Source organism: Colletotrichum aenigma, assembly GCF_013390185.1.
Source record: "Colletotrichum aenigma strain Cg56 chromosome Unknown KSG_Cg56_contig01, whole genome shotgun sequence".
Taxonomy (NCBI): Eukaryota; Fungi; Ascomycota; class Sordariomycetes; order Glomerellales; family Glomerellaceae; genus Colletotrichum; species Colletotrichum aenigma.
Window position 1 is genome coordinate 1776851 of NW_023500907.1, and position 129733 is coordinate 1906583.

The 129733-nt window shown below is 54.6% G+C and overlaps 35 protein-coding genes across 35 annotated transcripts; 17 read left to right on the top strand and 18 right to left on the bottom strand.

Moving 5' to 3' along the window:
• Positions 1–1618: 1618 nt before the first annotated feature.
• On the bottom strand, positions 1619–5307 carry rax2 (Polarized growth protein rax2; the record flags this gene model as incomplete). Its single annotated transcript, XM_037315726.1, has 2 exons — positions 1619–1851; positions 1905–5307. The coding sequence occupies 2 exons, from the start codon at positions 5305–5307 to the stop codon at positions 1619–1621; spliced, it is 3636 nt and encodes a 1211-aa protein (XP_037185352.1).
• A 4472-nt stretch (positions 5308–9779) lies between these two features.
• arc2 (Actin-related protein 2/3 complex subunit 2) lies at positions 9780–10943 on the bottom strand (the record flags this gene model as incomplete). The annotated part of the gene is made up of 5 exons (XM_037315727.1): positions 9780–9862; positions 9915–10064; positions 10111–10533; positions 10584–10825; positions 10882–10943. The coding sequence occupies 5 exons, from the start codon at positions 10941–10943 to the stop codon at positions 9780–9782; spliced, it is 960 nt and encodes a 319-aa protein (XP_037185355.1).
• A 3551-nt stretch (positions 10944–14494) lies between these two features.
• Positions 14495–16353, bottom strand: alg6 (putative dolichyl pyrophosphate Man9GlcNAc2 alpha-1,3-glucosyltransferase; the record flags this gene model as incomplete). The annotated part of the gene is made up of 2 exons (XM_037315728.1): positions 14495–16032; positions 16098–16353. The coding sequence occupies 2 exons, from the start codon at positions 16351–16353 to the stop codon at positions 14495–14497; spliced, it is 1794 nt and encodes a 597-aa protein (XP_037185354.1).
• An 854-nt stretch (positions 16354–17207) lies between these two features.
• Positions 17208–21350, top strand: palc-1 (pH-response regulator protein palC; the record flags this gene model as incomplete). Its single annotated transcript, XM_037315729.1, has 4 exons — positions 17208–18380; positions 18437–18623; positions 19464–21151; positions 21210–21350. The coding sequence occupies 4 exons, from the start codon at positions 17208–17210 to the stop codon at positions 21348–21350; spliced, it is 3189 nt and encodes a 1062-aa protein (XP_037185361.1).
• Positions 21351–21536: 186 nt separating this feature from the next.
• rbrA (putative E3 ubiquitin-protein ligase rbrA) lies at positions 21537–23858 on the bottom strand (the record flags this gene model as incomplete). Its single annotated transcript, XM_037315730.1, has 2 exons — positions 21537–23049; positions 23104–23858. 2 exons carry the CDS (start codon positions 23856–23858, stop codon positions 21537–21539), a joined length of 2268 nt encoding a protein of 755 aa, XP_037185360.1.
• Positions 23859–25434: 1576 nt separating this feature from the next.
• CGCA056_v000470 (Fumarylacetoacetate hydrolase domain-containing protein 2-like protein) lies at positions 25435–26570 on the bottom strand (the record flags this gene model as incomplete). The annotated part of the gene is made up of 6 exons (XM_037315731.1): positions 25435–25567; positions 25622–25722; positions 25772–26116; positions 26168–26203; positions 26263–26502; positions 26556–26570. 6 exons carry the CDS (start codon positions 26568–26570, stop codon positions 25435–25437), a joined length of 870 nt encoding a protein of 289 aa, XP_037184411.1.
• Positions 26571–27271: 701 nt separating this feature from the next.
• On the top strand, positions 27272–27637 carry CGCA056_v000471 (Succinate dehydrogenase assembly factor 1; the record flags this gene model as incomplete). The annotated part of the gene is made up of 2 exons (XM_037315732.1): positions 27272–27364; positions 27422–27637. 2 exons carry the CDS (start codon positions 27272–27274, stop codon positions 27635–27637), a joined length of 309 nt encoding a protein of 102 aa, XP_037184412.1.
• A 724-nt stretch (positions 27638–28361) lies between these two features.
• Positions 28362–30631, top strand: CGCA056_v000472 (uncharacterized protein; the record flags this gene model as incomplete). Its single annotated transcript, XM_037315733.1, has 4 exons — positions 28362–28383; positions 28602–28722; positions 28781–29346; positions 29397–30631. 4 exons carry the CDS (start codon positions 28362–28364, stop codon positions 30629–30631), a joined length of 1944 nt encoding a protein of 647 aa, XP_037184409.1.
• Positions 30632–31337: 706 nt separating this feature from the next.
• Positions 31338–33276, bottom strand: CGCA056_v000473 (Lactose permease; the record flags this gene model as incomplete). The annotated part of the gene is made up of 7 exons (XM_037315734.1): positions 31338–31526; positions 31595–32053; positions 32125–32402; positions 32455–32712; positions 32763–32866; positions 32917–33042; positions 33101–33276. 7 exons carry the CDS (start codon positions 33274–33276, stop codon positions 31338–31340), a joined length of 1590 nt encoding a protein of 529 aa, XP_037184410.1.
• Positions 33277–35094: 1818 nt separating this feature from the next.
• CGCA056_v000474 (uncharacterized protein) lies at positions 35095–35366 on the bottom strand (the record flags this gene model as incomplete). The annotated part of the gene is made up of 2 exons (XM_037315735.1): positions 35095–35253; positions 35307–35366. The coding sequence occupies 2 exons, from the start codon at positions 35364–35366 to the stop codon at positions 35095–35097; spliced, it is 219 nt and encodes a 72-aa protein (XP_037184415.1).
• Positions 35367–36910: 1544 nt separating this feature from the next.
• Positions 36911–37504, top strand: CGCA056_v000475 (uncharacterized protein; the record flags this gene model as incomplete). The annotated part of the gene is made up of 2 exons (XM_037315736.1): positions 36911–37078; positions 37142–37504. 2 exons carry the CDS (start codon positions 36911–36913, stop codon positions 37502–37504), a joined length of 531 nt encoding a protein of 176 aa, XP_037184416.1.
• A 129-nt stretch (positions 37505–37633) lies between these two features.
• Positions 37634–38344, bottom strand: cnxG (Molybdopterin synthase sulfur carrier subunit; the record flags this gene model as incomplete). The annotated part of the gene is made up of 2 exons (XM_037315737.1): positions 37634–37948; positions 38261–38344. The coding sequence occupies 2 exons, from the start codon at positions 38342–38344 to the stop codon at positions 37634–37636; spliced, it is 399 nt and encodes a 132-aa protein (XP_037184413.1).
• Positions 38345–39708: 1364 nt separating this feature from the next.
• Positions 39709–41108, bottom strand: dctn2 (Dynactin subunit 2; the record flags this gene model as incomplete). The annotated part of the gene is made up of 3 exons (XM_037315738.1): positions 39709–40899; positions 40949–41008; positions 41070–41108. The coding sequence occupies 3 exons, from the start codon at positions 41106–41108 to the stop codon at positions 39709–39711; spliced, it is 1290 nt and encodes a 429-aa protein (XP_037184414.1).
• A 799-nt stretch (positions 41109–41907) lies between these two features.
• Positions 41908–43551, top strand: CGCA056_v000478 (uncharacterized protein; the record flags this gene model as incomplete). The annotated part of the gene is made up of 2 exons (XM_037315739.1): positions 41908–42478; positions 42530–43551. The coding sequence occupies 2 exons, from the start codon at positions 41908–41910 to the stop codon at positions 43549–43551; spliced, it is 1593 nt and encodes a 530-aa protein (XP_037184417.1).
• A 605-nt stretch (positions 43552–44156) lies between these two features.
• CGCA056_v000479 (putative sucrose utilization protein SUC1) lies at positions 44157–46388 on the bottom strand (the record flags this gene model as incomplete). Its single annotated transcript, XM_037315740.1, has 3 exons — positions 44157–44867; positions 44929–45430; positions 45493–46388. The coding sequence occupies 3 exons, from the start codon at positions 46386–46388 to the stop codon at positions 44157–44159; spliced, it is 2109 nt and encodes a 702-aa protein (XP_037184418.1).
• Positions 46389–47447: 1059 nt separating this feature from the next.
• CGCA056_v000480 (putative transporter) lies at positions 47448–49243 on the bottom strand (the record flags this gene model as incomplete). The annotated part of the gene is made up of 4 exons (XM_037315741.1): positions 47448–48308; positions 48370–48602; positions 48665–48842; positions 48902–49243. The coding sequence occupies 4 exons, from the start codon at positions 49241–49243 to the stop codon at positions 47448–47450; spliced, it is 1614 nt and encodes a 537-aa protein (XP_037184846.1).
• A 1218-nt stretch (positions 49244–50461) lies between these two features.
• On the top strand, positions 50462–51817 carry CGCA056_v000481 (putative alpha-ketoglutarate-dependent sulfonate dioxygenase; the record flags this gene model as incomplete). Its single annotated transcript, XM_037315742.1, has 5 exons — positions 50462–50678; positions 50756–50850; positions 50901–51137; positions 51248–51452; positions 51513–51817. 5 exons carry the CDS (start codon positions 50462–50464, stop codon positions 51815–51817), a joined length of 1059 nt encoding a protein of 352 aa, XP_037184845.1.
• Positions 51818–52282: 465 nt separating this feature from the next.
• Positions 52283–54272, bottom strand: mal1 (Alpha-glucosidase; the record flags this gene model as incomplete). Its single annotated transcript, XM_037315743.1, has 4 exons — positions 52283–52793; positions 52855–53193; positions 53248–53918; positions 54036–54272. 4 exons carry the CDS (start codon positions 54270–54272, stop codon positions 52283–52285), a joined length of 1758 nt encoding a protein of 585 aa, XP_037184844.1.
• A 2371-nt stretch (positions 54273–56643) lies between these two features.
• On the top strand, positions 56644–58003 carry KAB1 (putative voltage-gated potassium channel subunit beta; the record flags this gene model as incomplete). The annotated part of the gene is made up of 6 exons (XM_037315744.1): positions 56644–56741; positions 56812–56834; positions 56891–56957; positions 57013–57100; positions 57162–57710; positions 57782–58003. The coding sequence occupies 6 exons, from the start codon at positions 56644–56646 to the stop codon at positions 58001–58003; spliced, it is 1047 nt and encodes a 348-aa protein (XP_037184843.1).
• A 5267-nt stretch (positions 58004–63270) lies between these two features.
• On the top strand, positions 63271–71254 carry CYAA (Adenylate cyclase; the record flags this gene model as incomplete). The annotated part of the gene is made up of 4 exons (XM_037315745.1): positions 63271–63452; positions 64544–65303; positions 65611–71004; positions 71060–71254. The coding sequence occupies 4 exons, from the start codon at positions 63271–63273 to the stop codon at positions 71252–71254; spliced, it is 6531 nt and encodes a 2176-aa protein (XP_037184842.1).
• A 792-nt stretch (positions 71255–72046) lies between these two features.
• Alg12 (Dol-P-Man:Man(7)GlcNAc(2)-PP-Dol alpha-1,6-mannosyltransferase) lies at positions 72047–73914 on the bottom strand (the record flags this gene model as incomplete). Its single annotated transcript, XM_037315746.1, has 3 exons — positions 72047–73323; positions 73379–73828; positions 73902–73914. 3 exons carry the CDS (start codon positions 73912–73914, stop codon positions 72047–72049), a joined length of 1740 nt encoding a protein of 579 aa, XP_037184841.1.
• A 683-nt stretch (positions 73915–74597) lies between these two features.
• On the top strand, positions 74598–75078 carry YOS1-1 (Protein transport protein YOS1; the record flags this gene model as incomplete). Its single annotated transcript, XM_037315747.1, has 4 exons — positions 74598–74625; positions 74688–74747; positions 74843–74950; positions 75023–75078. 4 exons carry the CDS (start codon positions 74598–74600, stop codon positions 75076–75078), a joined length of 252 nt encoding a protein of 83 aa, XP_037184840.1.
• Positions 75079–75676: 598 nt separating this feature from the next.
• creB (putative ubiquitin carboxyl-terminal hydrolase creB) lies at positions 75677–78163 on the bottom strand (the record flags this gene model as incomplete). The annotated part of the gene is made up of 4 exons (XM_037315748.1): positions 75677–77726; positions 77776–77789; positions 77861–78010; positions 78125–78163. 4 exons carry the CDS (start codon positions 78161–78163, stop codon positions 75677–75679), a joined length of 2253 nt encoding a protein of 750 aa, XP_037184839.1.
• A 7367-nt stretch (positions 78164–85530) lies between these two features.
• Positions 85531–87227, bottom strand: ANK1-3 (Ankyrin-1; the record flags this gene model as incomplete). Its single annotated transcript, XM_037315749.1, has 2 exons — positions 85531–86740; positions 86803–87227. 2 exons carry the CDS (start codon positions 87225–87227, stop codon positions 85531–85533), a joined length of 1635 nt encoding a protein of 544 aa, XP_037184838.1.
• Positions 87228–88641: 1414 nt separating this feature from the next.
• CGCA056_v000489 (uncharacterized protein) lies at positions 88642–89198 on the top strand (the record flags this gene model as incomplete). The annotated part of the gene is made up of 2 exons (XM_037315750.1): positions 88642–88780; positions 88945–89198. 2 exons carry the CDS (start codon positions 88642–88644, stop codon positions 89196–89198), a joined length of 393 nt encoding a protein of 130 aa, XP_037184837.1.
• Positions 89199–93448: 4250 nt separating this feature from the next.
• Positions 93449–95708, top strand: ATG22 (Autophagy-related protein 22; the record flags this gene model as incomplete). The annotated part of the gene is made up of 4 exons (XM_037315751.1): positions 93449–93740; positions 93803–93808; positions 93937–94714; positions 94808–95708. 4 exons carry the CDS (start codon positions 93449–93451, stop codon positions 95706–95708), a joined length of 1977 nt encoding a protein of 658 aa, XP_037185922.1.
• Positions 95709–96484: 776 nt separating this feature from the next.
• Positions 96485–98028, top strand: SHL (Chromatin remodeling protein SHL; the record flags this gene model as incomplete). The annotated part of the gene is made up of 4 exons (XM_037315752.1): positions 96485–96776; positions 96834–97145; positions 97199–97329; positions 97384–98028. 4 exons carry the CDS (start codon positions 96485–96487, stop codon positions 98026–98028), a joined length of 1380 nt encoding a protein of 459 aa, XP_037185923.1.
• Positions 98029–98952: 924 nt separating this feature from the next.
• CAP2 (F-actin-capping protein subunit beta) lies at positions 98953–99929 on the top strand (the record flags this gene model as incomplete). The annotated part of the gene is made up of 3 exons (XM_037315753.1): positions 98953–98984; positions 99043–99470; positions 99538–99929. The coding sequence occupies 3 exons, from the start codon at positions 98953–98955 to the stop codon at positions 99927–99929; spliced, it is 852 nt and encodes a 283-aa protein (XP_037185924.1).
• Positions 99930–105264: 5335 nt separating this feature from the next.
• CGCA056_v000493 (uncharacterized protein) lies at positions 105265–106680 on the top strand (the record flags this gene model as incomplete). Its single annotated transcript, XM_037315754.1, has 3 exons — positions 105265–105466; positions 105652–105952; positions 106056–106680. 3 exons carry the CDS (start codon positions 105265–105267, stop codon positions 106678–106680), a joined length of 1128 nt encoding a protein of 375 aa, XP_037185925.1.
• A 2653-nt stretch (positions 106681–109333) lies between these two features.
• On the top strand, positions 109334–109990 carry CGCA056_v000494 (uncharacterized protein; the record flags this gene model as incomplete). Its single annotated transcript, XM_037315755.1, has 2 exons — positions 109334–109387; positions 109457–109990. The coding sequence occupies 2 exons, from the start codon at positions 109334–109336 to the stop codon at positions 109988–109990; spliced, it is 588 nt and encodes a 195-aa protein (XP_037185918.1).
• Positions 109991–110466: 476 nt separating this feature from the next.
• Positions 110467–111065, bottom strand: cysB (Cystathionine beta-synthase; the record flags this gene model as incomplete). The annotated part of the gene is made up of 2 exons (XM_037315756.1): positions 110467–110886; positions 110970–111065. 2 exons carry the CDS (start codon positions 111063–111065, stop codon positions 110467–110469), a joined length of 516 nt encoding a protein of 171 aa, XP_037185919.1.
• Positions 111066–112586: 1521 nt separating this feature from the next.
• CGCA056_v000496 (Mitochondrial phosphate carrier protein 3) lies at positions 112587–113917 on the top strand (the record flags this gene model as incomplete). The annotated part of the gene is made up of 4 exons (XM_037315757.1): positions 112587–112871; positions 112928–113358; positions 113434–113791; positions 113846–113917. The coding sequence occupies 4 exons, from the start codon at positions 112587–112589 to the stop codon at positions 113915–113917; spliced, it is 1146 nt and encodes a 381-aa protein (XP_037185920.1).
• A 932-nt stretch (positions 113918–114849) lies between these two features.
• On the bottom strand, positions 114850–117924 carry fft2 (ATP-dependent helicase fft2; the record flags this gene model as incomplete). The annotated part of the gene is made up of 1 exon (XM_037315758.1): positions 114850–117924. One exon carries the CDS (start codon positions 117922–117924, stop codon positions 114850–114852), a length of 3075 nt encoding a protein of 1024 aa, XP_037185921.1.
• Positions 117925–118629: 705 nt separating this feature from the next.
• VMA21 (Vacuolar ATPase assembly integral membrane protein VMA21) lies at positions 118630–119028 on the top strand (the record flags this gene model as incomplete). The annotated part of the gene is made up of 2 exons (XM_037315759.1): positions 118630–118834; positions 118895–119028. The coding sequence occupies 2 exons, from the start codon at positions 118630–118632 to the stop codon at positions 119026–119028; spliced, it is 339 nt and encodes a 112-aa protein (XP_037185916.1).
• Positions 119029–119655: 627 nt separating this feature from the next.
• CGCA056_v000499 (Uncharacterized protein) lies at positions 119656–121212 on the bottom strand (the record flags this gene model as incomplete). The annotated part of the gene is made up of 5 exons (XM_037315760.1): positions 119656–120347; positions 120401–120448; positions 120524–120631; positions 120693–120773; positions 120837–121212. 5 exons carry the CDS (start codon positions 121210–121212, stop codon positions 119656–119658), a joined length of 1305 nt encoding a protein of 434 aa, XP_037185917.1.
• Positions 121213–129733: the final 8521 nt, after the last annotated feature.

Here is a 129733-nt window from a genome sequence, read left to right on the forward strand (position 1 = left end):
AAACCCTAAAGTGACATTCGGCCTTCCCTTCAGTGGGCTTGTCACCACCACTACCATCGCCTGTCAAGGTCCAGCCCAGTGACATGCCTGTCTCGCAATGCCATCCCACACGACGATTTCAAATCGTGGGTGAATTGAGGCTTGCCTCGAAGACGATCCGAAGCGAGATCCGAAGTCTCGAGAACCACAACAGCCGTTCTCGGTGTTAAACATGGCGTGAGAGAGAAAGCAAACGTCTTTTTTTTTTTTTTTTTTTTTTTTTTTTTTTTTTTTGGTCCAGTCGCCGGTTCAGTGCAAGCGTACTCGCTGCCATTGCTAGCCGCGATCTCGAGGTCGGGAGATCGGAGTGCCCACGCGAGATAGATCTCGGCCCGTCTCCGTGTGTGTCGGTCTCGGCTCTCGAAGCCTTGCGCTGTCCTGCTTCCGGTCGAATGCCACCATCACACACTCGGGGCCACGCGGTACCATGAGCCCCGACTCTCTGTCGACCGCCGCCTTGTTTGCGGTCGAGAAAGAGCCAGAGACAGAGATAGGCAGGAGGGGGGGCGTTGAAACGGGAACACCAGGAGGAGTGAGTTGTGAGACGGGAAAAACAAGAGACGGGTGATGATGATCATCATCGAGGATCGCGCCAGCCCACTCATGCGACAAGAACCCACGCAAGCAGCCACCACGATGATGGTGCATGACGACAAAACCTCAACGTCGCACAAGGCGCCGCGCGCAAGGCGAGACATGAGGCGAGCCTGGACGGGGTCTAAGACATTTGTCAGGGGCAGGGAAGGAAACGGCTACTCGATCGTGTTGCACAGACACGGAGCGAGAACGGGATAGTGGTGGTGGTGGTGTGGACGAGAATGAGACACAGCCATCATGTTTGGATAACTTTTTCTTTTGGATTCAGGATATTAAGCTACGTGGACGATCGTGTCGTCGAAAAGCTGATGCTACCTATCGCGAGCCTCTTCCGAGCCGAGTCGAATGCAGCTCAGGTCGGGAGACTTCGAAAACAAGACTTCCAATCCCCCATTCCTTTCTAATCCCAAAGGCAGCCCTCTAGCTGAAGAATCCCATTCCCTCTTCCGTCCTCGGGAACTCCGTTTTTTCCCCATGCCTCGATATCCGAGACCATAAGTACCAAAAGAAAATAGAAGACGGTTGTCGCGTCCAAGTGATTGTTTTTGTATAGTACGCATGCCGGCCTTGATATCAAAGCTGCATCGACTGCATTGTACATGTTCCGCGAAGAACATTATTCGAGTGTGTCCGAGAAAAGAAAGCGACTTGGCGCGCATAGTGGTATAATAAACATGTAGACATTAAACAAAGGTCGTCAGGTCGTGAAGAATCGAATGCAACGAGAAAACGAGGCGTTCCACAAGGCTCACTCACAGATCGTGCACGGGACGGGCCCAGCCGATCGGTTGAGGCTGCTCGAGATAGCAGTCACTGAAGTGTTGTTGTGTTTCGTCGGGTGAGGGTGTGAAGCCGAAGCCGTCTTCATCCCTCGATGAAAGATGTCGAATCGCGATGATATCCTTTTCCCACGCCATGCCAGTCCAAACGCCGGAAAGCAAACCCTGGTGAAACCCCGAAACCGTAACGCTTCTCACACATGCTATACGTGCGGTGCGCCTGGACGGCCTTTGCCAAGCGACTCGAGAAGCTCGTGGGGTGGGATCTTGCGCATGCCGCCGCCCCGATCGTACATCGACGTAGGTGCAGGCGTGTAACCCTCCCGCTTCTTACGCAGACGATCGAGCGCCATTCCAGCAATGACCATGAGGAAGATGAGAGCAAGGGAGATACCGAGTCCGATGAGGACGACGAAGCCTAGAGCCAGGTGGCCAGCTACGACAGAGTCAGCATTGTTTCAGAGTCAGTGTCATAGAGAATTAGCTTACCTTTGTCGGTGAAGAAGTCCTCGTTCTCGGTGAAGATCCTTGCAATCGATCCAGCAGTGTTTCCGTTGTGGATGGTGAGGGCGAATGGCTTGAACGCTGTACCGTTGAAAGTCACCGCCGACGCCGTACCATATCCAGGAACGCCAATGGATCCCGTGATCATCAGCACTTGGTTTGAGTCCAGAATGCTGGTGCTGTCGTGGTTCTCGGTCAGGGAGAAGACCTGGAGGCTGTTGACGACGGTACCGGGGTCGAGGGTTACTCCGGCGGCGTGCCAGGTAGAGCCGTCGTACTTCATCAGGTAGATGGAACCGTTCGACGCGGTTCCAGATACCCAAAGCTGGCTGCGGTCGCTGGATCCAGCAGTCAAAGCCTCGACGGGACCAGGGAGTTGGTCTTCTCCGGGGTAACCAGACCATGCTTGACGGTCGGGGCTGTACATGGCGAGCATCGTGGAAGACGTGTCGTTGAGGGTGAAGTTACCACCAGCGACGAGCTGAGACTTGCTTGTCCAGATGAGGGCGTGACCGGTGCCCTGAAGGTTAACTCCGGGGCGGTTCCATCCCGCAAGGGAGGTGTCGTAGTAGCAAACACCCGGGCAGCCAAGAGCTCCGGCCGACTCGAAGGAGCCAGCGACGTAGACGTCGCCAGAATCAGGGCGGACCTTGATATCAGTCACCGTACCGTTTCCTCCACTGATGCCAGGGGGCTGCGTGCTGTTGAAGGAAGCCGTTTGGAGGTTGACGGAGATGATGCCGCGGACGGCAGCATTGTTGACGGTGCCATGGACGTCTCCGCCAGCAAAAAGCATGTCACCAGTGACGGCCAGGGCAATGAAGGTCGAGTTATCCTGGATCTGAGAGCCGAGGCCACTGATGGTATTAGAGTTGGAACCATCGATGAGAACGAGGTTGTTGACAGTGGAGCCGTTGGCGCCTTCGGCAGTGAAATGTCCTCCAAGAATGGTAATGTTACGACCATTGTCGGTGTAGAAGGCACCAGTGACCACGCCAGTAATGTTGCCACTGGAAACCGAGTCGCGCTTGCTCACAGAGCTGGTGCTCGTGGCAGAAGACTGGATCTTGATGGGGAACTGACCAAACTTCTCGGACAGAGAAACAGCTCCGTTGGCAGCGATGGTAGCAGAGGTCATTGATCCCGCGTAGATAGATCCTCCACCAGGAAGATCGAGGATACCCGTGGTCAAGATACCGCTGAAGGCCGGGACGGGGCCACTGAGGTTCTGCAGCCAGTTCTTTTGAGAAGGAACCCAGACGGCGAAGCCAGAGACTGTGATGGCCTTGTCATCTCCGAATGCGTTGATCTCAGTGAAATCGCCAGTGAACGTGACGACCGACTCAGGCTGGTCCTCACTCGTAATGTTGACAAGCATCGGGACGACATGGTAGACCTTGCCATTGACGCCAGCACCGAGGGCAGTCCAGGTGTTGGCTGAGGTGTCATAGACGCCGACGTTGTTGAGGCCGGTGACCGCATTGTCTTGGGTGTTGGAGAACTGTCCACCGACGTAGAGCTGAGTGCCGTTCAACTTCATGGACATGACCTCTCCGTTGAGGCCACCGTCAAGCGCCATGGTCACCTCGCTGGCAGTGTTGATACCAATGACATTGCGCGCACCCTTGGACGTGAAGTTGCCGCCAACAATAACCAAGTCACCGGAGGTTGCCAGGCTGGTAACCGCAGATCCTGCAGCAAATGAGGAACCAAGCTGGTTGATCTTGGAGCTCTTAAAGTCGGTGTTGACGGTGGCCGACTTGGGGTCAAAGTCAAACAAGCCATTGAGGCCTCCAGTGGAGTTGATCAAAGTGAAGCCAACCCTCTGAGCAACAATGGTCATCTCTTCGAGCGACTGGCCAGCCAAGGGGGTTAAGGTGATGCTGGGCCTGAACCCATCCGCAGTGCTTGCGTCAATGGGTCCGAAGTAGATTTGGTCGTACTTGTCAAAGTTGTTGGTTTGGTAGAGGGAAGTCGTGAACTTGTTTGAGCCGGTAGACGACATGATGCCAGTGATGTTGACTTGGCCTCGGGTCTGGCAAGTTCCATCCTGGATGCAGCCCGGGGTGTACAAGTTGACCGAGTAGTTGCCTGACTCCTTCAGGTCCGGGAGGAAAGTGACTGAGGCAGAACTGGCTGAAATTGTGCCAGAAAGCTTAGCGGTCAGGTACTGAGAGCTGCTCTGCTGCGACGGCGAGATCGACCACGGTCCGGAAGTGGTGGCCGTAGACTTAGTGTCGCTGTCAGAGCAGGACGGGGCGTTGAAGTCGTTGATGGCATACGAGTTGATGTCATCCTCGAAGAGCTGGATGCCGTTCAAGCCACCGCCAGCGCCGTAGAAGGCAGAGATGTCGATCCTGAATTGGTTCATGCCAACCACGTTGACGAAGTGGAAGTCGGTGTAGGTGACATTCTTGTCGTCGGTGAGAGGGCACTCACTCGTGCAAGAGACGTTCTTGCCACTAGCAGGATCAAGGTAGGTCATGTTAAGAATGCCTCCGAGGGGGAAGGCAGTGAAGCGGAAAGTCTTGGTACCGCGACCGTCCTGATGGGTATTCCAGAGTCTGAGCTTGGTGGGCTGGAAACCAAAGCCAAAGGTGGCCTGCCAGAAACCCTGCGCGCCATCTTTGAGAAGCCAAGTGTTGCCAGAGCCGTCGGCACCACTCGTCTTGCAGATGATGTTGCGAGGATCGCTGAATCCGGTGGTGGTGGAGCTCTCAGCTGTGGTGATGTTGGCAGTGGAGATATTGATGATTTGGCCATCGGGAGTGCTGGGAGTGCTGGTGTTTCCCAAGCCAGTGAAGCTGCCTCCAAAGACAACGTGACCATTGGATGCCTTGGTAATAGAGGTGACGGGACCGTTGAAGCCTGCAAAGGGCAGGTTTGTCCATCCATCGGTGCCGACCCATGCGATAGCGTTTGTTGAGTTAGCAGCGCGGAAGTTACCTCCAACATAGACTGTGTTGGTGGCCTGGTCGCAGAGAAGGGCGTTAACCTGGCCTGAAAGACCAGCCAAAGGTGTGATCTCAGTCGTGTTGGGGTTGAACATGGCGACACCCTGCGACTGTGTACCATTCAGGCTCGTGAAATTACCGCCAATTACCACTCCTTGCATCTCTCCGTTTTCGAGCGTGAATGTGCACATGTCGTGAATCGAAGCATCCGAGGAAACAATCGAAGCAAAAGCGCCATTGGGCAGCTGTGCAAGCAGCGACTCGCTGCCGTTAGTGTTGTAAGGCTTCTCATTTTGCTCCTCAAACTGATAGAGGGAGATGCCACTAAAGTCGCCAGCCACACCTATTCTGCCGAGTTGCGAAAGGTCCAGGTTGGCTTCGGGGACTGATGTGAATTGAATCGCAGTTGCCAAAGATGGGGCAAAAGCAGCCATTGCCAGAAGATGCGGGCTATGGCGACGGCGGCGCGCCGAAGGACGCCTGTCAAGAGGTAAACGCATCGTGGCTGCTGCTCTGTTGTGGTGTTTGGATTTTGCGAATATTCGATATTGAAAGTTTCGGGTCGGGGATTTTTGATGCCGTCGAATTGAATCGTCTTTCGCGTCGCATTTGCAGATGAAGTCTACTTTTTAGGCGCTGGCCATCGCATGAATGAATCTCTTCGATTTTTCGGTCGGTCGGGTCGATTCCCTGAGGCGCGTGAAAAAATCGGGGAGCGAAATTAAACGGAAAGTCGTCGAGTCGGAAGGTGAGGATTTGACGAATAATGGAGATAAAAACGAGCGTGAGGTGTCGGGTTCGAAGAGCGGGAAAAAAAAAAAAAAAAAAGAAGATACTCTGTCACCTGGTTCTGTCGTACAAAAAAATACTGTTAGAACTTGTTTGCTGCCATTTGAGGGCAACGACAAGGTGGTGACGAGCGCTCCTCTTCCCCTTTGCCCTTTGTCTGCGAAATGTTTGTTGTTTGTTGGCAGTGGTGGAGAGAGGAGAGAGGCTGAGCGCCAGGCAAGATGGAGTTGGAATGGAAGGCGTGGGCCCACCTGCACCTGCGCTAGGGAAATTGGTGGTCAAGCTGGGTTGCACCTACCTCCTATCAAAGCACTGACAGTTTTTTGGGGCGGAGGTGCTCGGATGCAGATGCTGCAGCTGCTGGCAGTCGCTTAAGCTGGGTTGGGATAAGCTGGTGACAGCAGAACTTCAGACGTGAAATGAGCCTGAATTTGATGAGAGACAGTATGAACCGTTTTCTCTCTCGAATTTTGGGTTTGGGGTTGAGAGGAAAAAGAAACTGTAGCGAATAGGGAACGAGGGAAAAAAAAAGGAGTGACTGGTAGTAGCAACGAGTGTGAGTGAGGGTCTGAGTCCGTTGTCTCCGTGTGGATCCCGGAAGGTGCAAAGGGCGTAAAGTTCGCGCGTGGTAAAGTATTGGCAACGGTGATGTGAGGCGAAGTAGTGGAGAGCTTGTCCTGGGCTTCAAAATGAGTGTACGACCCCGTGGGCCTGGATGGCTGCAGTCGCAACTGTCTTGTGCCGTCGCGTTGTCTCGCTGCCGTGCTGCCGTCTGGAGTGACACGACGTGTCTGTGCAAGTTTGGTAAGGAATCAGGAGGGAAAAAGGCGGCGATCTCTAGAAGCCAGTGACACCACAGGAGCCAAGGTAAGGGCTTCCCCGAAAGTGATACCTCTGGCCAATTGTCGACCAATGACTGCTGCTGAGAAGGACGACCAGCGCTGTCCACAATCTCAGATTTTGGAATCGCAAGTGCCGGATGTTCCCTGATACAGAGCACTAATCGTCGTTTGATCTTTCTGGATGATTTTGACCACTTCCTTCGTTTCCCTTCTCCAGACTAAAATTGCGGGTTCCGGTTGGTTTATTGCTTTTTCGTGGATTCGGGAGGTACTGGGGCCGAATGTTGAAGATCGACGGATTGACGAAGCGGTTGAATAAGGCGTCTACTAGAATTGAAGTAAAGGGAAAGAGCGAGCCACGATAGCCGTGTGTACGTATGGGCGACTGTGATTGAACGACAATGTCAGACAACGTCCTGATCGCCGATGGTTCGCGGCCCGGTCAGGGGTCAGTCAGCCAAGCCAAGCGAAAATTCGACCTACCCGTGGTATTAACGATTGGAATGAGCGACAGAGACGTTCCGCGGCGGGAAGCTCGGGGAATGGGGTCGAGATGTGCGTCGCAGCCGTCGTCTTCGTCGTAGGAAAAGAAAGATGAGCAGACACGGAAGAGAAAGTCCCTCAGTCACGGTCTATTCTCTGCTCTGCTGGGCTGGCTGGCTGGCTCTGGACCCCCGTCTCCCGTCTGATTCTAGGCGAGGCACTGGAACCACTTTCACCTTCCACCTCGAGCGCTGCAGTCGGCAGGGGTGACTATTTCGATGTGCCGGGGGGCTGGCGTCGTGTATCCCAGGTGCCGTAGGTAGGTAGTATCGGGCAGTGAAAAGAGTGACGAGAAGCTGGAATGAATAAAAATTGAAGCGTTTACTGAATAGGTTCACTGTTTCCTCATCCCGTGTAAATCGGGTATTACGACACGCAGATCACCTCGTGGAACAGGGAAACAGAGGCAGGAACAGAATGCCAATGTTGGAAGCATAAGAATACTTTGGACTGGGGAGACGTTTGGCCGTTAGCTGGCGTTCTCTCCTTCCAGCCTCCCTATTCTGAATCTGGGGCTGATTGACGGCGGCGTGGTCCAGGCCAGACCCGTCGTATCTTAGTGCACGTTCGTCCTGCAGCAAGCTCGCTGCTAATGCAGAGCGGGCAGAGCAGATGACGGGCGAATGGTGGAGATCTTGACGGATAGCCGTTCATAAATCCAGGAGATAGGGCGCTGTGACTGGCTGGTGGCAGACTGTCAGGTCCCACAGCCAGTGTTCGACGAGGGAATGGCTCGCGCTGAGTCCTGACTGGCTCATCTCATCCAGATTCGCCGTAGCGTCAGGTCCCAAATCACTCCTGTACGAGCTTTCCTCGCCCAATCATTCCAGTGCAACCGTCCCAAAATCTGCCCACCGCCCGCCGTCCCTTGCATTAACTGCACATGGTATCCGGACGATGTGCGATGCCTGTGACTGTCACTGTGCAGACACGACCTGCTAGCGTCTCTCCCATTCGGTTCACTTTTGTCCAAGTCCACGTCGCATGGGACACCCTGTGAAGGTTTAAGGGGCCGCCCTTATTTGGAGCGACGACACTTCCGTCAGTGTGATGATCCGGACCCTCGGGCAAAGCGCTGGTGCTCGTCACTCGTCAGTTTTTTACAAGAGGCTATTTGATTGCTTGGCGGCCACCGTGAATGCCGCGCTTTAATCGCCATGAGAACCGGGCAAGGGTGTTGGAGGTCTCCGGCATGGATCAAGCCTCCTGCCTGCTCCAGTTCCCTCTGTCGTCCGAGGTGAAGAGGGGCTGACGGCGCCCCGTCTTCAAACCCATTTGGTCTCACAGCCAATTTTGGTGGGGGTATCCCAGCTACTGCCGTCTATCGCCGTGCATAGTGAGTTATTCACGATGCATTGCTTGGTTCAGATTCAGTGTCTTTTGCAAAGTTGAGGCATCGTGGACTTCACCGTAAATGCGAACGACCCTGTTCACTTGTAGCCAGTCTTTCGCTGGGCCAACTTCTCATGACCACGATATGCCTCGAGAGGTTGATACGGATACAGGAGCATGATGCGACGCGAGCCAGGCAACGCGGTTTGCCTGTCCACCTCGCAAAGAATGGGATCGTGGAGAAACTCACATCACGGCAACGGTGGCCCTGCGGATCCGGGTTCGCCGCGTCTCTACGAGCCTGTCGATTGCCAGATTGGTTTTCTTCAAACGCATGCTTGTCAATGCGCTTCAATTTTCTAAGAAGCCCAAGGTGACAAAGGTGCACAGCAAACATATCAAGTTTGGATAGATACCGACGGTTAGGAGACAACTTGCCGACCCATTCTCATTGCAAGTTACTATTCAGATCAGCGCCATCACTCCGCGTATCCCTCCACTTAATGGACCCTCTTCGCTCAGAATTACGACCTACCTTGCGTTTCCAGGCGGCGCCATGGCTTCTGCACAGCAAGTAACATTGGGTGAGAGCACGCTGCTGGACGCATAAACGAAACAACCCAAATTTGTCCCTGGGACCTGGGTTGTTCGATTGAGAAGACTCGGGACGAGCGATGAACATTCATGCATTGTTCAGGCGGGTTAACCGCCAATTCTTTTTCATCCAAATGTCGTGCATAGTTTTCCCACCTGCGATGGCATGCGGTACTTCAGACGAGAACGGCTCGCACTCGGTCGGCTCGTCTTTTTGACTCAAACCGACTCACATGGCCACCGGTGTTTCGGCCGCACACAATGCACAGCAATTGTGTGTCTACTGCGTAGGCCGCCGCCGCGCGGGAGCTCCCCATCGGTAGGTATCAGCGCCTAGTGCCTGAGTGGGAACGTCGATCCGGCATCTACGAGAGCCGCCCCCTTAGACTGCCATTGTTCCCAGCCGTTCGGCTCCGTTCTGCATCATCGACGAAAGCTTTCTCCATATCCCGTCTCATAACCATACCTTGGTCCAAATCGGTGATGATTTTCCACCAATCTGATTGGTCACCCTATCAGAGCTGTATGAGAACCCTACCGCCAAGGCAGAACTCGTCTATTCACGTATTACTCTTCGCGAACTCATGGTCATGAATCTTTATATCTTTGCTCGCACTGCATATCCACTGGCTGCTTCCCTTCACTCGACGCAGTATTTTTTTAATTTTTTTTTTGAATAATTCCATCTTGCATCGCTTGCATTGAGTCTGCGCCTCTACAAATCTGACGCGTCTTCGCAGGTAGGCTCAGAAACGAGTCTTCAGCTGAAATTATGGCACGGGTGTTGCAGTAAATTTCCCAAGTTTTTACGCTCCCTGCACCTTGAAAGTACGGCCGCTCGCCGTCTTCCGCTCCTTCTCTTCGCTGTCTGGGCGTGCACGGCGCAGAACTGTACAGAATTAGCTTCAGGATTGATTGAGGATCTTTTGGTAACGACTCACCTTGGAGGAAGTCTGCTGTCCTCTTGCGCATACGCGAGTGGATGTAGGCCTTCGACGCCTTGATGTGGTAGTGGAAGTAGTCGCGGAAAGTCTGGATGTGAGAAATGACGTCGGGCATTCTCTGAGGAGTGAGGTGACGAGGGAAAAGAACTAAATCTGTTAGCATGAGAGGCTCCTCCCTACCGCTGCCACTCACCAAAGGTAACATATCCAATCTCGCCGGTGCCGGTATCCCTGACGCCAGGAACTCCCTGCAGCTCCAGGGGAGGATCGTTCCTGAAGAGTACTTGAGGAGCGTTCTGGATGGCTCTCCGTCTGGCGTCGACGAACTCCTGGATGAAGATCTTGCCAAAGACGCGATCGGTCTCCTCACGGAATATCGTGCTGAAGATAACGGTAACACGGTCGTGGCTGGCCTTGACGTAAATGGCCTCCTCCTCGCGGTAGTGGATAGCCATAACTTCACCGCCCTCCCGAACGCCTTGGGGAGCCTCCTCAGATGTGTACTTGGATGCCTCCTCCTTCAACTTGTAGTGCTCTTCGTAGGCGGCCTCGAACGGCGCGGCCATAGCGTTGCGCTTGAGCAAGGCCATCTTCATGATCAACGCATCTCGCTCCTCTACACTTTCAATCAGCCAACTAAACGTCTTCCACATCGGTTTTACTGACCCTTCTCTTCCGGCAGACTCTCGAGATCAATCAAGACCGAGAAATCGTAGCCGGGCTCGGGCGGAACGACGTATTGGCCATATTCCCTCTGCAGCACCTGCTCGGCGCCGTACTTCACCAGGTCCTTGTAGCATCTTATTTGGATAGAAAGCTGAATCTTTGTCTTCGTCTCGGGAGTGGAAATGTGGTAGATGACGCCGTCGAAGTCGGAGACAGTCTGGTCGATGTGAGCGGGAGGGGCACTGCCTTGGAGGTTAGCAGCTATTGCGGTGAAGCTCGTGAAGCCATGCTCTCGTACCCAGAGAACCTCTCGGTCAACACCGACTGGATGAGAACGTTTTGGTAGTCAAGGAGAAGCATCTTGTCGACGGCCAATTGCCAGCTTGTCTCCCAAGTTGTCGTTGTGTCGTTGGGAAGCTGATGATACCTCAAGTGGGGTGTGACGTTCGAGCACAGTCGGAGCTAAGATGGCTGTGATGCTCCAGGAGAAGGTCCGTACGTAATGCCCGTTATGCAGGCAGCATATCGTTATATCAGGTATTGTTTCGCAAAAGAGTCGGTTGCCCCACATCCTTATCGCATCGCGATAACACTTGAAGACTCCAAATTTTAAGAATTTCGATGTTCGAGGGACGTGCCTCTATCGCAAAAGCCTTTGAAGAGCCTAGTGGCGCCAAAAATCCGCAAAAATGGTGAAGTCATACCTGTAGGTCAATCGCAAACTTCTTCGGTGGAATATTGACTGACAGGTCTATCATCACAGAAAGTATGAGCACAGCAAGTCTTTCGGCATTGTCGCATCCAACACCTCGAACCTCGTCTGGAACGCCCAAGGTCGAGCTGGCGCCGGCCAGGCAGTTGTAGCTGCGAATGAGGAGGTTCTGTGCTGGGACATCAAGAAGGGAGAGCTCGTAAGCCGATGGAGGGACGATAGGAACACCGTACCGGTCACTGCGATCGCCCAAAGCAAAGTCGACAAGGACGTTTTCGCCGTCGGATACGAAGATGGCAGCATTCGGCTGTGGGATAGCAAAATCGCGACAGTGATTGTCAACTTCAATGGTCACAAGTCTGCGATCACGACGCTGGCATTCGACAAGTCGGGTGTGCGACTAGCCTCCGGTTCCAAGGATACCGACGTGATCATATGGGATCTCGTGGCTGAGGTTGGCCAGTTCAAGCTCAGGGGACACAAGGACCAGATTACAGGGCTGCAGTTTGTCGAGCCGGAAGCGCAGGTCGAAGATGAGGACAACACCCAGGCTATGGTGCTAGACAGCGACCCGTCAGCCGAGGGCTACCTCCTCACGACCGGCAAGGACTCGCTGATCAAGCTTTGGGACCTGTCTTCGCGACACTGCATCGAAACCCATATTGCGCAAACGAATGGGGAGTGCTGGGCTCTGGGCCTTTCCCCCGACTACAGCGGATGCATCACGGCTGGAAACGACGGAGAGCTGAAGGTGTGGTTCTTGGACACAGCAGGCCTTGCTTCTCTAAAGGGGCAGGTCGACGCGCCGCAATCTGCGAAATTCTTGCACGAAAGGGGAACGCTGTTCCGTCAACACAAGGACAAGGCCATCGAAATCGTCTTCCACCCGCGTCGGGATTACTTTGCCGTTCATGGCACAGAAAAGGCTGTTGAAGTTTGGCGCATAAGGTCGGAGGCAGAGGTCAAGAAGTCGTTGGCGAGAAAGAAGAAGAGGAGACGTGAGAAGGCTGCGAAGGAGGGAAAGACCGAGGAAGATGCCGAGAACGATGACCAGGCGGACGACCTGTCGAGCGCCGAAGCCAGCGACTTCTTCGTCCAGTATGTAATAGTCCGGACGGGCGGCAAGGTGCGGTCGGTGGACTGGGCCGTCACCAGCGGCAGCAAGGAGATCAACCTGCTGGCTGGTACTACCAACAACCAGCTCGAGTACTACAGCATACCAACAAAAGACGCCTCCAAATCGAAGAAGGACGAGCTGCCTGACTACACGAGATCTCTGGCGGTCGATCTCCCGGGACATAGGACAGATATCCGCGCGGTATCGCTGAGTTCCGACGACAAAATGCTGGCGACGGCTGCCAACGGTGGTCTGAAAATCTGGAACATCAAGACTCAGACTTGTATTCGAACATTTGAGTGCGGCTATGCTTTGTGCTGCGCATTCTTGCCCGGTGACAAGGTCGTGGTTGTTGGCACCAAGACTGGAGAACTTGAGCTCTTTGACGTCGCTTCCGCAAGCCTGTTGGACAGCGTCACCGCACACGAGGGAGCTATCTGGTCATTACAAGTGCATCCGGATGGTAAATCTGTAGTGTCTGGTAGCGCCGACAAGTCTGCCAAGTTCTGGGACTTCCGAATCATTCAAGAAGAAGTCCTGGGCACCACACGCACCGTACCGAAACTGAAGCTCGTACAATCGCGGACACTTAAAGTTGCGGACGACATCCTCTGCGTGCGCTACTCCCCCGACGGAAAGTACATTGCCGTCTCCCTTCTCGACAACACTGTAAAGGTGTTCTTCACCGATAGCCTGAAGCTCTACCTCAACCTTTATGGCCACAAGCTCCCGGTCCTCAGCATGGATATCTCCTACGACAGCAAGCTCATTGTCACCAGCTCCGCCGACAAGAACATCAGGATATGGGGTCTTGACTTTGGTGACTGTCACAAGGCCCTCTTCGGTCACCAAGACAGTATCCTGCAGGTTGCCTTTGTGCCGCACAACTCGGACGGCAATGGCCACCACTTCTTCAGCAGCAGCAAGGACCGCTGCATCAAGTACTGGGACGGCGACAAGTTCGAGCAGATCCAGCGCCTGGACGGCCATCACGGCGAGGTCTGGGCCATGGCCGTAGGCCACAGTGGCCAGTTCCTCGTCACCGCCGGTCACGACAAGTCCATCCGCGTCTGGGACGAGACGGACGAGCAAATTTTCCTTGAGGAAGAGCGCGAGAAGGAGATTGAAGAGCTCTACGAAAAGACGCTCACCACCTCCCTCGAGCGCGACCCAGACGCCGAGGACCAAGACGGCGAAGTCGGTGCCGCCACCAAGCAGACCGTCGAGACCCTCATGGCCGGTGAGCGCATCGCCGAGGCCCTCGAGATCGGTATCGCGGACTTGAACCTGCTCAAGGAGTACGAGGACGCCAAGAAGACGAACCCGCACGCCCCTCCCCCGCAGCGCAACCCCATCTTCATCGCCCTCGGCAACATCACCGCCGAGGCATACGTCATGAGCGTGCTGAACCGCATCAAGGCATCTGCCCTCCATGATGCGCTGCTCGTCCTCCCCTTCTCGACCGTGCCGATGCTCTTCACCTTCCTCAACATTTTTGCCCAGCGCTCCATGAACATCCCCCTGACGTGCCGCATCCTCTTCTTCATGCTCAAGACGCACCACCGCCAGATCGTGGCCAGCCGCACCATGCGCACGATGCTCGACGGCATCCGCGCCAACCTGCGCGCCGCGCTGAAGCGCCAAAAGGATGAGATGGGTTTCAACATTGCCGCACTGAAGGTTGTCGGCATGCAGATCCAGGAGAAGAGCGTCAAGGACTACGTCGACGAGAACTGGGACGATGGCGACGAAAGCCGGTCCATGAAGAAAAGGGCGTTTGTGCAGGTTTCGTAATCAGTAGCAAAGGGTATAAACTGGAGCTCAAAACAAAAAGCGGCGAGAGGTTGGATGGTGTTGATATAATCATGAGATTCCCTGTTTTCTATCGGCTCCCCTTAGATATTTGCATCGCCAGGTGGTGGGCAGCATTGTACCGGTCTTGTTAAAAAAGTGTCTTCATATGTTATTCGCTAAACCTTCTTTTGATGCTTGCGGCTTTGTAACCTTCGCCCGTATCGATACACAGACTCTTGACGTAGAATCTCCAATATGTACACAGCCATTGCTAGCTAACCGCCCCATCTACTGGCTCTTCGCCTTGGTTTTTGTGTTACCCCTTGTCAAAATGTCGCTCTGCGCTACCAACTGACCCAAACACCAAAGATAGCAGATGCCGAAGCCCACCGCACCCAAGCCGACATTTGCAATAACCCAAAGGTCGGGCTTGTCGATAGGCGGCGGGACTGTGGCTTCCACCACATGCCAAGCAGCCATGGCAATATAGAAACCACCGTGCAGAAGGAAAGTGGCCCATTTTCGCAAGGCGGAGTGGTCCTCCTGGAAGTAGGCGCTCAACGATGTTGGAGGCAGTCCGAGGAGGAAGGCCCAAAGCAAAGTAAGGACTGCATAAGGGACGCTGAGGTCCACCCGCTTAAGGAGGGGGTACATTGTCCAAACGCCCAGTATGTTGGCGAATCCAACCCACGCCCTCACATCGCGCGAGAGTCCCTGCTTGCCGGCCAAGAGGAGGGTCATGGGCATCAGGGGAAGCAGAACGCTCTTCTCGTGAACCTGGAAGCTGAAGAGGAAGAAGCCCCACGCCGTTGTCGCAAAAGCAAGAGGCAAAAGCGACTTGCGCGGGCGAAAGAAGAGGACCAGGTTCGGCGGGATGATGGATGCGGTGGTCACCAGAAGAGCACCGCGCTGAAGAAGCTCGGAGGGGTACTTTCGGAGCTTGACGACAACGTTGAGAGCGCACCAGAAGTTGGCGACCTTGTCTTCAAAGAGGCCGCGCGCAAAAGGGAAAATGCGGTGGACCATCTGCACAAGCTGCTCGACAACCGGGTAGTAGACGGCGTTCGTGTCCAGAATGTCAGTCAGCCAGGGGAACAAAGGAAGGGTAGGAGGCGGTCCGTCGCAGTCGGGTCGCGCATCAATACCTCGGCGCGCATCGTAGAGTGTGCCCAGGACTAGAGGCGCAATCAGAATGGCAAAGGCCGCAACAGTCACCAGCGCAATGCCGATGAAGCGACCCGGCTTCAGAGGGAAGACACAGCTTCCCAGGAGGAAAGAGAAGACGGAGAAAGCATAGTAGAGAGCCATCTGCTTGAAGCCGAGCGCCGCGACAAAGAAGACTGCTGACCAGAGATAGCGGCCAGCCAGCATACTCGACATGCTTGCAAGGACGAAGCCGAGCATGACGGTGTTGTATTGAAAGTGAACATGGTCAATGAGTATGGTGCCTGGCTGCAACAAGATTGCAACTAGGGCCATCCATGCAGTCCACGTAGGCACGCCACTGTGTCTGGAGAAGCGACGGACGAAGATGACAGCGGCGGGGATGTAGATGAGATATTCGGAGACGATGACGGTGGCGCGCATGAAGATCTTGAGCGTCGGGTCTTCCGATCCACGCGAGTTGTACAGCTCGAACCAGGAGGGATCGATGAGGGAGCCAACTTTGCCGCAGAGCCAGCTGTGGTATGCCGTCAGGGGCGGGTAGTCGAGACCCCACCATTGGAGGTCATGGAAGTACCACTGCGAAACGGGAATTTGCGTCGTGATCTCCATCCAGTGTCTTTGCGCTTCGTAGTCTCCGAACATGGGCGGCTTCTGGAAGCCTGCGAGAAGCAGAGTTATCAGCAGTTGCCGCGAAAGTCGAGGGGACCGATCAAGGCGCACTTACCAGAGTATCCCCAGAGGCCAGCGGCCCATCTGAAAAGGCCAACGACCATGAGAATCAAGGGCAGGACCTCCCATTGTGACACGGAGCCTCGAGCAGGCCACAGGAATGAGGCCAATGGGAAGATGGGGACCTTGACCAGAGCTTCCTTCTTAGAGAGCTGGTTGTCGACCGCAGGACTCAAGCTGCTTCCTCCGCTGATTCCGTTACCCTTCTTTCCCGCCCTGCGCCGAGGCTTATGGGGCGATGGACTGCTCATGATTGCAGCTCAGTCTGAAATGTCTAGTGGATTCGTGTGGTGCGGCATCAGCTGCCGTGGGTGGTGGTAGAGTTCGCTGGGAGCTGTTGACTTGGCTGTTGAACTCCAGGTGATAGTCCCGAGTTGAAATTCAAGGGTCCACGTCGCGTTAACGACAGCTCACTGCAGTGTCAAGCTGAAAGGTCCCCACATCCCGGGCGCTAAGGAAAGTACAGAGCCAGGTACCTACCCAGCACCTTTATCATCTGCCACCTGCCGCGTTCTTAGACCCAAAAGAAGCCTCTTGTTTAGAATCTAACTCAGTTGCTGGGGCTCTCATTCGTCTGGTTCCTAGGATGTAGACCCCACAACTAGCTGATGCTTTTCAAGGCGGAATTATCTTTTTTCCCCATTTTCGGTGGAAGGTCCAGACACCTGAATTCTTCGAAGCTTTCTTCCTTGGGCAGCTGAGGCAACACCGCCATGGCGCAAGTCCTTAAAGTTTCAGTCTTGTTCATCCCACCGGTATTCGTAGTCGAAGACAGCCTCGAAGGTTCAATCAATTGTTATCGGATTAGCTGTCGGTGGTACAGTTTGCTTCATCAGGGGCGAGCGAGGAACCTAAAGTTGATGGCTGCTTTCCCTGATGGCTGTCGGCCACGTGACTTTGTCCGGGGTTGACAGGACTAGCCCCAATTGGCAGATCCGGGACGGCCAACGTCACAGGCGGGTGCAATCAGGTCTCAGACACTGACTGGCAACTTCAATGCTTGTAACTTCAGGTAGCTCAATGATCAACGGCGAATCGTGCCCCTCTCATCGAATCTGACCTCCTTCTCTCTACCTCTTGCCGAATCAACGCCGACTCTTCAGTTATGCCTTTTCCTTTTGTTCTCCCTACCACGTCGGCTTTCTCATTCTCCTCGAGCTTCACCAGCGATACCCATCCCTCATTGCCCCTCAGCGCTAGTACGTATCGCGGGGTCGTGAGAGATGCTCTGAAGAAACACAAGCGCCTCTCACCTCCTTCGCAGTCATCCCACATATCCACTGTTATCGGGGCCCTCAATGGCTACGTTCCGTACATTTTAGCCGTCGATGCCGGCCTCAACCCGAACGCTCAGTTTGGAGAAAGCATCAGCCTCAGGGCTACCTCACCACCGACGATCGAATGGCGTTCGACACTCTCGGACAATGCAGTCCCCGGGAGAGAACGCTCCAGGGTAAAGGTTCAGTCTGTGGACTATGAGATTGCTTTCACCTTGTCAAGCTTGGCCAACGCATACACCTTGGTTGCTCGGGCTGCCCTTCACCCGCTATTTGTGACGACACAGGCCACCTTGGATGCCCAGCAGCGAACAGCTGCAATCCAAACGGCAACTAAGTATCTCCTGGATGCCGCATCGATATACGACTGGCTGGTCATCAGGGCAGAGAGAGTGCAAACGGCACCACCTTGCAGCGATGTTTCGCCGTCAACCCTCCGCGCAATGTCCTCGCTCGCGCTCGCCGAAGCAACACTCCTCGCAGTCTTGAAAGACGACCCTTACCCAGCCATTGTTTCTCAGGACCGCAACAAGAATGACCGCGAGTGGATGTACAAAGCTCCCGATATTCCCAGAGTCCGCGCCCACCTCTTCGCCCGCCTGTGCCTTGCCGCCGCAGAGCACGCTGCCCAGGCGTCCTCACTTTGCCAAGCCGCAGGCCGAGGATCCAGCAAGATCAACGAGGGTCTCCTGCGATATCTCGAAGATCTTCGGCGGACTTGCCGTGCTAAAGCATGTCGGTTCTTTGGTATTGATGCTGAGATCGGCGGCGAGGTTGGGAAGGCCATCGCTTGGCTACAGGCCGGCCTGCAGGAGCTCGGTATCGAGTCCAAGTACTCAGCTAAAGGATCCGGCTTCAGTCGCTTCAAGAAGGAGTGGACCGAGAAGCGCGAGGAGCGGAAAGTGGAGAAGGAAACAGCCTGGGGGGCGGACGGCGGTAAGGTCGAGGAAACGAGAGTGGTTGAGTTCCTTGAGGTCAAGTGGCAGAAGCTTAACGATACGGTCAGTTGTCCTCATTTGCGTCGCTTGTTCAAGATGTTCTAATATGCTGTTTTTAGATGAACGTCCAGATCATTCCGCCGGTCGGGCCCTTGCTGGCTCAGATGCCGTCTGGCCGAGAGATTCATGCCCTCAAGCCATATCAGCCTCCAACGCTGGACCCAAGTATCCTGGACGCCATGCGCGCACCGCCAGAGAGGAAAGACGACTATGGAGATGCTTTGAGCTCGGACGATGAGGCAAAAGGTCAAGCAGGTCCCCCAGGGGCTTTTCCTGAGTCAAGACCAGATTACAGAAGTGCGAGCACGTCGTCCTACTACTAAATGCACTAGGTGCGTGTGTTCGGTTGTTTTAGGATTGTTAGAGAAGATCACGGCGATGGCACATATCTGGAAGGTTTTAATGAAAATACAACCTTGCTTTACGGTTTCGTTCACCTACTTCTAAGAATCCAAACGTTCTAGCCATGGCTGCCAACATCTTCTCTTCGGACGGGGATGTCCCGGGGCACCTCCGTCATCCGATTCAACCTGTACACACGAACGGTTTCCTTTCTGAGCATTGAACGTGCAGAACTTTGGCAGCCTCTAGTTCGCCGTGCTCGGATGAAACCCGGCGTTCTCCGCACCGGCCGCCCGGATGATCAACATCCTGAACAAGTCTGTACCTGTCACGGAGACCAGTGCCTTGGACTGCAAAGACCGGGGCGGCCCGTTACGGTGTCGGAAGGCGGATGAAGACGTAAAGAAGAGAGGGGAAGAAGGACGATCTGGGAGCTTGGGCCTACATGTCAGGGGCAATGCCAAAGTGACTTTTTGCACCACCAACACATCAAGCTTCAGATGACGCCCTAGGGGCTGAGCTTAAAACATGTGAGCTCTCAGCTCCTTGTTCTCATTCGACCTCGGATTTTCTCCCCGAAGGTTCCCGCATAGTAATCGGGTATCGATGGAACGGGGTGAGGAGAGGGGAGGTTTTCTCCTCCACGTACTACGCGGCCTTCATCAGGTCGCCATACTGCTGCCGCCCTTCCTCGTGGTGTTGCAATTTCCAATTCCTCCGCCTCTTTTGCTCACCATAGCACAGGTTTCCCCGCCTTCCCTGTCGAGCAAAAGGGTACCGGTCCGATGCGGAGGCTATCAATTATCCAGCCCGGTCGGGAGGACTACGTTCACCGACGCAAGGTTTCCTTCTCGCCGACCATGCTTAGCGCGGTAACATCCCCCGTCACCAGCACCATCACGACATCCAGCAGCACATCCTCCGCCTCGACCACGAAAAGCAACAACCCAAACGATATAAGACACAGTGTCCTTGTCAATGGCCTCCCTCCGCCGTCTCCGTCGCTTCCCCTCCCGTTCAATCTCACCGATAGGGGTCTTCTCAATCGTGACTGCCATGTTCACAACGAGTGGATCGAGTCCCGGAGCAAGAAGCGCTTCGCGATTATAGACCCGGGGACAGGTCGCGTATGGGCTACATGTCCCGACTGCACCAAGGACGATGTCGGCCCAACCGTCAGATCCGCCTTCTCCGGGTTCCAAGGGTTCTCAGCCGATACTTCGAACCACGAACGAGCTCGTCTTCTGACGGCTTGGCATCATCTCATCATCGCCGCCCGCCTCGACCTCGCCACGATTCTCGTCCACGAAACAGGGAAGCCGCTGGCGGAGGCATTGGCCGAAGTTGACTACGGCGCAGGCTTGGTCAGGTGGTTTGCCGGTGAGGCCGACCGCTTTCCGCAAGCTGTTCTTCCAACCTTTCCGACTTCGCCTATATCCCCTCGAACCCCTTGCACCCCTTCTACGCCGGCTACAATTGGCGGTACCCCGACATCAAGCGGTTTCAGAATGAGACGGCCTGCGGTTCTTAAGCAACCTGTTGGTGTCGTTCTCGCACTCGTGCCTTGGAGCTTCCCGCTTGCGCTTGCCCTCCGCAAGTCCGCAGCCGCGCTCGCGGCGGGATGTACTGTCATTATCAAGCCTTCATCTGAAACGCCTCTCACCGCGCTCGCGATAGCATGTCTAGCAAACCGAGCGGGATTTCCTGCCGGCGCTCTCAACGTGATAACAACCAGCTTGGGAAACACACCAGATGTCGCCGAAGCGCTATGTATGCACCCTCTGGTCAAAGCAGTTAGTTTCACAGGCAGCGCGCGCGTCGGTAAGCGAGTTGCCACGACATGCACTCGAAATTTGAAGCGTCTGTCGCTCGATCTGGGTGGAAACTGTCCCTTTATCGTTTTCGATGACGCAGACTTGGAGAATACCGCCAAGGAACTGGTGGCACTGAAGTGGCGGCATGCAGGACAGGCATGCATTGCGCCGAACCGATGTTATGTCCAGAGGCGCGTCTATGATTCCTTTTCGGAACTGGTGGTTCAAGAGGCGGAGAAGTTGAAAATAGGTCATGGGATGGAGCGGGAGACGACCTTGGGACCACTGACGACGATCCGTGGTCTGTACAAGGCAGAAGCGTTGTGCAAGGACGCTGAGGAAAAGGGGGCTTCCGTGCTTCTGGGCACTGGAAGGAGAGAGCCCGGGGATGGATACTTCATGTCACCGACCGTTTTGGGAAACATGACGGATTCGATGCTCATGTGTCGTGAGGAGATTTTCGCACCGATCCTCGGGCTTTACATATTCGACACTGAGGACGAGGTTGTGAAGAAGGCAAATGACACGCCTGTCGGGCTTGCTGGTTATGTCTTTACGAAGAGCTCTGACCGGCTGACTAGCATGTTTGAACGACTGGACGCGGGGGTTCTCGGAATGGTGAGTTTGTTGCATGTTTGGCTCGAGTCAGCAGCGAACAACTGACTGACATGATCAGAACACTGTCTCTCTCGTGGCGGATTGCCCCGCGCCTGCGGGCAACAACGGGAACGGATACGGATCTGGCTCCAGTTCGGCTACGACGTTGGAAGAGTTTCTTATTACCAAATCAGGCGCAATGATGATACGCCAGGATTGACACGACTACTATACAAGTACTTGGGTATTTTACTGAGAAGAGGAGAAACGGAGCAAGAGCGTCAAGGAGGCGATGATACTTCCTATGTGCTGATTATGGCAGCTATACAGCTGGAGATTTTGGTAGATCAAAGATGAAGACAAGCATGACGACCAACACCGCCAAGGCGGGGCCGTCTTGCAAGAGTCAACTAGAAATACCGACTGGGTTCTCCTCCAAAGCCTCTTCCTCCTCGGTGTACCAGCTTTCAGCTCCATCCCTCAACTCCCCGGCCTCCAACTCCTCAACCCAGCGCGACCCGGCCTCCAACTCCGCAGCCTCCATGTCGCCCAGCACCCGCGTCCTCTCTGCGAACACGAGCGTCACCCAGCGCGACTCGGCAGCCTGCCTCCTGACGTTCTGCTTCTTGCTCTCCGCCAGACTTTCCTCATGCCTCTGCTTGATACTATACATGACCTCCTCACGCATGGTCCGCTCCTCTTCGACCTTGAGTTGATATCGATCGAATTCGTCGTTGCGCCACTTGGTCCAAGCCCGCCATCCTTTATCCATCTTCTTGCGCAAGTCATGCATCAGTTCCTTGATGCGCTCTTCGCTCGACGGCTGACCTGCGTAGAAGTTCTCCAAGTCCCGCAGGTAGATCTCCTCCGTCGTCTTCTCCTCTAGCACGCGGCAGTTGTACTCGCTGGCGAGAGCCTGTTCTTTAACAGCAAGCTTTTGCGTGGCAACTTCAGCGAGAGTGGCGAGTTCCGCTCGCTGCTTCTCCACGAGCTCATCCGTAGCTGTAGACGCCTCGTGGGCAGATATCTGCAGCTCCTTGTCATGCTGGTACCTCACCATCACCTCCTGAACATCGTGCAGCCCGTCGAGCATCTCTCGCAGCTCCTGATACTTGGTCTCGATTTCATGTCTGCGCAGGCTCTCCAAACGCACCCTCTCCTCGAGCTCACGCTGCCTGCGTTCCTCCTCGCGTCTTTCCATCTCCTGCCTTAGCAGTTCCGCCTTCAATGCCTCCTCCCGCTCAAACTCCTCAATTTGTCGCAGAGCATCGCGAAGCTCGGCGTCGGCCTCGGCCTCGCGTTCTATCCTCCGCGCCCTCCTCGTCGCCGCGCCAGCCTTGACCTCGTTCAACTGGTCCATGGTGCATGCGCAGCCCCTCCACTTGACGCCGCAAACATAGCAAAACTGATGTCCACAGCGGCAGGTCATGTGCTGGCACGCCTCACGATGCTCGACAAGGGCCTGGCACTTGGCGCAGTGCTGCCAACCCTCCTCCTCGGCCAATGCGTTGGTCAACGCCATGTCGCGGTCCTGTGGGCAGTCCGAGTTCTCGTGCTGCGGACCGCGGCAGATGGTGCAGGTCCAGTGGCCGTTGGAGCACCTAGCGATACGAAGGCCGTTGTTGACGTGGTCCGGCTTGATCCAGAGGCTGCACTCGGGCTGGTTGCAGTATATGCGGTCGCTGACGGGTATCTTCCACTCGGCAGAGCGGTCCTTGTATGTCTTTCCCAGGTCTTTGGAGACGTAGCGGTGGACCGTCCGGAAGGGGATCTCGTTGAGGCAGCATTTGGGAGGCCACTGTTGCTCGTTCTGTACAGCGGCTGCGATAAGGCGCTCGAAACAGTCACGGCAGTAGCTGTGGCAGGTAACCTTTATTACATCTTTGGGGTCGAAGTCATCTAGACATGAAACGCACTCGCTGGTGGCTATTATTAGTCCCAGGGCTGATAGGGGAGCTATAGACTTGACTTACACGACGGGGCTTTTTTTAGTCTTGTTCTCGTCAGAAGACCCGAGGCTATTGCTGCTCAAGTTTCCTGCAAACTTGAATGGGTTCCTTGTCGAAAGCGGTGCCTCCTTTTCAGTAATCTTTTGTAGCATCCTTGTGAGGGTGAACCGGCTCCTCTTCTTGGGCTTGATTGGGAAGACAATCAACCCGCCACCTGAGCTGCCCTCGCCATTCCCAGGGAGATCGGGGAGCAGCTTGAGTTGTCTGTCACTTTCGTCGACCTCTTTCTTTGGAGGCTCGGGTTCGTCTGGTATCACAATGATGGGAAGGTATGGCTCTTTTCTCTTATCTTCCTTAGCCGCCTCTTCCTCTTCGAGCCTGCTTGTCTCTTCTAGCTGTCGCCTCCGGTTATTTTCGACAATTCTGGCTTCGACATTTTCTATGGAGGTCTGTAAGACTTCAAGCAGGATTCCGTCGGTGATATTTGGGGCTGTTTTGAGGGCTGTTTTGAGGGCGGCTGGGGGTTTGTACTTTTCCAACTCGGCGTCATCCACTTCATCGTATGAATCGATGATTGCCAGTTCGGATTCAGAGTTCGTAGCAGGAACAGGAGGCAGTGCCTTTTCTTTCCCTTTCGCTGCATTGACAGGCTTTCTCTTGACCTCGTAGTCTTGAAGAGTTAGAAACGGGTCGCCGTAAAACCCGGCGTACCTCTCGAGCCGGGCAGGCATAGACGTAGCCGCATCCATCTCGACAACGGTTTCTGTGGCGGTCGACATGGGAATGTTTCGAGACAGAATGCAAATCCTATATTTTTAAATATGGCGATCAAATTCAAAATGAGCAAAAGTCAGTCCACGACGGTGTCCATAGACGGCCACCCGCGTGGGCACAATCAGGCATCGCCATATATAAAGCAAGCCACAAAGTGAGTAAACGCAGAACTCTCTGCTCGGCACCAGCGAATGGGCAATCACGAGACCCGTCCACCAGGCAAGCCGACAGCGGCTCTCCCGAAGGAGCCTCATGACAATGACAAGGCAGTCTACATCTTGTCCAGGGCGGAATCAGCCCCGGCTGGTAGCGGGCGATAGGAATTCGGTCCATAGAACATGGCTCGGCCCAAAAACAGCATTAGTGTTGGTGTGTAACGAGGGGTAAACTACTGATATGCTCGCACCAATGGCCGAGGCAGACTGCATCACGATGGGCGCGAGCTGAGCATGTTGGTGGTGGGGGGAAGGATGAGAACAGCAGCCCGCTTGTGGAACGCTGTTGGAGGTCGGGCAATGGGCAATGTTTGGGGGCGGTGTTCGGGCGTTAGCGCCGGCTGTGCCTCGCTTGTTGCTGGCTTGGTCACCGAATGGAGCGCTCTCGGCAGATGTCAGAGTCCTAGGCTAAAACAGCGTCTCACAGATCTTCTATTTGACAATGAAAGGAAGGCTTTGGATTATACAGATACAGTCCATGTGGATGTTTACGGCGCATATGTAAGTTCAAATACTGATGCTGTTTGGGCCTCAGGGTTGTGCCAACCGTGAGCTGACGGAGTGAAGCTGCAGCGCCACTTTGCACGCTCATTCACCAAGGCCACTTCAACTAACAACGCACCCAAAACACCATCGAAACTAATCGGAAAAAGAATTATAAGATCCAAAGAGTCAGGAAATACTCCAAAAAGGCAAAAACGAATGCATCCTCGGGGAGTCGAACCCCGGTCCCCAGCTGACATGATTCCTCGAATGGAAGGCTGGGATGATAACCGCTACACTAAGAATGCCGGTTGATGTGAGGGACAATATTAAGACAAACCATGACCCTTGGCCGTAGAGTGGACCCCATCACTACTAGTCCATCTCGTCCACCCACGCAGGTCACTTACACGTTTGCTGATATACGTCGTTGTTTTTACTGTTGTTATCTTGACTATTGCCGTCGTCTTCCTTCCTTCTCCTTCTGCCGTCGCCTTCCTTCCTCCTCTGGTTATAAGCAACTTACCGAGAAGGCTGTGTGGCCGTTTGAAATCAATCTTGGAAATATGCAGCTACCGTTTAAAGACCTTGAATTATGGGCATGTAGATGAGTGCCTTTCCCGACTGTCTGGTACTGGATGGGCCGCATTTTCGGCCAACGTGACTTTGACGCCGGGCTGTTGGAAAAAATGGGTCGATCTTCAGCACATAATGGCCCGAATTCGGGCTTGCCGACAGTTGGGTCGCAGGCTACGGCCTCACTTCAACTCATTCCAACCAGAGTGGACGATAAGCGCGACCGCGTCCAACACGACCAACCAAACCCGGTTCAATATTACTTTGTCTCCATACACTGCTCATGAGCCCATTTATACATTGTAATCTAGATCTTAGACTTCACCTTGCTAAACTCGATCTTGTTGACGCAGGAGCCCACGTTTTCAAGGCCAACCTCGACAACGTCTCCGTCCTTGAGCCACAATTGAGGCTTGCGTCCCATTCCAACACCCTCAGGCCTTGGTTTTCGTCAGTACCAACAACGCGACAGAGTCATAGGTTCTTCCACTTACGTTCCGGTGAAAATGAGATCACCCGGCAGCAGGGTAGTGCCCTGGCTCAGGAAAGAGATTGTCTTCTTGATACCAAAGATCATATCCTTGGTGTTGTTGTTCTGCCTACTCGTCAGCCTGAGCCATTTACCTGGTGACTGCGCCGCTTACCTGCACGGTCTCGCCGTTGACCTTGGTGAAGATCTTAAGGTTCTGGGGGTCTCCAGCGATCTTGTTGGTGACGATACCAGGACCGAAGGGCGCCCAGCCATCAAAGCCCTTACCCAGAGACCACTGGCCACCGCCACGCTGAATCTGCCAGTCACGATGCGACACATCGTTACCGACGGAGTAGCCCAGTACGTAGTTGAGCGCCTCATCCTCTGATACGTCAGAGGCAGTCTTGCCAATAACGATGACCAGCTCACACTCATAGTCAAGAGTGCTGCCAGTCTGGGCAATAGGATGCACGGGGATGGGGTCGGTCGGACCGGCCAACGAAGTCACGGGTTTGTACTGGCCAAATCAGCATGTCGTTCTAGCATACTTGAATAAGTAACAACTTACAAAGAGAACAGGAAATTTAGGAATCGCCATGTTTGACTGTGAGATATTAGTTGATGCTGAAAATGGTTCCATACAAGTGAAGGACGCGGGCTCACCTCTTTGGCGTGGTTAGCATAGTTGAGACCGAGACACCGCACCGTCTTGACGTGCTCAGGGGCCAAAGGAGACAGCAACAGGCGAATGTCGGCGACGTTATCCGTCACATCGTGTCTTCCAAAGATGTCGCCAGTGATGATGCGAGCTTGTCTAGCCTTTGCGATGTCCGAAACGCCTCTGGGCAAGATCGCATCGCCGTAGTAAGTCTTGCCATCGCGGGCCAGGAAGCGAACGAGCCTCTGGGCGTGTGTCAGTGGATACACATTGTTGAGTTGTGATAGAGTGTACTCACAGAAAATGAAGCCATTGTCGATATTAAGGTAAAATAGCTGGTCGCAATTGATGGGTAGACTAGATGAGATTGCAATATTCTACGATTTACGAGCAGCAATTGATGTAGGTGTAGGAATGAAGATGTCTCTTTCACGAAGACGCCGTAGCAACACCGGGAAGTCTCCGATTCCCAGCCGCTGACCCCACACTTCAACCCCCAGCGGGCACGGTCGAACCGCTAAAGACCGGTGCCGCTCGTGCGACAGAGCTCCCCCATCACCACCTCAGCTTCTGCATCAGCTTTTGCGAATTGTTTCTTGGGATTCTTTTCATCTGCTATATTATTTCCTATGTTTTCATTTTGTCAATCAAGTATTGTAGGAGATTATCACGGGGGAATGCATTCTTTCGACTAGTACTTCCAGAGTCGGCATTCGGGTCGTTGCATTCCCCACGAAGGGGACTGAGCTCTCTCGGCTGTTGTTTCGGCATCGCGCGATGACGCCCCAGGACCTGGGCACCTCTTTGGGATAGGTCCCCACAAGTTCGGGGGAGCTCGAGATCGCTGAGTCATCAGAAACCCTCCAATTGTGCACCATGTTATTGGCCCAAGCTAAGCAACGGGTCCATTCCTTTAACTGACATCAACGATTTGATTCGAGCTTTCTTTCCGGGTGCCGTTGATGAAGTAGAAGCAGCGCAACTTCCGTTGTTTCGGTGCAGAGCTAGATCGCCATGGCAGCTGCGAAAAGGGGCCTTTCCGGTCTCCAAAGGGAGGTTCTGGCCCTCTATAGACAGTGTCTTCGAGAGGTCCGCAAGAAGCCCGAGGTGAGACTTCTATTTCTCTGGCAAGTTAGCATGTGAGAGCTAAAACATTACTCATAGATTTCGCAACCTCACTTTAGATCTTTTGCCAGGCAAGCCCCGCGACTCTTGCTTTTGAACTCAGAGAATCCTTCTAACCCAATCGCCAGGAACGAATTTGACAAGTTCCTCACGGTAGACAAGCGCGACTTCTCTGTCGTTGAACATTTGCTGAGGAAGGGTCGGCGCCAACTCGAAACTTACTCATCACCGAGCATTAAAGATGTCATGAGGTGAGGAAGCTGCTCAGTCGGCATGCATCCTTCTGGCAAAAAAGCGCTGCCCTCCCGCGCGATAAGAGGAAGGCCTCACTCAGTCCCAAGGCCCAAGGCTGGGCGCAAGAGACGTCGTCTTCTCCACACTGTTGTACCACTACATGTCTCTCCTACGACTCGTTTTGTTACCTAGAACGCATGATACCATCAACAATTCTTCTTGAAAAACAATTCTGATATCCCAAGTCCGTCAAGCATGGACAATGCTTAAGTGCGAAAGAGTCCTTCGAGACTGCAATTGCCTCTCATCCTGCTCCCCGCCCTTTCCGGAACCTGATCCAAGTCTTGCCCATCGAGCAGCAGAAGACGTCTTTCGCAAGCCCATAAGCCCGTCTGTCGAGAGCCTTCGCCGCCAACAACGCATGCTTCTGCACTCCAAAAGGACAAGTAGAGTTCGACTGCCATCTGGACGCATTTCTGGCCGTCGCACAACCACCATAGTGCCTGTCAGAAGACCCGATCGCTCCCCAAGAGGTTCCGTTGCAGCTGCGGAAAGGGAAGTCGCAAGAATCCGAAGAAGCATTGTGTCTGACGCTCTCCGGCCGTTGGCCCCCAGTCCCCGGCGACACAACAGAGAATCTATACAACAAACGCCCCCTCTGTACTACATCGAGATGGAAAGGCCTATCCACGCAGTTCCAAGTCCCCCCAAGCGTGAGAGCAGTATGGCTCGCCGCCCAGTCAACATGGCCGAGACTTACCGGCCACGTAAACCACGCATTTCTCACACACGACCAATTGCAGGTCCTTCAGGGTCACCTAGCCGGCACAGGCCCTCTCGAACCCGAGCTGGGCGTCCCGTTCCGGTTGGTAGCTCACTGAAACAGCGAGAAATAACCTTGTCGGCAGTCCAGGAGACTACAAGCGAGAGTCATCGCCAACCGGCCGCCTCGAATGCGAAGCGTTTGGGAGTCGCTGACCCACAGCTTCGGAACGCTATCCGCAGAAGCCTTTCGCAGCAGAGTCAAGTTTCACTCCTCGCATCTCCATCCAGGAGATCCTCTATCCAGTCATCGGGCCCTCGTCAACCACCTTCGCGGACTTCAAGTAACCGTCGAGCCGTGGACCGATTCACTAAGCAATTGGAGATCTACGCCCAGCGCAGAGAGGCTGCTGGGAATCTTCCAGTTAACACGCCGACACCAGAGTCTGTTGTGTCATTACATACCGTCAACGCGCTGTTGCCGTATCAAGACCAGTTTCTGGCTGCCGGTCTAGCCGTGACGTCCGATCAGCAACGACCGAAGCGAGAGCCATCTGCGAGTCCGGCAAAGGACAAAGGCATTGAAACCGTACCGGGTGAACAGGCAAAACGCCCTGCAGAAACTCGGTCCAAGGAGTTGCAGTCTCGGGATAATCCAAGCCATCTTCAGTTTAATGGCCAGAGAAGTCCATCTTGGGACTCTTCGTATGACAGCAGCTTGGGAACGCAGGTTGCTTTCACGCAACCAGAAGCATGGGAACTTGCCTACATTGATGAGGTACCAGAGAAAAAGCCTGGGTGCTGCAATTTGACGTGCTTCACGGGGCGAGAAGAATCAACCGAGATCCCGGCTAACAGAGCGCCGCCTGCTCAAACTCCGACGACCATCGATACCCCGAACAAAATCTTAGACAAATGGCACCCAGTATACCCGCAAAAGGATGAAGTCATCTGGATCAAGTCTCCAAGTGAGTAAACACGTCTTACAGAATACCGCACACTGGCTAAAAATGCACAGAAGGAACAGATTTCCGAGACCCTCGTGTCAAGACATGGCATGGAGACACCGCGCAACGTCCTTCCACTTATCGACCAGCGCGCAAACCTCAACCCGAAGATGAGTTGGAAGCCACGAGCCCAACGACCAAGCGTCCTGAAAACCAAGCCTCTGAGCAGGAAAATGTGCCGCCAATTCCTCCTAGAGCTCCGGGTCGCATCAAACCTTCAGTCAGGCATCAAGGATCAATGGCCGACTCGGCAACTACCAAGGGTTTTCGCAAACCAGGACAGCGGGATGTGTTTCTCGATACCACAGATGCAATACTTGTCAAAACAAAATCACCCACGCAAGAGCCGTCAAGTACTAGAAGACCAATGAAACCAATTGTTGAGTCTTTGTCAGATGAGAACACACACTTGACAGAGGAGGTTTCAATTAAGACGCCGAAAGAGACAATAAAAGCTCAGATGTCGACTCAGGAGCCGACGAGGATCTCTGTCAACCAGCCAGAGAGAAAGGCCAAAGAAAAGGCAGCCCGACAGAAACAGCAGGTCGAAGTCGAGCACCCGGGGATTTTTCATTCTGGGAGAATGTTCAAGAGTTTGCAAGAATCGCCAAAACTCACAGAGCAGCAGCCCCAAGAGAGATCCGCAGCCACCAGCCTGGGGACCTTATCGCCAAAGCTTGACCTTCCTTCAACGTGGAAGCTGACCCTAAGTAATCCCTCATCCCTTGAAGAGGCGATAGAACAAGCATCTCGAGAAATGGAGGAAAGGAACACCGAAGACACCCAGACTGCAGGGAACAACCAACCTGTATCAACGGAGAAAAAGCAGCCTGAAGCTGTCGACCTGACAAAGACAGTAAAAGAACTTTTCTCCCACCCCGTCGATAAGGAAAACGCCCATACAGCCAAGAAACTGCCCAAAAAGAATACAGAAAGCTCCATAAGCACTTACTCCTCACTCTCCACGGAGCGTGATGACCGAGATATCGATGACCGAGATGTCTTGCGAGGCCTCAACATTGCGATATCCGCGGCTTGCGACGAGGAGGTGGACGCGTGGATCAGACAGAAGACAGGCGTCCGCATCCGACGGTTCTTGGCTGACCTGAGAGCATTCGAGACACTTGCCGAGGAAGACGAGGCAGACCCCAAACACGAGCGTTCGCGAATCAGGAGGACGGAATCGAGGAAGCTCCAGGCACAAATTCGGCAGTCGAAAGCTGCGAGGGAGGCAAGAGCTCAGTGAGCTGAAGTCAAGAAAGTATTGATAGCGCCAAGTGCTAAGCCAGGGGAAGCCTTACTTGGACTGATTAAGAGACATAATACCTGTAGTTTCTGAGCTTGTCAGTCCTAAAATCCAGCTGTCGTCTCACATGGAGTCTTTTGTGTTTCGCGAGTGATGTTGTGTGTATCCCATAGCAGCATTGATAAAGAAAGGGGGATTTTCTGCAGGTTTACTCATAGCACAGAACACAGTGCACTAGGGTGCAAAATATCGTCAGTGACTTCGGTTGGAACGACGTTCAGTTTTGACTTCATCGCTACAACAGTAGCATCGACTTGGAGCATCATGACCAATTGAAGAGTATACGAAAGCCCAAACGCAGGATTGGCGCCTAGGAATGAGGCTGAGATGACCTGCGTTTTCAGCGCCTTGGCGACGCGGCATAAATACGCCCAGAGGTGCTTGTTTTGACTTTTTGTTCCGTGTTGGCTGCGTAATGAGCTGATTCTCTAAGCAAAGATAGATACCAGAAGAAACAGTGTCCGCATAAGTATCTTTAGACGAGATTTCTTTCTCTGTACTTATTATATCGTAATTATATGTGTGTATCGCATGACTCTGAACATTTATCGTAGGGGGGGTATCTGCATGCTCATATATGCTCTTCCATCTAAACATGATGCTTCGAAATGGTGGGTCTGGGCCCAAACAAGACTTCGCACATCTTCTAACCGCGCTTATGCTCAAACTCCTCGGCCTCGTGGCCAATCTTGACCTCCTGCTCGACCTGGGCAAGGTCGAGGTCTGCAACCTCGGCGTCGGGGCCGTCGATGACCTTGACGAGTTCCTCGAGGGTAGGGCCCTTAGTCTCGACGTAGAAGAGGTAGACGAAGGTAAGCTCGAGGAAAATCCAGCACTGTGGGGAACGGTGTTAGTCCAGTTTCTTCTCTTCGGGAGATTGCACGTTGCAGGGCGGCGACTCACAGTGTATATGAGGTACAACTTCCAGGTGTGGCCCTCAAAGTGGTCAAAAGCAACAGGGTTAGCGTAGTTGTTGAGGGTGAGGGCAGCCTGGACGACGAGGTTGACGAGCATGAGACCCTTGGCACGCAGCTTGTAGGGCAGGATCTCGATGGAGTAGCCGATGAGGAGACCGGACCAGGCGAAGGCGTAGAAGAAGCCGAAGAGCCAGATGAAGAAGATCATGGCGTAGTTGGAGCCTGGGGAGCCGTGCTCCTCGTACAGACCGGAGCAGAGAGTCCAGAAGACGAAGGTCATGAACATGCCGCCGGTCGAGGCGAGGAAGATGGGACGGCGACCGAACTTGTCGACCTGCAGGGCCAAGGTGATGGAGACAATCAGGGAGAGACCGGTCTGGCCAGCGGAGAGACCGAGCTTAGCCGTGGCGCTCTCGATACCAGCGTTACCGTAGAGGATAGAGGTCTGGGAGATAGGAGTTAGTCGCAAAGGTCCGACAACGAGAAATCAGGACTTGTGTCATCATGGAAACTTACGTAGTTGGAAATAATGGCATTGCCAGACCATTGCGAGAACAGACCGAGAGAGATCAAGACCATGAGACGGTACTTGTTGCCGGCGGTGCGCAGGAAGTCGAGGTAGCTGCTGCTCTCCTTGGCGGCCATTTCGCGCTTGATGGTGTCGCGAATCTCGCGGAACTCGAACTGGACCGTGGGGTGTTCGGTGTTACCGTTGGCGTGGTACTTGCCGAGGATCTGCAGGGCCTCGTCGTGGCGGTCCCTGGAAATGAGGAATCTGGGAGACTCGGGTACCCCTTTATTCTCGTTAGCTACGGATGAGACTATCGGTCACTTGGCTCGACGTACAGAGAATGAAGATGAGCTGGACGACGGAGGGAACAGCCTGGCCAAGAGCAGGAATGCGCCACGACCATTCATTGCCGAGGAACTCGGTACCGAAGGACAGCCAAGCGACGATCAGAGCTCCGACGTTCCAGAGACAGTTGTAGACAGTCGTGAGTCTGGCGCGATGTTGGGGATGGCAAAGTTCGGCGAGCAACATGGGCGACGCGATCTGGGCGAACGAGTTACCGAAACCAAGAAGGGCACGACCACCCATGAACACTTGGAAAGGTCAGCTATTGTGTCGTGGCGCGGCTGTCGTGGATACTCACTGCCCATGTTCTGGCAAGCGCCCTGGAGAGCAGCTCCAGCAACCATGATGATGCATCCAATCACAATGGGAATCTTGCGGCCGAATCTGTCTGCGATAATGGGACTTTTGTCTCGATCAGTATGTAAATCGAAACGGTGCGCCGAAGAGCTTACACTGCGGGCATGGAGGCCAAACTGCCGATTTGGTAAAGAGCAGCAAGAAGACCAAGCTCGCCACCCTTGGGGTGGCTAAAGAACTCCTGCCATGAGTCGAAGTTCTGGACAGAGTTGAAGAACATTCTGCATTGAAAAGGCGTTAGCAAGTCGCTTTGAGGACGTGGGTGTCGACGAGACGTACCCATCGTAACCGGTGGTGGCTGAGGCAACGCAGAGCACGAAGGCGTAGAAGTACAGCTTGCGCAGACCAGGGTCTTTCATCCAGTTGACCTTCTCAAAGTCGGGTGCCTCTTCCTGGGCCTGAACGACGGCCTCGCTCTTGGGCTTTTTTTGCGTGAGACCCTTGAAGAACCCCATTGTGACAATGGCTCAAAGGCGTCGAGTTGAAGGTGTGTGGTGTTTGTGTGTTTGTTGCGCGTTTCTGCCGGCGCGGAGAACAAGAGCCAGAGCAGTCTCACTTGTATTGGGCCTGGGGATGACTGGAGAGGGACAGCGAACGGAGGTGAGACGATCTACGACGCGGGGTCTCCAGGTCTAATATATGGATCCGGGGATCATAAGACGAACATAGGGAGGTGAAGAAAGCCTGGCTGCTACAGTGCGAGTTCTTCTTACGGAGTGTCGGTCCGCAACAGGGTCCCAGGTCTCTCTAGATGGCCTTCATTGGGGCGTCAGGCGGGAACCACTTGGTCGGGATCCTTTGCTCGAAGGCCTAGTCGGACCTCGACCGACCCCAATCAGCTGTCATGATCAAGCTACTCGAGAATCTCCTCGAGCACGAGCAGCCTGCAGCCAAGGTACTAACCCATGTTAACCGGGGGTGAGAGAACGATGTGAGCAGCGGCAGGGGATTGCCACTTTCATCCGGCAAAAGTCGATGAGAGGACGTTTCAAGGCAAAGCTTCCTTGCCAAGTGAGACCCTCCGCATTGCGCAAAATGCTAGTCAAGATATTGTTCCCGTGCTGGAGGAACACCTTCTCCAAAAACTTGGGGCCGTCCGAACGGGTGAATGCGAATCGGACACCACTGCCCCCAAAGTTTTGCAATTGTATTTTGCCGGGCGTGTTGGAGTGGACACTGGCGTCCACTAGACAAGGACAAGACTAGATGGAAAAAAGGTGTGCGCGTTCCACTTGCTGAACGTTCCCCCTGGGGTCCCGTGGAGAAGACCATTCGAAGTGGAGGCGGCAGGGAAGTGTCGTCCCGGTGGAGGTTGCGACAGTCTCGCCCGTTGGCCTCTTCGTTGTTCCCGAGAGCAGACGGTTTGCTCTTAGGCTGGACGGTCATTGGATTTGTAGCCGTCCAAAAATATGCCGCTTCATTCGGTAGTCTTGTACCATTGACATTAACGGGTGAATATCCGGACGAAAGACTTCGAAGACTGTGTCGCCGGCTCCGTGCTTCAGAGATACCCCGGTAAGCGCCTTGTAAAGCGGGAGGTAAAAAACGGGAAGGATAGGAATCGCAAAATTAGGCGAGTTTGGGGTTGACTAGCAACTGGTTGACCGCTGCGGGGAACATAACGCCGAAGGACGGTAGGCCACTAGACCGTTTGTGCATCGACCGACAATGGCGACTCGAGAAGAAACCTGGCATCGCTCCCCGTGACTCATGTTGGATGTGTTTTCCCATTCCGTCTTTTCACCCTTGCTGCTGCCTTCTCTGGGAGATGTGATAAAAAAACACATTCGACAGAGTCCAGGTCCTCGCTCCTTTGCGTCTTCCCTGACAGCTTGCTCCGAAGACGTTCTTTTCGCCCGTGTGAGTAGAGGTGTGATATCCAGGTGAGCGAGTGCATAATCATTGGCAATTCTACAGCAGTTTAGTGCTCATCTCGTGTACCATACTTTAGCGGCGTGCTGAACGTTGGTAGGCCGAAAGTGAAAACATGTCCGTACCGCTGATGCTACTTTGTGTCGAGGAGACCCCTGCTCAAGGAAAGTTCCCTCGGTAAAGTATTCCCCCGTACTAACAGCCTGATGCCTTTTGGAACGCGTACACAGGAATAATGTCTGCAGAGTGCCGGGCAACGATTTCGTGCCGAAGGCTTGAAGACGGCACGCGATCAAGTTCGCATCGTATAAAGGCCCAGTACTCCGTCCGTGGCACATCGCAGAGTATGCTGTGGTAAGCACCAGAGAGTGAGCTGAGCAACCGTGGCGACAAAGACTCGATTACCAGGCCTCGTAACTCCCTCGGCCGACCCTCGCCGGCCTTTTGCAGGGCTTACTGAGGTTGACCCGCATTCCCCAAATCCCCATGGTCAAAAATGGGTGGATTAGGCGTGTGGATGCGTGGATGTGTGGAGTGGTGGCCACAGCACGCTCGTCACCACTGAGATTGTCAGTCGATCCATGAAGTCGCGGACCAGCCCGACTCTGCATACCATCCCGTGCTGTGACTTGCGCAAAGTTGTAGCAAAGCCTGATACGAAGGCCCTCAACATACTCTCCACTGGGTTCAATGTGCGTCAATAGGTATCGTGTTTCGAAGAAAGCGTTCGCGTGGTCGTTAGTCGGCGCGTGGGTACACCGTTGGTGGAGACTTCCAGTGCCAGACTGGCCAGTGCCGTCGACAACCGTACGACACTCGTCCAGCAGCTCGCCTGCCCACCGGCTCGAATCTGCTGTTCGAATGGTATCGAATCCACAATAACAGACGTGGGGATTGCATTTCGTGGAGCTCCGTGAAGACGGTGGTTATTGTGCCGGGTTGAGGTTAGGTTGGAGGCGTGCGTGAAGTTGGAGAAAACCATGCGCCGCCGCCGCACATGGGTGTTTACATCCAGGGTACCACGACTCTCACCTGCGCCACCCATTACATTTGGCGTATTTTGCCATTTAGCCTGATTTAGGCTAAATTGACAACCCGGTAGTGGATTTCCCTGTATCGGAGATCGCGCAGTGTCAAAATATCGAATTGCAGGGCCGTCTTGGGAGTGTGAACCAACACAGCTGACTACCAGATTCTGGCCATGGTTAGATGTCGAGTTCATGCTCCGTGTGACAAACACTGGCTTCCATAAGGTCCGATTATTGCGGCCCAGGGTTCCTCTGGTCCGCCGACACGGGGTTGGCCCGAGAATGATGCCCCAGACGGACGGATCCGGGGCCGTCTTCGACATCTCGGGTAGCGGCACTCTTCGTCTTGGGTCAACCAGCTTCCATTGCTGACAGGATGTCAGAACATCAGACCCAAATAGCAATCAGCAACGAACGACGGCTCCCAGGCCCGTCCGGCCTCTCAGAGACCAGCGGAAGGACCGATCTGCTGCGCGCATTGCATGTGCCATTTCTGTGAAACGCGCAAATCTCGAGACGTCGTTGAGTTGCGGCTGCTTCCTCCGACCAGGGGTAATTTATCCATATATTGCCGGCATGTCGCCGCTTCAGAGGATTCCGCGAAGGGCCGAGAGTGTGCTGGCAGATCGCCGAATCCGTGATCTTGGGACCAATTACTTATATTGCCTCCCGCACACGGCGTTTCTTGGTGGGCAACAGTTCCAGGAATGGAACGACTTCTGGAACGCGAGCCAATGGCCGTACCTGCATGTCTTGGGATGCGCCGCTGCCGTGCCGGTGCGACTTTGACTGGGCGTGGTGATGGCTGATAATTGTGACGATCATCGGAATGTGTCTGGCCGCCTTGCTGCCGTTGTAGCATCATGCAAAAGACGTTCCTGGCGCCTTCTGCATCTGTGAATGATTCGGCTGTTCCGGATTCCGAAGTATGTCACTTGACTTCCCATCAAAGTTGATGGGCCACTGCAAACAGAGGTTTGTCTGAAGGCAGACTGACAAGAGTTTGGTGGTTTGGAGTTCGGTTGGTCGACGCACGGACTCTAATTCACCAGTTGTTTCCCCGCACGAACCCCAGCTCATCCGACACAGCACTCGTGGTCGCATGTTCACCAAACTCACTTCCCCAGCTGTATCCCGGGGCCTCAGTTTATTGCTGCATTATTCGTGATATTTTGGTACGACAGCAGACATGAGCGACCGCAGGCTTAGTGCTCGTAGGCCCACTGACTTGGAGATCATGCTGGCCAGGCAGAACTTCACGGCCAAAGAAACCACAGATGAGCATTTCTTCCGGTGTTGGCAACGCCAGGACTGCAAGGGCTGCCTTGCGGAGGACCGCTGCAGTTGGTGCCCAATGGTTGGTTTCCTCCGTCTTATTACAGCTCTCCAAGGACGATCGCTTATCATGAACACCGGCTAGACATCTGCATGTGTCCCGAATCCTTATGCAATTCCATTGCTTGCGCCCGCATGGAATGAGGACGTTTGCCCACATTGGGCGGAGCGATGGGAGCTTCGGACAAGACCACTTGGTTGCCAGGTCTCGACCATCACCAGCCTAACGTCCATCATCTCGATAGTGTCCACGCTGGTCGTGGTATTGTTGGTAACACTCCTGTTCGTCACGATTCGCTGGGCGAGGCGTCGGAGCGTAAAGGAACCCGGATGGTGGAGGGTTTGGCAGTACGACTGGAGGCATATCGTAACGCGGCGAGACAACATCGGAGAGCAGGACCCTTTACTTGGGCAAGATCACAGTACGAGGTCAAATCCAGGCCCTTGAGGGTGAGCACCACCATATGTGGTGCTGTCTGTACCCGTAGCAACTTGGGAGAATTGAACCATGGATGAACTGGATTCAAATCGTCGCCGAGCGCCATTCTACAGTTCATTCAACCACCGCGCATATTTTTCAGCCGGAACTGACGGGTGGGATAATGGCTACTTCATCTCCAGCCTGGATGTCTGGCCCATCCCCATCTTCTGGTCCAGGGATGTCGACGTACTCCAGGTTCACTGTGACCAAGCACGACTCCAAAACCTTCTCCTTAATCCCACTGTATCTCTCTTCGAGAATGTCAAAAAGCTTCTTCAGCAGCAGCGGAGCGGGGAATGCCTCAGACTGTTTGGACGTGAAGGAGCCGGCGCTGGCGAAGAACAACACATTGAAGTGATCCTTGGGTGGCTTTGTCGCCGCGCTCATGGTGTCGCTTATGTCTGGGGATATCTAGAGTCTTTTTTCAGGTTAGCCTTGGCCCATTTCCTTGAGGGAGAACAAAAAGGTTGTGGTAATGATTGGTATCAGAGATCTTGGTGATAATGGTAGAACATCAATGGAGTTCAGGTAATACATGCTAATTTTGTTGCATCATTCCAATGTGACGACAGTTGCAAGAAAAAGTCGACTTACCGATCAGCGATGAACCCGTGTCGCGGGCTGAGGAAAGAAGAGAAGATATTGAGATTGGAGGGAGAATGGGAAGAAGAAATAGGTAGCTGAGAGGAAGCTGAAGTGGGGCACCTGCAGAAAAAATCGTACCCCGTCCCACGTGACCGGAGCCGCACTGCGGTCGGCGACAGATCCCGTTTGGCGGGGCAGACCGTCGAAGATGACAGCAGGCATAATTGCACGTATTGAGAAGTGCTTCGGGATTTTTGCGGTACGCGGCTGTTGCGCTGTTAGTGTCATTATCAGTGTACTCATAAATCTGCTAGAATGCCATGTCGGCACAGGAGGCGACCCTTGTCCCCAGGTATCCCAAGCAGTGACTCAAGCTTCACCGACCCCTCGCGCGTTTGCATTGCGCCGCATCATAGGTAGGCACACACGGTCGACCGAGCAGAGCGCCTCGCGGCTGGTGGGAGAACCTTGCTGTATTCGTAATGCAGAATCCGTTTTTGACTCCTCTAAACACGAAAGCCGTGAGCCCGAGCTCGGGTGACGAAGCCCTTGCAATGTTCCTGTCCCATCCTCAGAACCAAGATCCGTTCCTCGTAATGTCCATTCACGCGCCGCCGCCGATCGTCGCCGCCTTTTTATCTCAGTCTGCGAGCCTCACGCTCAGACTCGAGCAAGCAGAGAATGTCGTCCTCGCGGACTAGACGCCCAATCGTTAGCAACAGGTTCCTCTCTCCTTTCTCGCACGCTGTTCGCTTCTTGGCGGTCGATGCGGGGGCAGTTTCCTCTTACCGGGTCCCTTGACGTTACGGATGATGGAACGGGTCTGGTCGTCCATGAACTCGACGCGGACCTGGGTGACACCACCACGGGAACCTGCTATCTGTCAGAAAAAAAACTGCCATAATTTGTCTCTTCATCGGCGCATCGCGAAGTTCGAATTCAGACGGGGGAGCGCATCGACTCGGGAGCTGGGCGTACCGGTGCGGCCAAGGACACGGGTGACCTTGACGAGCTTGACGGGCTGCTTGGTAGAATCCATTTTGACTGCAAGAAAATTATTACGTCAGTCGCGATATTCGAGAGCGTTTCGGCGGTGTCGTTGGCGTTGGCGGACGTACTTGGTGTGGTTGCGCAGGTTCGGTGGTGACTGGGCGGATCGCGGGTGCTGAATGGATTGAGCGTGTACTGAAGATGGCTGCGAACTTTTTTCGTGGTCTGGAGGGTTTTCCAGCCCTTTCGCTTGTGGACAGTGCCAGAGCGTTGGCCGATGCTGATTGGTTGGCGGGGAACGGTCTGGAGTCACACCGCCTTCCGCTTCGGTCGATTCTGCAGGGGTTGCTACATTGGGAACATGGAGATTAGCATATCCCCAAGTGACATACATGCAGTAGGAGCTTCGTCTTCTATCAGAGCCTTGTTAGTACACGAGAAACACAAAAGAAATTCACGATGAGGCTTATCGAATGCAGTTTCATCATATCATCCCCGATTCATCTCTTCATTGCTTCTCCAAGATGGCTTTCTTACATGCACAGCTCGACTAAATATGTATTAAGCAGGGGTATCTTCTGACGGCGCTGGGCCTGTCATTGCAACTTCGCAACGCGCCCCTCCAAGTCCTTGACCCAGGCCTCCATAACCTTCATGTTGCCCGCCATGGAAGTGCTGCCTTCCATCATAGCCTCCTCGACCTTTTCCAATCCTTCCTTCCACTGCTTGAGATCGGTAGCCATATCGGTCTGCTGTCTCTCAATTCGTTCAAGCATCTCGCTTGCCGTCGCAGCGTCGGAGTGAATAGCCCGGAGGGATCTAAGACGATCCAATAGCGGCGGCAGCAGAGGAGCCAGGCTCTCAATCGTTGGCAGGGTCCCATAAAGCGCGTTGATCTTGGCCAACTGCTCCGGTGCCTGCGCCTCTTCACTAGGCGTGCCACCATTACCCAGCGTCTCTTGTGCAGACTTAGCCCCTTGACGGGCTTTCTCTAGTTCCTGTGCCTCCTGAATGAGAGTACGCACGCGACGGCTGATTGTGTCCAGATTGGACGTTGACGCTTGTGACAAAGTAGTAATCTGCTTCTGCAGGCCATCAAGAGTTGGCAGAATTGCCCTGGGCAAGCCGTTGATGTCGACCTCTGGCAGGGCCGAAGAACCAACTCCAATAGCCTTCTCCAACAGGACAAGACGGCGATCAAAGTCCGCGGCTTTGGCGAGAGCGTGACTCTGTTCGTATGTGGGAGCATAGGTGACGGTGTAGGTTGCTGCACTTCCCGCTACCAATGCATCCTGCGATCCCGCTTGCAATTCCTTGGGCTCTTGCGGCGTAGGTTGCGCAACACCTGTGCTCTTGGTGTGAGGCTCAATGGTCTTGGAAATCTCGTCGAGAACCTTGCTGAGAGAGCCAAGCTTCTCCTCCTGGTCAGCCCCGCCGGCTTGGGCAGCGGCCTCCTTTCGTTTGCCATACTCCTCCCTAGCCTCTTCAACCTCGCGTTGCAGGCGCGCAATCTTTCTCTCTAGGTTATCCTCGTCATCTTCGTCGCTGAGATCGCCAATTTCCTCGGTCCCGTCTTGCAGAAAGCGCTGGCGCCTGGTCGAGGCCTTGTAGGACTTGCGCTTGCCATCGACTCGGTCTGAGAAGTCAACACCGGTTGCGTCGACGCCGGCAGGCAGGAAACGAGACCTCGCTTGGTCTATGCGGAGTCGCGACCGGGAAATGCCGTTTATATCGTCGTCAAGGTCGTCGTCGAATTCGTTGTCGGAATGCGATTGCACCGTTGTTGTCTACCACCATATCAGTCACACGTCATCTTGGGAGAACAGCCGGACGCACAGGAACCGTGGAAGTGTCGTCTGTCAATTCTGGGGTCTCGTAAACATCTGGTGCCGAGTCCTGGGTGGTGTTAGTATAGACCGCCTTTCGTCCTGCCGTTTATGTCTTCAGGTGCTCTGACCAGATCTGGCAACGCTGCGTACTTGCGGTTCAGCGCCATGTCGAAAATCGGACTTTGGGCTTTAGTGAGGGTTGACAGGCAAGATCGCGATCGCAGGTTGGGGCGCGTCGGCCAAGTCTGGTCGAAGAGTCGATCAGGCAGCTCTGGCGTTTGTTGACAGCTATGATGCACGACGCAGGTGAAGTCGTTGAAAGCAACAGAGCACCCCTGCATGAGAAGGGGAAGCTGCACCGCTGAGCCGCAGGGAATTCCACTAAAACTCCCCGTAATGCACGGAGGCGTAAGGTGAAAGTGGCAGGTGGGGTACATCGGCGCCCCGGCAGGCACGCGTCAGGGACGCGACTTCAGCTTTTTCATGAGGGAGCAACACTTGACCCCAAAAGGCAACCCTCTTTTTTGGGTCCTCGGCCGTCATTCAACGTCTCTTTGAACTTCACAACGCTGGACTCAGATCACACCCCGGTCAGGCGTTCAATTGATGTGCCAACTGACTCTCATCACATATTCCGGCCCTAGGCGTCTGGGACGTTTGCCTCCCCGATTTTCCTGGCCAGCAACCGCCCGAATCCGACGGTCAATTTCGGACGGGAAGGAGCCGCCATCTTGCCGTTCTTACCCGTCTTAGCTTCCGAAGAGCTCGCCCTGGGGCTGACCACGAGCTATCATTTTTGGACTCCCTCCTATGCCATCTTGAGTCCTGGGGCGCTCTTTACTGGAAATGTCACATTTACCGCCGCCTAGAAGGCGGAGCGGCCTCCCCAGAGACCCTCGAACTCCCGGTTTGCTGAAGACTGTCAACAAAAAAAGTCGCGAAAATGTGAAACCTGCCAAAGCCGTCATGCCGGCTGCCGAAATGACGGAAGCCCAAGTCTGCGAACTGCCGCAAGATGACTCAGATGAGGTCAGTGAGCCGGATATGCCATCAAAAAGCCAGGACGAGGCCCCGGGGGACACTCAGGAAGAGAGATCAAGTTCACAGGGGAAATCTCCCAAGGTTGTCCCGAAGCCCACGGACGATCCTGATTCAGACGCAGACTACGCTGCTCGTAAAGAGAAAACCGATGTAAGACAGACATACTTCGGGTCTTCAAAATCTGGGCGAGAGCAAGAAAGAAACTTCCGCGCCTCTCAAGAGGCCGGCTCAGGGCCGAAGTTCTTTGGTGGCTCTCAAGGCTCCAATTCTCAACCGCGAGGCAGCAAGAGAAGTTCTCCAGATACCGCCTCTCCAGGTCCGGAGTCTAAGAGAGGCCGGACTGGGAGACTTGACGACGGTAAAGATACTGCTAAGCTTCTTAAGCTCAGTCAAACTTCAAGCCAACGCAAGGGATACGGAAAGAAAGACAAGGAGAAGGCGAGAATTGAAGAGAAGAGGAAAGAGAGGAAGAGGGAGAAGGAGGAGGCCAAGAAAGGTTCGTCCATGCGCCCCCATGACCCTTTCTTACTGCTGACCCTCGTCCTAGCTCGCCAACCAGCGCCGGAGGTAAAGATGCCCTCATTCAAGTCATACGACGATGATCCGTTTGAGAAGTTCGACGTCAAGAAATCACCGAAAAGCCTCGTTAATCCCGGGGTATCGTTTCTTTCGTCGCCGCCTGGCAGTCCTCGGAAAAAGTTCGTGGCGCATTCGTCCCTCAGCCCCATCAGCTCGCCTCAGCGTAAGATCAAGGCCGAGTTCAAGGATCCTCCTGCTTCATTGCCTGAGCCGCTGCCGAGTTCTGGCACAGCACCGGCACGCCTGCGTGACTTGGTACCAAGTCTCGAGACTGCTCCGAAGATGCTCAAAGATCCGTTCGCAGAACTGCCAGACTCTGATCTTGATGACGATGAGGATGAGAGCCCATCTTATTCACAGCCTTTAGAGACAGTGACACGCTGCCCCATGTGCGGTGATCCTGTCGACAAGGACTTTCTGGATGCCTTCTCAAACGGCACCCGTCTGCGTATCCACAGGCAGCTTCAGTTCTGCCGGCAACACAAAAAGAAGTCGGCCGAAGATGCATGGAAAACACGCGGCTACCCGGATATTGATTGGGTGGAGCTCGGCTGCCGCCTCTCAGACCACTACGACTTCCTGGAGGAAATCATTAAGGGGGGGCGGTCTCACTATGGGGACCGTTTGATTGACACGGTCAAAGAAGGCAAGAACCGCACGCTGTTGAAAGCCGAAGGCAGCTTGACACCCGGATACTACGGCCCACGCGGCCTTCGAGCGTTGTCGGAAGACATCATTGCACGTTTCTCATCCATTCTCAGAGAGCGGGCCATCGATGACCGGCTTATATCTTCACGCGGATATTCTAGTTATGTGGAAGCAGTCTTGGTCCCTGAATTGGCCGTCAAATTAATATGTGAGGATATGAATGTGGAGCCCACGGAAGCAAGAAAAATACTCGAGGACAGCAAGGAGATTGGCGACATGATAAATGAGGATATCGGGGACACGGTCGACCAAGTTAGCGACGATGAAAGGGATACGTATTAAGAATTAGCATGGGTTAAAAGGTTGCATAGGTACGATTTTACGCTTCAGAGACAGACAGACTTGTCCTGCGAATGGCATTTTCACAGCGAGGGACTCGCGGATAGCACAGCACGTATAAGTACAAATATCATGGAAATTGAAAGCAGCTTCATGAGACTCCCAGTCGCATTTGACATGGGAAATAGTCTTCAATTCTTCGTTGGGTACATAGTGGGTATATGGAATAATATTGGTCTTGAAATACTCGTCTCAGCGACGTCTGTCATGACCCCTTTCGCTGGCAGGTGTTCATGGCATGGGTACTGAGGAAAGAGTCAACAAAGAAAGCAAGAGACAGTGACTGGCGCCGTGAATGATACTTACTGGTGTATGTCATGTGAGAGCTGATGGAACTTGTTTCTTCGGAAGCATCTCCTGGGCTCTTGGCGTGACGCTGCAGATTCAAATCTGGCCCGACCCCGGAGGCATGCTCGCTTCTAGTAAAGTAGCACTAATAGTAGTGTGTCCTGACTTTTCCCGCCCTACCACTGTGCATCGCGTATAGCGTAAAAGCACATGAGCGGCTAGGTAAGGCTCATCATGTAGCTATCGACACCGCGAATACACTACTCGTATGGCCTCTTGAAATTTGTCGAGGCTTGCGTTGGACTGGCGAACACGCCAGTGTTATTCTGCACCGACGTCATCCAGTCATCACTCGCAACGTTGTCCCATAACGCTCCATTCGCAAAGAGCATGTCTAGGGTGCCGTTCGACTCGACCGTGTTGAAAGAGCCGTCAAAGTTCTGCAACTGGCCGATGAGATCGTGCGCCCCGGGGCCCAGCTGGGCAGACTGATCCCATATGTTGGCCCGGTCGATGTTCTGCCGCTGGGGCGACATTGGGTCGGGTGCCGTGCCGTTGCCCAGCCCCTGGATCGTGTTGTCTTTGTCGAGCATGGCCATGAAGCTTGCTTGCGCCTGGGCTTGGGCGTAGGCTGAAGCGGCGGCGGCGTCTGAGACGCCGTCGATGGGGGTGAACATGGACGGCGAACCGTTGGATCCTGCGCTGCGCTCCTCTCGCCATTGATCGTCATCTACTTCCTGGACTCTGGGCGACGGGTTCCTGTTCATGATCATCAGGGGGCCGTCTTGGACCTCGGCGATGCGGGCGCAGAGCATCTCCAGCAGGGCCTTATTGCCTCCTCGGCAGGAGGCCAGCACCCTTTGCAGTTGTAAAAGAATGTCTCTTGGGCCGTCGGTCGAAGCCCGCGGAAGCCGAAAGTTGTTTGCGACGGCATCGGTTACTGCGCTGGCGATCTCATAAATCTTGAACTCCTATTCCAAAAAGTCAGCAAAGACACTGAGGCGGGCCAGCAGCCGCGTGTTATGATCCTACGATTCCAGGGCCATGGGCCTCGATGGCCGTGCTTGGCAGCTGTGATATGAGTTGAAGAAACTCCTTTGCGATCTGAATGGGGTGCGAGAGGGAGGTCACGTTCTGGTTCGAAGAGGACGACCAAGCTCGACCATGGTTCATGGTAACCTTCCACAACACTGCTTGCATCCACTGGCGCGTGACGACGATATCGGCGCGCTGAACATCGCTGCTAGCGTCGGCATCCAAGGGTATTTCTTGGAGCTTCCTTTGGACAACATCCAAGCAGGCTCTGCTGGCCGTCTGCAAGCCATCCGCCATGGACCAGATGGCATCTTCCTCGTCCGAGTTTTGAAGAATGTCAAAGGCGCCGCTCTGGTCAAATATCCAGAACAGGTTGGCGAGCTTCTTGAAAGCCGGCAGGATGTGTCCCTCGTCCTCTCCCACGCCAGACCCATCCAGGGAGGGGAAGCGTATGTTGGACTTGAGCACGACCGGCAGCTTATGAAGCATTGCTACGCCCCTGAAAAGTGTGTTAGACGCACCAAGCTCACGTTATTTCAACCACTCAGGGAACGGCGATACCTTTCCGTGACGAACAGCAACCACAATATCCTCCGCCTCATCTGCTGCTCTGAGAGGGGCAGACTCATGTACGACGACTCCTTGTGCAGCCCCATGATCTGGGCTAGAGTGATGGCCTCCCGCAGGTAAAGGAGGGACTTGGCCCCACCCGGCTGCTGGTTTTCGTGATATACATGAAGAAAGAAGGACGTCCTCAACCAATTGAGGTTCATGGGTGGGCCGCCCTCCCGTTCCTGCAGCGCCATCCGCGAGCGCTGGCATTCCGCCTCCATGGACCCCGCCGTCGCGGGATCGTTGCTGTCTGTCGTGGACAGCTTGAGCTGTGATATCGTTGCAGCCCCAACGGCGTTGGCCAAGACGTATGACTCCAAATCATCGGCATCACGGTGGAGCGAGGCCATTATCTCCTCGACGGCGATGATGGGCCATACTGGGAAAAGTCGCAGGCGGTAAACACATAATCTCAGTACCAGTGACGGGATCGGGGTCCTCGGGGTTTGGACAGCAGCAGCAACAGCATCCTCTTGCCGGACAACTCTTTGGCTTCCAGTGGAGCCTCCTCCGTCAGACGAGTCCTCGGACGAAGACGGGGACCGTGACGGCGAGGTGCCTGTCGGCGGCGCGCCGGAAGGCGAGGTGCTGCCAGTCCCATCACCGGCGGAGGCCGGGGCAGGACCGGGACCGGGACCGGAACTCTCTTGTTGTTGGGCCTGAGCAATCTGCCGGATTGTCTTCGCTCTCAGGTTCCGGGGCCCCCGGGTTGCAGGGACCTTGTTGAAGGTGCAGGCAGTTCCGATGGCGACGCAGCCGTGGCAGGGCGGGACCTCGGTGCACTTGATCTTGCGGATCTTGCACGCGTCACAAGCTCTCTTGCCAATCTTGCGCCCAGTAGACATGTCGCGAAGACGGAAGAGAAGCGTAAAAGGCTACTCGTGCCGTGGCATGGCAAAACTGCCAGCCAACCCAGACTTTGGTGTTTCCGGCGCCTCCCCACAACGCGTGTGATTGTGTGTCACCCGTTGTATGTTGTTTGTTTCCTCTCTTGGTCTTAGTGATGTAAGAGGTGGAGGATGGTATTACAAAGCAGGCAGGTGTTGATAATAGAAATATTCAAAAAAGAAAGATAAGAGAAAACTTCGGCTATGCTCCGGTCTGCCCAAGTCTGTCTCTGCGCCAGTCGACTTTTGTGGGATGAACTCGAGCAGAATGGCACGGAAACCCTTGTTGTCAAGCAGCGAGTTTGGCAGCAAGAGAAGGGCAGGTGGGCTCTGGATTCGGAGGAGGGAAAGGAAAATTGGGGACTCTGAGCAGACAGAGGTGCTGTAGTGTTTGGAGCTGTTTGAGATGCCGCCTGCGGGGCCTCGGCGATGGTGTGCTCGATGTACTAAGCCCGGCGTGGTAATGGTGGGGAAGGCACCCTGCAGCTGGGACCAGAGGGGATTCGTTAGGGATCCTTAGCGCTCTTGGCTTTGTACTTCCCCGCAAATCGCGGCCTGTTGACCGCCGACCGAACGGCCCTTTTCTCCAGCGGTTTGGTCTGGACACTGCGGGAACCGCACCGCACCTGCCCTGGACTGATTCAATCAATCAGCGTCTCTGCATTTCGATTTGTAGACCCTCACTTTAGGAACACACTCCGCAGGACCTTACAACGCTGCAGAGTCTTGGCTAATTGCCTTACATACGAAATCACCATGATAAAACACACAATCGTTGACATGTGATCCAACTCAGCCAATTGGTGTTGTCTCTTTAACATGCGTATGCCGCGTTGGTTCATTTAAAGGGGAATTTTACTGACGAGGGTAGTTGTCAATGCAAATCGCCAAGCTCTAAGCCCCTGTCATCTTCAATTATTGCTTGATTATCCACCTCCTAATTATTCAACTTGGGTATCCGTATTACACCGAAAAACACCTTCACGCTCATTTGCAGGGGTAGTAGTCGCACAGATCTTAATAGACAAATCTGAAATCCAACCGCTTGTTTCCGTCCTTCTCGCGCGCCTCTGCGTCGTTTTGGTACGCCAGCCGCTCCTCGTTCGACATGGTGCTCCACACCCGCTCCTTGCGCTTGTTCAAGGTGATCAGAACCTGCCTGTGTACCAGGAACACCACAAGACTCAGAGCGCAAATGGACACGCAGACGGTGTTGCCGCGCTTGTAGTAGGGGGCGTCGTACGCGCGGTAGATTTGCGAGCCAATGAGCGAGCCGATCTGGACAATAACGTTGTAAGTTGCGGCTGAGATGGCGCGCTTCTTCACGTCAAACGTGTTCTCGGAGATCCAGGACGACACGATCGGGTGGAAGTAGGGGTAGCCAGAGATGAGCGTGACCATCGAGAAACGCTCCCAGTCACGGCCACCATCGGGCAAGGTGAGCAGGCCAATGAGGAGAGGCATGATCCACGCCTCGCCAAAAATGCAGTGGAATGCCCGCTCCTTGAAGTAGTCGCTGCTGAATGCAAGGCCGAGCATGGTGAAGATCTGCAGGACAGCCGACGGGACCGTGAGCATATTCGCGTTGAAGGTCGTGAAGCCGATGCGGCGGAGCGTAAGCGTGAGATACGCCTGCACTGGGGTGGCTGGGATGTAGGCGACGAGACCGATGAAGTAGAGACCCCACATGGAAGGATCCAGCCAGGCGTTCTTGATGTCCTTGAAAGTCGCCGGCTCCTTGAGGGCAGTGAGGCCCTTTGCGGGGTCGTCGCGGAGGATGCGGTTGGTCATGATGACCTCCTCTCTCTCAGTGTACCAGGGTTTTCTCCACATGACCGTTGTCGTGTTTGTGGGGGACTGGGGGAGCCAGAGGAAAGACTGAGCAAACCCCGGTTAGTCGTCGGTTCATCGCCAATAAAAAGAGGGGTGTTCAACTTACGACAGTCGCCAGCACGCAAGTCAGGAGACCTTCCAACATGAACAACCAGAACCAGCCCGGGTGGCCTCCAATACCGCGCATCTTGAGAATGCCAGCCGCGAGGAGAGCCGAGATGACTCGCGCAACGTTGAGAGTGGACCAAAATACGGCCAGGCGCACCGAGAGCTCCTTGGAGGTGTAGAAGTAGGTCGCAAAGAGTATAGTTCCGGGAATAAAACCTCCTTCGCAGGCACCTTGGACTTGTGTTAGTTGAAAAAGACGAGAAAAAGGGGGTTTGCAACATATTCGAGCATACCAATGAGGGCTCTCGTAACGTAGAAGCCAGCGCGGTTCGTCATCCAGGCCTGGGCCCATGAGACGGTTCCCCACATCATCATCATGGTCGGCAACACATACTTGAAGCCGTAACGCTTGGTGAGGAATTGAACGGGAAACTCGGCGCACAGGAATGCGAGGAGCTGAATCGTGGTTCCCTGAAGGTTGGCGAATTAGCAGGTTGTACAGCCACGCAAAGCATCACGTCGAGTCTCACGTTGTTGTAGTCGTCACTGCTGAGCTTCATGTCCTTGAGGAAATCATCGGCCAGCGCGTTGGACAGGTTTCCACGGTCCAGCTGGAGGCCGAAAAACATGACGCAGAGCCAGGTCAAGAGCTTCAAGTCCGTCTTGCGAACAACAGCCCTCTCCTCGGCTGCCGTCCAAGTCGCTGTCGGGTCCCATCGGTGGCGTCCCTCGTAGGACTCGTGAGGCGGGACGAGATCAGAAAGGTTCTCGCGGCCGACCGCGGGCACGTCAGAGTCCTGGTAGACCGAGACGGCGTCCTTGCCGCTGTCGCTGCCCGTCTTGTTGGCGTGAGTGGCCTCGACGTCGGCCATGTTGACCGACGGGTCTTGGCTGGGTGGGTGTAGTGAGGTCCGGGTCAGGTTCGCTCGCAGGGAGGGAACCGGTTCAGAAAAGACGCGGGCGGACCGTTCAGCTTCCCAGGAGTTCGGGCTGCTTTGTGGGATGAGAGCAAGCGACGACGATGGAGAAAGAGGGTCCCGGGAAGGGCAAATGGCATGTTCTGATGCTTCAACTTAATAGTCGTTCTGGAGGCTCTGTTTGGGGCTAGCAGATCACGGCTCACGACATCGAAGCTCGGTCTTGCGTCTTCGATGATATCCACAAACTAGTGGAGGTGAACCATGTGGCCGGACCGGGGGCAGGAGAAGATGGTGTTGACAACTTTTTCTAGTGTTTTTTTCTGGATCTCGGAGTGCCTTTTTGACAGGACCCGGCTCCGTTCCGGATGGCTTAGCCGTGTCTCCAACTTTCCCCAGATTCTCCAGGTTTTTTCCCGCGCGCTAGGGGACCCCTCATTGTCTTGGCCCGTCAACAGCATCATGTAATTCAGCTTCGTTCGAAACTGCAGCGTTTTGATCGCAGGTCAGCTGGACAATCGACCGACAAAAACCTGGGACTTGGGGCTGCTGAACGGGCTGGGGGGAAATCATTCATCAAGGAGGGGGGAGGCAATGCAGCAAGCTTGTGATGGAATGGGCAAGGAGCCCCGGCAGAGAGTACGAAGACAACTCCATTGCTTTCTCCGAGAGATTCTCCAGGACGGAAAACTGGGGCGTTTGGCTCCGAACAAGAACCCCGCTCCCGTGATTGGCTGCACCAGACAGCCTTCGCCAAATTAGGAAGCTTTGCGATTGCGCCATCGCCCACCCAGCCGGGAGCCGCCGTGCAACGAGAGGCCATCCTGTTGGAGAAAACGTCTGACGATCGATCCTCTCTCTCTCCCTCTCCTCATCGATGACTGACCTGACTGCCAACTGCTGCAGTGGCCCCCCCGGTTTCGCTCTGAGACATTATACATCCTCACTGTGATACTAGAAGAAAATCTCACGGCTGCTTCGGCCCTACACTTTGTCAAATACATATATATCTGGCAATCCTCGGCTCTTTGCTTATCAGATCTCGCTTGGATAGATCCACGACTCATCAACATCTGCCTTACCTACACTCATCATCTGCCGACTCTAAGTGGAGGTAGCGTCGTATACTGCTACTTCAGAGTTGTTCGAGTCTCATCCTGTACCACCAACAACATGCCTTCTGCCATCTCCAACGACACCGAGGCCAACATTGTTGGCGGCAACGCTCAGGCCCGCCCTCGCTTGAGCAAGCCTCTGGTCTACTCCGGGACCCTTGATAACTACAAAAATGCCGACATCACCCCTGTCATTGGCCGGGAGTACGAGGGCCTCCAGGTGGTTGATCTCCTCAAGGCCGATGACCAGGTCATCAAGGACCTGGCCGTGACGAGTAAGAAAGAATCTTGCAGTCCAGCTGTGTGTCTTCCGTCCACGTAAATTGTCTAACAAGTGTGCATCATTTCCCAGTCTCCCAACGCGGCGTCGTCTTCCTCAGAGACCAGGATGTGACCCCAACTCAGATGAAGGAGTTTTGCCTCCGCCTGACAGAGCTTGCTGGATGTGTAAGTCGCCATCTCATGTCGAATGGGGCAAGACTAACTCGGCAGAACAGCCCGAATCATCAGGTCTTCACATCCACCCCCTGACGGAGGAGGGTAGCGAGCTCGGTGACCAGATTAGCGTCATCAGCAGCGAGAAGCAGAAGAAGGGCGGCGGTCTCACTCACCAATTGAGCGATGTCAGCCGATTCGCCAGCGCCGGCTGGCACACCGACATCTCTTTCGAGCAAGTCCCCTCAGACTACGCCATGCTCAAGATCCACACCCTGCCCACGACGGGCGGTGACACTGTAAGTTGGGAAAACACCTACATCCTTCCCTACCCCCTGTCCCCGCTGGACCCCTTGCATGCAAAAGAGAGAGAGAGAGAGATACCTTGTAGCTGACAAACCGTCTGAAGCTGTGGGCTTCTGGATATGAGATCTACGACAGACTCTCCCCTGCCATGCAGAAGTTCCTGGAAGGGCTGACTGCCACTCACGACGCCACCTTCTTCCACGACGAGGCCAGAAGGCTCGGCAACCCACTCCGTGAGGGCATCCGAGGCTCGCCACTGAACAAGGGCGGCGACCTCAAGTCCATCCACCCCGTCATCCGGACCAACCGTAAGTCGTAACCATCTTCCGTCGACTATAGTCTAGACTTTGCTGACAAAACGCGGGCAGCCGTCACCGGATGGAAGTCCGTCTACGTGAACAAGGGCTTCACCAAGCGCATCAACGGCGTCACAAAGGACGAGTCCGACGTCCTCCTCAACTACCTCTTCAACCTCGTCACCCAGAACCACGACGCCCAGGTCCGCTTCAAGTGGCGCAAGAACGACCTCGCCATCTGGGACAACAGGAGCATGTGGCACTGCGCCACGTACGACTACGTTGAGGCCAGGGCGGGCGACCGTGTGGCGTCGCTGGGAGAGGCTCCCTATCTTGACCTGAACAGCACCGGAAGAAGGGAGGCTTTGGGATTGTAGAAAAATGATGAATATGATAGGGAAACATGACTGGCGTTAGCGTTTTATGTATGGGCCAATAGGTCCTAAGATGAATTGATACTACTTCCTATGATCATTGCTCGTTTCAGACTCGTGATATTGCTTGGAATGCCCTTCGGTGGCTTGTGGATTTGATCATGTTGCCGTTCATGGAGATTTACCTAAGCCCATTGTTGGTGGAGGTTTAAGCAAGGTTATGCTACTGGCCTTTTGCAAGAATTCTGGCTATTTAATTTCACTTTATATCAGTTTCCTGTCCTGCTTGCTCCTTCCAGTTTACCCCGTCGCAAGTGTGCTCTGTTTCGCGATTGCCGGTTGTTTAAAATACGTCAAACAATAAGTCATCATACCCAAACAATGGAGACAAAATTCGATTCTTACGATGGTTTAGATGGCTGATGATATTTCTATACTACTATATCTTCTTTCAGGCATGCATCATGCTCAAGCCAGCAGCACAGCTACTCCCTCGTAAGGGCCAAGCGTGACCTTTCCGTTGCCAAAATCGTCCTTGGTCTTGCCCTTATATGTGACCAAGACTTCCTTAACATCTCTCGGGAGACCAGTCCACTCGACAGACTTTGGCGAAAAGTTGCAGGCCACCAGGGCGGTTGACCCGTCGTCGGCCTTGCGAGCGTACGCAAAGACCTGCTCGTGGGCCTCGTCGACAAGGTTGAAGTCGCCGTAGACAAAGATGTCCTTGAACTTTTTGCGAGTCTCCAGCACATGACGCCACGTGTGGTAGACAGAGTCGGGGTTCGACGTTTGCGAGGCGGCGTTGATTTCCTTGTGGTTGGGGTGGACGGCCATCCACGGCGTGGCGTCCGCGGTCGTGAAGCCGGCGTTGGCGCTCGTGTCCCACTGCATTGGTGTTCTCGCGTTGTCGCGAGACTTCTTCTGGTACTCGACCTTGTAGGCCTCGAGAGTCTTCTCGTCGTCAACGTCCTTGTGCAAGCTGTGGTCTGTTAGCCTTGCCGTGGGATAATCAGACGAATAAGGGGCATCGCAACACTCACTTCCAGTGATTCAGGCAGTCAATATCCTTGGACTCCTTCATGAAGAAGTTCTGGGGTACATTGACCATGCCGATCTCCTGTCCCTGGTAAACGAACGGCGTTCCGGCTTGGAGGCCTTGAAGCAGGGAGATCATCTTGGCGCTGTTCTCGCGATGCTCGGGCGCGTCGCTCGCGAAACGACTGACGGATCGAGGCTGGTCGTGGTTCTCGAGGTAAAGGGCGTTCCAGCCATTGTTGTTGTACATGAACCGCTGCCACTTGTCGACCAGGGTCTTGAACTCCGCGAGCTTCCACTCCTTGGGAGAGAACTTGCCCTGCGGACCATGGTCGATGTCCATACTGCCACACATTAACACCAGCTCCATAGAGGAAGGGGACCACAGCGCTACTCACAACTCAAAGTGGAAAATCATGCTCAGCTCCTCCCGGTCCGCGTTGACGCTCTTGATGACCTCCTTCAGATCCCTGACGCAAGGCATCTCACCAACGCTGAATGCATCGTATTCCTTCAGAATGGCACCCAGCTCCTTCAGATACTCGTGCAACCTGGGCCCGGCAGAGTACAGCTCCGATCCGGGGAGCACCTCCTGGTCAGAGTCCGGGAAGTCCTGCGGCTTGCTGACGAAGTTGATGACATCCAAGCGGAACCCGTCGGCGCCCTTGTCCAGCCAGAAGCGCATGATGGCGTGCACCGCATCGCGGACCTTGGGGTTCTCCCAGTTGAGATCGGGCTGCTCCCGCGCGAAAAGGCGCAGGTAGTACTCTCCCGTGGTCTCGTCCCACTCCCACGCACTGCCTTGGAAGTGCGACTTCCAGTTGTTGGGCGGCTGGCGGTTGCCGTTGGCGTCGTACTTTGCCGGGCGCCAGATGTACCAGTCGCGGTAAGGGTTCGTCTTGGAGGAGCGGGACTGCTTGAACCATTCGTGCTGGTCACTGGTGTGGTTGACGACGAGGTCGAGGACAAGCTTCATGCCGCGGGCATGCAAGGCATCCTTGAGCTCGTCGACGTCGGCAACGGTGCCGTAGGGGGCGTGGATTTCGCGATAGTTGCTAATGTCATAGCCCTGCCCGTTGTTAGTCTGGACGCCGCTCGCAAGCACCCGTTGAATTCAAACAGCCACTCGAGGATGCATTTGCATTACTCAAGACTGCGAGAACGAGACGAGGGGGTTCATACTGACCATGTCAATCTGCGGGCTCTCAAAGATGGGGCAGAGCCACACAATGTCAACACCCAAATTCTTGAAGTAGTCGACCTTTGAGATGATGCCTCTCAAGTCACCCACACCAGTGCCCTTGGAGTCTTTGAACGATGCTGGGTACACCTGGTAGACGGACTGCTCTTTCCACCATCTGCGGTACTTGTTGGGCTGGCCGCCGGCGCCGACGCCAGAGACCTCAACTTCGTGAGGAGCCATTGCGACTGATTGGTTTGTGACGCGGGTTCCGTGTGAGTTCGGTTGACTCGTAGATTCGTTCGGGCGAGAGTCGCGAGGAGTCGAGTAACAACCCCAGGACGGGAGAGTGAGAGAGACGAGAAGCAAGCTTTTTGTATAGTACCAAAAAATGCCGTGTTTGAAAAGAAAACCCAACGGTCTACGGATCTAGCTGATTGGAAGATTCGTCTGTTTGTAAAGCTTCAAAGCAACGTGTCGAGGCGAGAATTTCTGCGAATGGAAGCAGAACTAGCAGCCAATGGGGGCGCAAACTTTTGAGCGGAGGAAGATGGTTTGCACACCGTCAGGGCACAACACTCATGCGGACACGAGGCGGGACACGACGCAAACACGCTGTCTTTCTTGAGTCGACAGCTGGCTGCTGAGAGACTGAGAGAGAAGAGATCGGCGCGGTGCAGGGAAGTGGGAAATCAGCTGCAAGCTCTGCCGGTGGCTCCAGGTGGTGTTCCAGCTCTTGGAGTTTCCTTGGAAGGAAAGTTGGATCTTCGTGGGGAGTGGTTTGATGGTACCTGTTTAGCTGCGGGCAACAGCCGCCATTTCACGCGAGGAATTCTACCGATGGGGGAGCGGACCGACTCCGATCAGACCCCGAGTGCGAGTGCCCCGCCATGGTGGTGCTTCTTGTAAGTCGTCATGCGGGGTAATAACTTGGTGAGAGTGAGAGCGAGAGTGCTGCATAGTAAGAGACAGAGCTTGGTGGGGCAAAGCTGAGCATGGCATTTCCGTCTGCTGCGTCTTCTGCAGTGTCTTCTGCATGTCGTCTCTCACTCGCCTCCGTCATTGTGGTCTTTGCCATTTCCCAATCGCCCATCTCGCTCTCGCCATTGAATCCGTCCACGATTCATGAAGGCCACCGGTGCTATTTCTGGCACCAATCGACCCGGCCGTGCCTCTTACCACGTGTAAACCTTGGAGATGTCCTGCATTGACACCATTACGTTGTTGTGTGTTGCAGGTTGACGGACAGCACGCCAGAGGCACCGAAATGCCCATGTAACTTTCAGCACATTAGTGGACTGTCTCCGCCGTGTCCACCACACACTACCCGCCCATAAGTATAGGTCCACTGCAGCTTACCCGTTATCCTTTTTCCGAGAGTATCCCCGCATCGTCATGTGTCGGTGATGCATCCTCCGATGAGCCTCCGGACTCAGCTCCGGAAATCTGGTCATGAGAATGTTGATGTCGCACGAAACTGCCACGAGGAGCCATGAAGGGTCTCATCTCGTCTATCTCCGGGTTCCAGAGGTCATCACCTTTCATGTGGTCACCAAACTATTGCTCACATGGAGAAGCCTCGGTGATATTCCACTATCGGATGTCCTCTTAGACAGAGGTCTCTGATCGAGAAGGTCCTTCACTTCCAGGCTACCCTCGTTTGTTGCCCTCGCTTTCACAGCTACTGGCAACACGGAAGGCCCAGATGCAAGAGACTATGCTACCTCTGCGGTCACGGGCGCGGGTGAGGGACGGAGGCCGATCACGGTTGAAGGTATGGAGGTCTTCTCCGGCGCCGGAAGGAAAACCACACACGAGGGTGTCTATCGGCGCCGACTAAAGGCCGGACATGGCGGCCGGCGGAATCCATCGTCAACGCCGTCGCCGCCGCCTTCGGTAGAAAGGCATGATGTTGGGAGAGATGGCGCTGCGAGAGGCTGAGTGCTACACCGACGGACAGCCGTCTTCGGCACGTTTCTCAGACACGATGATGCATTAGATCGTCCTGATCGACAAGAAATAACTGAATCAGCCGTTGACGCAGATGTAAGCAAAACGCGTAGCGGGAACTCTGTGAATTATGCAAACAGACACGCCTGTTTCTGCGCCTCCGGTATGGCAATCATTGGAGGACTTGGGCATCCCACGCAACTTTTCCATCCATCGCCAACGATGCACCGGTAAACAATTGAATCTCCAGAGAACACACAGCTACAAGGGGAGGGGAGCTCCCCTGTGTGTTTGTGTGTGTGTGTGTGTGTGGAAACTTGCATGTGCTCCGCACGAAGGGTCCTCACGGCCCCAACTGCACCGCAGCATGAGCGACGAGGGCGTCCATTGGTCAATTCCTTGAGGTCTCGCCGTGTGACGAGGTGGGGTTTGGCGGGGGGAGGGGTCAGCGACAGCTCCCCGAGAGTAACTCCGCGGCGCGGGGCACGATTTGGAGCTTTCATGTGCGAAAAATTGACCAAGACGAGAGAGCATTGTAAACAAAACTTCTGCATCGCTTTTCCCTTTCACAAAGACACAAAGTTGCACGGCTGTGACGGAGTCGACGAATAGCTTTTCTGAGATACCCCCCTTTCAAACCGCGGAATCGAGATCCACAGACACAATGGCTTGGGAAGAACCGAGAAAGACGGGCATGCAGTACCGCCGCCTGGGCAACTCTGGCCTTCATGTCTCGGTGCTTGGCTTGGGAGGCTGGCTGACGTACGTAAATCGCGCAGCCTCTGGTTGATGGCACTTGAGCGATCCAGGCTGACCGAGATGATGCGCGCAGGTTCGGCGGCCACGTTGAGAACGGTACGCGAGTGGCACACGGCGCGGAGGTTCTTGGGGTTGTCACTAACGGTCAGCAGAGAAGACGTTTGCGTGCATGAAGCAGGCCTACGACCTCGGCGTCAACTTCTTCGATACGGCCGAGAGGTAAGCTCCGCGCGGCCGAGAGAGCGCAGTCTGTAGACTGATCCGATGGTTGCAGCTACGCTGGCGGAAACTCCGAGATTATCATGGGCCAGGCCATCAAGAAGTTCGACTGGAACCGTAACGATATTGTTGTCAGCACCAAGGTGAGTTGGACGTTGGGAATTTTACTCAACACAATCACAACGGCTAATTAGGCCTTTGTAGCTCAACTGGGGCGGCGCCAACGGCGAGGTGCTCATCAACAACCACGGTCTCTCTCGCAAGCACATCATCGAGGGTCTCCGAGCCTCTCTGAAGCGCCTCGATCTCGAGTATGTCGACATCGTATACGCCCACCGACCCGACCGTTTGACGCCCATGGAAGAGACGGTCCGCGCCTTCAACCATGTCATCGACAAGGGCTGGGCCATGTACTGGGGCACCTCTGAGTGGAGCGCCGACGAGATCGCCGAGGCTTGTGGCATTGCCAAGGACCTCAAGATGATTCCTCCTGTCGTCGAGCAGCCTCAGTACAACATCCTCGAACGCCGCAAGGTCGAGTACGAGTTCCAGCGCCTGTACCAGCGCTTCGGCCTCGGCTTGACCACCTTCAGCCCCATCAAGATGGGCTTGCTAAGCGGCAAGTACAACGAGAGTCTGGATGCGCCGCCGGCGGGCAGCCGCTTTGCCGAAGGCAAGGGCGACAAGTTTGTCAATTGGGCCAACAAGGAGTGGTATGGCAACGACGAGTGGAAGTCCCTGATTCAGAACGTCGTCAAGCTCAAGGCAAGTCCCCACCGGCCACCCCGTGATTTTGGGATGGCATACTGACAGTGCACGTCCAGGGTATTGCGGAGAAGCTTGGTGCCACGCAGTCGCAACTGGCCCTTGCGTGGTGCTTGAAGAACCCGAACGTTACTTCTGTGATTACGGGCGCTTCAAGACCCGAGCAGATTGTCGAGAACGTGGGTGCTCTGAAGGTTCTGGAGAAGCTGACACCGGAGATCATGGCGGAGGTTGATGCCGTCGTGGGCGAGGTCAAGCTCGACCCGGCCAGACAAGATTAGATTATGGCGTGTTTGCGGCGAGCGCTGGTTCTGTAGATCTATTTGGGTGGCGTAGTACATGGCACGGCATTTTTGGGAAGAAAGGAACAACAGGTCAGGTATACGGATACAACGGGCTTTCCAACTGATCCATGCATATCCGTGTTGAGGACCCCGTATTGTTGGATGAGACTCGCTCGATTACTCGCTGACCGCCGTTTCAAGCTGCTCTGGTTGGTAGTCATTTCAGAGGAACTGGCTTCTGGAAGCCGTAACGACAGGCCCCGAGTCAAAATGGATGCGGCCACCCCGGTTTGATGCGGCCAAACGATGTGCCGTCTGCGCCATTGCTCGTGCCCTGCTGAAGGATGGTGCTCGCACGTCGAGGTTGCATATGAGACGGACGGGAGTGTACTCCGAAGGCGAAGTTGTCCAGACCAGATTCAGGACGAATACGGTATTGGATGCTTCAGAGAGAATCCGACTGGCGCAAACCCTTGTGCAGCCATCTTGACTCGCTTGTGAACGTACTTTGTAGATCTCCAGGGACCATGTAGGGATAGTGCAACGCGTTCCTGGGCCGGTGCTCCTAAGTGCAGATGAAACTTGACGAAGGGCGCTGGGAATAGTGTCCCGCGGAGTCACGGCGCCGTTCGGGAGTCAACAATGCCAGTGGTTTGGTTGTGGTCTAGACTCAAGAAGGTTGTCGATCTTCTTGTCTTAGTTGCACATCGCGAATCGTCAGGTGTCTTTTGAGGCATATTCCGGGGATGTCAAGTAACAACCCACAAGAAGTCGGCCGTTTTTACCTTTAAGGTCTGTCAGCGAACGCTCCATGGCGGGGGGAGTCCATGATTTACCACGTGTCGACAACGTCCATGCAGCCTGTTGACATCCATCTGTCTACCTTAGTCAAAGAGGCCCTCGGACGAGGAGGAGCGCTTATCGCTGTCCATGATCGCTTTAATCATGTTTGCCGCAATCAGGAGAGCGCACAGCCGCGATGATACCTCGGGAGCGAACCCGTTGACTCACATGAATACACCCGCGAGTGAACATGTCCCGCAGAGACAGCGTGTGCTTTCTGTTGGTAGCAAACCTGGGGTCCCGTCCGTCTCAGAGGCCAAGAAGCGAATGGGGTGGTGGACGCGGGCCATTCCTCAGAGACAGAGTATGGGGCACGGGTAGTTGGTGTGTGTGGTAACGTAGGAACGGTACGCTGTAGTGCAAGCTTGCATGGATGGGCGGGCTTGGGAAGGCTGCATGGCATGGCTCACCCAAGCGACGAGACGAGGTCTTCGCCGCAGGCGCATTGATCGCCGTCTGGTGGTTGTTTGGTATGAGGGACTGCTACATACCAAACAAGCAAGACGTGTGGCGTCACAGAGTGCGCGACCAGGATGGGCGGAGGAAGGAGATGGGGTTCTCTGGAAGGATTGGGGTCAAGATAATGGGAAGATGGATATGGCAGCATGAGCAGCAGAGGTCGTGAGCGAGATGTGAGGTGTTGCGTTGGTGTTGCGTTGTACGGAGAAACGGCAGAAAACTAAGGTGATTTGAGGCTGATGGTTTGAGATAGCTATCGCGACAGCTTCGCGCAGAGATCGAGCTGCCAAATAAGATGTCAATATCAGGCCACCTCTGAGGGGAATGACGCCGGGTTGTGGTGTTGGGGACGTGAAGGTTTGGGCTTGGCCCGCCTTGCTGCTTAGTGTCGTGAACGACGGTTGGGAATACAGCCTTAATTGATGGGCAAAGTTGATGCGCGCAGCAGGTACTAGGCCGGTAGAGTAGAGGGGGGACATGTGGCCGAGCAGGGAGGGGGGCATTTGTTCAATGCAGGGAAACTCTCGCAACTGAGGATGCAGGACGGGATGAGACGAGCATCTGAGCTGAGCTGCGATGTCTGCCCTATGCAGCGCCCCACGACTGCCTGCATGGCTGACATGTGTATGGTGTGGATGGTTGCGATAAGGCCGAGTATGTGTGTGTGTGTCTGTCTTGCTGTGGCTGCAAGGTGTGTTTGTTACCTTCCCTAAGGTACTGCATAGTATGTGACCGATTCTGCTGGTGTGTAGCGGAGGTCGAAGGAAATGAATGACCCTGTTGCCTGTCGGGTGAAGTTAGGTAGAGAACCAACACCGGCCTCAAGCCGAAAGCCAATGAGCATCCACTTCGAGTCGATGTCCCATCAAAGTAAAGGTCGCCGAGATATTGAACTGAGACATCGATCTCGCAAACCAGACAGGATTTGTGCCTAGCCCGTACGGGCAGACAGGGCGTGTTGGGTTTTTTTCCCACCCTTTCAGGCTTCTGTAAGAGCTTCGTGTCATGAAGCTACGCAGCCAAGACATGCAGAGAAGAGAGAGGAATGAGTCGGAAAATAGCTGGCGGAGGGTATGGAAGAGAAGTTAGAAAGAAGTTAGAGAGATGGAACCGCCAAGTGCATAGTGCCCCGACGAGCAACACCGAGTAAAGTACATGGCCGTAGTCGCGACAGCAGCGACGAGACTGAGCGGTAACAAGTGCGTTCCTGGTTCGCGGTGCCAAGGGCAAAGTGAGACTGGTGACGGAATCGAATGCGCGCGGGTGCTCCATAGTATTGTTGTTAGGTCAGCCGGGGACGATGAAGGCGACGGGGACGCATGCTGAGTATGCTGCTCCGTACGGATCCCGCGCTGCGCATAGGCCTTGACTGGCCGTATGTTTCTTGTCGTGTACATGTGTCTGCCTTCTGGCGCGTCCGTCGCAAGGCAAGGCATGACTTGTACAACGATGGCCGGTACAGGTGAGATCCATGGGCCAAGGTTCTTGTCAAAAGTACCCTATTTTTTCCCCTTCTTCTGGAAATAATCTTAGGTGCGGTGTTGCAGCGGACACACGAGTCTGCAATATTCGATTTGATAGTGCGTCTTGGGTCTTCATCCGAGGAGAGACAGAGAAAGGAACAGAGAGATGAGGAATTAATATTCCATTCCGACCAAAGCCTTCTTGGGTTCTGTCGTAGCTGCGTCGGGGAGGCGCCGGCGGATGCAAGTGCTGTTTTAGGCTGGCGGCATGTGGTGTGCCGTATGCTGGCAAGCGCAGCTCTTGCGTGCTGGCTGGGCTGGCGAGCTGATGTTGCGTTGGTCGGTATGCGTACTGCGTAAGGTACCTTAGGTAAGGTAGGCAGGCAAGGCAGTACCAAGTAAATAAGTAGGTGTTGCTGCGAACGGACGGTAGGGCGATACCAGGTCTGTCGCAGATGCAGCACAGAAAGCATGCCGCTCTGGCAGGTTCCGAAATACCAACAACTGCCAAGGCCGCCGGATGCAGCAATGAATGGATGTGAGCAAGAGTCTCCCACATTGTTGCCTTACCTAAGGCGCTTTCCCACAGCTGTGGCCCGTGGAATGTGGGTGCGTCCCACCACACTCCATGTCGCAGTGTCCACGTCCAAGCTCCTACCCCACTTACCCAAGGTATATAGTAAGGTAAGGTACCTTAGGGGAAAAGCCAGACGCTAAATCGTGAAGAGGTACGCGACTAATCCATTCTGGGACGGACATCTGCTCCCTCGAAACGCGGGCGGTAGGAGCAGGGCGAGCCTCACATTCAACATTCCCCCTCACGACCACCTACCTCACCTTACCTTTACCTGCCTTGCGCCCGTGTGCCTTACCCCTCGCCGTCGGGTATTCCGAAGTGTCGACGGAACTTCCTGTCGCCCGTGCCTTCACCAGTTGCACCTGATAGATGCGTATCGCAGCCACGTGAAGTTTGTGCTTGTCTAAGTAAATGATAACGTACGCAGCAAAAAAACTTGCACCTGCTTGAGCCAACGACCTATGATCATCCCTACCTACCTTGGGTACCTGGTAACCGCTTACCCACTAAAAAAAGACCGCACCTCCAGGGCAGCGCTAGGTAAGGTATGCCTCCGGCAGAGCGACACAAGCGACGCCTGCTGCGGGTCTCTCCCCAGGATTAAGACAAAAAAAAGACAAAAAAACGACGAGGACGAATGGAGTGACACCGGGCCACGGCATACCTGAGAGATTATTGACGAGAAAGTCATCTCATTCCAACTGGATGCTACCTACCTCAATCTTGTCCTAGTCATGTCTCCACGGCTACACGACGCAAAGGAATGGGTTTGAATACAACTATTCGAAGACGGGGATGTGCCCATCATGACTATTGCGTAGAGTTGTTTGTCTTGAGGTGTGCTTGAAATGCAAAGTCTTCACAAGTCGGGTACCTAGGTAAGCCAATAGGCAAGACCGGACAAGGTACATGCGCATCACCAGCTGCACCACAACACCATCGTCTGCAAGGCATTGTGTTCGTATGTATCCGTTGGTGTAGTAGTAGTAGTCGCAGCTTAGCGGTCGCAACTTGAAGTGAACCAACAGCTAATTAGCTACCACCTACACTTTGCCTTCCCATGCTGCACACACTCTAATTAGCTTGTACTGGAACACACAATCCCTCTCACTCACTAAGGTTACTCATCTCACTCTCTCTCTCTCTCTCTCTCTCTCTCACACACACACACACACACACACACACACACACACACACACACACGCACGCACGCACGCACATACCTTCTGCTCCTCCTCATTACCTACCTTAGCTGCCCGACCTTACCTCACCCAGCCGCAGCCTCTTTCGTCGTACGCGACGGACCTCCTCCGGCCCTACATTTCTGTGGGCTTGTCCCCCATCCATGCTCGCGCCAGCTCCATTCTTTCCCGCATCTCCTCAAACCGTATGCGACATCGAATAACATCCATCACTTCTTTTGTTGCGGCTTTGCGACTACGAGACCCCGTTTCCATTCCATTCGCTGCGACAAGCACATCAACAACATTCACATCACCCGCCGCCATCGACTTGCTGCCGCTGATGCTGCCGCCTTCAATAATGACATAATCGAATCGACATTTTGTCTTTCTCTGCCCGCCGGTCATTCTGCTCCCGCCAGTCTGTTCTGCGCCCTTCTCTGTTTCTATCTCTCTCTCGCTCGCTCGCCCCCCGACGCCGGTCCCTGTCCACAGCCCGCCGCCCGAGTTGTTTCTCCATCCACCTCGTCTCGCTTCGCCTCGCATCTCCATACTATCGCGAATTATCACGACCCCGCCCACTTAGTCTGCCCTATCCGTACCAACCTCGTTTCCCGTCCTCACCCGCCCGTCCTGATTGTTTGCGTCCGCTCTCCGTTACTGCGCGACTGCCATCTGCCTACCCCCCGCCGTTGTCGGGAATGACATGGCTCTGCGCCCTCATGCGACGGCCTGGCGACAATGACGAGGAATGAGGCCGGCTCCCGCTTCAGCTCGCTTACGAGCACCAGCACCGACAGCACCCGATCGTCGGCCACTGTCAAACCCCAACGGCCGTCTTCATCGTCGGCGGCATCGACATCGACATCGCGCAAGTCGCCTATGCGACTGAAGACGGACGACAATGGATCCATCGCACAGAAGTGAGTGTCATGTTCCGTACTGTACTGTACTATCGTTGTCATGTTCATGCCCTGCTGCTCTTTGCCCCCGCCCCGGTTCCCCTCCTAGTCATTCCGTCAATCAATCAGTCCATCATCCATACCATTCCAGACATGCCTCTTCCCACAAGTCAGTCAGGCCAGCCCAGTCAGTCGTCCAGCCGGCCCGGCAGCGGCAGCGGCAGCGGCAGCGGCAGCCCCAGCCCACTCAGGCAAGGCAGGTTTACCTTATCCACAGTCCCAGAGCCCACACAGTCCACAACCCGAGTTCGTTCCTAGTCCCCAGTCAGAGTCCATCGCCGTCAACCTTGCTCTGGGTTTGGGGCTCCTCTTCCACGGCGCCCCTCCAAAACCAAGATATCCACCTACGCCATACAGGGCAGCCTCCAGTCCTGGCCTGGTCGCTGTCTGTTGTCGTACTCTTCGTCGCTTGTCCCTGGCTGGCCGGCCCCTGCCCCATTCATGGCGCCTGTTGCTGCTTGTCTGCTGCAACAGTGCAACTGCTGGAGCGAGTGTGTGCTGTCCCACCACAGCTTTCTTACGCGCGCCGCCGCCGTCGTCCCGAAACCCAGTCCTGGGCGAGACACTTTTGGTGTAGCTTGGGCTTCTTTTTCTGCCCTTTTGCTGCAACTGAACTGAACTGAACTCGGCCGGTGCAGCCAGCAAAACTGCTACAGCAGCACTTCAGCTCTCTCGTACAGCTCCCCCCTCCCATCACACCCCTCCCAGGTCTTCCCTCGTCCCCTCCAACAGGCCTGCTAGCGACCCTGAATTCCCTCTGGCACCCCCTCCCCTCCCTTCACGTCCTCCCTCACTCATCGTACTGCCCCCCCCCCTCCATCGAAGTCGCCTCCGCCCTGGCCCCCGGCAAGCTTTGTCGTCGTCGCTTCGTCGGTGGAGCTTTCTGCTGTTTTCGATCACTCCAGTCCAGCCCAGTCCAGCTCGACCCGAGATAATCTCACTCGCTTTCCTTCCTCTCCCCTCCATGTTCCTTCTTTTGAATGTTTCTGCCCTGAAGCCCTGACGAATGCGCCCATTGCTGACTGGTCCCTGCGTTCCACCCCCCCGTCTAGATCCTTCATCAGTGACTTGAGCCCAGCCCAATCCTCTCCAACCCACGCATCTGCGCCGCGCGGAGCATTGTCGCCAGCTTCAACAACATCCAATGTCTCCTCATTCCGAGATCACCACCGCTTGAGCGACTTCGCCAACTACCGCCGAGACCTGGCCGTGCTAGAGACCTCCGGTGGCCGTCTTCCCTCCATCCAGCAGCAGCCTCCAACGGCCAATCCCTCGTCAACCTCACAAGTCGCTCCCTGGATGTCGCCCTCCAACGGCGGTGCCACCGCATCCACCCCCCAAAGCCATCTCAACACCACCTTCTACAATGATTCCAGCGACAACCTATCCATTGCCTCTCAGTTGTCGCCAGGCTTTCGTCCGCCCACGAACCGAATAGCACCTCAGTCGTCTGGAAGTCAGGACTCGCCTGACGCTGCCTACTTCGGAGACGAACGCCGGCCCTCGTTGGCTAGCATCACGACACTGAGCAGTCAAGGCTCCAAGACGAGTATTCGAAGAGGTGGATTACAAAAATTACAGGGCTTCTTTGGGGAGGAATTCCCAGGTCGAGACGGGTCGGAAAGCAGCTTGCATTCAAGCTCGGGAAAGGACCGCTCGCGTTCCTATAGCCACAGCCGCCCTACCAGAGATCGCAACTACTCCAACGCGACCGACCACCAACGAGACCGAGAAGGTTCGCCTTCCTCTTCGAGGCCGAGGACCCCTGTGCCCGCTCCAGAGGTTGTACCTTTCCTCTACCAAGAAGCCGATGTGAGTAAAATCCACGCATCCGCATCCTCCTGCTGTTGTTTTGTTTTTGTTTAAACCGATTTTTTTTCTTTGGATTTTTTTGTTGTCGTTGGCATCCCCTCCAATGCGTTGTAAACCCATTGCAATCATCCTTCCCGAGCTTGCCTCGCACTCATCCGCATTTCCGTACCCTGGGCGCCACTATCACGCATGCGGGTATTGCGCCGCATCAAACCATAGTCTTATCTTATCTTTTATGCCCCTTCGTGCAGTGCCAGTGCATACAGCCTGTCCTCCGTCGAGTCAAGCCTGCTAAACTTGCTTCAAGGATATTGCCAGGTACGGCGAGGCCCCAGTCAGAGACATTTTGAGCGGCCCCGACCGCGAACGTTACATGAACAACGAAAATCCCAACAACCCGCAAAATCCACCAAAGACCTCCTCATCAAGTCGCTCCGGCCATTCAATCGTGCATCTGCCTGGCCACCATCACCGCCATAACAGAAGCATTGATGATGGCAGGGCGCTCCGGCCAACTGTAAGCAGGGAAGATTCTCAAGCGAGCTTGCAGGTGCAGAATCCCCGCGAAAGAGGCGGTTCCGCGGCTACCGTCATGTACCCTTCCAATCGAACCCGCGCCCAAAGCCCGACACCGAGCGGCGGCTACTTCAGTTCGAAGCACAATCCTTCCGTCGACGGCTCGACATCGCCCGGCGGCCAGCAAACCCATCATTCGAAGAGAAACATTTTAAATCGACTGCGGGGGAGGAACAAGGATAAGGAAGATGCCACGTCTAGGCTGCGTGAACTGCCCGGGTCGACCAGGTCCTTGGCCGCGAAGCCATCACGAACTGATTTCGCCCGACCAGAGGCACCTTCAACCTTTCCGCTCGCCTACGCAGGTACTGAGCCTGGCCCCGATCAGGACCCAAGGATGGCCGCGGCCGCGTACAACAACCAGCGCAACCAGCAGACGTTCAACAACAGATTTCCATTTTCGAAGAGCAAAGGACGTCAACAACGATCAAATGAAGTGGAAGAGCAGATCGGCCCGACGGATAGGCAAGCAGGCCAGGGCACCGGCTTCTTCCTCGATACGAACCTGAGCGACATGGAAGGCATCCTAACCAAGCCTCCAATGCTGACGCCCATGGATACTACCTTTGTCACGAATATCCCCGACAAAGTCGACGTGGCTCCTCCGGTGCCGCAGAAGAATGACGCCTTCCCAGGAGGGCCCAATGGCTCCTGGAATGCACCGGACAGTTGGGCTGTCCGTCGTAATACAGAGGACACGACTTACCAACCCCCGGATCTCGACGACATCGGCAGTCCGCCTCGCCCCGAAGAAAAGATGACACCCTACTGCATCCGAATTTTCAGATCCGACGGCACCTTCGCGACACTCTCCATGGCTTTGGATGCCAGTGTCACCGATGTCGTTTCCATGCTTATTAAGAAAACGTATGCCACGGACGGCCTGGAGAATTACCACATCATCCTGAAGAAGCACGACCAAATTCGTGTCCTCGCTGCACCTGAGCGACCGCTTTTGATGCAGAAGAGGCTGTTGCAGCAAATCGGTTATGAAGAACGAGACAGGATTGAGGATGTGGGCCGTGAAGACAACAGCTACCTTTGCCGCTTCATGTTCTTATCGTCGAGAGAGAGCGACTTCCACTCGGTTACCAACGACCTCGGCCTCGGACGCATACAAAAGTTCAATCACGTTGACTTATCCGGACGCAACCTCATCACAATCCCTATCTCGCTCTACTCTAAGGCTTCAGAGATCATTTCACTGAACCTATCTCGCAATCTGTCATTAGACCTTCCTAGAGACTTTATCCAGTCATGTCAAAACTTGAGAGACATCAAGTTCAACAACAATGAAGCCCGCAGGCTACCCCCGAGTCTTGGAAAGGCTGCCAGACTGACATATCTGGATGTCTCGAACAACCGGCTCGAGCAGTTGGATCATGCGGAGCTGCATGGGCTACATGGCATTCTTAAGTTGAACTTGGCCAACAATCGTCTCAAGGCTCTTCCCCAATACTTTGGCGCCTACAGGTCACTGCGAAACCTCAACATATCTTCCAACTTTCTGGAAAAGTTTCCCCTCTTTCTTTGTGAGGTGGAAAGCATGGTGGAGCTGGACCTCAGCTTCAACACAATTAGCAGCCTGCCCAATGAGATTGGCAAGCTCCGAAACCTGGAAAAGTTTGTCATTACCAACAACAGACTATCGAACTCTTTACCCGATTCCTTCCGTCAACTACCCAGCCTTCGAGAACTGGACATCAAGTACAACGCTATTACCAGTATCGACGTTATCGCCGCACTGCCCAAGCTTGAGATTCTTTCCGCGGATCACAACAATATTTCTCAGTTCATCGGCTCATTCGAAAGGATCAGAAGCCTCAAACTCAACTCGAACCCCATTACTAAGTTCGAGATTATCGAACCGGTCTTGACTTTGAAGATGCTCAACCTTTCCCATTGTCAGCTGGCAAGCATCGACGAAACCTTCAACATGATGTTGAATCTGGAGCGTCTCGTCTTGGACAAGAACTATTTTGTGTCCTTGCCTGCACACATCGGAAACCTCAGCCGACTGGAGCATTTCAGCATCGCCAACAACAACGTGGCTGAACTGCCAACCTCGATTGGATGTCTCACTGAACTCCGGGTACTGGACGTAAGAAGAAACAACATTCGCAAGTTGCCAATGGAGCTTTGGTGGGCGAATAAGCTCGAGACGTTGAATGCGTCTTCCAACATCCTGGAGAACTTCCCCAAGCCTGCCTCACGAGCACCTCGAGCCGCAGGCGAGGAAGCCCAAACCCCTGCTGCTATGAATAAACCCAATCCTATGAACAGTCTCCCTCAGCTACCTATTGAGGAGATTCCAGATTCTAGGAGGCCGAGCGGGAACTCCTCATCAACCTTGCTTAGCGTCGGACCTTCTCCAGTGCCCGGCGGTGCAGATAGGAAAAGTTCGGTCGTGTCAGTCTACGGCAAAGGCGGCAGAAAAACATCGGTGGTATCTAGATCGACGTCTCAAGGCACGGTTCAGACGATGACGCCGCCATCTGCGAGGAAAGACTCGACTTTGACATCAAGGCTCTACACAACTTTCGCCGGTTCTTTGCGAAACCTTTACCTGGCAGAGAACAAGCTTGATGACGAGGTTTTCGACCAGATCACCATGCTCAACGAATTGCGCGTGCTCAACTTGTCGTGGAATTATATTAATGATATGCCACAACGATCAATCAAGAGCTGGCCGCAAATGGTGGAGCTTTATCTGTCTGGTAACGAGTTGACAACCTTACCGGCCGACGACCTCGAGGATGCCAGTCTTCTGCAGGTATTGCACATCAACGGAAACAAGTTCACCAACCTGCCAGCCGACATTTCCAGAGCTAAGAAGCTGGCGGTGTTGGATTGTGGCAGCAATTCCTTGAAGTACAACATTTCCAACGTTCCCTACGATTGGAACTGGAACCTGAACCCCAATCTGAGGTACCTCAACTTGTCAGGGAACAAGCGCCTGGAGATCAAGGCGGCCAATCCTCCCTCCACCGCCTCCAACCGCGACGATTCACTTGCTGACTTCAGCCGCTTGCTCAATCTGAGAGTTCTGGGTCTCATGGATGTCACGCTCACACAACCCACGATTCCCGATCAAAGCGAAGACCGCCGTGTGCGAACGTCCGGATCTCTTGCTGGACACTTGCCGTACGGTATGGCCGACACCCTGGGCAAGAATGAGCATCTCTCGACGATTGATCTCGTCGTGCCTCGCTTCAATTCATCAGAGACTGAGACGCTACTGGGTCTCTTTGACGGCCAAGCCCTCTCCAGCGGCGGTTCCAAGATTGCCAAGTACCTTCACGAGAACTTTGGTCACATCTTCAGCATGGAGTTGAAGGGCCTCAAGACACGTCTTAACGAGACCCCTGTTGATGCTCTCAGACGTGCTTTCCTGTCACTGAACAAAGACCTTGTCACCGTTGCGATACAGCACAACGAGGAGCGCTCTCAGAAGGTGCATAGGGGCTCTGCGCAGCCGGTTGTGCTCAGTAAGGAGGACCTTAACTCTGGCGGCGTTGCGACCGTGGTGTACCTTCAGAACACAGAGCTCTTCGTAGCGAACGTCGGCGACGCCCAGGCCATGCTTATCCAGACGGACGGCTCCCATAAGATACTCACCAAAAAACACGATCCCGCGGAACCTACCGAGCGTCAACGTATCCGCGAAGCTGGCGGTTGGGTATCTCGTAATGGCAGACTAAACGACTTGCTGGAGGTCTCTCGAGCTTTTGGCTACGTCGAGCTCATGCCATCCGTTCAGGCAGCCCCCTACGTCAGCAGCATTACCATTCGAGAGCAAGACGACATCATCTTGATTGCCACCAGAGAGTTTTGGGAGTACTTGGACCCCGCGTTGGTCGTCGACTTTGCTAGGCAAGAACGCGGCGATCTTATGCGGGCATCGCAGAAGCTTCGTGATCTCGCAATCGCCTATGGCGCCACCAACAAGATCATGGTCATGATGATGAGCGTGTCTGACTTGAAGAGGAGAGTCGAACGATCCAGGCTTCATCGTGGGCAGAGCATGTCTCTGTATCCCTCAGGTGTTCCCAACGATCTACAGCAGCTTCCGCGTCGTGGCAAGAGGAACAAGGGCGACGTGCTGGACTCAACATTGCAGCGACTCGAAGCCGAGATTCCAGCACCTACTGGCAACGTGTCTATCGCATTTACCGATATCAAGAACTCTACCACATTGTGGGAGATGTACCCAGCTGCGATGAGATCCGCCATCAAGCTGCACAACGAGGTAATGCGCAGGCAATTGCGAAGAATCGGCGGTTACGAGGTCAAGACTGAAGGAGATGCCTTCATGGTGTCATTCCCGACGGCCACTTCGGCACTATTGTGGTGTTTTGCGGTCCAGATGTCGCTGTTGGATGTCAACTGGCCTTCCGAGGTCCTCAACTCCGTCTCTTGTCAAGCACTCTATGACAAAGACAACGCCTTGATCTTCAAGGGTCTTTCCGTTCGCATGGGTATTCACTACGGCGAGGCCGTCAGCGAGATGGACCCCGTCACCAGGCGTATGGACTACTTCGGACCCATGGTGAACAAAGCGTCCCGTATCTCGTCAGTTGCTGATGGAGGTCAAATCACTGTTTCGTCCGACTTCATTTCGGAGATCCAACGTTGTCTAGAGAGCTACCAAGACACGGACAGGAATGCCTCGACAGGTTCTGAAGACACGTTTGATGATGACCAGGGCTTTGCTACTACGATACGCAAGGACTTACGGTCACTCAGCTCCCAGGGTTTCGAGGTGAAGGAGATGGGAGAGAAGAAGTTGAAGGGTCTTGAAAACCCGGAAGTGGTGTACTCGCTCTACCCACACGCTCTTGCGGGACGCATCGATCACCACCAGCAACAAGAGACTCGCGTCGAGGTTGATAAGCCCGCTATCTTGCAGGCTGGTAGCGAGTTGGCGTTCGACACTGAGTCCATTTGGGCCCTGTGGCGCGTCAGCTTGAGACTGGAGATGCTGTGCAGCTCGCTGGAGAACGTGTCTGGCCGTGGCTTGCAACCTCCCGAGACGGAGCTTTTGGAGAGGATGAAGCACCGGGGAGGTGAGGTGACGGAGCGATTCCTGCTCAACTTCATGGAGCACCAAGTGAGCAGGATAGAGGTGAGTTCTGTTGCGAGAAGAATCTGTGTGATTTGTCGCTAACAATCCTTTCTAGACTTGCGTCACTTCACTGTCACTTCGTCACATTGCTATTGGCTGTGCCCCTCTGGAACAGCTAGAGGATATGCGGGCGCCTATTAGCGATATTCTCGATCAGGTCGCCAAGCAGATGGCCGAGCTAGCGAGGTACAAGGCTCTCTACGGCGAATTGAGCGACTCAGACCACGGTAGCGACACGGAGCAAGAGTAAGCGCAGCGAGCCTTCGTGATTCATGATTCTCATGCGGCGGCATAACTTATATAATATACCTACGGCATACGACGGATTCCGTCCACATCAACCTATCACCTGGATACCCGATTCTTTCAAAAGGGAGGCATACGGCGCTCTGATATACTTATTCCATATCTGTAAGATGCGATTACGACACTGAAACAGCCAGCGAGAAGCGGATTGGTGCCTGGTTCCTAGGCTTGGGGTTGCACACCTATTGGGTTTTACTGGTTCAGGAGGATTCAACTCGGAGATGACAGTTTTGGTCTTCGGGAGTAAGGCTGGATGAAACAGAGAGAGAGAGAGAGAGCACAGGGACTGGTGTGTCTGACGCTAGGCCCGCTCTGTTCGTCCTTGTGTGTGTTTTGCGTGCGTAGGCGCGTGGTAGGGGTTAGGGGGCAGGCTGGGTTGCAACGAACACGGCGGTTTCGATTGAAAACGATAAAAGAGTGTGCACGTGTACGTGTGTTGAATTGTTTCGCATTGGAAGCAGACGGGAACAGGATACTTGTAGAGTTCCTCGGGGCATTGGATACGCGGGGTTTAAAGGCTGGTTACGAACAGCCGTGTGGTAGGATAGTGTTTACTCTTTTCCTTTTCCCCCTTTCACAAGAAGCCGAGCTTAGAGCATGGCATTCATCAAACGTTCATGTTCCACTTCTGGTGATTCATTGTGATTGGGCTCGCTCCCTCCTGCTCTCTGAGGGAAGCGAAGCCCTTGGTCTAGTAAATGTAGTACAAATGCGACGACGCTCGTAACATCGACGTTTATTGGGACACAATCCTCGCCCCGGAACCCGCGTCCTTGACTCTCTTCAAGATGCGGATTCTGGGCTCCATCCGCGGCCCAGCCCACCAGCCACCAGTCAACGACCTGACCTTGTCACGAATCCTCTTAACCCACAAACCTCTGCCGAGGACCTTCTCTCCTTCTTCGGTGTCCTGCTCCCCGGCCACGACGGCACCAGGCTTCAGGATCTCGATCCCAGCGTACCCCTGCACGACGCCGACGGTCTCCCACTGGCCCCCCTTGACGGACGCAGGGTCCTCGGCAAGCACGTAGTCGAACCGCGACCAGAACGCGGGGTCCGCGAGGACGGACTTGTCTTCCGTCTTGTCAAAGGTCATCACCGGCACCGCGGCGGCCGTCGTCGCGTCGCTGTTGAGGCTGTTCTCCAGAGCGCGCGAGTGGGGGTTCTTGGGCAGCCCGGCCGGGTTCTGCCCAAAGAGGGTGACGCCCGTCATGCAGCTCAGCACGTCGGTGTGTACGGCCGTCACGGAGGAGCTGGCGGGGCTCTTGCCCGGCGAGGGGCCGGAGCCGACGAGGGCGTGGAGCTGGCGGAGGGCGTCGCCGCCGGGGTAGTTGAGGGAGGAGATGAGCAGCATGCCCGTTGAGGCGGCGAACGCGGCGAGGATGCTGAGACAGAGGGCCGAGGAGGCGAGGGCGAAGACGAGAGATTTGGTGCGACGGGCGAAGATGTAGTTTGCGCCGAGGGCGGCCGCCGCCGTCAGGGGCGGGACGGCGTAGAAGATGAAGCGGGCTTCCTTGTGAGGCTGGATGGAGTAGATTGCAACGAAGAGGAGGGAGGGGATGACGAGGCCGCGGGCTACGTTGGATGTCCCTGGCTGGGTTAGAGCTACGGGGATGAGAAGCATGAAAGTCAGGGGGTTGACGAGCATGCGAGGGAGAGCGGATGTAAAGTAGAAGTGCCAAGGCGAGACGCCCCAGTTGGAAGAAGAGCCGAGGACGGCATTGTAGTAGAAGCCCCAGAGCTCGGGCCAGAGGGGCTTCTGCCAGAAGTACGAGTCCAGGGGCACCGAGACAACGAGGGCGACGGTAAAGCTCACTGCGAAGGGACGGATCAGGCGTGGGATCGTGGTTTGCGACGTCAGCAGGAGGTAGAGGCCCGTAGTGGCGAGCAAAAGGGCGACTTCGGAGCGGAAGATTGCGGCGGCGAAGACGAGGAGGGAGACAGCAACGCGCTGGCGGGGGGATGAGATCCGGGGGTTAGGATGGGGGAGAAGGTTTGCAGAGCCGAGAGTTGCTTTTCGTGATGTTAGTTTTACTACAGCAACCATAATGAACGCGGGAGTACTCACTCAGCGCGAAGGCAAACATGTTGGGCAACGTTCTTGACGCGTAGAAAATGACGTGAAACTGGCTAGCAAGCAACAAAATCCACCACCGCTGCACATCCACGCCCAGCCCCTTGCCCAGGCTGCGAGCGAAGAGGATGAGCGCAGCAGCATTCGCGAGACCCAGCAGCAAGCGGACGACGAGCTGGGCGTGCGCGAAGCCGAATAGGGACACGATGGGACCGCCGATGCCTGCGAGGAGGACGGGGCCTACGAAGGTGCGAGGAACGGCGCCGGGAAAGTCAAAGTGGTCGTAGGAGGCGCGGAAGCGGGAAGCGATGTCGCTGGTTGGTGTGCCGTAGACGAGAACATCGTGGGTCGCTTGGATGTTGAACGATTCCTCTACTTTTGTGTCTGGGGAGAGGAGTAGGTGGATGGTGATTAGAGAAGGGATGAGTCCCAGAAGGACAATGTCTAGTGCCGTGTCAGTCTTGGTTGTTTCCAAAGGTTGAACAGGAGGGAGGATGCGTGAAGGAGCTGTAGATACCTGGGAGCTTCATTGTGAGCGCGTCAAGGGGTGCGTGTACTTTTAGGGCGGGAGGTACCGAGTAGGAAAGGAATGAGAAGAGAAGGATTGTGAAATGTGGTTTATTTCATATCTGTACTGAGGAAAGGAGGATTGTCAGGAGATGCAAAAAGTCCAAGTTGTGAAACGATTTGCCCTGTGCTCCTTTTCATCTCAATGCCCTCCAAGTTTCCTGACGATAATTCTCGCGAACTTGGAGCTCTCATTCAGGCGGGACAGGTCAAGTTCTCAGAGTGAAAGTGTAAGCTGTCGTCTTGCACCTACCCACCACAGCTCTGAGTGTCCGTGCACGGCCCAAAGACATTCATGCAATGCAAGCAATTGGAGCCCAGCAGCGAGCGATGGGCACACACAGCAGCTGTGGACAGCTTTCCTCCCCCCCAAGGCGGTACCAGAATTACGTACCTTACTGGCAGTAGGTAGGGATCGTCGGAACGGATCAAGTCCACCTCCATCACGCACTGGACCCAAGGTAAGCTCCAGGTCTGGACAGCGAAGCGCAGCGCGCAACCACCATCACCACCTGGCCCCAACTTCCCAAGCTTCGTCTTGCTGGAAACTACCCCTTTACCCCACGATCGCAACGAAACCAATTCTCCCCCCCAAAAAGCCTTCTTTTCCACAACAAGTTGGCTTGCGCCTGCAACCGCCGTCAAGATGTACATCCTAGGAAACTTTCTCTACAGTATGCGCACACATCCCTCCCCATCTCAGAGAGCTTGCGCTAACCACAATAACCCCCTCCAGTCGCTGTCCTCCTCATCAACGCCATCGCCGTCCTCTCCGAAGACCGCTTCCTCGCGCGCAGTACGCCCGTCCTCAATTTCCCCCTCCGTCTACCCTCATTGGAGTACAAGCGGATGCGCAAGACGAACGGTCCAGCTAATGACCTCCCGAAACAGTCAACCTGTCCCCGTCCTCCTACGACCCAGCTTTCGGTCAGAGCACCGATGCGAGTGTTAAGGCCAAGATCATCAACCTGATTGCCAGCGTGCGGACACTTATGAGAAGTACGTATAACATACCCGCCAGGCTACTTGGGAGCTTCGGGAGGCAAGATGCTGACGTCCCCCGCTTTACAGTACCGTTAATAGCGATCAACACCCTCATCATTTTCTACGAGCTCATCCTCGGATAGACGGATGAAGACCCGGCGGATCTGCTTATTCTTTGTGTATATCAAACGGCTTGGACCTTTCACAGCATGGCATCATCGTAACGAACTGGCGTTGGGGGTTGGCAGCGGGTGGTTTTGGTCATCGAAGGGGCATCACTGCCCAGGAAATTAAAAACAACACGGCGCGGCAATACAGTGTCATAATATTGAGAAGGGCAAATGCTTTGCAACCTTTATTCCTCGGAGACTGCCTCTTCAGAGAATTGCAGCTCTGGGTCTTGAATCTTTGATACCGTCTTGCGCTATCATACAGTTCGGCGTAGTTCGTCAAAAGCAACGCTCATGACTCCATCAACTGTGGCCTTGAACCTAGTCGCCCTCATTATGTGAAAAAGAATATTATCCAAGCTAACCGCACCATGCTCGGGTATCTGCTCGCGCCCAGAGTTTCCTCCGTTGGAGCCGTTCGTGGGGCTGGTCGCAGCCTACACCAGGGCAGGAAGCGATGTACTGTGTCCATCGTACACAACAGCTCCCTACCGACTCCTTTTTTGTGATATGTACTAATGAGAAACTGAAACCTTCAGGTGAGTCGTCAAACGATATTTAATGCGCCGCCTCATGACAGCAGGTTTCCGCTCTTCTTCCTGCCTAGATTGAAACTGAACCGCTCTCTCAACTCCTTGGGCTTGTCTGCGTGGTTTGCTGCGCCATCGGTGCCATTATGACCGTTCTCTGTCGGCCTCGGTGATTCAGGCTTATCCTTGTCCTTGCTGAGAAACCCGAAGCTCTTTCGAGTCATCGACTTGCTTGCCCGGCTAGACCTGTTGAGGAAGCTCGTCGTGCCAGAGGGTTCCTTCTTCTTCGGTTCTTGTTCTTCCGCAGTTTTCCTGCTTAATTCCAGAACCTGGCGCAGCTCGTCCTGTTCCTTTTGATAAGCTTCTCTCCGCCGGGCGTGACTCTCCCTTCGTTGCCTCTCTTCCTCTTTCGCCTTGTCCTTTTCAGCCTGCTTCCGGGCCTTCTCGGCAGCCTCTTGCTCCTTCTTCTCCCGCTTCTTTTCATCCTTTGATTTTTCGTTCTTGGCTGCCGTGTTAGATCTGGTGATGCCAACAGGTATCGCAGGAGCAGCGGGTGTGGGCGGTACTGGCGGAATCTCTGGTGCATCCACTTTACCGGGCGCAGTCTGAGCGTGAGAAAGCCCAGGCATCGGATCACGCTCTTCAATCGGGCTTACGGGTTGTGTAAACTGCTTGGAAAGGGGTGCAGTGCCGTTCGGAGTGCCGTTCGTACCGTTGACCTGGCCGTTTTCCTGTGCGACGTTTGCGGTTTCGTTCGCTATCTTGACCTCCTCCGCACCCTCAGCCTCCATCTCCGCCTGCACCTTTTCGAAGGTGGTTTCTTGATAGAAGAGAACATACGCGCAAGCCATGCCGGGCTTATCGCCAAAGAAGTTGCGAACGAAGTGCTTGTCGACCGGTTCCACCATCTCGTCGTCAAAAAGAACCCAACCACGGTCCTTGGTCTTGATGACTGAAACATAGTGGCCGTGATAGGCATTACCTCCGATGTGAACTACAACAGCGTACAGTTCGTACATTCGATCCGGGTCCTCAGCGTCATCGGTGGTGTTGAACATGCGTAGGTGGTAGGGATACACAACTCGGTGGAAAAGCTTCTGCAGCCGGCTGTAATCCTCGGTATACTTGAAGCGCTTTAGGTGCAACGCCAAGACCTTGGGCAAACGCTTAATCTTCATTCGCTTTTCAGCCTCCTGAAGACCGCCGCAATGATCGCAGTGAAACTTATTGCGCTCGCAGAGCATTTCCTCGGCAGAAAACTTGCGTAAACATGACGTTACTGATGAATGCTCATCCAAATCGATGGACAGGTCCAGAAATGTCTCGTCTCGTTGTGAGGCCGTCTCACAAGTCAGACACTTTGTTTCCGACGTCAAGACTCCCTCGAAAATGTCGTGAACCCATCCGGTTCCAGGAGAGCCCATGCCGTTGACAGGGCGATTGATGAGGCTCGTGGCACCAACAGCATTCTCCACTGACTGAACCAAGCCGTCCCTATTTTCAGCCTCTCGCTCCTGGATCCGCCTGGCGTTGGTCTCGACGTTGGATATGACGTCGTTCAAGACCAGACCGTAGAACTCGTGAGCGTCCTGATGCATGGAATTTCGAAACATTTCATTGTCTCTCTTGAAAATTTCGAGGAATCGCTGCGGGCTGAGCACACCCGTTCTGGTATTGCTCTCAATCAGGGCCTGGAAGATGTCTTTGAGCCCGGTGAAGGTGCATTCCTCCATGCCGTATGCTGAGGGGTTTTCCTGGGCCAACTCCAGAATCGGGCCCTTGATCATTGCCTGCTTCTTCTTGTACTCGGGCGAGTCAGGCTTGTCTTCGGGACGTGTGCCAGGAGCGCCTGGAGGGGGCATTCCTGCAGTTATAGCTTGTCTGCGCTTCATCGACTCCGAGGCACTCAAGCCTTTCTGCTTCGTGCCTGGGGTATTTGGGGGTTCTTTCGCGACTGGCGGACGGATGGTTACGTTGACCTTCGGTCGTGTTCCGTTGGGGGTATCGGTAGGCGACAAGGGCGGATACTTGACGACATGGTCTCGAAAGGATTCGGAGTAGAAGAGCGCTTGTACAATTGAGTTACAGTAGCTATACAAAGGTCAGCGAAAGGGCCGGGAGAAGCGACAAAGTGGCATACCAGGTATTGCCAAACTACACGATTGATCAGCATTCGTCGTCTCGGAAAAGCCGGTGCAGACACCGGTGGGGTTTGGAGGACTTACATTCTCGAGACCGAAGAACTTGTCGGTGCCATCTTCCCTCAATGGACCAGCATTCTGTAGCATCTTTTCCAAGGGGGTAAGCTCGGGAGCTGGCTCCTCCTTGCCGGCTTTTTTGCTGGGCGCATCTTTGGTCGCTGGGCTTGTGGTTGTCTAGAAAGCAGGCACTCTGTCAGCAACGGCGAAGTCGCGCAAAGGCCAGCATGTGAGAACGGGACGCGGCGGCGGAAAGGGCGCGGGCTGAATTCCAAGAGATTTGGTACGCACATTTCCCGCATTCTTCAGTTTGTTGAAGAAGCCCGCCATGTTGGCGACTTTTGTCGGAGGCTGGTTAGAGAGGGCGGCGAGCGAGATACGGGGTTGTCGGTGGGTTGTTCGCGCGAGACAAGCTCACGGGGGCCGGGCAGAGGAAACAAAGTCAAACATGCGATAGACAATTGGGCTCGGGTTGAATGATATGGCTATGAGTGAACTGCGGGGAGAGGTATATTGGAGGAATCGGGCGGATTCGAGCAGTGCGCGCGACTGTGGCGCAGAGTGGTAAGGGTCGCTCGGGGATTCGGCCGAAGAGTTGGTGGTCTGTGGAGGGACAAGAGAGGAAGAAGAGACGTCAGGGGAGATTGGATGCCAACGGTGGTGGAAGCATCTGCCTGGACAAAGAAAGATAGACCAAGCCGTGTTGGCAGCAAGTAGGGAAATCGTGAGGAAGGAAGAGAGAAATTGGCAATGCGGGAGATGGAGAAAGCAGCAATAACGGCGTACGCAGAAGTAGTTAGGTAGACTGGGTGTGAGAGGGATTTGGACTTGGGGACCTGGGGTTGGTGGTACCTGGTCTGGTCCGCAAGAGCAAGGAGGACGGAGGCGAGGTTGTGGGTTGGGGACACTAAGGTACCTCCTGTACCTACCTACTGACCCGACAGGACAGGATCGGGACAAGATTGGACAGGCAGTAATAGAGAGGGTGTGACAGTGTGTTGGAAGGCGAGGTGCCTTGGGTGCGGCGCAGAGGTGCGTAGGTAAAGGTAGGTAGGTACCAGGTAGGAACGGGCAGCACTGGACGGTGCCGCGGGACGGGCAATCAGCGACAGCCTCCCCAGCAGAAGCGGCAGGAAACCGACAGCGACGGCGACACACGGTGGAGAGGCTGGCAGACAGCGGCTGCGAACTGGTGCGGGTGGGAACCTAAGGATGGGCTAGAAGGTCACCCGCTGATGGAAGGTGCCTTAGGTAAGGCAGGCACACGCAGGTGGTGGTGATGGTGGTGGTGGTGGGGGGGGAGAAGGGACGGGGGGGAGGGCGAGGCACAGAGGAAGGTGCCCCACCAGGCAGTCCACAATCGACGGTGTCAGTGGAGGGAAGGTGGAGGCCGGTGGAAGGAATCGAAGGGTTGCAACGCACAGAAGGAGGCTAGTTCGTCCGCGAGTGCAGGGCTAGACAGGTCAGACAGGCCAGACATGGGGTTTCTGACCAGGGGGGCGGCATGGAGAGTCCTTTTTACGGCGTGTGCTTTTCCAGGTGAGTACCTGCTCCCCTTCTACGAATGGCCTACTAACTAGGTACAGAAACAGCGTGCGAGTACTTGTCCCGGCCGTCGTCATGAGAGCAAGCAGGAAGAGGGGCAGGAGGTTGGATACACTACCTACCTACGAATACAGATCTCTCCGCAGAGCTGGTGGCTGGTGGCATCGAAAGCTTACTTCTCGTCGACGTACTACGGTGAGTGCTGGCCATCTTGACATGGCAAGGCATGCGTGCCGCCAAGGCGCATACGTACATACAGCATACCTGCGAATACAAACATTGATCAGAATTACCTTCCGTTCCTAACCCGAGCGTTCGCCAGTCGGAACAGCAAGCCGTACCAGCCAGGCCAGCTGCAAAGCCCAGGGCACTGGGGTGCCTGGCAGCAGCTCGGGGGAGAGGGGAGGGAGGGACCAGCACATCATCACCTTGGGTACGAATACTCATTGGCCAGCCAGCCGAGGGCGACAGCAAGGGACCGACTACACTAACAGTTTACCGATAACGACTTCGCTGGAGAACCAGCACCGCATCAAAGGAAAGGTATCTATACCATTATTGGAGTGTCAGACGACGTTGTTTCTGACTGACTTCAGACCCAGGTGACTCAACTGTACCCGTCCTCCGGGAACTGCGACCTCTTCTTCCGTCCAGCTAAAACAGGCTACCTACGGACAAGAGTCCCAACGGGTCGCCCGCCATGTTATCTCCTCGTGGCCTGACCGACGGTGATCACGCCCTGTTGGAACAATGTTCTGCACGACACCGCCCGCGCCAGCGACGCATCATCCTCAAGCCCACGCATACGCGGCCTGGCCAGCCAGCGGCTGAAGAGACCGAGAGACAAGCTTCCATCTATGTTCCATCCCCAACCAGCGCCATCTAGCTCCCGTCTTGTGCACACCTCAAGTCCGAGTGGAAACTCACACCGAGCGTCGAGAGACGAAAGACAACCTACTGCTGATAGCTCCAGATGTACCGCTGGTGTGGTTCTCGCCCACCTTCCTGCTTACCAACACCCAGGCACGGAGCACTTACTAGCCTGACATGCGAGCACCCTGCCACCCTCTTTCTTCCTCCGCATTTTTACCCCCTCAACGCAGTCACCACCGCCCAGGTGTGCATCAGTCCCTGTCGGCTCGTCGAAACCCTGGCAGCGAGCGCCAGCAGCATCGTCTTTGGTCTCTGCAATCCATCCACCAGCACGCAGTACGTATCCCGCGCTGTTAGGACAGGTCCTACGCTGCCTATCTCCGGTCTACGCAAGTGGCCCCAACTGTGAGACGAGGGACCTCTCTCATCCGCGCCTGCAATTGATACCGAGAAACTACTCAAGATGTCCGTCTCTGCGACCGACCACAACCGCAGGAAATACAGCGGCCCCGTCTTTCGGGTCGGCTACCATTCGCCGCCTCCGTCTCCGACACGACGGACCGTTCAAGCGCTACCTCTGACTGGCTGGGCAACACAGCTACAGCCCATCGTCCATGGATGTCTCTTGTGTTGCCTCTGAGTCTGTCTCGCCTCGCCTCGCCTAAGCTTGTCAAATCCCCCCCTCCACACCCTCGCACTCACTTCCATCCATGCCGTGGCTCATGGGAGCCCGACACCAACATACCCTCTCCTACTTAACCGGAAGGAAGCTTGCTCTTATTAACCCCATTCAACCTACTTCCATCCATTGACGCTGGCTGATCTGCGTCTATCACTGTCTTTTCTTTGACTTCTTACGTCAACGGGCAGGTCACGGCCATGACCCCCAAGGCCTGACTACGGACGACTGTCCACCCTTCACTCTTCGCTATGACCTCTCCTAGGACCAGCAGTCCTTTGCTGCGTACGGCACAGCAACCCGCCGAAGCACGAAGCACCTCCTACGCTACGTGGGGGCCAGAAACGGTCGGCAAGCCTACTACAAAGAGAATCATCGAAAACAAACGGCCCTGGATCCACTAAGGGGACGCCATCCTGGCCTGTCTCTGGGTCGTGGGGTCATACCTGGAACTCTGCTGAACTCACCATCCAAACCCCAAAACACCGTCTATCAAGGATAACCGCGCTAATACGGCCATCGTTGTTGGTCAATCCGACTGCCATGCTGACTCGACTTTATCTCTCGCCTTCCGACGTTGGCTTCTCACTTCGTGCCCGCTGAATCTGCTACGCAGACACGCAGAGCGTAGAGTAAGGTGTCAGCTAGCCCTCTCCGTTGGAGCCAGCCCGCCCGCCTTGCACACGCCCGACTACTCAATCGGGCACGATGGCGTTCCCCTCGCTCTTCTATTTGGTGGGAAAAAACAACCGGTTGCTTTCACAACCCGTAGCATGCACACTATCACCAACCGACAGGTCAAGCCTAACATTCTAGCTGCCGACGTCCACTCCGCACTTCTCTCCACACCCCGGACAAAAAAGCCAACGCCCTGAGTCGTTGGTGTTGCAGGCCCCGATGTGAACGACGATCGATGAGACAGACATCGTCCAGGACGGGCACTCTGCGACTGCCGCTCGACACAAAAAGCAGTCACTGTGTGCTTGGCCAGCTAACCCCGATTCCACCGTTCTTTCGGTCGGGCTCCTGTCCTTCTCTTTCCCCGTTGCCCTTCGTGTGGGTTGCCGCCGCAGGCCGTGCGCCTGGCAACAGGGCATGGCATGGCATGGAATGGCACGCAGTGGCTTCTCGTTCTCACAGACGGAGACCCCTCTCAATGTGCAGTATTTCAGGGTTGCGAGTTGCAAAGTCGACGCAACGTAACGCAACCAAACCCGCCTTACCTGAAGATAGCAGATTCACTGCAACAACCGATGGTCGGCTCACACCAATGAGCTTCAGTTATTCCAAAACCAAACCCCCATCCCGGGGTGGTCAACCTGTCAGGTCAGGCCAGACCACACCATGACCCCCGGCCGTCCACTGGCTCTCCGCCCGGTTGGATCCCTTGGTGCGGTGCGGCCACCGCCAACGACATGTTGCATCGAGGTTGGCACGAAGAGACAAACTGCTCAACGCTACTGGTTCGATTTCGTCTCCAACTGCCCAAAGGCAACGCCGCTGTGACCCTCATCCACGCTGCTGGTCCCGAGCCCATTCGTTGGATTCACCTCCCGCACTTATTCGGCCCATCTTAAGGCATCCCTCCCGTCTTTTCCCATCTTTCGACACGCTGACTGCTTTTCACAACCCTCCAACAGTGGAGAGGGATGCCGTCGATCTGTTGATGCTCGCCTCCCCATGTCCTGGCATGTCCCTCCCACCAGGCCTGGGGAACGCTATTGTTGCCGGCTAGCATCCATGCGGGGGATATCCGCTCGCGAGCGCTCTCACGTTGCGAGCCCATTTCATCCCTACCAATCATTGGTGCTCTCCTCGGTGCCTCATGGTCGCATCCATGTCCGATCGAAACGGATTCATCATGGCTTGAACCCAGTAACTCTGTGGCAGACCGTCAGCTCCTCAACAACTCCGCGGCCAGACAAGTATCATCCATGGCCCAGCAATTTTTTGACCAATGCCCCGCGTCATTCTTACCGTTGGCGGCGGACAAACAAGGCAGATTTTACCGCAGGAGTCAATAAGAATAGACAGCCTTCGGGAAACGAGGACCGAGAGACAAACAGCCACCTTCCTCCGCCGTTCGGGCTATTCTCAGTGTGCCTCGCTCATGGCGCACCTTGGCTCCAAGCCAAACCTCCATACCCGCTCGACCAGTGTGCCCCAATCCAGCGACCGACAGTGGGCGCACCGCCTGGATCACCCGCACTCCTTCAACACACAACCTGCAGCATGCCCACGCCTGCTGGTAGGTTGGCGCCCTCCAGGCGCCTCCCTTGCCGGCCCGATTCCTACGAACTTCTGGAAGAAACGAACGTCATGCCATGCACCCTTCGGTGCAGTCTTCTCCACTCTTGAGACACTGTGCCATGACGAAATGCCTCCAGGCCGACTGTCCCCTCTGTCTTACAAACGTCCTTGGGATTGCCGAGTGAACTCAGACAGCCCTACACTTTGCCGTCGCGAAGGGAGCAGGTACCGGGTTCTGGAGGGTGCATCCTCTCGGGGGGGCAGAGGTATTGGCCGGTTTCCGTCCTTCCAGCACCGGGGACGCTGTGCACCTTAGTTCGGACGGATCTGTGGTGGAGGGTGAAGGGATGCCGCTCCGGCGTCGCCGGCAGTCGGAACCGCTCTACAATTGCACACCCATAACTACTACTGTGCAGCAACCCGCAGTAGTTGAATGTCCGCCGAAGCTAATGCATTCCGGTGCATCGTGCGATATTTTTGAATTTGATATATCGGCAAGTGATTTTTTTGTTTTAGTGAATCGACCGAGTTTTGTTTGCGGTTTCCCTTCCATAACTGAGCAACATGGAACGCACTTGGCCTCGAATCTTAACTTTGCCGGTTCGAATGGGCCAGAAATAGTACAGGTACGATTCGGGGTAAGTAATAATCGGTCATAAACCAGTGAGCGGTCAACTGGCAGTTTTCCAAGAAAGATACAGCCCGGTAAATGCGTTGCTAGTGTGCTCTAGGCTCAGCAAGCGATTCATGTCGCTGCATACGTCACCGGGAGTTTCTCGGGGTTGTTGATGGCTCAGATGGAGTTGTCAAAGTCTAGTGGATCCCATGAAAGACTCCCCCACAGCCAACAACCAAGTTGTCTGACTGACCGACTTTCAACTCCATACGAGCCTCTTGATGCTTGCGATGTGGCAGGCTGTCCGGGCGTGTTTGCCTGTGTTTCTTCAAATATGAGACGAGCCAGGTTTTTTGAATTGTAAACCTACAGCCCCATTGACTTAGAGACGTAGTTCAAACGCAACTAAGCTGAGAATGGTGACCTAAAAGACGAAATTCTGGCAATGCGATGAGTACAACCACGTACTTGCTTGTGATAATTATTGGTTGTGATGCAGGAGATATTGTTGACAGCAGTGAGGGAGGTGCTCAAGACAGCCGGGCTGCCCGAGGAAGAGGAAAACGACCAAGACGACGGCCACAACTGTAATGATAGAGACCGCCTAATCATATCACACTCAATCATAGAACAGTATTCATCGTGGGGTCAGGTGAGAAGAGGTATTTGAGAAGCAGCAGGACCGGGACAGAGGCAGCAAGACTTATCATAGATAGTGACGGGTATTGCTATGAGAATTTCGTACGATGAGGACCCTAAGGGCAAGGATACTCTTCACATAGAGGAAAACATAGATAAGTGAGAATCCGTAAATTCAGCAGTTTGCTAGCTATATGCCTAAATTGTGCTGTATACTGGCGCAATTCAGTTGTGACGTCTCGTGGAAGGAGCAACTGCGGTATTATAACGTCAAAGTCGCGACACAGGCCCGCTGGAGTAAGTGCTCCTTCCCTCACAGTCAACCTCACCTTCCAGATTCCGCAACAATGGGTGCGACCACCGTCGCAAGATAGCCTAGCGGTGGATTGTATGTCTGGTTTCGGCACAGCTCGAGGATTCGAGTTCTTAGGTGGCTCTACATATCTCCGGTGGCCGCCCATTGTTTTTTTTTCCCTTTCATGTCTGTTTTTTTTATTCTGAATAACGGCAAGTTCTCGGCATATGTATATACAGATACTCTTCTTCTTTCCCTCTCATGTTAAAGTAATCCAGCATGAAGACTATGCTCGTTGGGACCACTGGTGTTAACCCTGTTCTAATGTCTGCGGTAAGGTAGTATTCTGACCTTCCCCGTCGCAGTTTTGCGAAACCTACAACTTCACAATTATCCAATAAGGCCGCGTCTTTACTCGGAAACCCGCATTTGAAAGCACTCAAGACTAAAGAGTAGACGATTAGTCGGTTGTCAAAAGTCGACATACAACGGTTGAACCTATCTATGGACACGTATATTCAGGTCAACCGTAGCTTTTGTCAGCACGTCTTGTAAGGCATCTGTGGTGATGCCGACACTCACTTCACACAGTTATGAGATCTGCGGCAATCCATGTTAATAAATGATCGCCATTTACATCATGGCACGACTTTCGTACCAATGACAATTTAAAGCAAATATTTGCTCGACCGTAGAGAGTAATTAGCCAATAAAAGCTGGTATCAGACAAGCTGCATCTGCTATATTGATCCTTCGAGATAACCTGCCTGTTTACACCAGCGGGCTTGTTGATGAAACGACTAGTACGTCTGCTCGTCCACGAAGGTCTCGATGACCTCGGCAACCTTGCTATGCCCGTGTGCTCTGGCAACCTCTGCTGCCGTCCCGCTGGCCTTGAACGGGACCCTTACGTTTTTTGATTTGATACTCTTGTTGACCCCCAGCTCTAACAACCACCTCACCACTTCCATGTGTCCCCTTGCAGCTGCGTAGTGGAGTGCTGTGAAGCCCGCGGCTGCCCTTTTGGACGGCCCATACCCACAACCGAGCAAGAAGCTGGCGCATGTGATATGCCCGCCATAGCAGGCCCATAGGAAGGCGTTGGTCTCTTGGGGCGTTTTGTAGAATTTCTGGGCGCCGCGATCGAGTAGCAGGCGCATCATTGGCAACGAGCCCCCTCGAGCGGCAAACATGAGGGGTGAACCGCCATGTACCGTCTTCTCGTTGGGGTTTGCCCCGAGATCGAGCAATAGACGGGTCATGGGCAGATCGTCCGAGGTTATGCTGACGTGCAGTGGCGTACTCTTGTCGTTGGTCTTGGCGTTCATATCAGCAGACTTGGAAGCGAGCAGCCTTACAAAGTCCGGTCGCTTCTCCTTGACGGCAAGGTGAACCAGCGTTCTTCCTCTCTCGTCCGTCGGCGTCGGGCTGGCGCCGTGACCTACCAAGGCCCGCATGATATCAATGTCAACCGTGCCCTTCTGGCCGTCCTTCCCCAGAGGGTGCCAGGCTAGTTTGAGCGGTGTTCGGCTTTTAAGGTCCAGCAGGCCCGTGTCAGCTCCTCTGTCCAGTAAGTAGTGAACGACGGGGCTTGTTGAGTGTAAGACCGCGAGGTGCAACGGGCTGAACCCATCGTTGTTCAGGCTCTTCCAACTAGCGCCCCGTAACAGCAATGCCATGGCTGTTTCTATCCGTCCAGCTTTCAGAGCCGCATGTAGGGGAGTATCGCGGACGTTGTTCGAAACGTGAACATCAGCGCTGAGGGTGAGAAGTCTTTCGAGGATGGGCAAGGAGCCCTTGCGAGCGGCAATATGAACTGCGCGGTCTCCGCCTTCCAGGGCCACGTTGATGTCGCCATTTCGGGCCAACACGCTTTCAACACTGTCGAGCTGGCCGCCTTTGACGGCTTTCAGCAGATCCTCCGCGTAACCTGGATCGATCTCTCCGGATCTCATCGGAGTTGACGGTGGAATATTCCCCAACATCGATTTCACGTCCAGTGTCTGGCCCCTAATGTGATATTAGATGAGTGGCACGTTGCAGACTCAAACTCGTCTCTCGAAAGCACTCACGCATTGTACAAGCCGACAAAAGAGTTCATCATTAATCTCTGATTCCTGAGGCTTTCAAGTAGGTCCTTAAAATTTCCTTCATTGAGCACCCAATAAATTCCAAGCCGCGTTTTTGCGATAATATTGTCGTCTGCGTTGACGCTGAGTTTTCTAAGCTTCTTCTCCAAGAGTTTCAGCGTCGATTTGATGCCCTCCATAGTATCCCTGAAACTCTTCATCAGCAAAGCTTTACTGCCATTCGCACGATGCTGCATATTCGGATCCTTGTCAATGAGCGCCTGTAAAGTTACGCAGAGCAGCTCGGTCAAGTTGCGCTCGTACTTGAGCTGGGTGACATCCTGCCCCGCATTGGCGAACGTCTCAAGCAAGTCCTTCGTGATCCTGCAGAGTTCAAATACCGAAGCGACTGTGCCTAAGATCTCCATGCTGATGAGAGACAAGAAGGTGTAGTTTGGCTGGTTGCCGAGATGGGGTCGACTTGGCGATGGACCGGCGATGATATATGGCGATCTCTCCTTTCACCCCTCATTCTGCATGCTGTATCGTGGCCAATGGAAGGTTGCATGTCCCAAGCTGACATGCGCGCGCCGGGGCGGCCATCAGAAATACGGGCTATGTGATCCCATTCGTTGGTCTTGGCTGACGGGATAGCTTGAGTGGAACGTCACTCTCGGTGCTTACTCGACGCCTGTTGCTCGACGCCTCTTAATGCTGTAGCTGGTTCGCCATTGCTGGACAACCCAGCGAGCGGGTGAGTTGGCCGAATGAGACCGACCACACGGGGAAGTCAAGCTGGTGCTGAGTTCCATTGACGTGTGAAGAAACAGAAAGTTGGAAAGACATCGCACATAGTGTTGTTGGAGACATAGAATGCGAATGTCGAATTCTGGGATGCCTCATATGACGACATTGCTCTGGAGAGAACAGGCGGTATCCCTGCTTTCCTTCAAGGTTGATCATCAGACCTCTTTCCCGAGCGTAAAGTTCGCCAAGGATGGGAAGTGCGAACGGGCTCATGATGAGTTCGAGGGTAGAGCTTTCCATAGAGTTCGAATCACCGCTTGCTTGCTGGCGTCGAGATAAGGTGGCAGCAGCAGCATCCTTCGCGAAGGTACTAGCTTGCGTCTGTTCTTGCGACAATACCGAAGGGCTGGGCAAGACACGTTCGATGCGGGATGGTCTCCGGAGCTCTCACGAAATTCAGGTACGTAAACCAGGGTTTATCAGGGCAGGGGCCGGCTGTCATTCGCTGAGCTGCCATCTGACCCGTTGGTCGGTGTCTGTGTGGTACTCAGCACATGTGCAAGTACCGTCCCGCCGCGGGACGCGGCCAGTGAGTGTGTGTGCATGCCATGCTTGGCTGAAGGCTGATGTGCCCGATGGAAAGGATGAAGAAGGGACAGAAACATGGAAACGGTGCCTCCCACTCGCAAAGTGCCAGGGGCCAAGACGCTAAGACATCCCGCAGTCATCTGCAGGCGTGCGCCGCCTCGAGATAACCTTAGCTTGGGGGTCTGGAGTCACTGATAGTAGTAGGTGATCCGATGTAGGTACTTTGTACTCTTTCTCTCAGTCTGTCTCTATCTTATGATGTGACGACGAGCTGCCAGGAACAGATGCCTTATCTATATATAATATTACTGACGTACCTGTTTTCCTCCTGTCCCCTGGTCCAAAGCTTGTGATCCTGCAAAATAAAATATCGACCCGTCGCTCGAACTTTCTTTTCGGGACAAGATTTCTTCACCCCAAGCATCGCAGACTCACCTGCCAAGATCAAGTACCCCCGAAAGACAACTATCGCACCACATTTATCGCTCTACAACAGACCCATTCACAATGACGGCCGAAGTATCCCACGGACGCGGCGGAGCTGGAAACATCAACCCCGACGACACCCAGTACGTCGATGGCGAAGTCGTGAGGACCGGTCCTGAGGGTTCCCAGGGCCACGGAGCCTACAGCGCAGGCAGAGGAGGTACATCAGACATCCGTTTTCTTATCAGCGTCACCCCCAGCCCCCTGCGGCATCGGCGCGATGAGCTCACGAAGCCGACCCTCACCCCACCGCCTTTGTAATTGCGTCGCAAAGTCGCGCTCTTGAGAAACGCCGCTCATCGACTGACTGTATGCAAATCACAGGTGCCGGCAACATTGGCGACGCAGGCTCTGCGCCCGCCCCGCGCTCCGACAAGGACCTCGTCCCCGAGGAGGCCTACCGCCCCTCGACCGAGAACCAGGACTACCACGGCGGCCGCGGCGGCGCTGGCAACGCGCACAAGTCGATCGACCACGAGAAGAAGGCCGCCGCCCAGGCCCGCGCCGACGGCACTGCTGGCGTCAGCGTCGCCGACAAGCTCAAGGCCAAGATCCTTGCTCCTTTCCACAAGAAGTAAAATCTCATGGCATGGCGTGAGCGGGTGCAGATTGAAAATGATGCGAAAAGAATGCATGGCTGACAGAATGATGTGGATGTTTAATGTGGTGGCGGGATGCCTGGATTGGCACCAGACTGTTGTTGTGTGCTGTGCGTATGAGTGGCTTTTGGTTGGAAGTTGTTAACATACCCTTCACGATATCCCCATTTTCATAGATATGTTTCCTCTTGAGAACTTTGAATGATATCCTGCCGCTGGCTCGACTTACCGTGGCATCAAATTTCTCAATTGCGGGCTTTTGTAATGAGTCAATCAGCAAAATCCGGGTCAATGTCGCAATTTCTGTTGCGAAAATCATGTTCAACATCAGCAACTGAAACAGTGACCAAGAAAGCGCGTACAATTTGTCCTCTAGATCTAATCAGCACATCTCCTTAATATCGCAAACATCCCCCCTTTCTTCATGAATCGAGTACGACAGTAGGGACAAACATGCGAGGAATGATAAGAGTCATAGAGGCGATGACGATGACGAAGATGAAAATAATAACAACGACGACGACGATGAAGACGACAACAGTAATTTATAATGAATATCCTCAAGAAATAGTCGCTCTAGCACAGGGGAAACACAGGACCTCTTCTGGTTTACCCAGTCTTTCTTGCTCTCTTTTGACCCGGATAAAAAAAACACTATCCAAACACAACTTGTTTGTATTGGGTGTTCGAGAAGAGAAAAACACGTCAAGATACCAGCAGCTGTATTAGCCTCGTCTTACAAGGTCACCGAGAACAGTCACAAAAGTTCAATTCAAGCAATGTAGAAATCCAAAGTCATTTTGTGCACAGGGAATGTAGCTGCGCCAATAGAGGAATCAGGCAGGCTCAATTTAAAACACAACTGTGCCCGGAGAGCTGCGGCATCTGGCGTATATCCGACTTGACGCTCTGCAGGGATATGCTTTGAACGAAAGAAGATACGGACAGAAGCAGCATCAGATGAACGAACTCTATCTGTGCTTTGTATGTGCTCTCGGTTAAGTCAACACCGCACAACATGACAGACGCATGATGCGAAAAAAAAGGGCAAAAATAAAGAAGTCGACGAAGACAAGATTCGAACTTGCGCGGCCGAAGCCATTTGATTCCAATAGAGATTCGAGTCAAACTCCTTGACCACTCGGACACTTCGCCATGTTCTTGATCCATCTTATTGTGGAATAATACCCTAGGGGCGGGTGGAATGTGGTGTTGTGCCATCTTTCGTGTTCGTGTGTGGCGGCGGCGCGCTTTGAGGTCCCCACGTATGTTGCCGTAACAAGCCGCATCTCAAACGTGTTATTTCAATTTAGAAGAGAGCTTTAAGATTCGTTTAAAAACATCCATGCGTTGCAATGTTCATAATTCGTTCAACTTTTGGATTTCCTGCGTGTATCCTGCAAATGCTGTGAGAGTTCCGATGATATCCGGGGTGTGGGGAACATCGGCGCCGACGACATGGTCCGTGCATATCGATCCTGTCACAGGTCCGCAGACCGGATTGATGACGTAATTCGGTCATGCTTAGCAGAACATGAAAGTCTTAGAGCGAGAGAATCGGACTTTGTCGGCGTCGTTGAAACCGTCAAGCTTCCAACTTCACGAGCGAACTAGAGTTTAGTCGATCCAACAGACCGGAAACTGTTTTCTTGGCACATGGCCAGCGCTCGTTATGTCGGCTTTGTCTCTGCGATGACATTATTGAACAGAGAAATGGAAGCTTCAGAGTTTAGACCCAACGTCGGCCCGTTTCATCTCATTGCGGAGAGGCACCAGGGTAATTCTGGGTCCTGACGACAACAGACCCTTCCCCGGGTAACTTTAAAAGTTGAGGCGGTGAAGTCCGGAAAGTGGTCCCATCTGTGGCTTTGAGCGGACATGGAATTGTACGAAAAGGTCATGGCACAAATACATTTCGGATCTGACTGTAGTGTGACTGGCAAAACCATGTTCAAGCTGCGAGTGATTACAAAATAGTTTTCTTGGTTTGCGCGCGATTTGCGCTAAGTAGTCTTAACGCCAACCAGCTCGCATGCCGGTGATCGTCCTTCAGGGTCCAACGGGAGTTGAAGTGTGGTGGGCAGCGAAGCCAAGAGGGCGCGCAGATCGCGAAGGCACTTGCAGAATGTCCACCCCCGCAAGTCCCAGTACGGTTCGGATCGTCACGAAACTTTGCCGCAGTGTTGCCAGAGCCTAGAGGGCAGGTTGCAAGGCAGAGTTTGGATCGCATGGTTTTCGATGTAGTGAAATATGGTGCTGTGGGCATACCAACATCAGAGAATTTTAGAACAACAGCAAAGTCACACTGAGTCAGATAACTGCAGGTAGAGGTCCATCTCAATCAGCAGCGAAGCTAGCCCCTCCCAAAGCGGCAGCGGCTCTTTGCCAAGAGACGACTACTTGATCAGTTGCGATTTCGCCGCTCCTTGGTCATGCCAGAGCAGGTTTTTTTCATTGTGCAGGGCTTCTTGTTCATCATGAGAGGGTTTTCGATGCCTTCACAGCGGGTAAGCTACTATCTGATGCGTAGATACAACAAAAGATTTGCGGGATGAGAGAAAACGCTGTACGAGGGGAGATGAAAGTTTGGCCAATGTTCATCAGTTCGCCCTCTTGCGGTGAGGGTGGTGTCAATGGCAAAGTGCTAAACCAGGGTTGAGATGGATGGGAAAGTGTGGTGCAGGTAGATGCAGGCGAGCGGCGGCCAATGCCCAATCCAAAATCGAGTGCAACGCATATCCATCGACGCACGCTGAGCTTGGAATATCGGACGAATGAGGCCCCCGGTTCGTCTCACGATGGCTGTCGGCACCGCGTACCTTCTGACGATGACTGGAGCTCATTGCCTCATAGCGCCGCATGCTTGAAGCGTGGCAGCGGCGCTAGAAACATGAAGGACACCATTCATCGGCGATGATGCATTGGAAAGCACAACAATATCTGCGGTCGCATGTCCAGGAGATTGGGCAAAGGCGTTTTCAATGCGACCAGGGGGGCAGCTAGGTTCGGGGAAGGACGGCGTGATGGGAGGAAGGTGGAAAGGCGATGAATGGGACGGACAGTACAAGTAAGTAAGGTAGAGACGGTTGTGGAGGTGGAAAGAAAGAGGTGATGGCCTTGGCTCAAGCTTACTGCAGCACCTAGTTGTAGCTTGGGCTAATAACTTGCAACAGCGCAAGCGTATTCGTACGGCAGGCCTGGAAAGTCGGAGAAGGCATGGAGAAGTCTGGTCGTCCACTCCGGGGAAGACCATGGATTGACATTGACGTTGTCACCTTGGAGGTGGTCTTTGCCTCACGCGGTGTGGTTCCTTCCTTTGGCCGCCATATAACCAACCGCGCCGGCCCACAGTCGGGTCTCTTCAACCTGCCCAACGACTCCTTGACCTACTTGTCCTCCGACCTTCTCTTTTTTTTCTTCTTCTGCTTCTGTCGTTTTTCCTCCTTCTTGCAGGATTCGATCCAGATATCCATTGTCGCAGTCGCGGTGGCCTCATGTTGCTGTCCGCAAGGAATTCATTGCGTCGTCGTCACCCGCACCTTCGGTCTGTCACCTAACAGTCACCTGTCAGCTTCGTTGCACGATTCCTAAAGTCAAACCCTCCCATCTCCGGTTTTCCTCGAAACCAGTCCAGTCCACATGCCCTTTTCGGCAGGCTTCCTTTGCGAGACACCCCACTGAAGACAAAGACAACGACAACATCCGACCTGCCGCCCGTCCTCGACTTCTATTGGAACATCTTCAGCAGCACTCGCTTCCCTCCGACGGCAGCCTCCAGTCAGAACTTGGCCGGTGAGGTGCCGTGCAGCTACTGGAAATACGCCGAGTGGTCCGCCCACAGCAGCGAAGGCGCCCCCCTCGACACCTCTCAGCAGGACAGCAGTCCATCGGTCAAGCTCAAAGTGGTGGTGCCTAGCACTGTTGCGACGCCCCCAGTGCTAGGTACCTAGCCCAACGTGCATTCGCCAACCCCAACCCCCAATCTATCCGCATTGCTCGCCGTGCATTCCGCTGTCTGCCCACCTTGGCAAGGTACCTGGCGCGGGAACCTGGAGATTTGGCTGTTCCTGGTTGCCTCTGCAGCCTAAACTCGGACGGAAGTTCAGCCCTGGAGGTTGCGTGCTGCGACCGGAGTGAGACAGCCCGCCAAGTCAGCTGCTCCATCCAGTAAAGTTAAGCCTAGCCGCCCGTGTCAGTGCTGTGCTGTGCTGCTTGATTGCTTGTCACCCATGGCTCCCAGGCATGAGGAACACGCTCGCCCGCCGCCTGCACCAAGGTTATGGTCGCGCCTCTCGACCTTGTCCAAACGCTCCTTTCGCTCCTTCACCTCCGACTTTGAGGCTGACGACGAACGTTCCGACAGCGACTCAGACTACGACAGGATGAGTCCTGGAAGCAGCAGTGATGGCTTCTTCCACGGCCAAGGCCGATATCAGGGTGAAGATACCCGTCCCACCAGCCAGAAGGAGCTAAACGGCTGGTACGCCTACGCCTTTGCTGCCGAAACCTATGTTATTTGTGGTAAGCAATAGCTATCTTCCCCGCCTTGCATCTGACCATGTTCACGAACTGACATTTCTCAGCCATCGGTATGTTCAACCAGCTCGTAATAACACTGTCGCTTCCCCGACGGAAGACACGGAAACATGTCTACATCAATGCGCCCATCCAACACCTGACTCTGACGTTGCTGGTGCTGACAAGACCTGACTCACAGGCTCATTCATCCCGATTCTCCTCGAGACACTCGCTCGCGAAAATGGCGTCCTATTGTCGGACCGAACGACCCCTTGTGGCACGAGCGATTCCAAGAACAAGGCCGATGGACAATGTATCGTCTATGTGCTCGGGATGGAAATCAACACCGCGAGCTTCGCCATGTACACCTTCTCAATCAGCGTCTTGATCCAGGCTCTCCTGGTCGTGAGTATCAGCAGCGCTGCCGACCATGGCGACTCGAGGAAGAAGCTCTTGCTCACCTTCGCGTGGGTCGGTAGCTTCTCAGTTATGGCATACATCTTCGTCAACAAGAGCACATACGTACTCGGCGCGTTGCTGGCCATCATTTCAAACGCATCTTTTGGCGCATCATTCGTACTTCTGAACTCATTCCTCCCTCTTCTCGTGCGATACCATCCCGAGGTTTTGGCGTCCGCGACGGTGCACACACCAGATCTCGGTAACTCGGACATGGAGTCGCAGCCTTTAGATGGCACTCCCATCGATGAAGATTCGGCTGTTGGCGATGTAGAAGACTCCACCACCGCGTTGCTTGGAGAGAATGCCCATCACGGTCATCCTCTAGTAAGGAAAGCTACTCATGAGGAAATCACCTCGGTGGAGCTTCACCTTTCAACCCAGATATCTTCCAAGGGCATCGGAACCGGTTACATTGCCGGATTGTTTGTGCAATGCGTCGCTATTGTCATTTTAATTGCGATGCAGAACTCGACATGGTCGCAAAGGGTTGTGCTTTTTGTTGTTGGTGCCTGGTGGTATGTAACACCTCGTCTCTGTCGTCTTTATCGTCCGCATTGTTGGCCCTGATCATATGTTGTGTATAACCGGAGCTGACTTTCAACGAACAGGACAATCTTTACTATTCCGGCCGCCATGTGGCTGCGCCCGAGACCGGGCCCACCAATGCCCATCGACTCCGGCTCGGGTAAGGGCGCTCGTGCTTGGTTGAGCTACACCAAGAACGCCTGGAGCTCTCTCTTCAGGACAGTTCAGCTTGCTCGACGCCTCAGGGACATCATGCTGTTCATTGTTGCCTGGTTCTTCCTCTCAGATGCCGTGGCAACGACGTCATCCACAGCGATTCTCTTCGCCAAGACCCAGCTTCACATGAAGCCTTGGGCATTGGGGATGATCAATGTTATATCCACTACGTTCGGGGTCATCGGAGCATTTAGTTGGGCCTTCATCTCGCGCAAGCTCAATCTCAAGCCCCACCAGACGATTTTGGTCTGCATCGGCCTCTTCGAGCTCATTCCGATTTACGGACTTCTCGGCTACATTCCGTTTGTGCGGAACTGGGGCGTGGGCGGACTGCAACAGCCTTGGGAGATGTATCCCTTGGCCGCGGTGTATGGGCTTGTGCTAGCAGGCGTGTCGAGCTTTTGCAGATCAGTCTACGGCGAGCTTATTCCTCCCGGTTCCGAAGCGGCTTTCTATGCTTTATACGCCATCACGGACAAGGGCTCGAGTGTGTTTGGGCCGGCGATCGTGGGAGCCATCATCGATGGATCAGGAGATATCCGACCAGCGTTCTGGTTTTTGGCGGCTCTGGTAGCGATTCCGGCGCCCCTCATCTGGAGCGTCAACGTTGAGAGAGGCAAGCGTGAGGGCGAAAGGCTTGCGGAGACGATCGAGGGGTTTGAGAGCCAGCACAGAGGAGTTGAAAGTGAGACTGAGAGCGAGGACCGGCCCATTCTCAGCGCATACGATGATGAAGAAGAAGATGAGCATGATCGGACCAGACGGTAGCATACGGGCGCATTGCATAGCACGGCGTTATGAGGGCTGCCAGCCATGTTTGTTATCCTTCACTCGGTTTCTGGCTTGCGGTTCAGAAAAGTGCATACGCCTAGGGTAGATATGATTCAACACAGCGTTTCATGACCTTTGATGGTGTCGCCTTGTCGTTGGCGGCGCTGTATTGTTTGCGCCCTCACAGCGAATCAAGTGTAAGAGAAATAATACCAGAAGGTGCATTGACTTTTGCCGGCGCATTCAGCGGAGAATTGTCAATGGCTCCCGTGGCAGGTGCGGATGTCATGTTGCAATTGTATGTGCTTACGTGAGGTAGTGCTGCTAACTCCGAAGAGATCACGTGATGCGCCTTCAGAAAATCTCAGGTGGCTGTGATTACCTACTCGACGCGCCGTTCCTCGACCCGGATCGCCAGCTCCTGTCCTCGACCTGCGATTTTTCCAACTTTGCGCATCGTGGCCATCATTGGTCGTTGATACCTGGCCTGTATCATATCCAGGCCTGCCAGAGCCATCGTACACTTGTCATAGTGTCTTCGCAAGCTCGACCGGGACGGCGCGCTTGCCACTCGGCCTCATCTACCCCGGTCAACAGGCGACCCATTTTCTTCCAGCCACCCCGTCCTCCTTCCCTTCCGTCGCGACAACTCATCGACCATCTATCACCGTTTCAATCGTTTCAAACACCTTCGAACCACGCTATCCGACGCCGCTCATCATCTCTGCGCGATACCCGAACCCAAGTCCGGTTTGCGACCTCGGACCTGCACCATGTCGTCCTCCGCGCGCAAACGTCCTCGCGCCGAGGTCGAGGAAAACAAGGCCGAGTGCCCCTTCAGCATCACCTACGCCGAACCCGACACCAAGGCACAAAAGAAATCCAAAAAGAGAAGGAAGCAGGAGCCAGACGAGGATGACGCCAAGAAGAGCTCGAAGCAACTCTCTCCCTTCTCCCCGTCCGGCGACTTCAATGGCAAGAGCGCTAATGACGTTCTGGACCTGGAGTACAACGTTGTTCCTCAGAAGAAGTGGTTGGAAATGACCAGGTACAACAGCTTTGTTCGTAAGTTTCCACCGTTTGCTCCCTGTGATGGTCGTGCGCTCACACTGACGGGCGCAGTCAATGGGACAAAGTACTTCAGCGAGGGTTTCATCTACGTCGCAAACGATCAAACTGTCCAGCGCCAGAAGGCTGCGGTAGATGGATCTGCTGACGGCGATGCCGAAAAGGCTTTCAAGAGATCAAAGTCCGAGGATGACTGGGTGGCACGTATTTTGGAGATTCGCGCCAGCGACGAGCACCACGTCTATGCACGAATTTACTGGATGTACTGGCCGGAGGAGCTTCCTGAAGGAACCATGGAGGGAAAGAAGTATACCGGTGGTCGCCAGCCGTACCACGGTCACAACGAGTTGATTGCCTCCAATCACAGTAAGTCGCATGCATTGGGATGAAGCCGTGGTGTGGGTGCTGATTTGAAGTAGTGGACATCATCAACGTTGTCAGCGTGACGCTCCCTGCGAATGTCAAGCAATGGATAGAGGAAAACGATGACGAAATACAGGAGGCCCTTTACTGGCGCCAGGCCTTTGACTGTCGAACCCAACAACTTTCTGTAGGTATCTGATCGCATCGTTGCGCTGATCACAGCAAAACTAACTTTGCGCAGTCCGTTGAACGTACCTGCAAATGCCGACAACCTGCGAACCCGGACAAGACCCTTATCGGATGCTCCAACAAGGAGTGCGGCAAGTGGCTGCACGAGCATTGCCTTCGGGAGGATGCCCTGACGCGAACGTACGAACGACTTGGAAGGGACAAGCCCCACTTCGCCGCCAAGCCCCCGACCGAAGGAACTGCTTCCGTTGCGGAGAGCGACATCGAGAAAGAAGTGAAGGAGGAGAAGAAGATGGAAGATGGCGTCAACATTCCCCTGAGCCCCACGGAAAGCGGTGCCGAAGTCAAGCAAACAATCGATGCAAAGCCTAGCGACGCTCCCGAAGAGCCGAACGGCCAGTCAGTCACCGAGGGTACCCCTGCCATTCAGGACGAGCGTGTCTCGCAACAGCCCACGACTCCCGCCACGCCTTCTGCGCTCGAAGCCCCTTTGGCGTGCCGAAAGGCTAGATCCGGGAAGAAGAGAGTTGCGGCATCAGACACGAAGGCCTACGAAGGGCTCTTTGAGGCGAAGATTTTGATGGACATGAACCCCCCGAAGATTGAGATCAGGGACCTTCGCGAGAACGTCACTGAAGGCGACAAGGTGTGGACGGAGCCATTGCTCTGCGTCGTTTGCAGTGTTGAAATCAGCTGAACAAGTGGCTACGAACGGCCCGGCAACTCTTGAGCCCTGACCGAGGGCAACATTTTCTTTTTGGACGCGACTGTGGGGTTCCCAACTTTACTTCTCGCTATATTTATTCCAGCAAGCACTGCGTAACCGGCATTCTCCAATGGGCCCTGCAGTACTCTTAGCTGTTACGATTCGAACATGACCAGGACAGCCTTTCGAGTCATGAGAAAGGCTGGTTTGAAGGGAGCCACGCATAGGGGGGCGCGGGAAAGAGAGCGACTGGTGCGAGACAGGTTACTTTGGTGTGGTTGGGCCTCTGTTTATCTTCGCGAGGCGTTGGCGAATACGGATTTTTCGCAATAGTGAGGTTGGAAAGAACATGTTAAGGTAGTAGATCTAGTGAGGAGGTTGAGTCCAAAAAAGGGGACGAAAAGGAGCGCAAGGCCAGCAGAATGGCAGTTCGGAGACAGAGTCTACGAGCAGTTTCCTAGAGCTTACATGGTTTGGTCTATGTTTCTTTCCTAAGTCGAATATCGACGAGCGCTTTTTGTTTGGGGACGAATGAATACAAAGGACGCTTTAAATATTGTAAAACTCACGATGCGAGGTGCCACGAACAACATGCATGCTTTGCGGTACGGTTTGCTCTGGCAAGCTGTGTTGAGCTCTCTGACTTGCTTGGTCCTGCCATGACGTGCCGCTCGATGGTAGCTCCGTACCTCACCACTAACTACCCTAAGGAACTGGTCGGTGCTTTGAGAGCTCACATTGAGTGGTGGGGTTCTTCCCCAGGGGCTGCTGATGACCGCCCTACCCCGCCGGGTCCGTTCCGCCAACACTCCCACCCCTCGAACATCCAATCCATCGACAACGCATCCCATCACCGCCGAAGCTTCTGAAAACTCTCGCCTCACCGATCCAGACATAAACACACACAGCGCCACAATGGCCGCCGTCGACCCTTTCGACTCGGCGCTGTAAGCACCGGCCCCCAACCCATCGTCTCCCATGTCACTAACCCGAGCCCGCCTCCAGCGACCTCCTCCGCCGTCTGAACCCGAAACACACGACCGACCACCTCAATGCCATCATCTCCCTCGCCCCAGATCTGACCGAAGACCTACTCTCATCCGTAGATCAGCCCCTGACCGTCAAGCGGTGCAAGCAGACGGGCCGCGACTACCTTCTTTGCGACTACAACCGTGACGGCGACAGCTACCGCTCGCCATGGAGCAACCAATTCGACCCGCCTCTGGATGAGAGCGGCGTCGGTGGTGTCGGTGCCGGTGGCAGCGAGGGTGCTGGCGAGGGTGCTATCCCTAGCGAGCGTGTCCGCAAGATGGAGATCAAGGCCAACGAGGCGTTTGACGTCTACCGGGATCTCTACTACGAGGGCGGTGTGAGCAGTGTCTACTTCTGGAACCTGGACGATGGATTTGCCGGCGTTGTTCTGCTCAAGAAGTGTACGTCTCTGCCCTGCTGGGCCCGGCCATGAAGACACTACGTGAAAAAGCGCTGACAATGCAACAGCCGCGACACCTGGTGGCAGTGCCGAGGGTGTCTGGGACTCGATCCACGTCTTCGAGGCCATCGAGCGTGGCCGCACCACACAGTACAAGCTTACCTCGACCGTGATTCTCTCCCTGTCGACTTCGGCAGCCTCTTTGGGCGACATGGACCTGAGCGGCAACATGACGAGACAGGTAGAGCAGGAGCTGCCGGTTGATGGCGACGAGAGCCACATTGCCAACGTCGGCCGCCTGGTTGAGGATATGGAACTCAAGATGCGCAACCTGCTGCAGGAGGTCTACTTTGGCAAGGCCAAGGACGTCGTCGGCGACCTGCGGAGCATCGGCAGCCTTAGCGAGGGGGCGAGGGACCGCGCGGCGCAGAGGGAGATCATTGGCAGCATGCAGAGGTGATCTGATTCTTAGATGCAAGCATTGTTGCGCTGTGTGCGTTGTTTCGGAAGTTATCAGAGAGGAATGATAAAAAAGAAGATTATGGTGTTACGGCTGGACATGGTGATTATCGAGAGATCGGGTCGTACTGTTTCAAGCCGCCTGCTCCCCCCCCCTTGTCTTAGATCAGATCTCTTCATGCATCGAGGCGTCGGGATCGTGGGGTCCCAGATAGATGAGGGCTTGCCCGCCTTGTCTTGGCCCATATCCTCTTTGGAGTAGGGAGCGTCATTGCCTCGCAGGACCAGAGCGGGATGCGCGTCTGGGCCTATGGCAATATCAAAGCTGACGAGTGGCTGAGAAGCACTCCGTGTAACTTTTCAATTTGGGATGTCGTCCCGTGTTCCTGGGAAGCTTGTTTCTTGTCTTGCAACTTGTTTCCCCTTCCCGTCTTTCACAGTCTGAGTCAAAAAAGTACCAAAACCCAACTTGGACAACTCAAAGAGGTAAAGCCAGGTGGAAATGACATGTCGTGCAACTCGTTGAATCGCGGTCTCTCATCTATCCAGGCCCAGGCCCAGGCCCCAGCCCCGGTGAGAGCGGTGTGATGCCCACCAGCTAGATTAAAAAAATCGCGGTGGAGGCCTTTTTTCATCGCAGTGGAGGAGGTCCTTTCTGGATCCAAAGCGATTGGCCTCCAGTTCTCCGTGAGGCTCTTCCCGTAGCGTCACCTTCCCGATCTGGAAGGCGAGAGGTTCCTCTCCTCTCTCAATGATGTATGTTCCAACTTCATCTCGCTAACAGGTACTTTTTCCCTGTGCTTTGCAGAGGGAGGGGACAGGTTGCCGAGTCAAGCTCGCCCTGGCCGAACTGCGGAATTGAGTCGCTGAAAGTTGGAAGTGGAACTTGCGTACTCGATAAGAACAATATCCCTACAGACGAAGTTGTCGCAATACCTAGTAGAGAACTGATTATGCCCTAAGACCCTTTCTGGTCCGCATAGATTTCCATCTCTTCCATTCGACTGACAATTTTCCGAAGAGGTTTGATCTTGCAAGAGACTCAAGATAAACCTCGCAACCGCATTGTCCCAAATTGTGGGATACCGGCTGTTTACTTTTTGAACTTGGGCGCGCCGCAAGTTTCAACTCAGACGACAGCCTCGTTTTCGCACGCGCGTGTGTGTGAACACGTCATCGCGGCGGCACTTGCATACTTATAGAAGCAGCAGTCATTAACCTAAATCGTTTGGTCTGAAAACAGTCAAGATTACCGCGGATTTCTAGGGGAAGAACGGAATTGTAATAGCCCGGTAGCCTCATCGTAGCACAACCGAACTGCCCATTACTCGTTCTTTATGGAGCAAGACTTGGCTAGTGAGCCGCTGCACATCATCAACGCAAGTCAGAAGTGCCATACGTAAGGTTGAGCCGACCCCCCTGCTTCGGGTATATCCAGTATGCATTCCGCGCACACATCCTCAAGGCGCGGCTGGGATGAGAACAGCGGCCATTGCGAGATTGCCGAGTCCAAGACGGGGATTGGTACGTCCAAAAGCGAGAATTACAACGAAAAGGTTGACCAAACGATGGAATATAGTGAACGGTGACTATGTGGGTAACCTTATGCCATGACCGAGTCAACTGTAGATCTGTTGGAAAGTCTGACCAACAGGTATCATCCTCTGTCGGCTGTTTGTTGTTCTGAAGCTCAAGAAGTAGTTCAATGCTAGGCCTCATAGTACTAGCCGACTTGGAGGGTATATTGATTAGTATGTCGCAGTTGTGTTGCAGTCAACAGCTGATGCCCAACAAACCTTGATGCGACCTACTCTGGCGGTTGAGGCGTTGGAGTGCTGGCAAGTGTTCATTGTAGGCGGGGACATGCGAGGCATTCGGCCCGCTGTCCGCGCAGAGTTGATTAAGTCGAGGGTTGCTGCAGCGAGTTGAAGAGCAGATCTGTTTGGCTGAGTGGGTCTTTGGTTGTGATTGACACCGGAAATTTTGCTCGATCAATAGTCAGTCGGCTCTGGATCTTGGGCCGAATGCGTGTTAGCTTCAACGTGTAGGCGCTGGCTTTGGCTCTGTTTCTGTTTTATTTTTGGTGAAAACGAGAGGGCTGATAGTTGGGGTGAGCGCACTGTCTGTGTCTCAACCGCCGATCTCTTTTTTAAAATCACCCAGGGTCCGTCGCATTAGATAAAAAGACTACCGGGATGGACTGCACACGTCGCCGAGTCGGCAAAAGAAAGCATACGAGATTCGTTGCAGAACAGATCCCGGAAGACTTCTAGAACGCGCAGCCGATCGTCTCTCCAGGACCCCGCATGCAGGATGCAGGGAGAATAGAAAGTCAAAAGGGCAAGCCCGAGGCCGAGGCCGAACCCGCCAGTGGGAGCGTGCCGGCGCGCGTGTGTCGGCCCCCTTTTTAGGTTGAAAGGCGGCGTTCTGGCCTACAAGAAGGCGCGCATCTGGGAAGCTCATCATGGGAGGCCCCTGAGCGGGAACAGGGCGGGATCCATGGGATGGACACCTCGCGCCGCTGGCGCTAGCCGGCGGCTTGGGATGAGAGGGCAACGACAGGAGAGAAAGCTCGTGCTCCCGTCGACGGCCGTGGTGTTTAGGATGCATAGTTCATTTCGCAGTCTGATCCCGACATGATGGGTGTGTCACCCGAAATCGAGGCTGGTTGTGAGACAAGATTTGAAGTGACACGGCCTTGAGAACTGGTTGCCGTCTCCCTGTCCGGGCCGGGTGACACAGCGGTATTGAGGAGCCAGGACGGAGATGCCGGCCGGGAAGTGCGAATGCAAGACCGGGAATAAGGGTATGGTGAGCCGGCCATGATGGGGGCCTTTCTTTGTCGGCCTCTCTCTTTTTGTCCCCCACGTTGGAGTCTGTGGGTGACACCGGACGCGAAGGCAATCAATCAACCAGGCATGTGTTGAGAGAGACCTGGTTCGGCATGAGAGGTGTTCCGGAACTGGAGAGAGACATTGTTGTAACTGGCCTGGGTAGGGAGTGGCTCGCTCTGCCAGTTGAGAGTGCTAGGTAAGGTACGGAGTCCGAGTAAGGGTATGAGAGGCAGACGTGTGCGTACCTTGCATTCGTTTGTCGAAAATGGCATCAATGTCTCTGTTGTCTGTGTCACTGTGGGATTCGATGGAAAGCCAATAGCCGGAGAAAAGTAACGACAAGGGCAAGAGACGGACGGGGTTTGCGATCCGTCATCCATGGGCCTTGGCCCTTGGCCCCAACTCCCCTTCCCAAGGTGTTGCAGTGTACTCTTCGGATATTCGTAGTGTACGGCGAAGGTAGGCCATGGTCGGGTAGTCAGCGCTCTGGGCGCCTGACACAACACGTTCCACCCGTTGATTCACGGCTGTTCGTCGATCAGCGTGGCCGGCCCCGTGATCAGTTGGCGGTGGATGCTGGTCGAGGAAGGGAAATGCCTTGGTGAGTTTGCGTGGGCTGGACGCCAAGGAGTGGGCCGGGGGAGAGATGCTGCTGCAGCGATGTGGGGTTTCGAAGGAGCACGAGCCCTGTAAATTTATTAGCAGGAGGTACGACCTGTTTTGGTGCTCTTTCTCACTGGGGGGGGGGGGGGGGGGGGGAGGGAGTAGGGACCACCGCAGCCGCAGCTTGCTCCTCCCCTCCTGCTCTCAGGTTGCTCCTTCCCTGTCCTGGCGGCCACGAGTTTTGGAGTCGAGTCTCCGTGAAAAGAGTTCCGCTACGGCGGTACGGATAGGTGAGACCAGAGGGCAAAGAGGCGAGGAGGCAAATTGGCGTGTCCGGTTGAAAACCTTCATCGTCATTGGTACCGGCGGTGTGGAAGCGCAAAATATGACCGTCATTCCCCTGCGTCTCTCATTTCCTGGAGAGGTTACTTTTGGGGTCTTGGTTAGTGTAGAGGGGAGGTTGTGGGAGAGCTATCCCGAGCTGAGGTAGGGAACATAGGTACAGCTATGTAAAGTGTAAACAGAGTCGACACGACCTCGCTCGACTCGTACTGTACCTGAAGCCAGACAGACAAACAAACAGTCTTATTGCGCAGCTCACTCACAGTTTTAGCCCCCCATTCGAGACATTGGAAGAGAATGGGAGGTAGGCAGTTCGAGTGTGCAATATCCCAATGTCAAAGAGAAAGAAGGAGGTGCATAAAGCTCCACCCGGCCATCTTCTGGCGCATTGCTGTTGCATGGCCGTGGCTGACAATCCCGTCCCGCAAAGTCACAGGTTGTGGTATTAGTGCTTGCTCCTGAGATTATTTTGTCTCCTCCGTTCCCTCTCGTCCCGCTTTGCAGCCATCCCACGGTCCCCGTTCTCCATTATCCATCTGGCCCCCCGTTTTGAATGACAGCATCATATTGGAGGAGACGCTTGCTCGAGGGCCGTTCTGTTTCGTCCCTTTTTTTTTCCTCGGTTTTTTTTTCTCTCTCCTGCGAGATGCTCCGTACTGCATATTTCCGCTTAAAAATTTGGTCCTCCTTTTCCTGATACTAACCTACGAGTGGGCGAAAAAGGGGAAGAGTGTGAGAGCCAGCCAATTGTGCGGTGAACCAACCTGTCGTCTCAAGTAGCAATTTTTTATTCGCCTTTTCTGCGTGCGCACGTTACCTCGACTTAAGTCGTTTCTAATATCATCAGACGGAACCAACCAAACATCAACCTTTTTGCACCAGAAGACACCACTCACACACACGCACCACGTACACGCACACAATCCAAGCCAAACACACAACACACAATACATACATACGTACATAGATTACATACACCCACCACAACAAGCATATCTTTCTTATTCCTCTCCCTTCCGGCATTCCCTCCCCCCTCCCCTTCAACACCTCTCGTTGCACGGCACAGCATTTCGAACTTAAAGGCACCGTTGCCCTCCCCCTCCTCCGTCTCGACCCGTCCTCTCCGTCCCGGCTAGTTCCCTCCCCCCCTGCCGAGCTTCGCCCGCGTCCATCCCGCTCTGCTACTGCACTGTACTGGACCGTAGTCTACACTAAACTCGCGCAATCCTGGTGCTGCATTTGCTCCCAGGGGCCAGGGCACATCACCCCTAACTCGACCTGACCTGAACTTGGGACTTGGACAGACGTCAACCCCGCCGTCCACCACCCACTCTCACTACCCAACCCACCACTACCGCGACCGCCGCCGCCGCCGCCGCTGCCCGTTAGGTCTACCGCTCTGTGCCCAGTGCACCGCACCACCACAATCGCTACCTCGAACCCCTCTGCCCAACCGGTTCAACTTGCGCTTGACACATCCTTTCCTCCTGGACGACACATTCTCGCAATAACGCACCCTCGAATTCCCCCCTCTCGCCAAAGCATCCCCTCCTCAACATGGCCGAGAAACCCTCAGTCCTGATCATCGGGGGGCTGGGCTACATTGGCCGCTTTCTGGCCCTCTACATCCACGAGAACAACCTCGCATCAGACGTCCGCGTCGTCGACAAGGCCCTGCCCCAATTGGCATGGCTCGCCCCGGAGTTCCAAGACGCCTGCGCCGGCAGCAAGTTCATGCAGGCAGATGCAAGCAGAGAACGTAAGTCACCCGTACAAATCCCACGAACCGAACCCTAGAGACCGCCTCCTTTCTATGCTACGACTGTCTTGTACTGTCTTCCTCTCGCCTCTCGCCGACACCTTCCATCTGCTGCCGCCCCCAGAGAACCCACTGTAATTCCGCTTCTTGGCTAACTTTTTGCTTTTTTCCTTTCCCTCGTGCAGAAGCCCTAGCAAAGATATTCGACCGGCCCGACGGCAAACAGTGGGACTACGTCTTCAATTGCGGCGGTGAGACGAGATATTCTCAAGAGGATGAGGTTTACAAGTTGCGATCCCTTGGCCTGTCTGTTGCCCTCGGCAAGGAGGCCGCCAAGCGCAAGGTGAAGGCCTTCGTTGAGCTCAGCACCGGCATGGTCTACAAGGCCGACTCTTCACCGAGCAAGGAGGGCGACAAGATCAAGCCTTGGAGCAAGATTGCTGTCTACAAGCTCCAGGCTGAGGAGGAACTGGCAAAGATGGAAGGGTATGTTCAACGCCGCCTCGCCGGCCCCTCTTGGAAGCTATTATTTGCCATCTCGGCATTCGTCTCCATGTCTCGTGAAGCTGACTCGACCCCTTTTCTGTAGTCTGAACCTGATTATCGTTCGGTTAGCACACGTCTACGGTCCCTATGCCTCGCAATGGGTCGCTACAGCGCTGTGTATGGCTCGTGTCTACCAGTACCTTGAGGATGAAATGAAGTGGCTGTGGGACAAGGGCCTCCGTCAAAACACGGTGCACATTTCGGACGCTGTGCGAGCGCTCTGGGACATCACCACGTGGTACGACGCCGGAAAGAGCAAATGGGACGACAAGTCTATGGGCAAGGTGCCTACCTTCAACGTTGTCGACAAGGGTGTGACCACGCAGGGTGTCATGGCCGAGATCATTGGCGACGTCTTTAAGATTCAGACGGGATTCCAGGGGCAGCTGATCAGCACCTTTGCACGCCTCAACATGGACAACGTTGTCGACGACATAAACGACGATCTCATGGGCCCGTGGGCCGAGCTGCTCGAGAAGGCGGGCATTGCACGACCGGGACCCCTAACGCCATTTATGGAGAAGGAGCTTCTCAAGGACACGGATCTAAGCATGGACGGCAGCCGCCTGGAAAACGTCGTTGGTTTCAAGTACGAGAAGCCGAAACTTACCAAGGAGCTGATCGAGGAGGTGATTGAGAGCTACAAAAAGATGAACTGGTGGCCGTAACGGAACGATCTAGAAGCATAAAAAGCGTGCGGGTGAGTTAAACCTTGCGACCGGGTTCGAAGATTTAGGGCCGCGGCGCGCCGGAGCGTCATGATATCAGTTGGATCGTTTGTTTGAGCTCCTTTGTTTGCGAGAAGCATCCCGGAGCCAGTGGCGGGGAGCCGGGGCATTGTAACACCAAGATATCCTTTTCCTTTTATTCCTCTTCTGCTGCTCCGGCCATGTACATTGGCATATTTCTGAGGGTCGTAATCTTCAATAAAGTTAGGCCAAAAAATCCAAGAGACCCCAAAGTGGTGCTGTCTGTAGTGAGAGTGTGAGTGTGTATGAGAATAATTGGGCTGCGGAAGCTCCAGATTGGGCAGAGACAGGGGATGCCTGCCGGGGTCGTCTTGAAACATCTGGAGCTCACCATAGGGCCTTTCTTTGGTGCGTTGCAGACAGCTTCCTCTGTGACTACTCGAGCTGGGATGCTCCTGCCTTGGCAGCTACCTACCTATTTGGAGTTGGAGCTTGGCCCCGCTGCAATAAAGAAGCTTTGTGCTTCTCGAAGCTCGTCCCTCGGCTTTTTGGACGCCGGAGTCAGGCACATACACGGGGGGAGGAGACGGGAAGGCGGGCGATCGGAGGCGGACTGGATCGGTTCGGTCGAGTCTTGATGGTTTTCCTTTGACACCTCTTTTTTGAAGGCGGGTTTTGCTTTGTGACGTCTTTTTCGAGGTACGATCTAATTCGTCACCCGTGACGAACCCAAGACAGCTCGCTAGCGCGACTCGGTTGGGCCTACTACGCGACACGAACGAGGCCGGCTGGAGCTGTACGAGCTGTCAATGTCTGCTGTGTAACCAGACCGATGCATTGGGCCGTGGGAAGAGGCTCTCTTTCGTTGTACGAAGCTGACCGCGGAGGCGAGGGGACGGTTCGACTTGTGCAGATGAGCGAGGGGCAATGGAGGAGTAAAGATGTAGCACTTGCAAACTGCGGCTACGAATGAGTTCCAGATGGTCTCTACGGGCTTATTTAGTGCGATATACCCTATGGGCGAATGGAAATAGTAGTCGAGGTAAGGCTCGAGTGGGATGTGCCGAGGCGAAGCTGAAAAAAGCATCCAGCTCGCCCCGTCCCATTGAAGCCAAGCTGCTGCATCTGTCTGTGTTCTGCGCTGCACCTTTCCGTCGTACAGCGTGCGAGATTGATGGGAAACTCTGCTGATGGGCTTGCCGAGCTCCCGCTGGCTGGCCAGAGTAAGGGAGACGGGACGGGGAGAGGGGGCGAGGTTCGTGGTAGGTCGTCTGTCATTGGAAGACCGGCAGGATGAGGGTGTGCGCGCATATGCGTCTCTACAGATGTGCAGTGAGAAATGAGAAGCTTAGGTGAAGAGTGATGCGATGCGACGTGCGTGCCTTGCTTTAGATTGACGGGTAGCCTGTCCCCTGATTCCTGTCTGACTGCTGGCTGCATCAGAAGCGAAAAGAGACGACCGTTGGTGGTCTTCGCATGTCCGCACTGCCGCCTCAGCCTCGGAACTTGACGTCTGTTCCCCAATCGTCTGCATGTCTCGGCTGCCTGTTTGGGAAACGTTGGTCCAGGTTGTGATGGGCGCACAGCCGAGTGTCGTCCGCTTGGGGGGTTTAGATGGTTGTCGGGGACTTCGGGTTGCGACGTTCCCTCGCAACTTGCAACGGGCTGGGCGACCGAATTCGAACTTGGGGGTTGTAATCTGTGATCATGGGGTTTATTTTGTTTGCGCAGATCTGGACAGGTCATAAACCAAGCCCGCCGGTATAATGAAGACAATTTGTAACTATATTGTCGAGTCAAGTTGCGAATCGGAGAGGAACCCAGAGCCCACCAGAGAACGGTCTGATGCTATAAACGCACACGTGTATTGGATAGCCCGTGAGGTATTGGCCAGTTAGACGGATTCTTTCGGTCATGATCTCACTGCACCCAGGGTCTTGGGACTGGATTTGGGGGCGCGGGCATGGATCATGGAAAAACGCAATGGAACGTTCCCAGGGGTGGGCGTCGAGGCGCGGTGCGAGTGCGAAACGAACCTCGGGCCAATCCAGTGTTGCTGTTGCAACTTTTTTGCTGGGCGAGGCAGGCTGTCTGCGAAGAAAAGCTTCATGTGAATGTGGAGGGGTCGTCGGCTCACCAGCTCGCCCAGCCCAGCGAGAGAGACAGCCAAGCAAGGCCCCCATCCCCTCCGGAGCGGTGCCCCGCCCCGCTTGCCATTCGTCCCCTTGAGTGCCAGTCATGAACCGCCTGTACCTGAATCCAATGAACGTCGGGAAGGAGGTGCCTGCCGAATGGCGTCGGTACCTGGCTGTCCTCCATTGCGTATAAAGCCCGGTGGCGCTTTCCGTTCCGACTTAAGATAAATTCCATGTCGTTTTATGCCTACCTTAGGTTTGCGCCTGACCTCTCTCTCGACTCTTTTGGGTGAATGCTTGGCCACGACGTCAATTCACCTTGGCGGACCTCATATCTACCACCGAAGACCGTCTGAAATCCGTTTGTAGCTCTCTACAAAACCCACTCCATACCACCTTAGACAGCTCACCGCAGCTTGTCTTCACCCCACTACAACATCACCAACAATCATCTACCACACACCTCACCGCAGCTTCACGCGCAGCAAGCATACACTATGGCGGCCCCCGCGGACAAGACCATCGCCGACCTCTCCGGCAAGTGGGTCATGGTACGTCGCCCTGCGCCTCTACAATCTTAGTATCTGCGATGCCCAGCTAACCACCCGCCGCGCAAACAGAACAAGACCCTCTCTGACTCTCCCGAGCCCGCCCTCGCCCTCCAGGGCATCAGCTGGATGGTCCGCAAGGCCGTTGGCATGGCTACCGTCACCCTCCACGTGAAGCAGTACTCGGCTCCCCCGTCTCCCCCCGGCAGCGGCACCGAGCCCGTCACCCACATCGACATTGACCAGTTCGCTACCGCCGGCCTCAAGGGCACCACGGAGAACCGTTGCCTTGACATGGAGTGGCGCGAGCACTCTGACTGGATGTTCGGCTCAGTGCGCGGCCAGAGCAAGTGGATGTCTGCAGAGGAGATTGAGGACGAATTTCTCAAGAAGGGTCCTTGGCTCGAGGGTGAGGCCGAGGCCACCGGCCCTGACGGCAAGAGCCACATCTACAGCCACGTGGAGAGCATCGACAACGGCTGGACCGCCACTCAGATCTGGGGATTCCAGACCATCGACGGCCAGCGTCGCTATGCGCGCAACGTCCTCGTTCAGAAGGGCGGCAAGAGAGTTGAGATCCGTCTCGTGTACGATTGGCTTCCTTAGGTGCCGCGCAATATGGATAATGGGGCGTTGGATATCCTGGTAGTTGTTTGAGCGCATGGATAGCAAGACGGGATTGGAAGACAATACACGCCAGAGGTGATTATGATCACGCAGCAGAGACGTTGGGTGCGGAAACCCCTACGAGAAAACCTGAGAACATGAATACAACAACGATTACGCCCGTCATTGAACATTTCTTTGTTCTTAGCATGTGATTGAATCGTATATATGTGCAAAACAACGTCGCGACGACAGAACTGTGTTGAATCGTCTGCCTGCCTCCCAGCTGTGGTCCCAATGCTTTCCCCGGTTCATGCCGAACCGCCAACGCCCGAGTTGATGCAGCCCGCCGTCTACCATAACCATCGTAGCCTGACACTGAGGCTTGCCAACACACCGTTTGCGATGTAGACCATTTCGCCTTGCTCTCTCTCTCTCTGACGCTCTCTCTTCATCAGAACACCAGACGTCCCCCTTTAAGCCGGCCTCCTCTTGACAAACTCCTCCAGATCCTGCACCGTCGCAACACCCAGCACGAACCGCCTCTTCTCATCCGTGATGACCGCAAAGTGGCTCTTGCGACCCTCAACACCGTCGCCCTCGAAGAAGGCCTCGAGCTCCTCGAGGGGTGTCTGCATCGTGATGACGCGGTACTTGCGGCCCTTGCGCTGGAAGCGGACCATGGCCTTGGACAGCGGATCGGCGGGGGTGACCTTGCCGGCGTCGAGGAGGGCCTGCAGGTGAGGGATGGCGAGGTAGCCAACGAGGGCGCGGTGGGCGTCGACGACGGTCAGGTGGGTGTAGTCGCGCTCGAAGGCGGCGAGGAGGGCGCCGGAGATGGGGTCGTTGGGGGTCAGGGAGAGGGCGGCCGGGGGGTCGAGGTCTTCTACCGTTGCCTAGTTGGGCCAGGGCTTGTCAGTACTGGAGATTTCGGAAACGGAGTCATCGTGGGTTTAGAAGGGGAGGGGAGGAAACGTACACCGCGATAGCGGGAGGACCATTTTGAGACGTAGGGGGAAGAGGAAGATTCGCTCATCGGCGCGGCGGCCGCGGGGTTGGAAGCCAGGGCGGCCATGATTGTGATTTTTCAACTGTCGAGGGTTTCTTCAACGAGGCCAAGATGTCGCGGGCTTGTCGTAAGGCTGTCAAACAATCGCGGGGTTCTGGAGGGGCGGTGTCGACAGGGCTGAAAGATTTCGGAGGGATGAGGCGTGTAGTGTCTTCAACTCAGGCACTACGTCGGTCGGCGGCGGTTACGAACAGTGGGGTAAGACTTTTTTGCTTGCTTTTTCGGACCCCCCTGCGCCATGCGCGCGCACTGTTAAGGTTTCGCTGAGTCTCTGACCGCCCGGAGGCTGGCCTGGTTCACCGAGGTGGGGGTTCCACAGCGGGGTGACGGCCTGTGGATTCCCAGTATCAGTGACATGATGGGATGGAGAAGGGTGTTGCAGCAAGCCCGGGGGTGGTGAGCTTCAGAATTCAATTGCCCGCTTTGAGGAAATGGCAGCGGGCGAGCACCATGGGTTCGGGCAGGCAAGTCGGTTTCAGCTGCAGAATCTGAAGAGCAGTTGACCGCGAAGAGACTGACCGCAGATTCAGGTGTCTCCATCTCGCGCCCTTCGCGATTGTACTCACCCGCAATATCCGGCCTTATCGGCAATAAGCGGGCTTTGAGACGGGTACCGATAAGGCAAGCTGCTTATCGGGCCCCCGAGCTCTCCCGCTGTGATGTTACTGCTACTCCCGAGCAATTCAGCGTTCATCGACTGGCAGCTCTTCGGGCCTCGGGGTACTCACCCAAGCTAAACTAGCAAGACGTGTACAAGCTTGCAAGAGCTTTCCCCAGCGAGAGGAGGCCATGTACCGACGACATGTAGATGGCTTGGCCGGCTCAACCCGACCAATCCTGCCCCTTCATGTCCTTCCCCGGGTAATGTGTGTGTGTGCGACCAACCGATCGAGCTATCTAATAAACCTGCTCCTCTCTGGATTCATCTCGCCTTACCTCATCCTGCCCATGCGTGTTTCGTTCGGAGCATTCGGTTCTCCTTCCTTCCATTCTTTATCGCCATAGCGCCCCTCCATTCCAGAGCTATTGAGGGCTTCATCGGTGTAAGTGGTAGCTTTTTTGACTTTTGCGATGCATTCCCTCCTCGTCGCCGCAAGCGGTCGCGTGTCGCGTGACTTTGGCGCTTGTCTCTTTGGGACGCGGACGACGTCTTTCTCTTGTCTGGGATGAACGAAGCTTCATCGTCGTTCAGCTTTGGTCTCGAGAGCATCGCAGCTCGGGCAAGCTTATACTACCTACTTTGATTAGAGCGTCAGCATAACTGTGGTTGGCGCTGTTCTTGTTCCCCGATTTCGCTGTCTCCAAGCTGCGCTCATTGACACTTTTCCCTGGAGCTGCTGGTGGTATCGTCATCCTTTCCTCATTTCGTCATCCCTTCTGAATGCTACTTTCATCACTCTAGCCATCCCCTATCAAGTCAATTGCCCCCGCCCGCTGTCTTGAGAGTTGACCGCATAGCTAAACAATCTCCGCGACAACCCAGAAGCTGACCTTGCGACAGATCATACAAGCCCAATCCGCACAGCCATGTCGTTTCTCTACCCCAGACAAGATACCCTCAAGGGCTGCTTCGCCTCCCCAGTCCCGGGCGAGGCCCCGAAGGCGAGGCCCACCCGCTACCAGGCTCGCCCGGAGCTGTACGGCGCATTCTCCACCGTCGACGACGTCAAGGGCAAGGCCCAGAAGCTGAGCGCCGAGGCGACGGCCGAGTTCGAAAAGGCCAGCGCAAAGGCCCAGGCCAAGGCGGGCCACATTGAGCTGTACTCTGCCAAGTACTATGCTGCCTGCACGGTGGGCGGGCTGCTGGCTTGTGTAAGTGAAATCGACCCACCATAGCAGCAACACCCGGAAGCTAAAGAGTCTTGCAGGGCCTCACCCACACGGCCGTGACGCCGCTGGACCTCGTCAAGGTCCGCCGGCAGATCGACTCCAAGCTGTACAAGGGCAACTTCCAGGCATGGGGCATGATCTTCCGTAAGGAGGGCTTCCGCGGCATCATGACCGGTTGGGGCCCGACCTTCTGGGGCTACTCGGCGCAGGGGGCGTTCAAGTACGGCTTCTACGAGGTCTTCAAGCACGAATACTCGGAGCTCGTGGGCGCCGAGAATGCCGCAAAGTACAAAACCGGTGTCTACCTGGCCGCCTCCGCCTCCGCCGAGTTCCTCGCCGACATCGCTCTCTGCCCCTTTGAGGCTGTCAAGGTCCGCATGCAGGGTGGCATCCCCTCGCCGTACAAGGGCACCCTCGACGGCATCAGCAAGGTGACTGCGAAGGAGGGCTGGGGTGGTCTGTACAAGGGGTAAGCCATACCAATCGTTGTTTAACTTATGTGTAAAAGAACATTGGGAAACTAACGTACGGGGGCCAAATGCAGTCTCTACCCTCTGTGGGGTCGCCAGATCCCCTACACCATGATGAAGTTCGCCTCCTTCGAGACCATCGTCGAGATGATCTACGCCCGCCTGCCCGGCGAGAAGAAGGACTACAGCAAGGCCGCCCAGACGGGCGTCTCCTTCGTCGGCGGCTACCTCGCCGGCATCCTCTGCGCCATCGTCTCGCACCCGGCCGACGTCATGGTCAGCAAGCTCAACGCGAACCGCCAGCAGGGCGAGGCCTTTGGCGCCGCCATGGGACGCATCTACAAGGACATTGGCTTCGGCGGCCTCTGGAACGGCCTGCCCGTCCGCATCGTCATGATTGGTACCCTGACCGGTCTCCAGTGGATGATTTACGTGAGTTTCTTTTCGTCCAACTTGTGATAGCAGCAACTGACAAATGTCGTAAAGGACTACTTCAAGATCTTCATGGGTCTTCCGACGACTGGAGGCGCGGCGCCTCCCGAGGAGAAGCTTAAATAGACGGGATTAGAAAGAGGACATTCAGAAACACGACCGGCCCCTGGCTGCATATTGGGTTGATGAGAGAAGAGGTGCGGTGTGGGTTTGCGGTGTTTGCCTGTTTCGACAACCTGTACCATGAGTTTGTTTCCTTCGCCGAATCGAAACCTAATGAGATGTTGTCGTATTATCGACCCTTGAGGGTTCTCGTGAATGTGATGGCTGTAACAAGCCTCCAGAGTTGAACATATGACGCCGATACCTCTGTTTTCAGACATTAATTGGCATGAATAGACAGGTGCCACCTACTTTTATTATGCTAGAGCGACTGCATTGTCTTGTGTGCTCGCTACCGTCGCCGTCGTCCGCCATTGTCGTCTACAATCACTATAATCTATAGTCGTCCTCGATCAAAGAAAGCCTCAAAACTAGGAGCATCAAGTGCACAGAAAACATAGTTGTGCAGACGTCTCAATCGATGTGGATGGGAGACACGTCTCCTCTCACTACACAATTGTTCAGAGTTCTGTAGCAGCAAGTCACACCGGCGAGGTATGTGGTGATAGGATCATTAACCATGCCTCTGAGGCTTGTCTTCTCGTTTGATACCTCATCTAATTCTGATGATTCTCTATATGCAGCCACTTTCTGCGGCCTTTCTAGACCCGTTTCCAACGGAGAATGCAAGAAAGCTGATGACCCTTGCCTTTTGTCTTGTTCCCAACGTACTCCCGCCGTACCATGCCGTCGTCCCCTTTAAATACTAGCACGCATGCTCGTGTAGTCGCTCTTCATGAATTAATACAAGATAGTGTTCCTTGCTCTCAACGTTGTGGTATCGCGCCGCCAAAAAGTCAAAACACGTCCTTGATAGACAGGCTGATCATAGGTATTCGTGGGTGCAGAAAGCTCTGAGGCTCACCAGCAACGCCACGCGTAAGAAATCATACCAATCATGACGGAGTAAGCTGCTCCGTCATCATCTTGCGTACCTCTTTCTCCAGATTCTCCTCTGCCGCCTTGCCGGCGACCTCGTCCACGGCACCCGTCACCTTCTCGGCTAGCTCGATCTTCTTCTGGCAAGCCTTGTAAATGAGCTCCTCTATGGTGCGAGAGGTCAGGAGGCGAATGACTTCAACGTCACGGGTCTGGCCCAGACGATGAGCCCGGTTCTCCGCCTGAATGTCGTCTTGCGGGTTGTCTGACTGGTCAAAAATGATAATCTTGTTTGCCGACGTCAGGTTGATGCCCGTGCCGCCTGCGCCAGTGGTGAGCAAGAAGGCGGTGATGTCGGTGTCGTTGTTGAACTCGTCGATCAAGCTCTGGCGTTCAGCCACCTCCGTCTGGCCATAGAGAACACAATGCCGGATGCCGTCCGTAGCGAGCACCTCCCGCAAGATCTCGATAACCTTGGCGAACTTGCTGAACACGAGCACGCGGTCGCCGTTTTCCCGGTACTGGTGTATAAGCTCCAGCATCTTGGTGACCTTGCCACTCTCCATCCATGAACCTTCAGGAACGTCAAGATGGCTGATGCAATCGTAGTCGCGGCACCATAGATGCAACTCAAAGTCAGAGCAGTTCTGCAACTCCCCAATCAGATGATCGATCCGGGGTTGCTGCAGTTCCGATTGCGGTACTTTCTCTATCAAGATATTCGCCATCTTCTCGACCTTCTTGTCATCAAAGTAGCGGCGGAAAAGCTGAGGATGAATGGCAGCTTTACGAAGCTGCATCCAGCTGTTGTTCTGATCGCTCTGACGCCCGACATTTGTCTTCTTGACTGGCCCCGACTTGAAAAGGCGTTCGTACTCCTCGTACAACTCCTTTTGCGATGGCGCCAAGTCGCAGTATGCGACATTGCAAATCTTTGCCGGCATGTCGGAAAGGACTTGTTGCTTGCGTCGTTGCAGGATGAAAGGTTCAAGAATCGTGCGCGCGCGGCTCACACGTTCACCATAGAGGAAGGCGCCATTGTTGACATCGCGGATGGTCACCTTCTGGCTGAACATGTACTGCAGCTGATCCATGCGGCTCTTGAACTGTTCTGGGTCGATGAAGTTCAGCAGCGACAGCATCTCCATCAAGTTGTTCTGGACGGGCGTGCCGGTAAGCAGCATTCGCCACCCAGCCTTGATCCTGATCAAATCCCTGTAGATCTTGGTCTTGGGGTTCTTCATCTTGTGGCCTTCGTCAAAGATGGCGGTAGCCGGGGCGAGCTCGCGCATAGCCTCCAGGTCCTCCTCTGACCCGACTTGCGTGTATGTTGTCAAGACAACGTGGTACGCTTCAGGATCTTCAAGCATCTCGACCGCAGCCTCTCTCCGTTGAGCCTGAGAGCCCTGGTAGGAGAGTACCGAGAGGTCCGGTGCGAAGCGTTCAAACTCAACTTTCCAGTTGGAGAAGGTGGAAGGCGGCACAACAACCAAATTGGGCCACGGTCTCTCTCCTTTGCCGTTCTTTTCGAAGTCCTCGACAAGATGACATATCAAAGAGATGACCTGGCACGTCTTCCCAAGGCCCATTTCGTCAGCCAGAATACATCCATAGCCGTTCTTGTGCAAAAGCGACATCCAATTGAGTCCAAACAACTGGAAAGGTCGCATAGTGCAGTGTCCGTCCATGTACTTTGGTTGGGAAGGAATCGGAGGGTCCGAAAATTTCTGTCCCCGAAAGCTCGACGGCGTCGGAGGAAGATCGCCACTAGTTTGAGTGCTGCGCTTCTGTCCTTTGAAATCAAGGTCCCACGAGCTCATCTCCTGCTTCACCCGGCTGGCCTTCTTGTCGCACTCGGCAACCACCTCATCAATGGCGTTGACGCTCTGTGTGAATTCCATGATGGCATCCACCAGAGTCTCTCCGACAGCAACCTTGGGCGACTTGCGACCCCGGGCCCCTGCTTTCTTGGAGAGGGTGACGGCTTGGACCTCGCCGATGCTGTCGAAAGGTCTCTTGCTTTCAATGATCTTGAGCTCGTCTTGCTTAATGTTCGTCATGGCGGACAAGTCCTCCATCGTGCTGGTGTTGATGACTTGAAGAGCCTTATCCTCCAAGCTACCCTTGACCGCATCGTTCATGTCGTCCTCATTGTCGAAATCGTCGTCATCTCCATCGTCGGGAATGACAATCGGCTCGTCAACCCTGTCTTCCGCAAGCTCATCCACGCCGTCATTACCGTCTCGCGGCCGCTGCGGGGTCTGTTGGGACGAGACAGGAGATCTGCCAGGCCGGCGACCTTGCATCAATCGACGTCGCTTCTGCTTCGGTGGCGAAGGTGTGGTGCTCCGTGATGGAGTAGGCAGATTCGGCGTGTGACGCCCGAGGAGTCGGGACTTGGTTGGGACATTCGGCTTCGTAGAGCTCACAAAGCTGTTGTGCTTGCTCTTGAGATGCTTGCCATCAAGCAGATACTCAATGGCATCAGAAACGCTGTTGTTACAAGCACCCAATGCCTCCTTAAAGCAGTATGTCGGTAGGGTACGGCCCACGACGTTGGCAACCTGCTCGATCTTATCCTGGAGCTCATCGACCGGAACATATTGAAAAGACGAAACGTGCTTGTTGAAGGAAGTCCGGCTGATATCTCCCCTGCGCTTGCTATCGCTCTCCTCGTCTGAAGAATCATCAACCACGACGGGCTCCTCGGCGGGTCTCTTGAGGGTCTTTGCTGTCGCCGGAGACTGAAAGCGGGCCCCAGCAGGCACGAGGCGATTGAAGTAGCTCGATACTACGGCCGGCTTCGGAGGCTTCGATTGGAAGGGCGAGGAGGCAGGAACCTCAATCACCGATCGCGACGAGGGAGACGAGAACGGGTCCTGCAGTGCTAACGGTTGTGTCGGTTGCGTGGCTTGTGAATTGCGCTTGATGATCTGTGTCGCTTGTGTCTGAAAAGGGGAGCAGGGAATCGTCTCCGCGAGCTCGTCGGCATCGCTACTGTGGTGTTGAGCCTTAGAAGATGGCGCTGAGCGCTTGTATGTAGACTCTTCCGCCGCCGGAGGCGAAGAGCTGAGATCCCAAGGAATGGGCATGGCTGGCGTAAACTGCTGTGGCCAGCAGAGGAAAACAGAGATTGGTTTGTTGAAGAAGAGAACAATGGCCGATCAACAAAGCGGGGGGCTGGTGTCGTGGGAAATAATAAAGAGATCTCAACAGGCGCTTCCTGAATGTGAAAACCGACTCTATAATCGCAAAGTGGGCGAAACTGTTGGAGCTGAGCCAGCAAAGATCGCGAGGAAAGAGCGACGGGCCTGGCAATTTGGGATTGCTGGCGATTTTTGGTAGGAGCGGTCGAGATTTGAGGAGATGGCGGCTCGACGCAGGGCCTAGGTGGGATTTTTCTGGGGCAGATCCCCCCGTCCGTTGACACGGCAGACCGGCGAGACGCGGTCAGAAGAGACCGTAGCGCGTAAGCACGTGGCTCGCGTCATCAATTTAAAAGCCGTACGGCACAGTGTCAACTCCAACGGTACCTGCTGTCTTTTGGCTGCACGCCTCAATCTGGTGAGCTAAAATACCTTGAAGAGGTGGGACTTGCGATTGACGACAGCTCCAACGTCCATCAATAACGAGACTGTCCATCATACTCATCGTCTCTGTCCAGCACCTTCATTGTGAGTCATACTCTTCTTTTTGTTCCTGCGATCACCACGCTGACTGTTATATATCAGTGCAATAATTGGGACACATCTGCTGTTCACTCAGTCAGCCCCAAGCTCCGGCATTCCGACAACACAATGGCTACCCGACGCATCGTCGCTTCAGAAAAGACCATCCTAGAGAAGGATGATCGTGTTGGCGCCAGCCCTGCCGCCGGCGAGAAGTCCAACATCACCCCGGCCGTGCCGACGGATGTCATCATGAAGCTTCTCGGATTCACGCTCGCAATGATTGTGATGCCCATCGGAACTTATTTCGCGACGGTCGATTTTCTCTTCAAGGGTGGGTTCTAATCCATGGACCGAGCCGACGAGAGTCGGAAATGCTGACAAACAAACCCAGGCAACTCGACTTTCGCTGGAGGTCTCGCCGCCGTCGTAGCCAACGTCGTCCTGATCACGTATGTCATCGTTGCTATGAAGGAAGACCAGAGTGATCAGCTTGGCGACTGGAAGGAGGCGAAAAAGGATCGCTAGAGGCCGCGTTTGCATAGGCCGCGTTTGCATGGGCTGTTGTCTCACTTTATAAATGACCACATGGAATGCAACTCTTCATGCCGAGATGCACTACGTCTACGCCAGGCACATGTTCCGAGATACGGTTTGTTTCTCAAGCAAGTAATTGCAAATCTATTTTGCCGTTCCTTCCTACTTCTGCGGATCTGCAAGCAAGCCGTTCCGTCCCATTAGGACAAGTAAGAAGCGATTACCGGCCTCAAGTCTCCAGCTGCGTCACCGTAGGCTGTTTATAGCCGCTGGGAACTGTGCCGTGACCCGACCATCTGTTTCTGAGATGGTTTTTCATAATCTCAATATCGTACGAATCGTATGCATGTACCGTCATCCAACAATATTAAACCGTCTTTTTGAATAGAACCAGATGTCACCTGGTTGTTCAACCTGTCCGCGGGCAACCCAGCCCATCCGTGATCATGAGGACCGCCTCGAAGCCAAATGGCAACTCGCCGTCACCGGGCCAGCCCAAAGTATGCTACGCTGATCTCCGGCCGAGGTGCCTTGCCGCCTCCCGCCTCGTGGGTAGAAAAATTGGGGGTATCGACAAAGAAAAACTGAAACCATCTCATATCTCATGCCTTGCGCCCCTCAAGATGACTTGCTGAACCTGCGGGAAAACCAGCTCTTCCTCTTGGCAGGCTCGGGCCGTTGCTGCTGCTGCTGCTGCTGTTGCTGTTTCGGCGGTTGCGGCGGTTGCTGCGGTTGCTGCGGGGCTGCCACCGGCCTTCGCAGCACATTCGAGTTTCCGGACACTCGTGGACCAGTCTTGATGTTGATCGGTTGTTGCTGCTGATGCTGCTGGTGCTGCTGGTGCTGCTGGTTGCTCGGTCCGCCGTTCTCGAAGTTGAAAGAGGGTGGCTCGGATGTCATTGGCTGGCTGAAGCCGATTCCGTAGTCGTTCGCGGGCGCTTTCTTAGGGGGCGGAACACGCTCGACAGAACTGTTGTCGCTGCTGGTCGGATCTGTGTGGTATCCCGCGTGCTCGCCCGAGCTTCCACTTCCAGCCGCAGAGGTTACCGTTTCGTATGAGCGGTCCTTGTTGGGCAAAGGGTAAATATTCTGGTCGCCTCTCCCATAGCCACTCATGTGCGGTTCTGTTTGCGTTCGCGGTACTCTCTGGCGATAAGGCATATCGTTTCCGTTGTGATAGCCTCCTCCATGTTGATAATTATCGTAGTAGCTCTGTCGGTTGTTTCCCATGCCAAATTGGCTGCTCTCGGGTCGGTATGATGCAGGGCGACTGCCATAGTAGCTGTCCTGGGGGTAGCGAGGTCCACTGGCTGGTTGGGGGTTAGCGATATCGCCTGCTTCATTAGATGATTGCAAGACTTACTAGCATAGTAGCTGCTTCGGCGGTTCCATGTCGCGATCGACTCTGTGTCTACGCGAAAAGTGTTAGACGCAACGGGTCTCCAGGGGGATGAAGTAGACGTGCCTGAACGAATATAAGACTTACGACGGTCCCTGTCACGGTAACCTCCATCAATCGCGGCCTCGAAGCTGCGAATGGTGTCTAGCGGTCGCTCCCAGCGGCTGCGGGTAGGGTTGGACCGGTCAGGCTCGGCTGCATTAAAGAATCAGCCCACACTCACCACCGACATTTTGCAGGTTTCGCTATAACGTACCAATGGGATTGCCGAGACCATCCTTGTGTTGTATTGCGCGAAGAGGGGCGAGAGAAGTCTGTTCCATAGCCTGAACGGCAGCTGTTCATAGTGTGTTAGTGTATGCGCCTTGACCAACGACCAACGCATGTCGAGGCGACTTACAAGGCTCGGCCTCGCTCATAGCGACGGTAGGATCTGCCTTGGTATGTAATCTCTTTGCTTCCTTCTCTTCGGGTGTTTCGTGAAAGTCGATCTTGTGGCTGCTTCCAGAGCTCTTGTGGGATTTGTTGGACTGGAAGCTGAAAGTCCTGGGCCTTGATCGGGAGCGCCTCTGCTGATTCTGAGAAGAGTGGCTCTGGGACTGGGGAATCGGGGGCGGCTGCGGGCGCTGAGGCTGGTCGTACTGCTGTTGGTAGGGAGGGAACTGAGACGGTGCTTGATACTCGTCGGGCTCTTGGGAGTAGTACTGTTGCTGGTTCGGCTGGTGATGCTGCTGCTGCTGAGGAGGCAGGGCGGGAAGTGGATGATGCTCTGCCATGATGGGCGGCCGGGGGAGGGTACTAGTTTTAATTGATCTGTCTCGCTCGGTGACGGGCGGTGGGCGCAGTGGCAGTGGGCAGCGGGCCTGGGTCTCGGCGAGCAAGGACGTTTGATGGAGCTATTGCGTGCCTTATCGCGGGTCAGCAAGGGGAAGAGTGGGCGGGCGATTCCCAGGAGCTCGCTAGCGAAGCAGCCAAGGTAGTGTTCCCAGGGGGAGGCGTGATATGGAGCAGTGCAATGTGGACCGATAGAAGGGGCAGAAGGGGTGCGTGTGGTGTTTCCGGCAAGCTGCCGGGGGGGGGAAGTGGATGCAGGACTAGCAGCAGGTAGTGTACCCGTAGAACCGGGCTGTTTCCAGTGTTCCACTGATGGAGATATGATTGTGATGGGAGAACGAGAGCAGGAAGCAGGAAAGAAGCGTGGTGTTTGTGAGGACTTGTGCAGATGTGTGTCCTCTCTTTTTTTTTTTTTTTTTTTTTTTTTTTTTTCTCGGAGAGGTGTCTCAAGGAGGCAGAAAAGCAGGGAAGATAGTGTCTCGTATGTGGCTGGGGGGAGGCGAGCTGGCAAAGGTAAAGTTGGCAAGGTACAGGCCCTTCTTAGTCGCGGGAAGCAGAAGCAGAAGCAGAAGCAGAAGCAGAAGCAGAAGCAGAAGCAGAAGCAGAAGCAGAAGCAGAAGCAGAAGCAGCCTGTACTGGTGTGCCGAGCAGGAACGAACGGCCGGGCAACCACCACCACGACCACCACGACCACCACGACCACCACAACCACCAGCAAAGCTCCAATACCGACCTGCAACGGGGTAGTGCGATGACACCCACACGCGTGGGTGGGCGCGGTGAGGTGGGAAAACGATGACGGCGGCGGGGAGGGTGAGGATTGAGGCAGGTGGGCAGGGTTAGGTGAGAGATACGTACCTGTCTGTACCTGTGCCTGTAAGGAATTTACTGGCCGATGTTTGGCGACGGGATGCTGCAAGCTGCAACAGAAAGGCGGGAGTCTGAGAGTCTGATGGATTCTGATGGGGGCAACTTCGGGCGAGCGACGCCGGGATGCTGCTCCTGCTGCGCTGGGGTGCGCCGCCTTTGGGGGATGTTGCAGGGAAGGACGTGGTCCGCAAACGGCTAAGCGCCGCCTCTTTTTTTTTCTTCCCTTTCGATGGAGATTGGGGTGAGAGGCTGGGGGCGCTCGCTCGCACACTGAACAGGGCCCTGTTCACTGGGTCTGCCCGGACGGTAGGCGCCTCCTGATTGTCCGCGAATGTCTTGGTGATGCGATTTGCCGGTTTCTGCTCCGTCTGGGTTTTTTTTTTTTTTTTTTTTTTTCCCCTTTCTGCCCGCGTCGATTCAGTGCAGCAATTCGCCGATGCAGTCACTGGTAGCAGCAGTCGCTGTCTTTCTTTTTTTTTCTCTGCCGTTCACCGATGATTGTGCAGGACCTTAGCTGGATTCAAGTCAAGGTTGGTCTGCAGTCTATTTTCGACGATCCGTTGAAGAAGGCCGGCAGTGCTGTTTGTCGGTTTCGTAATGATGGGCAAGTAAACTGGGTAGCCTGTTTGATGGCCGGGGGTGATCGGTGATCGAATGCGACGTCGCGCGTTCTCAGGCGTGGTTGCTTGGGGTGGGCGTGCGTGGTGGAAGGTATTCGTGGGCGGCGGACCCAGAAAACCGATGCTCCAGCGGATGGGCAATGACAATGCCAATGCAGACCACCGGGCTAAAGCAATGGGCAAATCAATGGGCGAGTGAGTGGCTCAATGTCCAGAAACGCCCCCTGCTGCAATCGGTTTGTCGATGGCCACAATGGCTGACGTCAAGCCGCTGTAATCGTCGAGTGTTTCAGAGCCTCTCGTGCCGTCGCTCAGACCTGACAATTTGACAACCCGAATCTTCCTTTTGCCTCACACTCAAATGTCCAGGTGGTCTCCCTCTTCCCTTTCGGCGCTTGGCGTAGGGTAGGGCGTCCTGATACCGGTCTTGGGTTGAGTGAGCGAGTGGGTGGTGTCTGATGTGGAATTGCGGAATCAGAATAATATGGATCGGATGGCTGCTCCTTGCTGCAGTCGGTAGGTAATTCGGACTTCTGCCCAAGAGCCCCAGCGTTAGCAACCACAGACTTGCATTGGATCAATATGCACCAGCTGAATCAAATGTCTCTTTCATCCCACGTCGCCGTCGGAATCGCTGTCGCTGCAGCGCACGGCACTGTGGCACGGCCTGGTGCTGCCGCCGTCCGCAGCTTGCTTGCAGATGATGACGGGGGGATGAGCCAAAAAGAAATTCCCTCCTCTGTGCGCACCTTATTTCCAATTAATTTCTCCCTAGCTGCTGTCGATTCTCCTGTCGCCTTCCACGTACGTTATTATCCCGACCGTCGATGATGATCGGTTGTTGGCTTTTTGGCTCGCTGGGTCCGGGCCCTGGCGACGCTTTGCTGGTTAAATTGGTTTTCTATGATGGTGCGCTCTGGAAATTCAACGGCGTCAATAGTGTCCGAGACCACGTCGCGATGGCCGAATGAAGGAGCGATAAGAGAAACGAGACGGGCAACTGCGGCTACGAAAAGCAACAGACTGCAGAAGCACACGAGGGCGAGGAAGGGAGATTGACAGTCGGCACAACAGCGAGTTGTGGTGGTTTTGACGCACACTGCCAGAGGTGTCCCGCGTGCTCTGCTCCGAGTGCTGCTCTGGTGGCTGAGAGCGGGTGGGTGTAAGTGAGGGCAAGGTATGAGAGTGTGACTGAGCGGCTGCAATGAATGGCGTGTATGTGCAGAGATGTGAGACCTCGACTGGTAAAGCAGAGCCGAAAGCATAAAAAGAGTCCCAAAGTTACATCAAAACGTGGCGGGAGGCCTTGGGTATCTATACGAGCCTGCGAAAAACTGACCAGTCAACGAACAGCCGGCGACGTCGAACTATGTGCGACTGGTCGAGGGCTGAGCAGACAGCGAGAGAAGATGGTGTGTGTGGTGACGGTGACAACTGCATCACCAGAAGCAGTTAAGGCATGGCCTGTCATAGCAGGCATAGGCATGCACGAAGTACAGCTGCCACCTGGGATACTTCCCAAGTAACTTAAGGTAGGTAGGTATTAGCTTCCCTTGGAGATTCGGGGACCTGAGGTCCTTCCTTTTCCGTGGTTCATTGGCCTTGCCTTGCTAATACACAACCACGACCACGACAACCAACCCTTCCCGTCCATCATCAGCACCCAAGGGAGGATACTGACACGACTAAAACTAACAACAACGTACGACGCCCAAGGTATCTACTCCAAGGCTGGATGGAGCTGGCCAACCAGTCTCGTCTCACCCTGGCCTCAATTACCGGGCCTTCCATCGAATGATAGGTCACGGAACCCGACGGAACTTGGGGATTGCCAGGTCACCGGCACACCGGGCACAAGTCCCTCATCTCCTTCTCCATGATCAGAAGACGCTCTGTACTCGAATGTTCTCAAGTCCCATCCACGATGTACAATGGGCATCGGCATTTCTGGAAGCTCGCCAGTCCGACTTGCACAGCCGGCCCAGCAGGAAGTTAAAGGCATCTGGAGCAAGGGAAAGCAAGGGAAAGCAAGTGAAGGGCCTGGCCTTGCATTCCGTCCCAACAACCACACCTTCGAACAAGCCTCCCTCCCACAACCTTGCCTTGCTTGCAGGCTCCCACCTCACGCAGACAGACGTTCACACCATTGGGGAAACGTGCCTGGTACCTGAAAAGCCAAAGGTACTTACCCTGCGCTACGATGAGGCCGGCTCTGAGTGTGCGCGTATGCCCGTCAAACACGCTCAAAGTCGCTGGAAAGAGGGGGAGGGGAACTCGCAAAAGCCCAAGCTTAAGCTGTTGGCGGAGGAAACTCCATTCCTCAGCCGTCCAGTCCATTACGCGTTTCGCCCCTCATCGACCATCCCACCCACCAATCCAGCAGTTTACGAGGTCGAGGTTCCATCCGCCTAGAAACCTTAGCGTTAGTCCCGCCGACGACAAGAACCGATCAGCCACCACTGCCACTGTTGCTCACCACACGACGTGAGGTTTGGGCAAGACATCGGCCACGGCGAAACAAGACACGGCGAGATGACCTCAGCTCAGGGTATTCGCTACATGCCACAGCGTACTTGGCCGCCGTGTCTAAAGTACCGGCTGATCGGGCGTCGTCTCTTCCATTCCGCCGCGCCTTGATCTCTGGCTTTACTTCGATCTTACTTCGATACCCGTGTCAGCCATGTACCTCGCAACCTGGCTCCCTCTCCAAAAGACCACGCAGACTGGTCAGCCATGTACGTGGGATGTAGCCGCATGAGAGATGTGCGTCGGGGCAACTGTACAACACCTCGGCCTGAAACTTGACTGCTTTTGCATCATCCAAGCAGGCAGTCAACAGGACGACAATCCTTCCCCGACCTCCAGCGACAGCAGCGGGGCTGCATATTCGTCCACGACTCCATCTGCGACTCATGCTTTGGCATGTTTGGGCACGTCGCCCCAAACACATTCAGACAACATCTTTCGTCTGATACCCGTCTTCAATATGCCATCAGGAACGAACGGCATCGCGCCAAATGGACCCTTAGCCCGAGACACGCGCAAACACTTGGATCAGACGCCTCGGGCTTGCGAGGATAATGCCCGTCCCACCGCCTCTTCCTCCTCCTCCTCATGTTGTCTGTCCCTAGACCAGGCTGGGCAATGAGTCTTGGGTAATACCGACTACCACCCCTGTAGATCGTGGACGTGGGCTTCGTGTTCAGCAGTCATACGAAGGCTGGGCCACAACAGCGCGGCGATTTGGCAAGTCCCACCTGCACCTGCGCGCCCGAATTTTCAACTTGGCTGCCGCCAGACCGCCGCATGAAGCGTTAGTTCAGTTGTCGTCAACACCCGCAGGTTCCATATTGCCTCGTCGGGCTGCGCCTCAATTGGAGCTGCAGTCATGACGCGGATCGAAAGCCTACTTGAGAAGATGCGCGCGTACAGCAGATACTTGCGAGACTCCGGTACAGCCAAAGATTCTCCACATGGTGTTCCGCGCGCCCTTCTAGCCAGCGCTCTCAAATCCGTGCCCTCAGTTCCACAACACTGAAGTCCAGCCCGTAACATCAGTTGCATCTGCTCTGTGGTCCTCAGTATCTAGCCAAGGATCCCGGGTCGACGCCGTCTAGATCAGATGTTAAGTTTTTCTCTGCACTTTCCATGAGTATTCTCTGGGCCCTCTTCCGTCTGTATACAAGTCATGTCGTGCACTTGCGGCCAGTCAAGGCAGGACTCCAAAACGCCATCTCGTCTGTGGACGTGACACTCCCGTCTCTCAGTTCCCTGGGCTCTCACCAGCCTTTCACAACCAGCAAGGAAAAGAACGTGAACAATCATTCTACGGAGTAGCTTCAGTGGCAATGTACATTCTCTTTCTGTAAGGTAACTTGGGTTGCAATGCAAGTACTCCATCAGCAGGGTGTTGGAGGCCCGAGCTTCTCGTCAATCCTCTCTCCATGTTTCCATTGATCAGCCCTGCCACCAACCAACCCCCAACCCACTAAGGTTTTCCTGACAACCTGGAAACCGAAATAGAACGGGACCTGCCAACCATCGAAATACGCTGATGATGCCTCGATAACATTCTCCAACGTCCAAATCAGCCGAGCTCAGATATTCGAGGTTGTCTCTTCGACGTTAGCCTTGCTTCCGCCAGGCAACCAGCCCAAACGAAGCTGAGGTGCACCACCACACTGAGGTGGGTAGTCTTCCATCACTTTGCAGTGAGGGTGTGCCAAGCTCATCAAACGGGAGCCAATGGCATGTTACCTTGCTGGCACGGCCGGTGCTTCCGGCTACTAGGACGTTGGGAGCTGTACGAGATGCTCACGCAATCGCTGAGAGACCTCACAACGAGTACGTCCATCTCTAGAGACGCACAATCTATCAGTAGGCTGGACGACGGACTTCGAGCGAGCTGCCCCTCCCGCCATCCGCGGGACCAATGGCCAGGCACCGCGCAAGCTCTGCTAGCCTTTATCAAAAATTCCGTCGGTCTTGGAGGATGCACCCCATCACAGAAGATCGGGACGGGTCTGTTTCCGTTGCCCTCCACATCCCTGAAGATGCACCTCAACCTGTTTCGAGCACCACGGGCATCGTGGTTGGCAACGCCTTCGCTATTTGCAGGTTCGCCCCGGGCTTCTTCACCGATTGGTTGCTGTCCCGTCTGCAACTCGCACCGTCGCCCATCCCTCGCCGTGTGCTGGGAATTCCCAACCGCAACTTCAGACTTGTGTCCTGCCACGTCCGTTTCCACGGCTGGTCTTCCATTGCGCTTCCGGCGGTACTAACAAGCTGATACTTCAGCGATTGCACCACCGAGCACGAATTGACTTTGGCAACTCCCCATCCTGTTCGCCTGATTTCTGCTACTCCTCCATATGCACGGCCGGCAAAAGACCGATCTCGATCATACCTCCAGGCGCCAGTGGCGGGCGGTAGTTGACCTCCGTCCCAGCCCAGAGAAAACCTAGTGGCTGCGTCGCGCGTTTGGTGGGGGCAACAGGAGGACAGGAGCAGACCGGGGGGCGCCCACGGACGGAGCCAGAAACCAAAACCTTGGCACCCCGTCCGACCTTTCCCAGCCAAGGACATCCCGCCGGACCTTTTTTATCCTATCTTTTTTCCTTCCCCTGCCCTTTCTGCTGCTTCTCGAGGCCTTCCTGAAACCCAGCACTTTGTCAGTTGGGGCGCTTCTGGCCAGGAAAACCTTACCAGCCGGGTCCGTCCTCATACCGCTGACCCCGAGGGCTCTGACACCAGAACCCTTCAGAATAATTCCATTCCCGCTGCCCTCTTGTCGGACTTTTTTTTTTCGTTGACGTGTGTTTTAGAACGCGACGCGTTCAACTAACGGCTTTCGGGGGTGTACCATGGGAATATGTTTTTGATGGGGGGGGTTTTTTTTTTCTCCTGTTGTTTTTGTTCCTCGGTTGTTTTGCGCTCGCCTTACTTCCGCCTTGCTGAACTCACGTGGACTCTCGCTTGGGGGATGAATTGAGTTGGTCTGATGGTGCTGTCTGTAACTTTTCCTGACTAGAGACTGAGTTTTGACCATCATTGTGGCTGTTCGTCGGACGACTTTGTCTTCTCGCCCTACTGAGTAAAGTAGTGGTATGTTCCTGGGGAAGGATGATGTAGTTTGTTGCAGATTGTTCGGAGTTGCAGCCGAAAGCGAACTCCTCCGAGAAGTATATCGCGAGTGAAGCTTCAGAGGCCCGGGATCGAGATGTATTCGACCCATCTTTGATGTGTCTGTTCGCCGGTTTTGTGATGATCTTGTGGTTTTTGTTGCTGGTGCTTACAATCTGCCTCGGATGTGTTCCGCAACTTGAACTTCTTTCGTCCATGTGCTCCATGAACAAGGTGGTATGGCGGACAGTGAGCTATTGGAGTGATGTGTCTCCATCGGATGGTGGAATCAATGGTGTTGATTTGACAATTCCATTGCCGAGCAATGTCTACTTGCTGTTTTGTCCAACTATAAACCGTTGAACCGCATGCAGAGAGTCTTTGTCTGTTGCCATGTGGCATAGAGATATGTTGACTTGCGTTTCATTGCCTCAACCTGCAGTGACACTCCTGGTTCAACGTCGGGCACGTCACCGAGTGATAATGTCTATGTCGTTCTGACATGCAAACCGTCTCTGTATTCTTCCAATCGCTGCGTCACATTATGAAAGCGCATGTCCACTGAGGGCAGGCCGGCTTCAACATTTCAGAGACAGACCGGGCAACCACACGAGGATCGGGAGCCTGACTGTAGCTCCGGTCTGCTCAAACTTGTAATGACCACTTCTGATCCCGCCCTTTGCTTCCGTTGAGCCAATTCGACATGCCGAGGAACAGGACCCTTTTCGTTCTTCAGATGTCGATCTCTCCAGAAGTGGGTTTTATCCGAGATAATCGTACCGCGGCGTATGCTTCGGCAGCCTCGGCTGCTTGACCCTGGCTATTGTCGTTGTTGGACTTCATGCTCTGGAATATGCTTGTGTTGTTCCTCTCCGTGAATTCCGATTGGGAGGTCGTTCGTTTGGGTAGCACCTGCAATGTTTACGAGAAGCCGGCAGCTGAATGTCTCCTTTGCTGGGCAGGCACGGGAGCAATTAGGGGGGAAGTGAGGCGTTGCCGCCAGAACATGGTTATTGCAGACATTCAGAATCTGACGTTGTTCGAATATTATACGAAGACTCTCTTTTATCGGTGACTAGGAAGTGGTTTTCAGAACGGCCGTCTCAGACTAAGAGGTTACAACGATGCCACGTTTATTTGTTGAATCATCAGCCAGGACTGGCTCAGGACTTGGGGTCACAAGAAAACGTACACCAGCTGCAGAGCGTTCATCCAGGCCGGTACTTGACGTCCGTTCCACATGGTTAATATGAGCCCCGCGACGAGGTGAGGAGGAAGGGTCTGCACAAAGAGACCAGGTATATCTCCTATGCGGGGACGACTGCTTTTCCTGTGGGCTGATATGTACTCT